Source organism: Rhinoderma darwinii, chromosome 9, assembly GCF_050947455.1.
Source record: "Rhinoderma darwinii isolate aRhiDar2 chromosome 9, aRhiDar2.hap1, whole genome shotgun sequence".
Taxonomy (NCBI): domain Eukaryota; kingdom Metazoa; phylum Chordata; class Amphibia; order Anura; family Rhinodermatidae; genus Rhinoderma; species Rhinoderma darwinii.
Window position 1 is genome coordinate 43,987,708 of NC_134695.1, and position 144,179 is coordinate 44,131,886.

The following is a 144,179-nucleotide window of genomic DNA, read 5'->3' on the forward strand; positions in this document are numbered from 1 at the left end:
ACAGTGGCCGCAGCTCTGGTACGGATGGAGGTGGGTGCAGCAGGTAACGCCAGACGTGGCGGATGACAACAGGTGCCGCTGGTAGCGCCAGACGTGGCAAATCCCTCTGGACGTGGCGGATGACACAGGACGTGGCAAACAGCAGGTGCAGTAGACACGACTCCAACTAGTAGGCACAGGAACAACAACACAGCACGGGATACAGGAACAGGTAACAGGCCACGGGTAACAACTGGAACGAGAAACACTAAGGGACCATTTGCAAGACAGACTACGGATAAACTAACAATGCTCAGGCAAGGATCAGACGGGATGATCCTTGCCTGATGATCTTCTTATCTTATATTCAAACTCCCTCTGGAAGCAGTATCAGCACAAGAACTGTGTGTCGGGATCCTGATTAAATGGTTTTCATGGTCAAACAGCTGAACACAAGCCTAAGATCACCATGCACAATGCCAAGTGTAAAGAACGCCACCACTAGACTCCGCAGTAGAAAAGTGTTCTCTGGAGTAAAGTATTCCCTTTCGCTATCAATCAGATAGATTAACCTGGGTTTGGCGTATGCCAGGAAAATGCTACCTACCAGAATGCATATAGCCTACTGTCAAATTTGGTAGAGGAAGGATAATGGCCTAAGGCTGATTTTTAAGGATTTGGACTAGGCCCTTTATTTTCAGTGAAGAGTAATTTTAGACAATTGTATGCTTCTATTTTTTTGGCAGTTTGGGGTAGGCCCTTTCCCAGCTTGACTGTGCCCCTGTTCTCCGTAAAGACATGGTGTGACAAGTTTGTTGTGGAGGAACTCAAATGGTCTGCGCGTCCTAACCTCAACCCCATCAAACACCTTTTCAATTAATTAGAATGTCGATTGCAAGCCAGACCTTCTTATCCAACATCAGTTTCTGACCTCACAAATGCTCTTTTGGCTGAATGAGCACACATCCCCTAGACGCACTTGAAAATCTTGCGGAAAGCCTTCCCAAAAAATGGGAGGATATTAGCCACAAAAGTTGGCCCAACTCCATATTAACACCCATGGTTTTGGAATGGAATGTCTCATATACAATTCATTCGAAAAGTCTTCAGACCCTTTCAATTTTATTATTTTGTTATGTTATGTTACTTGTGCAAAAAAAATAATAATTCAAGCTTTTCCCCCATCATTCTGCACTCCATACCCCATAATGACAAAGTGAAAACAAAATGTTAGTAATCTTTGCTAATTTATTGAAAAGGAAAAACTAAAATATTGCATTGACATAAGTGTACAGACCCTTTATTCAGTACTTTGTTAAAGCACCTTTGGCAGCGATAACAGCCTCCAGTCTTAGGGCGGGTTCACACGTGGCGGAATTTCACTTAAATTCCGCTGCGGACACTCCGCAGCGTTAATCCGCAGCGGTGCCGTTTGTCCATTGACTTACACTTTAATTTAGCAGTGTTCGTTTAGACGAGGCGTAAAATTCCGCTGCGGAGCATAGGCTGCGGAGCGGAATTTGGTGTCCGCAGCATGCTCTGTCTGTTGCGGAGCAGTGGCGGACTCATGGCGGAATTTCTCCATTGACTTCAATGGAGAGTCAAAATTCCGCAATGAAGTCCGCAGATCTTATGTGTGCTGCGGAGCGTATTGTTTTTACTACCATGACATTTCTTCATTCTGGCTGGACCTATGTATTTCTAGGTCTACAGCCAGACTGAGGAAGTCAATGGGGCTCCCGTAATGACGGGAGCGTTGCTAGGAGACGTCTGTAAATAGTCACTGTCCAGGGTGCTGAAAGAGTTAAGCGATCGGCAGTAACTGTTTCTGCACCCGGGACAGTGACTACCGATCTCAATATACATGTATCTGTAAAAAACATATAAGTTCATACTTACCGAGAACTCCCTGCGTCTGTCTCCAGTCCGGCCTCCCAGGATGACGTTTCAGTGTAAGTGACGGCTGCAGCCAATCACAGGCCAAGCACAGGCTGCAGCGGTCACATGGACTGGTGCGTCATCCAGGGAGGTCGGGCTGGATGCCGAAAGAGGGACGCGTCACCAAGACAACGGCCGGTAAGTATGAAATTCTTTTACTTTCCCTAGGGAAAGTGCTGTCCCTTCTCTCTATCCTGCACTGATAGGGAGAAGGGAAGCACTTTTCCCGCAGTCCGCAGCAGCTAGTCCGCATCAATTTTCTGCACATTTTGTGCAGATCCGCAGCAGAATCTGCAACGCAGATTCTGTGCGGCATTGATGCGGACAGTTGCGGAGGAAATCGCCACGTGTGGTCATGCCCTAATTGGGTATGATGCCACAAGGGTTACACACCTTGATTTAGGGATTTTCTGCAATTCTTCTCTGCAGATCCTCTCAAGCTCTGTCATGTTTAATGGGGAACGCCAGTGGAAAGCCATTTTTAGGTCTCTCCAGAGATGTTTGATTGGGTTCAAGTCAGGGCTCTGCCTAGGCCACTCGAGGAGATTCACAGAATTGTCCCGAAGTCACTCCTGTGTTGTCTTGGCTGTGTGCTTAGGGTCATTTGTCCTGTTTGAAGGTGAACCTTTGGCCCAGTCTGAGGTTCAGAGCACTCTGGATCAGGTTTTCATTAAGAATATCTCTGTACTTTGCTCCATTCATCGTTCCCTCAACCCTGACCAGTCTCCCTGTCCAGCTGCTGACCCCACCCCCCACAGCATGATGCTGCGACCACCATGCTTCACAGTAGGGATGGTATTGGGTAGGTGATGAGCAGTTCCCGGTTTCCTCCAGACATGAAGCTTAGAATTGAGGCCAAAAAGTTCAATCTTGATTTCATCAGACCACAGAATCTTGTTTCTCACAGTCTGAGAGTCCTTTGAAGGTTTTTTGCAAACTCCAGACAGCCTTTCGCGTATCTTTTACCGAGGAGAGGCTTCTTTCCTGCCACTCTGCCATAAAGCCCAGATTGGTAGCATACTGCAGTGATTGTTGACCTTCTGGAAGTTTCTCCCATCTGCACACAGGATCTTTGGAGCTCAGCCAGAGTGACCATTGGGTTCTCGCTCACCTCTCTTACCAAGGCCATTCTCCCCAGATTACTTAGTTTGGTGGGGTGGCCAGCTCTAAGAAGAGTCCTGGTTGTTCCAAACTTCTTCCATTTGAGAATTATGGAGGCCACTGTGCTCTTGGGAACTTTCATTTAAGCACAAATTTTTTAGTACTCTTCTCCAGATCTATGCTTTCGCACAATCCTGTCTCTGAGCTCTACAGGCAGTTCTTTCCTCCTCATGGCTTGGTTTTTGCTCTAATATGCATTGTCAGCTGTGAGACCGTATATAGACAGGGGTGTGTCTTTCCAAATCAAGTCCAATTAAATTAATTTACCACAGGTGGACTACAATCAAGGTGTAGGAACATTTCAAAGATGAGCTAGAGAAATGGGAGGCGCCAAGAGCTAAATTTCAAGTGTCATAGAAAAGGATCTGAATACTTATGTCCATGCAAAATTTTAGTTTTTCATTTTTAATAAATTTGTAAAAATTTCTAAAATATTTTTTCACTTTGTCATTATGGGGTATTGAGTTCAGAATGATGGGGAAAAACTTGATTTTTTATTTTTATTTTAGCACAAGGCCTAAACATAACAAAATGTGAAAACAGTGAAGACTTTCCAAATGCACTGTAAGGGTATGTTCACACGCAAACTCAAAAACGTCTGAAAACAGGGAAAACAGCTCCTGATTTTCAGACTTTTTTTTAAGTCACTCGCGATTTTTGCGGCTTTTTTTACACCCGTTTTTGGAGCTGTTTTCTATAGAGTCAATGAAAAACGTCCCAAGAAGTGACCTGCACTTTTTTTTTGCGGGCGTTTTTCAAAACGGCTGCGTAAAAAAACGACCCGTCAGAACAGAAAGCCGTTTTTCCAATTGAAATCAATGGGCAGATGTTTGGAGGCGTTCTGCTTACGATTTTTCGGGCGTTTACGGGCGGAAAAACAGCTGAAAATAGGCAGTGCGAACATACCCTTCGTGTGCTAGTCAGGTGTCCACATACTTGGTTAATAAGTTTCTTATATATTTTTTTCCCACTTGAGGGATCATTGCTGAATACATTTGTTCAGTAGTATATATATATATATTTATTTTTTCTTGAACACTCCTTAATAGTTAAAGAATGTAAATGGAAGTAGTCTTTAGACAAGGTTAGTGTACTTGACGGGCGTATACATCTTTCTTCTGATTAAGCCGTCCTGGATAAACATCATTGTGGGAGATAAAGTCTACCGAACACATATGGTACGTAGCTCTAAACAATTTAACTGAAAATTGTATGATGTTTTATCTCTCAGTAAGTCACTGACATTTCCTGGAGTCCGGTTTTGCAGGTATTATGACATATTGTATAATTGTAGAGAGAACGGGCTTGAAATGTGCATACAGTGTTAACTACATTTCATAGTAGAAGTGCTGAAATGTCTCCTTTAGAACAAAGTACTGGAATCTATTGTTACTTCTAGAACCCATTGGAGTCTAATCTAAAAACTTAAAATGACATGGAAAATGATAAGCAGCATATTTGTTGTAGAAATATCTGCGACTGCTCCATACATTTAAATAGAGTTTTTAGAAATCCATACACATGCTGCAGAAAATATATTCAGATATATATATATATGGTCAATGGTCAGCTTTGTAGGCTTTTGATATTTTATTTTTATTAAATTTACCGTATGTTTTAGATTTAATTGATTTTTATTAAAAAATGTTGTTAATTTTTCAGATGCAGTTTATTTGTTTCCTGTATACATAGAAACTGCATCAAGCGATATTAGCCAAGTCTGTCTGTTCAGCAGTGGAATTCACTTTTATTAGGTGAAGGAACAATTTCTGAAGTCCCTCAAAAGCAGTTCAGACTTAAGCTGGGTTCACACGAGCACATTAACGTCCGTAATGGACGGACGTATTTCGGCCGGAAGTCCCGGACCGAACTCAGTGCAGGGAGCCGGGCTCCTAGCATCATAGTTATGTACGATGCTAGGAGAGTCCCTGCCTCTCCGTGGAACTACTGTCCCGTACTGAAAACATGATTACAGTACAGGACAGTTGTCCTGCAGAGAGGCAGGGACTCCTAGCATCGTACATAACTATGATGCTAGGAGCCCGGCTCCCTGCAGTGTGCTCGGTCCGGGACTTGCGGCCGAAATACGTCCGTCCATTACGGACGTTAATGTGCTCGTGTGAACCCAGCCTTATACAGACTCAAGCAGCTTAAAGAGGCTCTGTCACCAGATTTTGCAACCCCTATCTGCTATTGCAGCAGATAGGCGCTGCAATGTAGATTACAGTAACGTTTTTATTTTTTAAAAACGAGCATTTTTGGCCAAGTTATGACCATTTTCGTATTTATGCAAATGAGGCTTGCAAAAGTACAACTGGGCGTGTTGAAAAGTAAAAGTACAACTGGGCGTGTATAATGTGTGTACATCGGGGCGTGTTTACTACTTTTACTAGCTGGGCGTTCTGATGAGAAGCATCATCCACTTCTCTTCACAACGCCCAGCTTCTGGCAGTGCAGATCTGTGACGTCACTCACAGGTCCTGCATCGTGTCGGCACCAGAGGCTACAGATGATTCTGCAGCAGCATCGGCGTTTGCAGGTAAGTCGATGTAGCTACTTACCTGCAAATGCTGATGCTGCTGCAGAATCAAGTGTAGCCTCTGGTGCCGACACGATGCAGGACCTGTGAGTGACGTCACAGATCTGCACTGCCAGAAGCTGGGCGTTGTGAAGAGAAGTGGATGACACTTCTATACACAACGCCCAGCTAGTAATAGTAGTAAACACGCCCCGATGTACGCACATAATACACGCCCAGTTGTACTTTTACTTTTCAACACGCCCAGTTGTACTTTTGCAAGCCTCATTTGCATAAATACGAAAATGGTCATAACTTGGCCAAAAATGCTCGTTTTTTAAAAATAAAAACGTTACTGTAATCTACATTGCAGCGCCTATCTGCTGCAATAGCAGATAGGGGTTGCACAATCTGGTGACAGAGCCTCTTTAATAAGGGTATGTGCACACGGTAGCAGGCTTTTACGTCTGAAAAGACAGACTGTTTTCAGGAGAAAACAGCTGCCTCGTTTCAGACGTAAATGCTCCTCCTCGCAATATGCGAGGCTTCTCTGACAGCCGTAAATTTTGAGCTGTGCTTCATTGAGTTCAATGAAGAACGGCTCAAATTACGTCTGAAAGAAGTGTCCTGCACTTCTTTTGACGAGGCTGTATTTTTACGCGTCGTCGTTTGACAGCTGTCAAACAACGACGCGTAAATGACAGGTTGTCTGCACAGTACGTCAAATGGGCAGATGTTTGCCGACGTATTGTAGCCCTATTTTCAGACGTAAAACGAGGCATAATATGTCTCGTTTACGTCTGAAAATAGGTTGTGTGAACCCAGCCTAAAGTGTTCCCAGACTTTTCACCGGCCACACTGGATAAAAGGAGACAATTTCAAGCCATAATGAGTATCCTGCACAAGAGGGATATTTGCTACAGATGAGCTTTTTCTTTTAAGATGGTCATTATTAACTGGTTCAGGACCGGGCTATTTTGAGCCTTCAGGACCAGACACCGTTTAGCCATTTTTAGCTCACGTTAGTTAAACATCTATAACTTTTTTATTTGTTGGGCGACGTGTTTTTTTGCAATGTTTTTTTCGTAGACAAAGCAGGTTTCTTTTTTAGCATTTTTATACACATCCTTTTTGCTATTTTAGAATTTCTAGGCTTAAAGTTTGAAAATAATAGTAAAAAAATATGCTTTTTTGCTTTTCAGCTAATTGTTTCTGGTAGTAACTTAGTTTTACCCTAAAATAGACGTTTTATTTGATCGCAATTTTCAACCATAAATTTTGATTTATTACATGTGTATTTTAGGGTAATTGGGTCAGGGCAATCGTTACGACAATAAATTGGCGGGGGGGTATGTTTATTTTGGGTGGCTATTTTATGTGTATTTATTATTATGTTTTTTGTACTTTATTTTACTTTTATTTTTTTATTATGGTCTGTCGCTCAAAAGTCAGAAATGGCCTTTGGGGAACTTTATTTTTCTTTTTTCTTCTTTTACACCATGTTTTTCCACTGTAACTTGGGCTGCACAGCGCTTTTACACCATGTTTTTCCACTGTGAGGGTATGTGCACACGACTTCTTTTCAGACATAATGGAGGCGTTTTACGCCTCGAATTACGTCTGAAAAGACGGCTCCAATACGTTGGAAAACATCTGCACAGTGCTTGCAATGGGTCTTATGATATTCTGTGCAGACGAGCTGTCATTTTACGCGTCGCTGTCAAAATACGGCGTGTAAAATGACGGCTCGTCAAAAGAAGTGCAGGACACTTCTTGGGACGTTTTTGGAGCCGTTTTCTCAGACTCCAATGAAAACAGCTCCAAAAACGGCCGTAAAAAACACAGTGAAAACGCAGCGAAAAACGCGAGTTGCTCAAAAAACTTCTGAAAATCAGGAGTTGTTTTCCCTTGAAAACAGCTCCGTATTTTCAGACGTATTTTGTTAATCGTGTGAACATACCCTAACTTGGGCTGCACAGCGCTCCTTGAGCACTATGTAGAAACAATCTGAGAAGATAGGAGCAGCTTTCCCTGCTTCTATCTTTTCCTGAGGGTCTCGACACTCAGCTGCCCGATCCCTCGGGCAGCCAGCTGAAACCTGCGCCATAAATACACTATGGCGTGGGTTTTAAGGACCGCGACCGCTGAATGTTTATGTACAGCCGGCGGTCGAGAAACGGTTAAAGAAGGAAAGGCCTCCAATTGCAACACAGTTGACTCCGCTCAGTGGCGTAACTACCGCCGTAGCAGCGGTAGCGACTGCTACGGGGCCCGCGGCATGAGGGGGCCCGTGTCGCCCGCCGGCACGGGCCCCCACCATGGCCGCAGGCTCCGCTAGCAGCTGCTATGGCTGCTACAGCGGGACGCCACTGAACACTATGGCAGAGCAGGGAGGTATCTCCCCGCTCTGCCATTAAACAAAAGACATGTATCCCCTATCCACAGGACAGGGGATACATGTGTGATCGCTGGCATTGATAGGGAGAACGGGGGACTGAAAGTCCCCTGAAGTTCTCCATCACAAACCTCGGACTTCCGGGGTCTGTGTCGGCAGCTCCGTAGAAATGAATGGAGCGCCGGTCGCGCTTGTGCGCATGCGTGACCAGTGCTCCTTTCATTTTTATTGAGCTGCCGACACAGACGCCGGAAGTCAGAGGTTAGTCATGGAGAACTCAGGGGACTTTCAGTCCCCCGTTCTCCCTATCGCTGCCAGCGATCACACATGTATCCCCTATCCTGTGGATAGGGGATGCATGTTATTTGTAGGACACACTATAGGTCGCATTTTTTTTTGGGGGGGGGGCTCTGTATGGCATTCCCTACAGGGGGGGGCGCTGTATGGCGTTCCCTACAGGGGGGGGCACTGTATGGCGTTCCCTGCAGGGGGGGGCTGTATGGCGTTCCCTGCAGGGGGGGGCTGTATGGCGTTCCCTGCAGGGGGAGGCGCTGTATGGCGTTCCCTGCAGGGGGGGCGCTGTATGGCTTTCCCTGCCGGGGGGGGGGGGCGCTGTATGGCGTTCCCTACAGGGGGGGGGCTGTATGGCGTTCCCTACAGGGGGGGGCTGTATGGCGTTCCCTACAGGGGGGGCTGTATGGCGTTCCCTACAGGGGGGGGGGCTGTATGGCATTCCCTACAGGGGGGGCTGTATGGCGTTCTCTACAGTGGGGGCTGTATGGCGTTAGCGCCATACAGCCCCCTCTGTAGAGAATGCCATACAGTCCCCCTGTAGATAACGCCATACAGTCCCCTGTAGATAACGCCATACAGCCCCCCTGTAGATAACGCCACACAGCCCCCCTGTAGATAACGCCACACCGTCCCCCCTGTAGATAACGCCACACAGCCCACCCTTTGGAGGGAACGCCATACAGACCCCCCCTGTAGATAACACCATACAGCCCCCTCTGTAGATAACGCCACACAGCCCCCCTGTAGATAACGCCACACAGCCCCCCTGTAGATAACGCCATACAGCTCCCCCTGTAGATAACGCCATACTGTCCCCCCTGTAGATAACGCCATACAGTCTACAGGGGGGGGCTGTATGGCGTTATCTACAGGGGGCGCTGTATGACGTTATCTACAGGGGGGACAGTATGGCGTTATCTACAGGAGGGGCTGTAAAAAAGGCACTATCTACAAGGGGGGGGGGGGGTTGTGTGATACCCAGGGGAGGGGGGGCCCCAGTCAAAAGTTTGCTATGGGGCCCAGACTTTCCTAGTTACGCCCCTGACTCCGCTACAGAACTTGTGAGGTCATTGGTCTGGTTTCAGGAAAATACCCCAAAGAGGCCAAAGTACCCAACCCGCTCGGTGATTATAACTATCCTAAAGGAAGGGAAGGATTTGGAAGGTCCATCTAATTATAGGGCTGATTTCTTTACTAAACAGTGATTTAAACATTTTTGCGTTTGTAATTGTGGCCACAATAAAAATAATAATAGGGTATTTGATTAGTGGTGATCAATTTGGCTGTATGCCAAAGAGCAAGACCAGAGATGTTACCTGTCTTATTGTAGATTTGGTTCAAGAGGCCTGCATTTTGTGTGTCCCCAGTGTGTGTCTCTCCTTAGATGCTAAAAAAAGCATTCGGCAGAATACAATGAGGGTACGTGAGGCTGACACTAGATAAATGTGGATTTGCTAGGACTTTATTGCAGGCTATCGTGCCTTTATATGCTGGCCCTACAGCCAGGGTCAGGTGTGTAGGCCACATATCAGACAACTTCGAAATTCTCAATTCAACGCGGCAGGGTTGTCCCCTGTCACTATTGATATTTAATTTGTTAATTGAATTACTAGACCAAGTCCTCAGAGAATCCCAAGACATTCAGGGAATTATGGTATAGAGTATACAACACACTATAACTTTATATACAGATGACATGCTGGTGTCATGTATAGTACCTATGACATCGATTGTTTGAAAAAGGTGATAGGACTGTTTTCTGAGGTCTCTTTTTATAAACCTGACTCGAAATGTCAATTATTATAAATTCACATATTAGAGGGAAGTGAGAGGGTGCTAGTAGAAAAGTTCAATTATATATGGTCAGATTCAGGATTTTCATACTTGGGGATTTTTAATGCCCTGTCTAAAGACAAATTCATAGGGGTCAATTGGTGTCAGTTCAAAAAGCAGATTAAGAACCAACTTCTAAAATATACAGAAAATAAACTTTCATGGGTAGCAAGAACAAGTATTATTAATATTAATATTCTGCCCAAGTTGCTTTATGTTTTAGACACAATACCCCATCTGATATTATTCAAGGCTTTATTATTACATTTTATTTCTGCATTTAAATAACCTAGAGTGCCCTAAAAATAAATTCTCCTACAAATAGGCCTAGGCGATATATGGGGGTACCCAATATTCATCTGTATCAAATGGCTGCCTTATTAGAAACCATTAGGAAGTGGTGGAAGGAACTCCCTTCTCAGATATGGGTACAAATTGAACAAGAATACTGTGGGCAGAAAAGGTTTAGGGACCTATTGGTTCTGTACACGATCTGCCCACAACAGGCCTGGCCCATGCTGCAGTCACCGCAGGACGAGTTGCAGGCGTGAAAGGATAATGTGGTCAAGAGAAAATAAACTCTATTTAAAGCAAAAAATTGCAAATTAGCAGTTATTACACCAAAAATTTCAGATTTAAAAATTCTCCCATAGATGCAGTCAGGGATTAAATCTCTGGATCATTTGTTTGGCAGAGATACTCCCTGTATATTTGAACAGTTGAGAAAGAGATATGATCTCCAAAAATAAATATTTTATTCGTATTTACTATTGAGAAGTTTGATTGCGAGTACAAAAATAAATGGATTGACATGTTGATGTATATATTATTTTGGTTTGTATATTGCTGTATTGTTTTAAAATTGGAATATAAATTATAGAAAGAAAAAATTAAAAGTCACCTAAAAAAAAAGTCAGGTAGGCTTTAAGGATTGAGCAATCCCATTAGATGTAAATTGTTTCATTTTCTGTGGTTACTGACAGTCATGGCGTTTTTTTTGTTTTTTCCTAACGTTCATAACACATTGCAGCATGTCCAGTGCTTCAACTTTCCAATGTCTTAATATTTGTGCTGATCCCTGGGATAGCCATTATGAAGAAATAGGTTATCCTGCATGTCTATATTTGTGACTCTGTGTACAGATAAACAATCCCATGGAACAACCCCACTAATTTATATTTAACCCCTTAGTGACCAGCCTATATTAGACCTTAATGACCAAGCCATTTTTTAAGTTTTTCCATCATCGCATTCCAAGAGCTATAACTTTTTTATTTTTGCGTCGACATAGCTATATAAGGTTTTGTTTTTTGCGGGACAAGTTGTAATTTTTATAGCACCATTTCGGGGTACATATTATTTATTGATTAACTTTTATTAACTTTTTTTGGGGGGGAATAGAAAAAAAACCTGCCATTTCGCCACACTTTTTTGCATCCTATATTTACGCCGTTTACCATGTGGTATAAATAACACAATAACTTTATTCAGTGGGTTGTTGCAATTGCAACGATACCAAATTTGTATCGTTTTTGTATGTTTTACTACTTTTACACAGTGAAACACTTTTTTTTCAAAATTATTTGTTTTTGTGTCTCCATATTTTGTGTCTCCATAACTTTTTTATTTTTTCGCCGATGCAATTGTATGAGGGCTTTTCTTTTGCGGGACGACTTGTAGTTTTTATTGGTACCATTTTATAAAAAAATTTTTTAAGGCAGGATACACGGAAAGCCGCAATTTTTGCATGGATTTTTATTTTATTTTTTACGACGGTCACCGTGCAGGTTAAATGATGTAATACGTTTATAGTCGGGGTCGTTATGGAGGCGGCGATACCAAATATGTGTAACTTTTTAACTTTATTTTGTTTTTTAATAATAAAGCAGTTTGTAAGGGGTTTTTCACATTTTATTTTTTTTTCACTTTTTTTTTCACTTTTTATTAAACCTTTTTTTTGTTTTCTTTTTTACTAGTTCCACTAGGGGACTTCACTATGCGATTATCCGATCACATTTATAATACACTGCAATACTTCTGTATTGCAGTGTATTATGCCTGTCCGTGCAAAACGGACAAGCATCTGCTAGGTCATGCCAGAGGCATGACCTAGCAGGCATTCACTACAGGCAGACCTGGGGGCCTTTATTAGGCTCCTGGCTACCATCGGAGACACAGACACTCTGCGATTTTATCAGTGGGATGAGAGGGAGCTCCCTTCCTCTCTCCAAAACCACTCAGATGCGGCGCTCGCTATTGATCACCGCATCTGAAGGGTTAAATGGGTGAGATCGATACTAATATCAATCTCACCCGGTCGAGCAGGGACGCCCCCAGCCCTCAGCTACCTCTGGCAGCTGAGAGCAGGGAGATTTGACAGCTCCCTGCTCTGTTTACTTATTCCGCTGCAGCACCGTAGAAAGGGAATTGCATCAGAATAAAGCCCGTTAGTGACTGACGTAAAAACACTATGGAGTGGTCACTAACGGGTTAACCCTTTACCAACATCCGCTGAGGTCGGGTAGGGGAGTATGGAGCGGGCTCACGGGTTAAGCCTGCTCCATAGAACGAGCGTGTCAGCTGTGTGTAACAGCCGACACTTCAGTGTAATGAGCGGAATCCTGCTCGAACGGGATCCCACTTATTTAACCTCTTAGATGCCACGGTCAAAAGCGACCGGGCATCTAAACCGTTAGAAACAGGGGGACGGCCTGTGACGTTGCATCGGCCCCAAGCCGATGGTTGGCATTGCAGCCTGGGGAACTAATAAAGGCCCCCAGGTCTGCCATCTTTGTACGTTTGTCTCTGGCAGGGCTTTATAGGAGACTGTCAGTATCCTCCCAGAGTACAAATCATTAGAGAAAGCTCTGTGCAGACACTACACCAGCATGTAATGCTTTGAGTTTCTTAATCGTGTTTTGTTCCACATTGTGCAGCACTAGAGCATGATTATTATGAGAGGGAGTGCATAGGGTTAAAACATCGCCCTTTTAAGAATTACAAGTGTCACAGAGCTATTGGAACTGTACCAGGTACAGCTGAGTGCTTCTGCATGTTTACATTGCTTCTGTTCCTGCTGAAGTAATCCGTAATAGATTACTAAGGGCAGAAATCCTCAGCAGTGGGCAATCTGATTGACCGCTCATATGTAACTTCCTCAAAAACGAAAGAGAGTGGCACAGAAGCCAGAGATGTAAGAGGGTGAGTCTATATGGGCTCTCTGTGGCTGACACAATGGCACTGGCTAGCACTTGTGAGGGTCTGTGGTTAGTATACTGACTATGCCTGGCATGATGTGGCATGTATGTGGTTAGTTAGTATGCACATGTGCAGATTTATGTGTTCATGAATCTCCCTTTGACAAAATCATGCATATGTCCCTATATAAATTATTATACTAATAATGTGTAAGAATAATAACAGGCAAAAATGCACTTTGGACATTTCTAAGTTAAGTGGCCAACATTAAGGCCTGACGTACACACTAAACGTGTCCACAGGGCTCCATTAGCCTGATGGAGGTCCAAAGTGTTTTCTTTTGTCCTTTGTTGGGCTGGAATACGCTGGTATACCTTTTTTTTTTTTGGGGGGGGATGGAATAATGTAGTAGATTACGCTATTCCATCCTGAGGGATCCTGACCAAAAAAATTTATACCACGCAGTATACTCCCTTTTTTTTTTTAATGGCATCCTATTTGTGACGGATGCCACTGTATACATTAAACATATATCTCAGGGATCTTCCCCAGCCCCGGAGTCCCTGAAAAGAGCATCAGGAAGCGGTCCTACCCTAGGAAGGCCCCAAATGTGGACAGTGATGTCAAGGGTTTCAACTTCGGCGTCCCCAGCCAGAGCATCAAAATGGACAGTGATTTCAGGGGCTCCACAAGTCTTGGAATCCCCGGCCAGAGCGCTCCCGATGCTCTGGCCGAGGACTCCGTAGTTGAAAGTACCTGACATTACTCCTTGCGATGCTTTGGCCGGGGACTCCGGCTTTGTAACTTCTGACAACACTGTCCAAATATGCACAGTGACGTCAGGAGCTACCCCAGGCACACCTCAAGTAGCACTCTGCCAGGAAATTCAGTACACATATCTCTCTGTATGCCTATACAGTGGGATACGTCGCTAGCTTAAGTCGGAGGAACAGTATATGTCGAGATTCCTCCGGACGTATGTTTACGAACCAGGCCTAAGAAAAATTTTACATGATTCATCTGTCATTTTAGGCCACATTCACATGTGGAGTATTTGTGGCTTATCCATCAGCAAAAATCCTCAACAAATCTAGTACAATGCATGTAAGTGTGGTAGAAAACCACACGCCCACACAGTGCAGAAAATAACTGAGAACATGCTGGAGATTTATCTACTCTGACATGGATCAGTTCTGGATTATTTCACCGTGTTTCACTTTGCTGTAAGAGGCGAAATTGACAGAAAATTTGCAGTAAAATCTGCACTGGCCCACACTTTATATCTTTATACATCCAATTACATAGAGGTTATTCTCTAAGGTTTATGTGAAATCAGAGAGAAAAATAATTGTGCCATCCTGTATTGCTTCTCGGGAATATTACCTCCATAAAATGTTGCAGTATGAAGACATTATACAGCGGTACATCAAGTGTATACAGTTCCATAGTTCTGCAGTAGAAGGAGGAAGCTTGAAGTTGAGCAAACGGAGATTGCTCCAGCTGTAATTTCTATTCAATTGTATTTGCGGCCTAAGAGTGTGGCTAAAATTCTCACCAAAAATTGGCCTTTCTAAGGGGCAGGCAAGTCTCGGATGCCGTTTATTTGACAGTAGTGATCAGCACCTTGAGACCCAGAGTACGTACCTCAGTGTCCAGTACTAGCAACACCTTTAAATCTTCCCATGATGCTGAGCATCTGTACAATGTATATATTGAATAAATTGCTCTATTTAATGTACAGTGTCTCTCCAAACAGATATATACTGCTTGTGGCCTACATGCAGCCGATCAGTATACAATGAGACCTCCACAGCACCAGCATTGTAAGTAGTAGACATCACATTTCCCTCTTTTCATTAAAAAAAGGCGATGACTTGGTGAAAACAAATTTTCTGACATGTTGAAATTGTGTAATAATTTGGTGATTTCTGTATGTCTTCGAAATGTCGGCAGGTATGTCTCTTACTATAGGCACTTTATGGCTATCACTCACTGTCAATAGAGAAATATGAAAACATTCCAAAATGACTTCTCTTTTAACGTAGATTAACCCCTTCAGGACTAGCCTGTTTTGGCCTTGAGGGACAGCCCCATTTTTTTCAAATTTGACATTTTATTGATGTTGTCATACTTTTTCTGCTGTATTGATTTTCTGAGCAAAAAAAATAAAAAATTTTATTTCAAATCTGACCTGTTATTTTATGTGATAATAACTTTAGAATGCTTTTACCTATCCAAGCGATTCTGAGATTGTTTTCTTGTGACATATCGCACTTTATGTTTGTGGAAAAATTTGGTCGATTTAAATTCAGTATTTATTTGTGAAAAACACCAGTTTGGAAAAAATTAGCAAAAATTAGCATTTCTCTGAATTTAAAGAGGCTCTGTCACCAGATTTTGCAACCCCTATCTCCTATTGCAGCAGATCGGTGCTGCAATGTAGATAAGAGTAACGTTTTGTTTTTTTTTAAAAACAAGCATTTTTGGCCAAGTTATGACCATTTTTATATTTATGCAAATGAGTCTTTCTAAAGTACAACTGGGTGTGTTTAACATTATGTACAAGTGGGCGTGTATTGTGTATGTACATCTGGGCGTTTTTACTTCTTTTACTAGCTGGGCGTTGTGAATAGAAGTATCATCCACTTTTCTTCACAACGCCCAGCTTCTGGCAGTGCAGACACACAGCGTGTTCTCGAGAGATCACGCTGTGACGTCATTCACTTCCTGCCCCAGGTCCTGCATCGTGTTGGACGAGCGAGGACACATCGGCACCAGAGGCTACAGTTGATTCTGCAGCAGCATCGGCGTTTGCAGGTAAGTCGATGTAGCTACTTACCTGCAAACGCCGATGCTGCTGCAGAATCAAATGTAGCCTCTGGTGCCGATGTGTCCTCGCTCGTCCGACACGATGCAGGACCTGGGGCAGGAAGTGAGTGACGTCACAGCGTGATCTCTCGAGAACACGCTGTGTCTCTGCACTGCCAGAAGCTGGGCGTTGTGAAGAGAAGTGGCTGATGCTTCTATTCACAACGCCCAGCTAGTAAAAGAAGCAAAAACGCCCAGATGTACACACACAATACACGCCCAGTTGTACTTTAACTTTAAACACGCCCAGTTGTACTTTAGAAAGCCTCATTTGCATAAATATAAAAATGGTCATAACTTGGCCAAAAATGCTCGTTTTAAAAAAACCAAAACGTTACTCTTATCTACATTGCAGCGCCGATCTGCTGCAATAGGAGATAGGGGTTGCAAAATCTGGTGACAGAGCCTCTTTAAGCATATACCCTAGTTTAACTGAAAGGCCCTGAGTAGCTACAGAAAAATAGGCCTCCGAAAGGTCTTTAAGATGTGTACGGGGGAGTATCAAGGAATAATTGCAACCTACTTGTGGAAGAAGGCTCCAACAGTGAATGTAAAGGGGTGGAGTTAAGAAAGTGTCTTATCTGCAGGTATTTATAGAAATGAGATTTAGGAACGTTGAAACACTGCTGTAAATATGTAAATGCACACATAGTGTTCGCCAGAAACAAGTCAGCGATGGTAAGGATACCATTGGTGTACCATGTAGACAAATCCAAATTAAGGATCCAGTCACCTAAATATTTCAACGGAACATTCTTAAGAAAACACGAATACATTTTACAGTCCCGAACCCTCTTCGCAAATATCAGACCCATCTGTCTGGTGGTGGGTAAGGCTTCCCTAGGAAGGGACAAACCCAGTGCCAACCCCAACAGCACAGACCTGAGGTCATGTGAAGGCACATAGAAACATTCAATTTGTATCCATTTAACATCCCTTCACAGCTGTCAACGAGGCCGCTAGATAATAATGATAAATATGCAGCACCCCCATTCTCCCCATATAGGTGCTGGTAAGAAGCAAACCCCTAGAAATTCTAGCTTTATTGCCCGCCCATACAAATTTCAATAGGATGGTCTGTATTTCTGATATTAAGGCCTTTGAAATAAACAATGGGAGGGTCCTAAAATAGTACAGAATCTTCGGCAGTAACCACATTCGCACTAAATAAATTCTACCCACCCAAGAAAGAAAAACATCCGACGTCATTTGAATTTTAGCTCTTAAATGCACTAATAGGTCTGCAACGTTAGTGGTGACCACAGCCATAGGATCAGAGGTCAATTTAATCCCCAAATATACTATATGAGTGTTTGCCCAGCCAAAGGGAACTGACAAGGCTAAGATCCACCGTTCATGAGCAGATACATTTAATGGCAACATGGAAGATTTACTGTGGTTAACTTTATTATAAGAAATTCCACTATAGGTGTCAAGGACATCTTTCACCCTCGGGAGGGAGGCAACAGGAGAGGTAAGCATCAATATTACATTGTCCGCGTAAAGTTCACTGTTATGTTCCATCACCCCAATTTGGATACCATATAATGAAGCATCTTGCCGAAGCAGGGATGCCAGCGGTTCCATGACAAGAACAAATATCAAAGGTGATAGCGTGCATCCCTGTCTCGTACCATTCGTCAAACTAAAAGCTTGTGATAATACTCCCGATACCAGTACCTGCGCGGATGGAAACGTATACATAGCCATAATGGCACTATGTATCCAACCCGTCAGTCCAAATTTAGTCAGTGCCCTTGACAGGAATCCCCAATGGACCCTATCAAAGGCCTTTTCGGCATCCAATGATAGAAATATAGCAGGAGTAGACGTAGCATGAGCTGTATGAAGCAAGTTAAGCAACCTCCTTGTACCATGTGTACCTTGCCTCTTTTTAACAAATCCAATTTGATCAGAATCGATCTAGGTTGGCAACAAACCATCAAGTCGGCGAGCCAGAGTTTTAGCAAAAATCTTCAAATCGCAGTTCAGTGAAGATATCGGCCAAAAATTACCCGGAGTAGTTGGTGGTTTACCAGGCTTAGGTAACACCACTATTGTAGCAGTCAACATTTCCTTAGGGAAAGAGCCGCCTTGGACTATACCATTAAAGAGTTTAGTTAAAGGACCTGAGAACAAGTCGCAGAACGTTTTGTAATATTCACACGGCATGCCATCAGGGCCAGGGGCCTTTGAAGATTTTAGTAATTTAATAGCTGTAACCACTTCAGACTCCTGGATTGGAGTATTAAGCCTTTCCCTATCCTGTGACGTTAGACATGGCAATTCTATTTTTCCAAGAAAGGCTTCAATCCCTGCCTCAGTTGGCTCGATAGTTAAGGGATCAGAGGATAATTATACAACTGCTCATAGTATTTTACGAAAGCGTCTGCGTTATCAGAGGGACTATATACCCGTCCCTTCGTGGGATTGTCTGTGTACGCTAACATGGCTCTGGCCAGATGTTTCTTAACTCACCTCATAAGAGTAGCTCCAGCCTTATCCCCAGCCACATAAAAATGTGCTTTCATTTTTTTTAAGGGCTAACTCATACTGATACAACAGAAGTAAATGTAGTTGCCTGTGAAGATCCGCAATTTGTGCAGACACCTGCGATGCAGGATGCAGTTTGTTCAATTGCTCCAAATGTTGTAGTTGAGAAAGGATGGAATGTCTCTTTGCCTCTCTCTTTTTTTTATATGCAGCCAATTTTATAAACTGACCCCGTAGTACTGCTTTATGACAACACCAGATCACAGAGTCAGACACCCCAGGTGTGCTATTAATTTCAAAATAATCTGAAATGGCCATAGATAGGTTTTGTGTGTGTTTAGGCATATTAAGCAAATCCGTATTCATCCGCCAAGGCCTGACATATCTAAAATTAAATTGCTCCGAAATGGTCAAAGTAATACTGTGGGAGTGCGGAAAAAAAGTGTAATCTCTTTCTCCAGGATGTAAATATCACCAGGCATCATGTAAATGTTCCTCCTAAAGTCTATTTATTAATTGAGGTCTCTGTGCCCGTGATACAGAAGAGCAACCCAAGTGTGCAAAAAACTGTATTTTAAAGTCCCCGCACATTATTAAGGAGCCCAATTTCAATCTATTCACTACCTTTAAAAGCTTATTAAAGAAGGCAATTTGTCTAGTATTAGGAGCATAGGCACCCACCAAGATGTACACCTTATTATTGATACAACACACTAAAATTAAATATCTCCCTAAGGGATCTGAATAAGTATGAGTAACCTGGAAAGCCAAAATATCTCTGACTGCGATCAAGATGCCACCCTTCTTATGATCTCCACAAGCTAAGAATACACAGGGAAACGTTTTGTGGGAGCATTTAGGCATACTATCCTTTTTAAAATGGGTCTCCTGAGCACAGAAAATATCGCAGCCAGAGTGTAATGCCTCCCTCCACATACTAGAGCGCTTGAATTAACTATTTAGACCATGAGCATTCAGCAATAAGAATTTCAGTACCATAATGCAGTGGTAAGGAGAAACCTAATGACCCATCACACATTCCAACTTCAAAGCTCCCAAAGATGTATAGAATAATATGGCAGATCCCCAACTCCTTAGCATAAATCCATTTGCAAAAATAAATAAAATCAATAAACATAGAAAATAAAACAAAACATTACCAAGTCTTAGAAACGTGGACTAAAGAGGCAAGTACAGGAAATTGACCTGATAATTAGCAGAGTATCAAATAATGCAATACCTAACTTGCAAGACAAAATATACATGAGGGGGTTAACGTATTAAAAGACCCAGAAAACAAGTGTGCAGATCAGTTAGGGACAAATGAAATAAGCATTGTCTATTTAAGGAAGTCCGCAAAGAGGTCTTTCAATGGCAGAAACATATCAACCAAGAGGTTTTAACAGGATAGTGTCCATATTAAAAGAGAACCAAAATGATTGCCAGGTCAAAAATAAAATAAGGTAGAGAGTGCACACCATCAATTCTTTGCAACAGACTGCCCTTCCTCCAACAGCTTGTCAGGGACAACAGTGCCACAGTCGACCTCTATATGATTCCCAGAGGCAGAAGGAGACCGCTTCCATTTAGTTACCATTTTTCGTGCACACAAAGGAGAGGTAAACACATGTGGAACTCCATCTTTATGAACGATCAGCTTCACCGGGAATCCCCAACAGTAAGGAATATGGCTTGTAAGGCTCTAGTGGAATCAGCAAACTCCCTCCGTTTTGCCAAGGTAACTGCAGACAAATCCGCGTAGACAGAAACATCCCTATAGCTCTCAGATATAGATGGCAGATGCTTAAAACACTTAAGAAAAGCGAAAAAGTGAAACCTAGTAATTATGTCCCTAGGGACCAAAGATGCCACTGATTTCGGTTTAGGTAACCAATGCGTGCGGTCCAGAACCTTCTCCACATTGGACAGGTCAGGTAAGGGAGCAACAGCCATGTCTGCCACATATGAATAGAGATGCTCATTAGTGATGGACTCCGGAATACCTCTCAAACGGACGTTGTTCCTGCGGTAGCGTTCTTCAGCATCCGCCATCTTGAGAGCTTGTCTTTCGATCTCTTCCTCCAAACCACTGCCCAAATCGATGAGATCATTGTGGGAGCCTGTAAGTTCCGCCATTTTAATTTCAAGGTGATTTGTGCGGTCACTTATACCTTGAATATCCTCCTGCAGTGTGGTCAGCATATGTTGAAAGTCCTTCTGCAATAACCGACGGAGGGAGGTGAGCATGCGAGCTATGGCATCCTCAGTCAACAAAGTCTGCGAGGATATAGGCTGCCGAGCTCCAGGAAACTCTCTGCTGCTATCGCTCTGCGTGGGAGAGGAGGCCACTGTGTGCGGTGTAGGCCTCGGGCTATGTTGATCCATGGAAGTCTCAGGGGGTTGAAAAAACTCAGTCAACTTCTTTGGTTCTTTCCCCTTATTCGTCCTCCCCATGATGAGGCAGATTATGAAGGTAGATATATGCTTTTAGCAGCTATGTCCCACTTTCTGAATGGAGCTCCTTCAAATTGCAACTGGCGCCATCAACCGCTAAGCCACGCCCACTGTCACATTGGGTTTGTGGACCCACTGGGCCGTACCTCCTTAACAGTATGTTTAATTTTTACAAGGAATAAAGGAGAAAAAGAACCTCAACATTTATAAAGCAATTTCTCCTGATTACGGCAATACCCCATATGTAGTAATAAACGGCTGTTTGGACCCATAGCAGGACTCAGAAGGGAAGGAGCGCTATTTGGCTTTTGGAGCTTTAAATTGATCTGAAATGGTTTTCAGATGCCATGTCGCATTTGCAAAGCCTCGAGGGACCAAAACAGTGGAAACACCCCAAAAGTGACCACATTTGGGAAACTACGCCCCAGGAATCTTTAATCTTTCCAGGGTGTATAGTGAGCATTTGGAGCCCCATAGGTCTTTTGCAGTATTTATTAGAATTAGGTCATGAAAATAAATATCAACATTTTTTCCACAAAAATGTTGTATTTTTTTATTTTCACAAAGGATAAAGGAGGAAAAAGCACCTGTAAAAGGGCTATATACATATAAATATAATATAATATATATATATATATGCTTACTTTCTTACTACACACTCATCCACGTGTGTACAAGGGCTGGTATAATAGCTGGGTTTCACCTACTTGGTCGCCCACTATTACTACCGCCTTTATAATCAGGGTCACTAGGGTTATGCCTAGTTCCCCTACCTTTTCCTTATACTAACGTCGATCTAATTGCTTTAGCGGCTACTCAAGGGAATAAGACCGTACAATAAATACAATTGTATAGTAAATAAAGGGTAATATTTATTACTAACAATAATCACACTTGCATATAAAATACACCAAACTAAACAGAACACATTAACCGATCACCGTATAGTATCAGTATACCCCAATACACATAACACGTTAATATATATTGAGTATACTCACACTATACGTAGTACAGTATAAACACGGTATCCTATGTTATGCCTCCACCCACATACCTAAACATACACATGAATAGGGACAAATCTATATATATCTACACTCACATGTATATAGATATAAATGTATAAAACACTTCCCTTTACAGCACCAAAACGCTTGTAAAGCAATTTCTCCCTAGTATGGCAATACCCCATATGTGGTCATAAATGTTTTTTTTCATTAGAAATTAATTAACCCTTTCAGGACTGATCCATTTTTTGCTTTTCCATTTTAGTTTTTCCCTCTCGCGTTCCAAGAGCCATAACTTTTTTTATTTTTCCATTAATAGAGCGGTGTGAGAGCTTATTTCTTGCGGGAGGAGTTGTAGTTTCTAATGACCCCATTCCGAGAGGCATAATTTTTTTATTTTTTGGTCGGTTGAGCAGTGTGAGGGCTTATTCTTTGCGGGATGAGCTTTAGTTTTTATTGGTACCAGTTTTTTGGAGCATAGACTTCACTTTTTATTAATTTTATTTAAAAAAAAGCTAAGTTGACATAAAAACTGCGATTTTGGCGTTTTTAAATACTTTATTTTTTACGGCGTTCACTGTGCGCGTTAAATAATGGTATATTGTAATAGTTCAGACTTTTACGGACGCAGCGATACCAATTTTGTTAATATTTTTTTTTTGGACATTAAATATATATATTTTTTTTCACTAATAATAACTTTCTTAACTTTTTTTTTTTGACACATTTTTAGTCCCTGTAGGGGACTTGAACCAGTGATCATTAGATCGCTGGTACAATACACTGCAATTACAGCAGTGTTTTTTATTTAGAAAAACGATCACTTTTGACAGAGTTATGACCTATTTTAGTTTTATGCTAATGAGATTACGCTTGCCTTGCTGTAAATACCACACAGACGCTACAGAAGTGTCCGGATTCTGAATACACATTATGTCCTGGCTGGAGGTAATGTATATTCACTTGAGTAACGTTATAGTGTGTTTATGTGGCTGCACATAGCGATATAGCTATATTGCTATGCGCTTTGTAAATGAATGGGGAGAAGTGTATGACGCTGATTGGTCAGCGTCATACACTTCTCTCCACAATGCCCACTTGGTCAAAAAGTAAAACACGCCCAGTTGTCCATTAAGAAACTCATTAGCATAAAGCTAAAATAGGCCATAACTCCGTCAAAAATTATTGTTTTTCTAAATAAAAAACACTGCTGTAATCTACATTACAGCGCCGATCACATCATGTACAAGATAGGCCACTTATAATGCGGGGGCATATTTAATCTGTGCGGTGTACATCAGGGCATAATAAGAAGGTATAATAATGTGGTAAATAAAAAATAATTCATAGATATGTGGCTGGTGTCGCACGGATAACTGGTGCCTGATCTTATCCGCTTTTGGAACGCTCTGCACAATTTGTGTCGCTATATCCTGGGAGTCAGAACTTTTTTATTTTTTCGCCAATGGAGCTGTGTAAGGGCTTATTTGTTGCAGGACAATCTGCAGTTTTCATTGGTAGAATTTTGGGGTACATGCGATTTTTTTTTTTTTTTTTTTTTTTTTAGAACTTTTTATTCAATTTTTTGGCAAGCAAGGTGACAAAAAAACCTAAATTCTGACAATGTTTTTCTATTCTTTTTTTTTTTTTTACAGTATTTACCGTGCGCTTTAAATGACACTTTACTTTATTCGCCGGGTCGATACGATTATGAAAATACCATATACATATAGTTTTTTCATGTTTTGTAGCGTTTGCTCAATAAAATCACTTTTTTCTAAAAATTATTTATTTTTTGTGTCCCCATATTCTGAGAGCCATAACTTTTTTTTATTTTTCAGTAAAATAAGTGTAAGGGCTTGTTTTTTGCGGGACGGGTTGTAATTTTTATTGGTACTATTTTGGGGTATATGCGACTTTTTGATCATTTTTTATTCTATATTTTGGAGGGGTGGTGACCAAAAAAATAGTGATTCTGGCAATGTTCTTTACTTATTTGTTTTGCGGTGTTCACCGTGCAGGAAAGATAACATTATAGTTCTATAGTTTGGGTCGTTACGAACGCGGTGATACCAAATATGTGTACTTTTTTTTTTTAACGTGTTCAGCTTTTTTCCTATAATAAAATTCTTATTATAGGGGGGAAAAGCACTTTTTGTTTTTGTAACTTCTAACTTTTATTTTTACACCTTTTTATAAAACGTTTTAGTTTTTTTCGTCCCACTAGGCGACTTGAAGACCTGCAGCTCTGATAGCTGCTATAATACATTACACTACCTATGTAGTGTAATGTATTATAACTGTCAGCGTGATGCTGTGAGTCACACTGACAGGAAGCCTATGAGGACCAGCCTCCGGCTGGTTCTCATAGACTTCCGTGCATGGCAGACCCAGAGGCCATTGTATGGCCTCCGGTTGCCACGACAACCAACGCTAAAACCCGCAATCGATCCCTGGAAAAGTTTGTTGCTACAACAAACTTTCCCTGCGATGTCACATGATCGGGAACCAATCAGGTCACGATCATGTCTCTGAGGACCAGAGGCGGGTATTAACAGCGCGATCCGGGTTTCAGCGCTACTCTGAGACACCCGATCGCTCCATCAACACTCACCGTGAATTCAAGTCGGTGTTGCACAGGGCCCAGCAAGCACCGACTTGAATTTACTGTGAGCAGTTGGGAACCGGTTAAGCAGGGTTGGACTGCCCCACCACAGTATCTAGGGTTCCTTCAGTGGGCCAAGACTTTGACACAATAATGAGCCTTAAATTCCATCTGAAAGCAACCCCATTTGGAGTTTACTTTGGAGCCATTCACTTGGTAATATATTCTATTTCTTATGAGTTGGTTCATTAATAACCTATTAGACCTCATTGATGATACAGTAAGTCCTGTGAGTGCAATGATAACAACAAAGATTATGATGCAATTTAAAGTGGATATACACCTGTTCTGATGTGTATAAAGGCCAGTTAAAGAGAACCGTTCACCTGCCCATACATGTACAGCTGAGTGCAGCATGCAATAGGCTGGGCTGTACAAACCCTGGGGAACTTAAAAAAAAAAAGAAATTCCCTACCTTTCTCCGTTATTTTGATATCGGTGCCGTTAGATGTCAATGGGGCGTGTAATTTTCAAGAGGGTGTGTAACATCGCTGTGACACTGTCCAATCAGCTACGGACTGTGCTACAGCAAGAGCTGGAGAGAGGAGAGTGTGTGAGCAGGCGCACACGCAGCTCGGAGCTCTCACTCTAGCTCATGGCAGACAAGCTGAACAAGACTGTGTGTGTGATCTCTCGCGAGAGATCACAAGATCTTGTCCTTGTATGCTGGGAGCTGAAGAGTGAGAGTGCACGCGCGCATGTGTGCACAGTTTCAATGCCGCTGCCCTAATATACTCCTGCTGCCATGGAACAGAAGAAGAAGAATTCACATTCTACTTCTCCTCTTCTGTTCCGTGGCGGTGCCGGAGCTGCGCGTGCGCACACGCTCTCCTCTCTCCAGCTCTTGCTGTGACACAGTCCGTAGCTGATTGGACAGTGTAACAGCTATGTTACACGACCCATTGCCAATTACACGCCCCATTGACAGTTCAAAGGGTTATTTAAATATTGGGCACCAAACATAACGGCACTAATATATAAATAACGCAGGAAGATAGGAAAAAAATCTAAAGTTCCCCAGGGTTTGTACAGCCATGCCCATTACATGCTGCACTTGTATGGGCAGGTGAAAGGTTCTCTTTAAGAAAGGAGAGAACAAATAGGCACTATATAGGGTGAGTACGTCAGGATAGCATTCGCTTTCTCTATTAGGTATAGTAAAAGGAGGCTCACCTTTAGGGGATGTGCATGGATAGGCAGAACACTATTGCGGAGCCAGTTGGTTAGGAAGGATCCTGCCGATGCGGTAATCCCTAGGGCGTTAGGTGCCAACCTCGCGGGGAGTAAATGCAGGTAGATAAAAACAATGGGAACCAGGTGGGATCCACTGTGAAAAAAATGACACTATCCAGGCGCAATACTTCCACGAGTCCAACACGTTTTTGGAAAAAATATATAATTTATTGTCTAAAACAATAGATCATAATAAAATGTACATAAAAAAAGAGTCTCTTCAGGTACAATGCATTTTGGGGAAACAGAACCCCTTTATTAAGTAAACATGAGACAATGAAATATCTGTATAGATGCAGCCTACAGAATAAATTCTGCTGGTGGGCCCAAGGGAGCCCGGCCTAAAACTGAGATTATTTTTGTAAAATGGTGTCGAAAGGGGTACATTTACTTTTAGTTAGTAGTTAAGATGGGCTTTTTTTTGCCAATAGAAATAGTTGTAATATTATGCCAATATTCCTCTGTTTAAACTTACCAGTTATAGCTATTCTTGCCCAATAAATCTACTTTCTATCTATCCTGTGTTCCCTGGCCATCAAGATCTGTGGGCGGACATAAAGCATATGCCTATGCGATCACAACATTCCTTCGCAGACATGTCATTGAAAGTGTAAGAAACATTAGAACTGTAAACTCCACCAGGTATTTCTGAGAATGATACTGCAGTACTGAAAGCTGTGACTGGGAATGAGACAATCCGATAACAATCACCTGTGCAGGGGGAGCACTAAGGCCACAGTCAAAGGTGAGAATCCACACTGAAAATTCTTAACTAAGTACAGTACACTGTAATTGAATGGGGTTTAAACCCATTAGCATGCTGCAGCAAAAGTCTGTGGACTTTGGGTCAGCAAGCATAGTCAAAAAATGTGCTGTTTATATATATATATATATATATATATATATATGAATAAAGAAAGTCTTGCAGCGCTCCAATAAGAAAAATCGTGAAGTTTATTCAGTCCACATCAAGCAAAGGTGCAACGTTTCTGTCCTACAATAGGACCTTTCTCAATGCTTTCTCAAGCATTGAGAAAGGTCCTATTGTAGGACAGAAAAGTTGCACCTTTGCTTGATGTGGACTGAATAAACTTCACGATTTTTCTTATTGGAGTGCTGCAAGACTTTCTTTATTCATATCTGTACTTAGTCCAAGGATCGGGACTACCTGCTGGGCACCCAGATACATATACATTTCCTTCCTGAATTGAGTGCTGCTGTTTTTCTTCGTTGTGTGTGCGTGCATATGTGTATATATATATATATATATATATATATATATATATATATATATATATATACTTGTATCTTTGTTGTCTGTGGTGTTTTTTTTCGATACAGCATACTCTGGGTGTGGCTTTTTTAATGGTGTTTTGCTCCATACACTTAATTTAGTAGTTTTTTTTAGTCTCATGTCCTTTACATTCCCTTCTTCTGATTAAAAAACAAAACAAAGTCACAAATCTAAAGACATTTCTGGTGCAACTCCCTATACAGAGAGCAGGAAGAACTGCTTTGTTTGTTTTGTTTAAGCTACCTGCATATTTCTGTAAAGAGGAGAATTGTAAGATTAACCCCTTAGTGACATCCGATGTGCAGTTACATTGGATGTGCACTACCCCAGGATAGCTAGGGGGTTCGAGAGCTGAGCCCGCTAATACGCTGCGGGTGCCGCTTGTTTCAAACAACATTTGCCTGCAATGGCTGGGATCGGAAATAACTCAGATCCCAGCCGTTTAACCCCTCAGATGTCGCGGTCAACATCGATATTGCCGATCAGTTACCATGGCTTAAAGGCCTCCAGGTCTGCCATCAGTGCCCTACTAAGGCATTTGTTTGGTTAGGATAGATCTCTTGTAACACACAGGGGGAGTAACTATATCATGATTTTCCTGAGCAACAGGATTGTGTAAACACACAAGCCAAAAAATTACTCCCAATAACTGTGTGGAAATAATTTTATAAAAACAAAAAAAACAATTGTAAGTTAAAAAGTGTTCATGGACTGCCACTTATTGAATTATTGCTATATTTACGGTATTGGTAATAGGGTAACAGAGGATAAATATTTCAAGTAATCCCCTATACATACAGAGTTTCACTCTCCAAAAGGATTTGATAAGTTGCTAGATAGTGAATGGAGGCATTCCTCCCATCCCATTTATACCATAGACTGATACAGAGGTGCAATTATTTTAAATATTGCCCTATAATTGCAGAGCTTGAGTTACCTCAGAGGTTAAAAAATTGCTAGTTTAAGAATGGAGGCATTCCTCCCATTAAGGGCAGATTCACACGAACGTTGCGTTTTTGCGCGCGCAAACAACGCAGCGTTTTGCGAGCGCAAAAACCATTTGACAGCTGCGTGTGTCATGCGTGTCTGATGCGCGGCTGCATGATTTTCGCGCAGCCGGCATCATAGAGATGAGGCTTGTCAACGCCCGTCACTGTCCAAGGTGCTGAAAGAGCTAAATCTTTCAGCACCCTCGACAGTGAATGCCGAACACAACAGCGAAAAACCTGTAAAAAAAAAAGATAAAGTTCCTACTTACCGAGAACTTCCCGGCCGTTGCCTTGGTGACGCGTCCTTGGTGACGCGTCCTTGGTGACGCGCCTCTCTTGACATCGGGCCCCACCTCCCTGGATGACGCAGCAGTCCAAGTGACCGCTGCAGCCTGTGATTGGCTGCAGCCTGTGCTTGGCCTGTGATTGGCTGGAGCTGTCACTTGAACTGAAGTGTCATCCCGGGAGGTCGGACTGCAGGAAGGAGACAGGAGTAATCGGTAAGTTAGAACTTCGTTTTTTTTTTACAGGTTAATGTATTTTGGGATCGCAAGTCACTGTCCATGGTGCTGAAACAGTTTAACTCTTTCAGCACCATGGACAGTGACTATCTCCTGACGTCGCGTACCGATAATTTTTTTGCCGGGATCGGCCAAAACGAGTTTGGCCGAACCCGGTGAAGTTCGGTACGCTTGTCCGGCTTCGCTCATCGCAAAGACACTCCGTTTGGATGTTCGGAAACAGAAAAGCACGTGGTGCTTTTCGGTTTTCATTCATCCTTTTCACTGCTGTTGCGCGAATCACGCTCGTCCCACGGAAGTGCTTCCGTGTGGTGCGCGTGATTTTCACGCACCCATTGACTTCAATGGGTGCGTGATGCGCGAAATACGCAGAGTTATTGAACCTGTCGCGCTTTTTGCGCAGCAGACAAACGCTGCGCAAAAAGCACGGACTGTCTGTACTGCCCCATAGACTTGTATTGGTCCATGCGTGCCGCGTGAAAACCACGCGGCCCGCACGGACCGAATACACGCTCGTGTGAATCCCCCCTAATACTGATATAAGTGAGCTATTCTAAATGTTGTCCTATAGTTACAATGTTCAAACTCCTGAGGGTTAATGAGTTACTAACTAAAGAATGGAGGCATTCCTCCCATTAACACAGCAAGCTGAGCTCAACCCTCGCTTCTCTCTGTACCCTAATAAGTACCTACAGTGGCGTAACTACCGCGGTAGCAGCAGTAGCGGCTGCTACGGGGCCCGGGGCTTGAGGGGGCCCGGTGGCGCCGCTAGCAGCCGTTATGGCTACTACAGCGGTAGCGTCGCTACTGTGGGGCCCGCGACACCGAGCCTTACACAGGCCCTCTCATGCCTGTAGGTGTCGCTAGCACCGGAGGGGGCCCCAGTGCTAGCGGCAGCCAAATACATGTATTAGCACTGAATGGCCGGGCATGTTCCGTGCCTGACCATCCAGTGCCTTACAATGACACTGATTGGCTAGCGGCGCGATGACATCATCGCGCCGCTTCCATGCTTGGAAGGTGCTGATTGGCGGGGCAAGTCATTTTGCCCCGCCAATCAGCGTCATTGGAGGACGCTCGTTCAGCTCCTGCAGACATGCTCAGAAGAGAGCATGTCTGCATCGCCAGTGAACAGCGTGGGAACCGGAGAATGTGAGTATGTCAAGTTTTTGTTTTTTTTCCCTCATAAAAATGTGAATGGCATTATCTATAGTGGGGGGGGGGGTCATCTTTATGTGGGCTATTATATATAGGGGGTCTATGTGTGGGGCAGTAGCTACAGGGGGGGTCTAGATGTGGGGGTGTGGGCCATTATATACAGGGGGCTCTATACGTGGGCCATTATATACAGGGGGCTCTATATGTTGGCCACTATATACAGGGGGGGTCCATATGTGGGCCACTATATACAGGGGGGTCTATATGTGGGCCACTATATACAGGGGGGTCTATATGTGTTACACTATATACAGGGGTGGGTTACCTGTGGGGCACTAGCAACAGGGTGGCTATATGTAGTGCACAGTCTACAGGGGTGGGCTATATGTGGGACACTATATACAGGGGGAGCTATATGTGAGACACTATATACAGAGGTGGGCTATACGTGGAGCACTAACTATAGGGGAAGCTATATGTAGGGCAGCACGGTGGCTCAGTGGTTAGCACTATTGCCTTGCAGCTCTGGAGTCCATATGTGGGCACTATCTACAGGGGCTTCTATGTAGGTCACTATCTACAGGGGGCATGTTGTGTGTTTGTGACAGTTATATTTAGATGTGTTGAGAATTTTAACTTTGTTTATAGGTGCAGAAATGTTTTAATAGTGAGAAGCTGAAGACATCTAAACGGAAAACTGCAGAAATGGGTCATGGCCGGGAGAAATCCATCATAGATGTCTGAACCGGAGGGAGAAGAAAAGAACTAGAATCTGAGACGTCACCGGTGAGTTACTTAATGTAAATGTTTATTCTGCCTCTAATCAGTAATGTAGTCACTGTATGATCTGCAGCGAGATGATGGTGATAGGATTTTTTTTGTGAAACCGCATCTCCCAGCATATCCTTACCATTGTTCCGGCCATGCTGGGAGCTGTAGTTTTACGCCGTACAAACCTATACGAAGTGGCGTAACTACCGCTATAGCAGCCGTAGCGACTTCTACAGGGCCTGCAGCATGAGGGGGCCCGTGCCACCCGCCGGCACGGCCCCCTCCCATGGCCGCAGGCTCCGCTAGCAGCCGCTATGGCTGCTACAGCGCGACGCCACTGAAGGGGTTGTTCCTACATAAAGACATGTATCCCCTATCCACAGGATAGGGGATACATGTGTGATCGCTGGCAGCGATGAGGAGAACGGGGGACCGAAAGTCCCCCCTAAGTTCTCCATGACAAACCTTGGACTTCCGGGGTCTGTGTCGGCAGCTCCATAGAAATGAATGGAGCGCCGGTTGCGCTTGTGCGCATGCGTGACTAGCGCTCCTTTCATTTTTATTGAACTGCGCAGACGCCGGAAGTCCGAGGTTAGTCATGGAGAACTTCGGGGGACTTTCGGTCCCCCGTTCTCCTTATCACTGCCAGCGATCACACATGTATCCCCTATCCTGTGGATAGGGGATGCATGTTTTTTGTAGGACAAACTATAGGACGTTTTTTTTGGGGGGGGGGGGGGCTATATGGCGTTATCTACAGAGGGGTTCTGTATGGCGTTATCTACAGGGGGGGCTGTATGGCGTTCTCTACAGGGGGGACTGTATGGCGTTATCTACAGGGGGGACTGTATGGCGTTATCTACAGGGGGGGCTGTATGGCGTTCTCTACAGGGGGGACTGTATGGCGTTATCTACAGGGGGGCTGTATGCCGTTATCTGCAGGGGGCTGTGTATGGTGCTATCTATAGGGGGCGCTATGTGGTGGAATCTATAGGGAGGCACTATCTACAAGGGGGGGGTTGTGTGATACCCAGCAGAGGGGGGGCCCCAGTCAAAAGTTTGCTATGGGGCCCAGTCTTTCCTAGTTACGCCCCTGAGTACCTATGAATTGTCTATTGGCTAGTCTACATGGATTTGAGAATCCCTAATCAGCCTCCCTATATGTTTCACCACTTATAGTGGCGTCTTCAGGGGAAATGGCTGTTTGCATGCACCCGCGGATACAATGGCGTCTCTTTCAAAAGCTTCCCCACCATGCTAAATGCTGCATCAATAGACAAACATCTGACCAATCAGAACGGTCATAACCACTTTAGTGAATGTCTTTAACTTCCCTATTGGCCACCGCATACGAGAGCGGTGTCTACCTCACTCCTAACAGGCGGATGTGACTGCAGGAGAGAGGAGGGATTGGACAGGGTAGTGGCACGTCACTACGTTGCAATATCCAAATGGAGATATGGGCAGCACAGTAGAACAACATCCTCCAGGGTAACGAAGTTCAAGCCTCCAGGAATCCGACTTATAAATCCCCAGGTTTAAACAAAAAATAGAAATAGAAGCAGCACTCCAATAGTCGTATCAAAAAGGATTTATTCAACCATCAGTGCATCGTTTCAGCTGCTCAATGCAGGGATTGACCAAGGCTGCATTGAGCAGCTGAAACATTGCATGGGTGAATAAATCCTTTTTGATGCGACTATTGGAGTGCTGCTTCTATTTCTATTTTTTAACACTAGGTTGTAATACACGCTGCTAGGCTAGGAGGAAGGGCAACGACGCCTCACCTAGATACTGGATGCGTCGGTACCATACATGAGAAGGCGTAAATAACGAATGACGTATCTATTCGGAGAGCTCATCATTGGCTTGTAAGGCTGCATGATAAAGCATATAGTAAGCAATTGTCTTATGGCAGAGGGAACAAGCAATCATAATAAAAAAACGCTAATGTTATCATTGTCCTGAATTAATCAGACACATTATAAAAATTCAAGACCTCAATAATTCACCAGAAATTGAGTTTATTTGTTTAATTGTGAGCTCATTTTAATATTTCAATTGTATCCCTCATACTATCTATTATTTTTACCCCAACCAGATATACTCATGCAAATATTAAGTACTCATTCATATAATACAATGCAATACATAAGTGTTGCTTGAATGATCTGACGATCGCATGGTAAAGTCCCCTAGGGCAACTAAAAACAAAGTTAAACATTTTTTATAAAAAAATGTCAAATAACAAAGTTTAAAAAAAAACAAAACCTTTTTCCCTTTTTCATAACAAATTACGTAAACAATAAAAAAAGAAACATAATCGTATCGCCGCGTCCATAAAGTTTGAACTAGTAAAGTATTACATTATTGAACTCGCTGGGTGAACACTATAGGAAATTGTTTTTATTACAATGCAAGCATTCTCCCCAAAAAATGGAATAAAAAGTTATCAAAAAGTCTTATGTACCCTAAAATATACCAATACCAACCAAAACTACAGCTCGCCCATAAAAACAAAACCACCCTCGACGGAAAAGTAAAAAAGTTATGGCTCTCCGAATATGGCAACATAAAATAAATTTATTTTTTAACAATTATTTTTTTCCTAGTAAACATCTTGAAATAAACTATATAAATAGTTAGCAATGTAATCATATTGACCCCCAGAATAAAGTTAACATGTTGTTTTTACTGCACGGTGAACAGTGTTAAAACGAAACACAAAGAACAATGGAGGAATGTTTTTTTCCCATTTCACCCCACAAAGAATTTGGTTTTAGTTTCCCAGTACATTAAATAGTATTATTAAAAACTACAACTCATCCCACAGAAAAAGCCCTCATACGGCTATGTTGATGGACAAATAAAAAAGTTATGGCTCTTGAAATGCAAAAATGGAAAAACTAAAATGAAAAAACTGACAGTGTCTCAAGGGGTTAAGAGAATGAGAACACAATGAACTTCCAGAAAACTTTCATGGTTGACTTTTGTGTATAAGTTAGTGCACAGTGTTCAGCAGGAATTACCTAATGAACAAGAAAAAACAAAGGAAGGGAGAAGTAAGTTCTTACTTTAACCCCTTCCCAACATCCGCCGTATATATACGGCGCACTTTGGGTGGGGGAGTATGGAGCGAGTGTGTCGGTTGTGTGTTACAGCTGACACTTAAGGGTAACGAGTGGGATCCCGCTCGTTTAAACCGTTAAATGTTGCGGTCAATAGCAACCGTGGCACTTAAATTACTAGAAACAGTTGGGCGGCCCCCTGTAACGTTCCAACGGCCCGCGACACAATCAGGGGGCGCCGTTAGTCGGCATGGCAGCCTGGGGGCCTGATCAAGGTCCCCAGGTCCGCCATCTTTGTATGAGGCAGGGCTTTGTAGGAGAATGTGTCAGTATCACGATATACTGCACTACATTAGTAGTCCAATATATCATGCAAGCGATCCAATGATCAGTGATTCAATTACCTTAGTGGAACAAGTAAAAAAAAAAGTGAAAAACATTAAAATAAAGTTTTTTTTTTAATAAATACAATTTTTTAAAAGTTAAAAAAAAAACTTTTCCCATTTTCCCTCAAGCACAAAGAAAAAAAAATTAAAATGAACATAACTGGTATCGACGCATCCGTAAAAGTCCGAACTATAACAATATATCATTATTTAGTACGCACAGTGAACGCCGTAAAAAATTATAACTGCCAGAATCTCAGTTTTTTAGGTCACTTCATCTCCCACAAAAAATTAAATAAAAAATGATTAAAAAGTCTCATGTGCCCCAAAATTGTAGCAATAGAAACTAATGCTCGTCCCGGAAAAAATAAGCCCTCATATTACTCAATCAACGGAAAAATAAAAACGTTTTATCAGTTTTTTCCCTGTAAAAGTTTTAAAACATTAAAAAAACAATATAAATTCAGTATAGCTGTAATCGTATTGACCCGCAGAATGAAGTTAACATTCTTTTCCTGCACGGTGAACACCGTAAAAACAGAACTCCCCAAAAGATTGAGGAATCGCTGTTTTTTTTCCTTTTCCACCTCAATTTTTTTTTCCTCCAGTTTCCCACTACATTATATGGTAGAATAAATGATGCCGTGAAAATCTACAACTCGTCCCGCAAAAAACAAGCCCTCATACGGCAATTTTGATGGGAAAATAGAAAATCTGTGGCTTTTGGAAGGTGGGGAGGAAAAAACTAAAGTGAAAACCTGAAAAATGGTTGTGGCGGGAAGGGTTTAAAGGGTAACTGCCAAAATGATAATTCAAGTTTGGATAAAGTCACATTTTGCTCCCAAATTGAGGTCTGCCTGGTGGGAAAAATGTAGTGTTAGGAATCCAAAAACCTATTTTTTGATTGCTGAGTAATTCATGAATATTTTTTGATTGATTACAGGAAACCAGAAAACATATTCCGAATAGAATGAACGAGACCGCTAACCTTCACTTTGGCAAGTGGCAGAAATGTTCACAATTCAAAAATCAGGTCTGTGTTATTCTCTAAGATTAGTAGCGCATTATATATATATATATATATATATATATATATATATATATATATATATATATATATATACAATTTTTTATATCTTTTAATTTTTTTTATTTGGTACTAGTGTATCTTAGCCATGGAAACTAAGAGCTCATGTATTCAAATTTTGTGCACATTATAAGCTCAGAGTACCATCTTCAATTTTCTCTACCTACTGTTTCAAATATGCAACTTAAATAATTCTCTGGGCAATATAGGTTGGATATTTAATAAAAAAAGAAAGACCATAGGGAAGAAGAGAAAAAGACTGTTCTGTGTATACGTTTATTCAGGTGAATGATTAGGTGGCTAGAATACTCAGACTCCATAGCTCCAAATTTGGCTATTAAAAAATGCAACTTGATGTTCCTAGATACAGCAGAATGAGCCTCTCTGGAGAACAAACTGCTGCTCTAAGGGCACATTCAGACGTTGCGGAATTGCTGTGGAATTCCGCTGCGGACAGTCCGCGGTGGAATTCTCCAGCGGCCGTTTTTTACATTTGTTTCAATACATTTTTAGGCAAGTTAGTTCAGACGTCGCGGAAAACTCCGCTGCGGACCATAGGCTGCACTGTCTGTTGCGGAGAAAAAGCAGAATTTCACTGCAATGCAAAAACTGAAATCTGTGGCAAGTCCGCTGTGATATCTGCAACATCTGAATTACCTGTCAAATATTCAAATGTTGGTGCAGATTCGTTGCGTAATTGCCCCAAATCTGCACCAACATTTGCAGCGTAAAAATTCTGCTACGTGTGAACGTGCCCTAATAAGTGAAATATTATGCAGACTAAATCTGTACACATGACGGCTTCCCTCCCAGCAAAATTACCCCATGTAGGGTGTGATAAGCCGCTGACAGACCGCTTTGGCAATGCTTATCCCCTAGGAAAATAAAGAATCGAGCATGTTAAAATACAACAAGCCGATCTTTGTTTCACAGACTGTGGACAGGAGCAGGGGACAGTTAGGCTGCCCCTATGCACTTAAGGGTATGTGCACACGTAGTGACCAAAAACGTCTGAAAATCCAGAGCTGTTTTCAAGGGAAAACAGACCCTGCTTTTCAGACGTTTTTTGACCAACTCGCATTTTTCGCGGCGTTTTTCGCGCCGTTTTCGCAGCGTTTTTTACGTCCGTTTTTGGAGCTGTTTTCATTGGAGTCTATGAGAAAACAGCTCCAAAAACGTCCAAAGAAGTGTCCTGCACTTCTTTTGACGAGGCTGTATTTTTAGGGTATGTTCACACGGCGGGGGTCCGTAACGGCTGAAATTACGGGGATGTTTCAGCCTGAAAACATCCCCGTAATTTCAGCCGTACCGGCATGTGCAGGCGCTTGAACGCCGCGTCAATTACGGCCGTAATTAGCGCTGCTATTCATTGGAGTCAATGAATAACGGCTCTAATTACGGCCAAAGAAGTGACAGGTCACTTCTTCTACGCGGGCGTCTATTTACGCGCCGTCATTTGACAGCGGCGCGTAAAAATACGCCTCGTGTGAACAGACAAACGTCTGCCCATTGCTTTCAATGGGCAGATGTTTGTCAGCGCTATTGAGGCGCTATTTTCAGACGTAATTCTGGGCAAAAACGCCCGAATTACGTCCGTAAATAGGCCGTGTGAACATACCCTAACACGTCGTCGTTTGACAGCTGTAAATAACAGGTCGTCTGCACAGTACGTCGGCAAACCCATTCAAATGAATGGGGAGATGTTTGCCAACGTATTGTAGCCTTATTTTCAGACGTAAAACGAGGCATAATACGCCTCGTTTACGTCTGAAAATAGGTCGTGTGAACCCAGCCTAATAATGTCAGCAGATGCTGCCGAATTTTAGCCTACATTTTAACTAATGTGTATAGCGAGCTTGAAGAGGTTGTAAGTTTTCATTAATAATTCCTCTTTGTTAGAAGGGTCCCTAGACAATTATTTCATCGTAGGCTGCGGGCCAAAAACACAGCAAAAAAAAACGTCAAGAAATTTCAGGTAGGTTAAAATCTGCCTCAAAGTTTCAGAAGGAATTTTGAGGCAGATTTTTTTCTGCCCTCAAAAAAACTCAGTGTGAACAGGGCCTTAAACGAATAGATTTACTCACTTTCAGCATTAAATGTTTGTTTACTCAGCAGATATGTCAAATTGTCTTCCACAGACCAAACATGGCGTATGATGTGAAGTGAAGTATAGCCTATAATTATGCAAATCTTTCTTGTCTAAAATGTAATACTGGATTCTCAAGCTTTATATACTAAGCTGCTCTTACAAAGATTATGTTCACCTCGATAAAGCAGACACGTTGCTCAACGCCTCTATTTAAAAGTAAATAGATTTGGTGCGCTCCCATGAATGATTTACAAATCCTTGTTGAAGGAGTATATATAATGCAGCACAATTATTTTCTATTTTCATCCTTTTTTTTATATATCAACACACTTGATTCTGTTCTGTTAATACCACAGAAGGCGTTTTGTCCAGTGAGATACTACTCGCATTATGAAATCGATTTAAACTAGTAGAGCACCTTTTTAATGTTTCAGAATAGTGGATGACATTTAACAAGCCGAAATTGACCATTTGAAAACCACCGACTTTTTGTAAAACTGCATGTGCTGCGTGTTGTTCTGGACAATGGTTGTTGTTACGATCTGATTGTTTGCATTAAAGGCTGTGTACCCTTTTGAAGGGGATCTTTTATTTATTTTAATAAAATGTCAGTCAGTGTGTCTTGTGCAACTTTTAAATTCGTTTTTATTGAAAAATCTTTTTACTTTTTGAGATACAGCTGCTCTGTATCTTGTATACAGAGCAGCTGTATCTTACGCTGAATCCTGAACACGTCAGGTGCGTGGGACTGACGGGTTCAGTGTCACCGTGTCCTTTATGTCTCTGACGCGCAGGTTCCACCTATAATAGATCACATCTAAGTTACTTAAATGTGGTAGATTACAGGTGGATACAGTCGACTACTCTATTGATGGCGCCAAAAAACGGAAACAGAGATAAATGGAAACCATTAGCAACGGAAGCGTTACCATTGAAATCAATGATAATAGTAACGGAAAGCTATGGTTTCTGTTTGGTTTCCGTTCGTGGGTTTACATGACGGAAAGGTCTGGTGGAACCCCGACGCAGGTGAGAATGAAGCCTAATTATTACTGTATGATCTGTACAGATGATGGAGGGCACTATTTTGTGGGGTATAAGCAACTCCCAGTATATCATTGCCATTGTTCATGTCATATTGGAAGCTGCTAACCTGACTTTGCAAATGATCTCTGTACTGAAATGTATTTGTACTGAGCTTGGTTTTAGTGCTGTATAACCCGTTGAACCGCCACCATGCAGTAATACATGACCTGACAATATTTCCAAACATTCCCCTGTATGTTTGTTTCAGATGCAAATCTTTAAAATCAACTTTTAAAATAGTGCATGCTATATGCTAATTACTATATAAAGGGTCATGGGTCGGTGCCGCTATCCTGTAGAGTCACACAGTCCTAACTGCAAGTCCACCTTTCCTTGCTTGGTTGACATCTCCCTGGCTGTTCTACATCACTACCAGTCTTTCTTGGATGCGCCATTGCCTTGTACTCCATGAACACGCACCGTTCAGCAAGTTGTACTCTGCCGGCTTCATCACTGCACCGCGCATGCCAGGGGAGTACAAGGCAAAGGAGAAGGCTGGTAGTAATGTAGAACAGTCAGGGGGATGCCAATCAAGATCTGGGGGGCGCCATTTCAATTTTCGCCTCAGGCAGCAGAAAAGCTACAGTTGGCCCTGGTTGGCGGCGCCACTGAAACCAGCTGCCGCCACCCCCTCATGCACTAGTTGTATCTGCCTTACAATGACGGTGATTGGCAGGGCAGAAAGACTTGCCCCGCCAATCGGCGCCTTTCAACCGCTTCTGTTGAAAGGCGCTGATTGACGGGGCAAGTCATTCTGCCCTGCCAATCCGCGCCTTCGTTCAGCCCCAGCAGACCTGCTCAGAAGAGAGCAGGCCTGCATTGACATAGGATGACGTGGGAACGGGATCGAGGTGAGTATGTAAAGTTGTTTTTTTTTGGTCTCTTTTATTTTCCCCTTAAAAGCGTGAGCGGCATTATCTACGGGGGGAGGGCTATATGTGGGGCACTATATACAGGGGAGCTATATGTGGGCCACAATCTACAGGAGAGGCTATATGTGAGGCACTATCTATGGGGGGGGGCATATGTGGGACACCATATACAGGGGCCTATATGTGGGGCACCATCTACAGCGGGGGCTATATGTGGGGCACTATATACAAAAATAATCCTCTAGAATAACGAGTATGTACATTATTCTCGTGGAAAAGCAGTGGATTAGTTGGAGTTGGGGCTATTAAGAACTATTCCTGTTGTCATTTACACCTGTTTTAATAAATCTCCCCATGTTTTGTATAGCTGAAAGGTGGTGCCTGCCCAACACTGGCGGCCGCGTATGGCCTGCGGTGGGCCTGTGTGCTTAAAAATGCAAGGGCTGATTTTAAGTCCCAGTCCGGCACTGCACAGGCCCACTGTAGTACATAAATAAACAAACACATCCCCACACCTATAGGCCTGGTTGCTTTCCATTTGCATGTATCTGGGAGATAGAATCTGGGACACTAATATACAGTATGTGTGTAATGTTAATTCTACAGCACAACTGACTCTGGGAATTTCCTCATTATGTCATTGATTTTCCTTTCACCAAATATATTGTCCAATTTTCCTCTTTTGTCAAAATAAATAGTAAAACAGATTTTCTACCAGTTTATCAGTCTTTCTATAATGTTTAAACTAGGTGACAAGACAATCATTATATCTCTCATAACAGAGGTTGGCAACCAGAGGGGTAACTGGGAAAGACTGAGCCCCATAGCAAACTTTTGACTGTCTCCCAACATGGGTGCCACTCACAGCGCCCCCCTGTAGATAGTGCCCCCTGTATTGTGCCATACATCTCCCCATAGATTGTACCATACAGCCCCCCTGTAGATTGTGTCACCCTCCCACCGTAGATAGTCACACCCCCCTTGTAGATTTGGACACCCTTCCCCTGTAGATAGTGCCCCACTCCCCCATAGACAGTGTCATACAACCCCCCTTGTAGATAATGCCATCCACCTTTCCCTAAGTCTGGGTTCACACGTGGCGGAATTTCACTTGAATTCCGCTGCGGACACTCCGCAGCGTTAATCCGCAGCGGAGCCGTTTCTCCATTGACTTCCACTTAAATTTAGAAGTGTTCGTTTAGACGATGCGTAAAATTCCGCTGCGGAGCATAGGCTGCGGAGCGGAATTTGGTGTCCGCAGCATGCTCTGTCTGTTGCGGAGCAGTGGCGGACTGGTTGCGGACTCATGGCGGAATTTCTCCATTGATTCAATGGAGATTCAAAATTCCGCAATGAAGTCCGCAGCTGTCATGCACATGTTATGTGTGCTGCGGATGCGTCTTGCTTTTTTAACATGACATTTCTTCATTCTGGCTGGACCTATGTATTTCTAGGTCTACAGCCAGACTGAGGAAGTCAATGGGGCCCCCGGAATTATGGGAGCGTTGCTAGGAGAAGTCAGTAAATAGTCACTGTCCAGGGTGCTGAAAGAGTTACGCGATCGGCAGTAACTGTTTCTGCCCCCTGGACAGTGACTACCGATCCCAATATACAGCAACCTGTAAAAAAATAGAAGTTCATACTTACCGAGAACTCCCTGCTTCTGTCTCCAGTCCAGCTTCCAAGGATGACGTTTCTGTCTAAGTGACGGCTGCAGCCAATCACAGGCTGCAGCGGTCACATGGACTGCCGCGTCATCCAGGGAGGTAGGGCTGGATGCCGAAAGAGGGACGCGTCACCAAGACAACGGCCGGTAAGTAGGAAATTCGTTTACTTTCACTAGGGAAAGTGCTGTCCCTTCTCTCTATCCTGCACTGATAGAGAGAAGGGAAGCACTTTTTCCGCAGTCCGCAGCAGCTAGTCCGCATCAATTTACTGCACATTTTGGGCAGATCCGCAGCTGTAATCCGCAACCCGGATTAGGTGCGGCATTGATGCGGACAGCTGCGGAGGAAATCCGCCACGTCTGGCCGTGCCCTTATAGATAGTGCCATATAGCCCCCCTTGTAGACAATACTCCCCAAACAAAACAAAAATATTATACTCACCTATACCCCATTCCCGCGACGAACTGAGCTGCTCCACAGCATCCTCAACGTCGATGGGATCCCTGTGTAGGTCGGCGTGATCCAGTCACATCATCACACTAGCCTGCGCAGGGATCCTGTGCCTGCGCCTGATGAGTTGCAGGCCGAACATGGAATGTAGCCTAGTAAATGGCAGAGCAGGGAGATACCACCCTGCTCCACCAGAGTGTTTAATAGTATCTGCGTCCTGAGGGTATGTTCACACGGCCTATTTACGGACGTAATTCGGGCGTCCGAAAATAGCGCCTCAATAGCGCTGACAAACATCTTCCCATTGAAAGCAATGGGCAGACGTTTGTCTGTTCACACGAGGCGTAATTTACGCGCCGCTGTCAAATGACGGCACGTAAATAGACGCCCGTGTCAAAGAAGTGACCTGTCACTTCTTTGGCCGTAATTGGAGCCGTTATTCATTGACTCCAATGAATAGCAGCGCCAATTACGTCCGTAATTGATGTGGCGTTCAAGCGCCTGCACATGCCGTTACGGCTGAAATTACGGGGATGTTTTCAGGCTGAAATATCCCCGTAATTTCAGCCGTTACGGACGCCCTCGTGTGAACATACCCTTACGGTGCAGATACTATTGAATGTGGCATTGCTCCCACTGTAGCAGCCGTAGCGGCTGCTAGCTGCGCCACCGGGCATGGGGGAGGGCCCTGTAGCAGCCGCTATGGCTGCTACAATGGTAGTTATGCCACTGTCGTCAGTCATCTTTCCCAGACCCCTGAAAGGGGTTGTTCACTGTGGATGATCCCTTTTTATTAGGCGTTCAAAATGCTAGAGTAAATGCATGTTTTAGCTTTTCAAAGGAGAATCCATTCCCAAAAAGTTTATTTTGTTGATCAACTCTATATAACTTAAACTCTTTGGTCCTAGAATGTGAAAAAAAAATCCCATATATTCACTTTAATAATTATTTTCCAATCTAGAACTGCTGCTTTAGTGTATTGAAAAGTATTTCTATCTTCACATTTTAGAGCCATAGATTTTGATTTTATATTTTCTGGGAACATTCCTTTAGGGCCTTATTCACACTTGTGTTGGAATTTCAGTCCATAATACTGTGAGCAATATGGAACTGTATTGAACACCATATTGTGGTCAGCAGTGTCCCTTATGGGTGCGATAGTATGCAACATTACAACAGTACTTCTATGACGAATAAGCTACATTATAAGGAATCCGATGGACCATGTTGTGTATTGAAAAATACACAGCGCATGCGGGTAAACATCTGTGGGGAATGTTGTAGGCGTGACCACCCCATAGTATAACATAGGCTCTGTAACACAGATGCTAAAACCGGCCTTACAGTAGAATATATTTTGTTTAAAGAGGCTCTGTCACCAGATTTTGCAACCCCTATCTGCTATTGCAGCAGATAGGCGCTGCAATGTAGATTACAGTAACGTTTTTATTTTTAAAAAACGAGCATTTTTGGCCAAGTTATGACCATTTTTGTAGTTATGCAAATGAGGCTTGCAAAAGTCCAAGTGGGTGTGTTTAAAAGTAAAAGTCCAAGTGGGCGTGTATTATGTGCGTACATCGGGGCGTTTTTAATACTTTTACTAGCTGGGCGTTCTGATGAGAAGTATCATCCACTTCTCTTCAGAACGCCCAGCTTCTGGCAGTGCAGACACAGCCGTGTTCTTGAGAGATCACGCTGTGTCGTCACTCACAGGTCCTGCATCGTGTCAGACGAGCGAGGACACCGGCACCAGAGGCTTCAGATGATTCTGCAGCAGCATCGGCGTTTGCAGGTAAGTAGCTACATCGACTTACCTGCTAACGCCGATGCTGCTGCAGAATCAACTGAAGCCTCTGGTGCCGGTGTCCTCGCTCGTCTGACACGATGCAGGACCTGTGAGTGACGACACAGCGTGATCTCTCGAGAACACGGCTGTGTCTGCACTGCCAGAAGCTGGGCGTTCTGAAGAGAAGTGGATGATACTTCTCATCAGAGCGCCCAGCTAGTAAAAGTATTAAAAACGCCCCGATGTACGCACATAATACACGCCCACTTGGACTTTACTTTTAAACACACCCACTTGGACTTTTGCAAGCCTCATTTGCATAACTACAAAAATGGTCATAACTTGGCCAAAAATGCTAGTTTTTTAAAAATAAAAATGTTACTGTAATCTACATTGCAGCGCCTATCTGCTGCAATAGCAGATAGGGGTTGCAAAATCTGGTGACAGAGCCTCTTTAAGGTTCTCTGTTCTTACGAGACTGTTTCATATACTTTTCTATGACTTTTCAATAATATTTGATAACTGCCCATTGTAGTTGTGTTAATGGTATTTTCCATAGTGTATACTGTATGTGTTTCTATATATACTGTTTTACACGATTCATAGTTAGCTACAGGGAGGAATAGGATTGATTTGAATGGTTACGCACATTATCTGCAAATTTATGAATGCTTTGTTTTTTTGGGTACGCGATGACATGGAAAAACCTTCATTTTTAAAAGGGCAATTCATATAAAATATATTCTACCATAAAATATGTTCTAAATAACTGCAGCATTAAACAATATATAATTTTATGAAAAGTTATTAACTGTTTTTTAATAGTTCTTTTCCTTGTGAATGATCTATCTGAATGCATTATGACTCAGCTAATGAACTATTTTTGCATTGGCATGATTCTCCACTTCATACACTAGATTCATAAATTATTGCAAGGATAAACAGATGTATGAAACTGATCAACGTCTCTACATATTATTATTATTTTTTAATGGTTTTAAACACGTCTTGCTTTTCAGAATATTAAATGTTCTCCATTTTCAGGCTTAAGCTGGCATAGTGGCAAATTCCTGTCCGGAATGTAAAGTCTCAACACTCTATCTGGAATGTGCATTGCACTTGGTAATATACATTTAATTCCACATGTTCTCTATACAGTCTATGCCATATTTATGTATAATGAACTAAGACTACAGGCGCAACCTCAATGAAGACCACAAAATTCCCCCTATTATATGAAATATAGGATTTAAATGCAAAAAAAAAAAAAGTTTTTATTTGTATAATATAGTGCTTTGCATGTCTCCATCACTATGCAGTTAGCATGATAAGTCATTGTGTCTCCACAGGGGCGTATGAGATTCCCCAATTGTAAGGGTCCAGGCATTGACTGTTTTTAATTTAAAATATGAAACTGATCTCAGACCCCCTCTGTAAGCCCATCAGCACCCCCATAAAGATATCAAAGGTTTACATGTTCAAGTCTCCCAGTGGGACTAAAGAAAACTGCAAAAAAAAATCTAATAATGCGTACAAGAAATAAATAAATACAACGTAAAAAAAAGTATATAAAGTTGGGACATTATTTATCCTGCAGGGTGAATGCTGTAATAAATAAATAATAAAAAACATTGCCGGAATCCCTTTTATTTGTTAATTTCCATTTCCAAAAAATAAATAAAAGTTAATCAATCTGTCCTATGTGTCCCAAAGTGGTACCAATAAAAAGAACGACTTTTCCCACAATAAAACAAGACCTCATAAAGCTATGTAAAAAAAATACAAATGTAATGGCTCATATTCTCATATACAGCCGCGATTTTAACATTATTGTTTTTCATGACTGCAGCAGAAATCACCAGGAATATTACAGCAGTACTATCACAAACCTCTAAACCAGCCTATGTAAAAATGCGTCAAGTAGTGAAGTTGGCAAACTAAATATTATTGGAGGAATTCTGCCAATCTTAACTATAAGCACCAATGTGCTTGAATGACTCCCCTTTAAATATCCTTCATTTGCCACCTGAAACTTGTTGGGACCAATACTGATAAAGAGATGACTGCTGACTCTGCCCCCAGTGTACACAGCACAAGCTGAAAAATGTCTACACAACAACAAGTGTCAACCTATTGTGAGTTCTCAGAGGCCGGTGTGGAAATGAATATTCCAGGTTTTATTTCAAAGACATATAAAATAATAAAATTCAACCAAAAATGTTTAGAACATTTTTTAACATAAAAACTTTAAATACACAATGGGTAATTTTCTGATAATAGATTCCCTTTAACGGCAGTTCTCTGGAAGTTCTCTGTTGCAGCTAATCATGTAAAGAAGATCACATAAAAAAAAATAATGCAGTGCAAGAATAAAAACAGATTGGAAGTATATACTGAAACATGCTTTTTTTTTTAACTTTATTAGACAAAAGTAGGGTAATACTTTCCCTTTATGTCTTGAAGAAAGCAAACAAAAAAAAAGCATCTATTAACTTTTCAATATCTTCCCAGCAATGAAGGCATGGCTGTTTTATATGTTCGAAGTAGATAAGAACTACTTTGTTTAAAACCTTGGCCATTTTCTCTTCTAGGAAACATGAGCTTCCGATACTTATCCTTTCAGATTTATCTGCCAATTTCAGATACTCTGAAATACAGCCTTTTGGCTCTTGCAATTGCTTTGTTCCTGGCTGCTCTCATTATTTTAGCATGCAAGATGCGTCAGTATTACTCTTATAAAGCAACATCAATTGTAAAAGGTGAGTAGTATATTTACATCAGGGAAAAGCTCCAAATGCTGGGGAAATCACTAGAGAAAAAACTTTTGCTGCGATTTGAAATTATAAACTGAGAGATAGCTAAATTCCATTATTGGGAGTATGTCCACCACAACCGACATTAAATGGCATGGAGATTGGCAGTGTACCCCTCCCCCGTCCATTATTTTTTTTCTTTCTTTTTCCACACCTCTGTGTGCTCTTTTTTTGTTTTGTTTTGCGGAGACCACACAAAGGCCCTGTTCAAACAGAGTTATTTGCAGGCAGAATAAGTCTGCCTCAGAATTTCTTCAGGAGTTTTAAGGCAAATTTTTAACTGCCTGCACGGATTTTTCTGCGTTTTTTCGCTGTGTTTTTCGTCCACGGCTATTGAAGCTAATGATTCAATGGGAGGTCGGAGGCGGAAACTGCAGCAATAAAGGACATGCCACTTTTTGTTTCCCACAAGCGGCCAAAAGCTGACAGGGAAAAAAACGCCTCTGCCTCATATTGAAATCAATGGGGGGTGATTTCAGCTGTTTTGTGGCGCTGTTTCAGCGTCAAAACCAGCGCCAAAAAACTCTGTGTGAACTGGCCCAAAGGCCTTTACTTTTTTATTAACTAAATATACAGTATCACCGCTATTTTGTTTCATCTGCTACTACTTGCTACATTCTTGATGTGTACTGCAGGGCTGTATTGACTTACATTTTTATGTATTGCTTTGGTTATTATGTCAAAATGTTTTTCACATATCTCTTAAAAAAAACTATTGAAATATAAGAATGTTTATTTCAATTATATTCCTTTAAATGGGGGTAAGCTGCCAAACCAGACACAGCAATTTTTTTTTCTAATCCCAGACAGTCCCTTTAATAGCTTGCCAGTCCTGTGAAGCACATTTTTAAGAAAGGGAATTTAAGGGGGTTGGTTCCTTTTAGCCCTCCTCACCCTATCCTTGCTCTCTAACACGAACATGTCTATAAAACCCTGGGATTTTTTTGGGAGAGTAAAAACATTGAGGGCTGTTTAGCAATACAAGCAAACCCTACAAGAGGTTTGCCACTCTCTCCCACCCATGTGAAGCATTCCTTGACCGGTAAAACAACGCTTACTTACAAAAGTGTTGGAAAGCTGATAAAAGCTCTGCGTGACACTGAAGCCCTGCCAATTTTTTCCCAAAGATTTGTGCGGTGGTAAAAGTTTTACAGGGGCTCCATGGCATTTGGCCTAACAATATTTTGCAATGTATTTACGTCAGAAAATCAGTATCACTGCATTGATACATTTTTCAATAGTGCGTGTTGGGACCTAAGGGACATGTTTGGGCGGTTTATTATCAAAGATAGGTTAAAACGTTGTTAATTGTTGGCAGTGGATTTTGGTGAATAATACCAGTAATTTTGGTAGTAATATATTGCCAGTAAGCACAAGCCTTTGTATGACTGCTTTTTCTTCGTATGTAACTGTTTACTATTGCAGACAAGAAGTTCATCAGTGGTTCTAATGTTGAAAAGAAAACGGAAGGAAATATTCTTGTAAAAAGTTTATCTCCTGGATTTTTTGAGGTTGCAAGAAAGGAACAGGACTCAAAGGCAAGTTCAATTACAGCTAGTAGGGGTGGTCCGCTATATGATCAGTTTATTGTCAAGCGACCTTTCTAACAAGCCGGAAGTATCTCTGGGACTCCAACTGAAATCTGTGTGTAAAACTAGCAGGAAATGTTCAATCTCCTTGCTACCACAGGGGGGGGGGGGTACTCATTATCCAGCTCATTATCATCATGCCAATAACCTCACCTGGTCTGGCTACTCCACAAGTACACAAGATCAGCTGAACTGTGTCTGCACTCTGTTGGATCTCTGTAGTAGAACACAGTTCTTCCAACTATTTCTATGTGCCACCCAGGTTGAAATGTTAATCCACTACACAGCTAGGACTTATTCACGTGGAGCAGTCAGATTGCGGTAAAAAAAAAATATTTTCTCAGACAGAGAATGAATGGAGAGGTGGCCGAGCACAGATATGCCACATTACTAAGAGGGGAATACACCTTATAGCCAAAAGGGTAGAAGTGTGGCTATTTCTATTGCAACTACTAACACCCTTCTATGCACAGTAGTAAATGGACACATTGAACATTACCCAAATAATAACTAAAAACAATTTCCAGCTTCTATCATCTGGCTATACTGTTCTATGCGTAATAGCCCCCAAAGACCTTGGTACCTATAATAATTAGCTCAGAACATTATCCTATGGCCCATTTCTATGGCAGGCAAACCCCTTAGTCTTCTTCAAATTAAAATTCCTAAAAAATGGTGCAAAACAGGAAAAGGTGTAATTTGAAGCTCCTCAGTCCCAATACAAAATCTGTAACAGGGCCCCCCTCATGTGGCAGAATGTCCTTTGGGTGCCAGGGCCAGTTTGTGTCTGCTTCCTCAACACCTCCTGTAGCTACGCTTCTGCATAAGGGAATTAAATTATCAAACGATTATTTAATTGAAAACCTAGAGATCATTTGTCAAAAACTTTGATTCAAACTAAAAAAGTCTTGACAAATGCTCTTTAGAATGACTTTGCATGAACAATTTTTATTTCAATACTAGTAGCATCTCTAATAATAAATTATGAAGTCCAAACAATGGTTTCAAAGTGATCCTGCATGTAGTACATGATGTTTTCTTTTACTAGATCCAACTCATGCAGAAGGAAATGGAGAAACTGGAAGTACACTTAACCCCTTCATCGCCCAGTACAGAAAGCCTGGATGACGTTGGCAGTGATACTGATCATCCTCAGGGGCCCAGGGGAAAGCTTAAATTTAATCTTCATTATAATAAAAAGACCACAACCTTAAGACTCAATGTCATTGAAGCTACAGATCTTCCAGAATACAGCAGAGATCCATTTGTAAGGATTCGAGTCTTTTCCAAAGCTGATGAACAATCTGAAGTCCAATCTGTCCTTCATGAATGTGAAACCAGGGTAGTCAAAAACAGCAGAAATCCAATGTTTGATGAAGATTTTTCATTTTCTCTAAAGGATTACCCATTATCAAACATAAGTCTAAAGCTTGAGGTATAGTATCTCTAGTTCTTTCTTTAGCTGAAAAATGCAAAACCAGTGTATTTAATATTTTGTTCTGTTTGTGCCATTGATCCGCCCCCCCAGTATTTAAAGGGGTCATCTCACAAAGACAGCCCCTTTCCATATGCTCTATTAGGGCTTATGGTTGTCACAGAGGGAGGTCCCAGGCATGAGACCCCATCCAATAACCAGAGCGGGAAGCGGTTTATTTCAATGGCCTGCATGTAATACTTCTGTCACAAGTACAACAGAGGTGTGGTGTGAACCCACTCTGTTTCCAACGGATTTGGCGTGGTGCTAAACAGGGAACGGAGTCTAATGAATACCTAGATATTCACCATTTAACCTCCGTACGTTGATGTGGACTTCACTGCCAGGGACGCAGGTTGCTGCCCCTGAAGTAGTCTCCATTGGCAACAGCTGACGTAAATATACTAAATAGCAAAAACAGTAGGCAAGTACAAAGTCAAAACTACCAAAGGACAGGCGGCAGTCACTTAGCGTAAGAAAAGCCAGAAGTAAAGGGAGGCAAAGTTCGGTTGTAATGACAGACAGGTAAAAGGTAAGGTCGGGCGGCAGACAAGACGTGGTCAAAGTTCAGGCAGAGTCAGCAATGGTAATCCAAATGGTAATCCACCAGGGAAACTAACTTCAAATTAACAAACCTAATTTCTCATTCATGGAGCAAAGAGGAAGGGTACCTTTTGAAAGCTGGGTGGATTGGCGCACTGGCTCTTTAAGCGAGGAAGTCAGTGCGCGCACAAGCAGCAGTAGAGCCAAGAAGAGAGCGCCGGCAGTATAGGAGGCCATAAGCAGAGCTGCTTAGCAGAACAGGGGACTGTCGGTCAGGACACAGTAGGCAAGAGGACGTCAGTGAGCGGGTGAATACATTGGAGCATTGGCCATGATAGTACCCCACTCCCTATGGGGTGTGTGAGGAAACTGACAATAGAATTTCTCGATAAGAGAAAGAGAGTGAAAATTCTCCTCAGGTTTTCACAACCTCTCCCAGGACCAACTTTCTTCTTTTCAATCAGGAAAAAGAGTTTCCCTCCAAATATTTTGGCATCAAGAATTTTACTAACCTCTGATTCAGCATCATCACCTGAAGAGGAGACTGGTGTATGAGAATTCTTCTTGGAGAAACGATTAAAGGGAATTTCCCACAAACACTTTTGTGATGGATAGGGAATACATGTCTGATCGCTAGGGGTCCGACCGCTGGGACCACCAGTGATGAGGAGAAATGGGGACCGAAAGTACCCTGAAGTGCTCCATGAGAAAGGAGCGCTGGTGCACTTGCTCGAGCAGCGCTCCATTTATTTCTATGGAGCTGCCAGAGACAGTGGTTCCCAAAAATCCCATAAAAATGAATGGAGCGCTGGCCGAGCATGCGCACCAGCGCTCCATTCTCATGGAGCACTTCAGGGGACTTTCGGTCCTGCGTTCTCATCACTGGGGGTCCCAGTGGTTGGACCCCTAGCGATCACACAGGTATTCCCTATCTTCTGGATAGCGGATACATGTGTTTTGATAAGAAAACCCTTTAAGGACCAGAGAAGCGATACATGGGAAAAGCATTAGGTATATGCAAAGACTGAGGAAGACAAAGTTTCTAAGAAACAGTGTTAATCTGTTTCAAGACAACATAGGCACCTAAAAATTAATGAGCAAATTTGAAACAGAGTCTTCAGATGGATATGTTTGTAGGATAGCCAAATGTTGTCACCTGGAGGGAACTAAAGGAGGACTCCTGCGGTTTTTGTCAGCATTTTTCTTGAAGCGAGTAACCTATATGTTTATAGACTCTTTGACTTCTTGCCGGTTGCGCAAGAAATCAGCTTGAGAAATGTTGGGTGCTGTGGCTCCAGAGAGAGTGGGAACTGGAAGAAGAAATCTTGAATGTTGTCCATACGCAAAAAAAAGGGTAAGACTGGGTGAATTGACTTATATTGTTATTATAGGCAAGCTCTTCCCAGTTTCTGCAAGAGCGGCCAAACAAGTAGCGAAATGGAGGCCAGGTAATAGTCTGAAATGTGCCATCTTTGAGAAACGGTCAACAACGACCAAGATCACGGTACAGCCAGAGGAACTTGGTAAGTCGGTAATAAAATCCATAGATGTGCGAGTCCAAGAAGAGTCGGGAATAAGCAAAGGATGTAACCCTGCAGGCCTTTGATGTGAAGCTTTGTTTTGAGCACAAGTGGAACAAGATGCAGCATAATCCTTATTGTCCCAAACTAAGGCCACCAGTAGTGATAAGAGACTAAATTCAGATTTATCCGTATTCCAGGGTGTGCAGTGAACTTAGAGGAATTAAACCATGGACGCTACACTGGGTGCTGTCTGAAGGTTAAGTACATTTTTATGGTTGGTATAAATGGTAATAGGATGACAAGCTACTTCCAACAAATGTCCTCATTCTTCGAGGGCCAACTTGATGGCCAGGAGTTCACGATCACAGATGCCATCATTTTACTCGGCTAAGGAGAAGGCCTTGGAGAAAAGCACACTGGAAATAATTTGACCTTTTATCCCTTTTTTGAGAAAGAACAGCACTCCCTCCTACTAATGAAGTGTCCACTTCCAGAACAAAAGATTTACTGGGGTCCGGTCTATGGAGATCCGGGGCAGAGGAGAAGGCTTGTTTTAAACTCAGGAAAGCTGAGCTAGCCTCAGGAGTCCAATCTTTCGCATTAACACCTTTTTTTAATAGGAGAAGAGATCGGTGCCACCAAAAAAGAAAAACGAGGAATAAATTGCAGATAATTGACAAATCCTAAAAATCGCTGTGTGGCTTTGAGTACTTGGGAACAAGGCCACTTGAGTACTGTAAATAATTTGAGTGCATTCCTTTGAAGACCTTGTTTTCAAATTATATAACCTAGGAAATGTGAACTGGATCTTTCAAAAAGACACTTCTCTATCTGGGCATATAAATGGTTCTCCCTGAGACACCGCAAGACAAGTCGTATTTGTTTTCAAATGTACAGATATGGGGAGAATACAAGAATATCATCCAAATACACAACTGTAATAGAGATCTGGTCATTAACAAATTCTTGGAAGACAGGTGAAGCGTAACTGAGATCAAAAGGCATGGACCAGGTATTCAAAGTGTCGATCTCTAGTATTAAATCTCTATCTCTTATTCCATTCTTCCCCTTTATGAATGCAAATTAAATTGTAGGCACCATGAAAATCAAGTTTAGTAAAAAATCTTTGCCCCCTGTAGTTGGTTAAAAATCTCTGAAATTATTGACAGAGAATATTTGTTCTTTATTGTGTTGTCTGAGATACCATCATATTTTCAAAAACCCCTTTGATGCATGTAATTTATAAATGTAAATGTATTTGTAATATACTTACATTTTCCAAAGTGGCCCCGTTTCCAGATCCTCCCGTGGGGAACTTGACGGGTGACGTCACTCTCTGTACTTGCTCTGCCGCTTTGTTGATCTTGAATTCTTTGCCGGGTATACGACACGTCACTTGTCACGTGGTGTATATCGGCTTGTTCTGCTTCACAGCCCGTAACGCGCATGCGCTGTCACTGCTGTACTTGTGGTCCCTGCTGTTCTCGAGATAACAGCAGGGGCCGCGCATGCGCCTTACAACAGAACAAGCCGATATACACCACGTCACAAGTGACGTGTCGTATACCCGGCAAAGAATTCAAGATCAACAAAGTGGCAGAGCCAGTGCAGAGAGTGACGTCACCCATCAAGTACCCCACGGCAGAATCTGGAAATGGGGCCACTTTTGAAACGATAAGTATATTACAAATATATTTACATTTATAAATTACATGCATTAAAGGGGTTTTTGAAAATATGATGGTATCTCGGACAACCCCTTTAAGCCCCCGATAGTCAATACAAGGGCCATAAATTACTGTCTTTTTCTCTTAATGAAAAAGAAGACAGCTCCAACCGTTGATGAGGATTTTCCATCCTGTTCCAAGTTTTCTGGATAGAAGGTAACATTGCCTCAACCTCTGGAAGGGACAATGGATATATCCTACTCCGGGGTGGTGTGCAGTTGATTATTAATTCAAAGGCACAATCTAAAGGTCTGTGGGGAGGAAAAGTTTCCACTTGGCGTTTATAGAAGACTTCCCAAAAACTGATATAAGGTTTCGACAAACGTCCAAAACTTGTTTTACAGGCCAAGGTCTAGGGGGAAGAATGACATGCAGGCATTGATGTGGCAAGTTTCACTTCATCGGTTTATCTAACCACAAGTCCAATCAATACCTGTAGAGTATTTTTGTAACCAGTCATTGCCCAGGAGAAGAGTTCTGAGGAAATTCTCCAAAACATGAAAGGAGTTTTTTTCCTGATGGAGTGCTCCTACTTGCATGGAGATGGGTTTCATAAACTGGCGGATGATTTCTAGCAATAATTCATCATCCACTGAAGCATAGGAAAGAGGCTTGTACAACTAGACTACGGGTATTTAATCTGAATCAGATTGAGCAGTAGCAAGGGCTAGTAGAAGTTTCTGAAAAAAGGATGCCAGACGAGGTACCCAACGGACACAGTCTGGTTCACGTTGTGCTTCACGAAACGAAAGTCAATACTGTTCGGTAAGGAGATTGATTAGTCTATTGAAGCAAGTAAATCCTGACCTGCTAATTCATCCTTAAAGGATTGTGTGCTGATTCAAAAAGCCTTTGCAGGACTTGGGGTCGCCATCATAGCAAGAAATAATTGGTAGATCTTATGCAGGGCTTTAGGTAGCTGCTTGAGGTGCACTGCTGTTAAGGCAGAAGGTCAGCTTAAGATGATAAGACATTCAAACGAGAAGACACATTTTTCAATAACTGAAAGAATTGATCCTGGCGGACCCGTTATCTGGAAAGATCTTGGGCCAGGTCACAAACTTCAGGCAAGGCAAAGACAGCGGGGTCTATGGCCTGAGAAATCTGTCACAAGGCTAACAGAGAATGGTGTGAATCCCACTGTGTTGCCAACAAATTTGGCGTGGGTCTAAACCAGGAAGCGGAGTCTTGAAGAATTCCCAGGTATTCACCATTTAACCTACGTACCAAGATGTGGACTTGGCTACTAGGGATACCAAGGTCGCTATCTTGTAGTAGTTTCCATTGGCAATAGCTGACGTGACCAGACTATGTGTCAAAAACAGTAGGCAAGTACATGGTCAAAACTAGCAAAGGTTAGAGTAGGTGGCTAATGGTCACTTCGGGTATGTTCACACGGCTTATTTTCGTCCGTTTTTTTGGCCATAAACGTCCAAAAAACGGCTGAAAAATCGGAAACAGAACGCCTCCAAAGATCTGCCCATTGATTTCAATGGGAAATACAGCGTTCTGTTCCGATGGTACGTATTTATATGTGGCCGTTTTGAAAAAACGGCACGTAAAAAGACGCCCTGTAAAAAGAAGTGCATGTCACTACTTGAGACGTTTTTGGAGCCGTTTTTCATTGACCCTTTAGAAAAACAGCTCCAAAAACGGCCGTGAAAAACGTGGGTGGCTTAAAAAACGTCTAAAAATCAGTAGCTGTTTTCCCTTAAAAACAGCTCCGTATTTTCAGACATTAGTAAGCGTGTGCACATAACCTTATGGTAAAACAAGCTGGAGGTCAAGGTAGGCAGAGTTCAGTAACGAGAGACGTGCAGAATGTCAGGGCAGGCCGCATACAAGACGTGGGCCAGGTTCATGAAGAGTTGGCAACAGTAATCCAAAACGTAATCCAGCAATAAAACGAACTACAAACTAAAAAATGGATTAACTTTTATAGTATATTAAAAAAAACAAAAAACAGCTATTCTAGCATTGTTTTTCACGTTTTAAATGTATTATAAAGGGTCTGCACGATTACAGCAATACTAAATACATATAGTTTTTTTTATGTTTTACTACATTTGCACAATAAAAATACTTTTAAACAAAAATAATTTCTTTTTGCATCGCCACAGTCCAAGAGCCGTAACTCTGGACTGTCGGTGGCCAGCGATCGCCTTCACAGGCCACCAATGGCTGACAGAGGGAGCCCCCTTCCCTCTGTTAAACCATTTAAATGCCGCGATTGCTATTGACGACAGCATTTAAGGGATAAAACGTCCGGGATTGGAGGCTTCTCCAATCCTAGCCATTGCAGCAGGAGCCTGGCTATAAGTCACAGCTTGGCTAATGCGGTAATCGTGTGGGCACAGCTTCTGTGCTCGCACCATCACAATCCCATACATGCACGGCGAAATGCGCAAATTACTGACTTTCCATGCCGCACAAGTACGTAATTATGCATTAAGTTGTTAATATTGTATGAACGATGCAAAATTATGAATAAAGATTAGTTAAAGGAAACATTTACATTGAAAATGTATAAAGAACTGCATCGCTATAATTAATAATTACTTTGTATTTCCCAACAAAGGTGAAAGATTTTGACAAGTATTCCAGACACACACTAATTGGTGAAATAAAGATTCTACTGAAAGATCTAAAAGTTTCTGAAAATTTGGAATTTGATGAAGATTTGCAGGAGAAAACAAAGGTACACCTATGTACTATATGATAAACTCTATATCATGCAGTGTTATCTTCCTTGGGATACATTTAACAAGTTTTAAAAATCTTTTGTCTACAAAAATGGGACAAATGTCATTTTTACGAGATACTAAATATTTCATGGGCGCATATGAATTTGCCACAAGTACTGCCCTTTAGAAAACCCTTCCATAATGTACAACTGTAGTGAGTGGCATTGGTTAGCTAGGAGTTTTCAAGCACAGAAAATTGTTCAAGCCCTTTATAATTTTGGCACACGTTTGCAACAAACTTGTAATTTAAAATTGTCAAACAAGACGGAAAAAAATAAATAAATGGCGATTGTATGTTTTAAAGTGTACCTTTTCGGGTCGGCCAGCCACGGAGTGTCAGCCGCGAGCCGCCCGCAAATCGCAGGCTGTGCACATGGCCGCGGCCATTATTTTCAATGAGCCCGTTCTTTCTGCGGTCCGGGCTCCGGGGTCATGCACGATCAGTGGAAACCACGGTCGTGTGCATGGCCCCATAGGAATGAATGCGGCTGCAATTCTCCTGTGGATTTTTGGGGGAATTGCGGCCGCAAAAGCATGTTAGTGTGCATGGGGCCTTAGGGTTCATTCAGACGAGCGTAATACTCGTCTGTGTGCTGTCCATTCCAATAACTCACACCACACGGACCCATTAATTTCAATATTCAGAAATACGTGAGTTTTCAGGCAGCGATTGTCCGTTGCATGAAACTCACTGCATGTCCTATATTGGCACCTTTTTGCGCACCTTGTCGCCCATTGAAGTCTATGGGTGCGTGAAAAACACAGACAGCACACTGATGACATCTGTGTGCTGTCCGTGTTTCACACATCAGTTACAAAGAAATGCAGAGTTGGTTTTTTTTTTAAATGTGCTTGCACAATCGTGAAAAACACATGGCACACGCAAAGCACACTGATGGCACACGAACATGAACTGCTGGAAATACGCTGCGTTTTATACGCGTGAAAATTGGACACGCTCATGTGAATGTATCCTTGGGCTGCTTTCACACTAGCGTTACTATACGTTTACCTCTCCGTCAGAGGAAGTGAGGATCGATACATTAAACGGAAAGCAACGGTTCCGTTAGAATTATCACTGATTTAAATGGTAATTCTTTTGTATTAGTTGCTTTCTGTTAGTCTCCGTTCACAAGGTTTCCGTTTTTTTTAATGGAAAAACAAAAGTTATGCAGACTGCACTTTTGTTTCCGTTCAAAAAAACGGAAACCTAGAGAACGGAGACAAACGGAAAGCAACTGATGCAAACCGTTGCTTTCCGTTTAATGTATTGATCCTCTCTTCCTCTGACGGAAGAGAGGTAAACTTATAGTAACGCTAGTGTGAACTTAGCCTAAGGCCGGATTCACACGAGCGTGTGCGTTTTGCGCGTCCAAAAAATGCGGCGTTTTGCGCGTGCAAAAGGTACATAACAGCTCTGTGTGTTAGCAGCGTATGATGCGTGATTTGCGCGCAGCAGCCATCATTATGACACTCTGTATGTTTGTAAACAGAAAAGCACGTGGTGCTTTTCTGTTTTCATTCATAGTTTTTACTGCTGTTGCGCGAATCATGCGCGTCACACGGAAGTGCTTCCGTGTGCTGCGCGTGATTTTCACGCACCCATTGACTTCAATGGGTGCGTGATGCGCGAGAAACGCACAAATATAGGACATGTCGTGAGTTTTACGCAGCGGTCAAACGCTGCGTGAAAATCACGGACTGTCTGAACGGCCCCATTGACTAACATAGGTCCGTGCGAGGCGCGTGAAAATCACACGCGTTTCACGGACGTATATCACGTTCATCTGAATAAGCCCTAAATGTGTGAAAAATAACTCCTCTAGAAACTAGCTTCTCCTCCCCCTCAAATTGTATCAAAAGTAAATTTGGCTGGCAGGCTGGGCCATAACTGCATGAAAAAACTCGTAAGACATTAACCCCTTCCTGGGCTGTGATGTAATAGTGCATAAGTGATGGCATTACACAGCCGACACCCTTGGCATCAATGCTGACCATAGCATCTAAGAGTATTTTCCCACGGAGTGTTTTCAGATGTTTTTCTTGCCGTAAACGTCCCGAAAACGGCTGAAAAATCGTAAGCAGAACACCTACAAACATCTGCCCATTGATTTAAATGGGAAAAACAGCGTTCTGTTCCGACGGGGGTTTTTTTTACATGGCTGCGTAAAAAAACGCTTGCGAAAAAGAAGTGCATGTCAATTCTTGAGGCGATTTTGGAGATGTTTTTCATTGACTCTATAGAAAAACAGCTCCAAAAACGGCCATAAAAAATCTCGCGAGATCACGCTGTAAATCACGCTTGCTGTCATTAACTCCCACACTAAACGTTAGAGAAGTATCGGCAGTGATGAATAGACATCCCGTCCTGGTTGCACGTGATGTCTATTAACTCTCAAGACTCTTCAGTAACTTTAGTGTGTGAGTATGTGACTGCACACTAGTAAGAACACTATCTGCTGTGTAAATGAATGGGGAGAAGTGCATGATGCTGATTGGTCACTGATTGGTCAGCGTCATACACTCCTCTGTACAACGCCCACTTGGTCAAAAAGTAAAACACGCCCAGTTGTCCATTGATAAACCCATTAGCATAAAGCTAAAATAGGTCATAACTCCGTCAAAAATGATCGTTTTTCTAAATAAAAAACACTACTGTAATGTACTGTAATGTACATTACAGCGCCAATCACATTATGTACAAGATAGGCCACTTATAATGTGGTGACAGAGCCTCTTTAAGGACACAGCCTGTTTTGGCCTTCAGGACACAGCCGATTTTTTTCAAATCTGACATGTGTTACTTTAAGTGGTAATAACTTGGGAATGCTTTCACCTAGCCAAGCGATTCTGAGATAGTTTTCTCATGACATATTGTACTTGATGTTAGTAAAAAAAATTGGTCGATAAATTCAGTATTTATTTGTGAAAAACACCAAAATTTTGAGAAAATTTGTAAAAATTAGCATTTTTCTTAATTTAAATGTATTTGCTTGTAAGACAGATAGTAATGCCACACAAAATAGTTACTAGCTACTATTTCACATCCCCCATATGTCTACTTTATATTTGCATTGTTTTTTGAATGTCCTTTCATTTTTCTAGGACGTTACAAGGCTTAGAACTTTAGCAGCAATTTCTCACATTTTCAAAAGAAAATTTCAAAAGGCGATTTTTACAGGGGCCAGTTCAGTTGTGAAGTGGCTTTGAGGGCCTTATATATTCGAAAGTCCCCATAAGTCACCCCATTTTAAAAAATGCACCCCTCAAAGTATTCAAAACAGCATTCAAAACGTTTCTTAACCCTTTAGGCGTTTCACAGGAATTCAAGCAAAATAGATGTGAAATTTACTAATTTCATTTTTTTTGTGCCAAAATTAATTTGTAATAAAAACATTTAGTACCACAGAAGGTTTTAGCCAAGAATTGCAACTCCATATTTATTACCCTGATTCTACAGTTTTTAGAAATATGCCACATGTGGCCCAAGTGTCCTCTTGAACTGAAACACGGACCTCAGTAGCAAAGGAGCATCTAGAGGATTTTGGGGCCTCCTTTTTTTAGAATATATTTTAGGCACCATGTCCGGTTTGAAGAGGTCTTGTGGTGCCAAAACAGTGGAAAGCCCCCAAAAGTGACCCCATTTTGGAAACTACACCCCTCAGGAAAATTATTGAGGTGTATTGTTAGCATTATAAGCCCACAGGTTTTTTGCTAAATTTATTGGAAATAGTCTATAAAATTTAAAATCCACCTTTTTTCTGAAAAAACATAGAATTTTTTAATTTTTACAAGGAATAAAGGAGAAAAAACCCAAAACGTTTGTAAAGCAATTTCTCCCGATTACGGCAATACTCCATATGTGGTAATAAACTGGTGTTTGGACCCACAGCAGGGCTCAGAAGGGAAGGAGCGCCATTTGGATTTTGGAGCACAGATTTTGCTGGAATGATTTTCGATGCCATGTCGCGTTTGCAACATCCTGGAGGGACCCAAACAGTGGAAACCCCCCAAAAGTGACCCTATTTTGGAAACTACACCCTTCAAGGAATTTTCCTAGGGGTATAGTTAGCATTTTGACCCCACAGGTTTTTTGCAGAATTTTGTGGAATTCGGCCATGAATATGAAAATCCACTTTATCTGAAAAAACGTAGAAATTTTTAATTTCTATTAGGAATAAAGGAGAAAAAGTACCAATTACGGCAATACCCCATAAGTGGTCATAAACGGCTGCTTGGACACACGGCAGGGGTCAAAAGGGAAGGAGAACCATTTGGAGCTCAAATTTAGCTGGAATGGTTTTCGGGTGCCATGTCACATTTGCAAAGTGCCTGTGGGACCAAAACAGTAGGAACCCCACAAAATTGACCCCATTTTGGAAACTACACCCCTTAAGGAATCTTTCTAGGGGCACAGTTAGCATTTAGACCCCACTGCTCTTTTGCAAAATTTATTGGAATTAGGCCGTAAAAATGAATATCAGCGTTTTTTCCACTAAAAAGTTGAATTTTTTCATTTTCCCAATGGATAAAGAGGAAAAAGTACCCCAACATTTTAGTTTGGTTTTTGGAGCACAGATTTTGCTTGGCAGTTGTTCTGTTTGGGGTTTTGCTGGTATTTCAGTTTGTAATGTGGGTGTCACGGCGCGGGGTGTGGACCCACTGGGTCGTACCGCGTAGCGGAGTAGCAGCTGGCCAACAAGGTACAAAACAATGTCTATAGTTCAGAACGGGTACCTGAGGCAATGTAGACGGTGGCGGAAGCAGGACTTGACTTTCACAGCAGGTAACGCCGCGGATGCAGCGGGAAGGCACAACTTGACTTTCACAGCAGGTAACGCCGCGGATGCAGCAGTAAGGTACAACTTGACTTTCACAGCTGGAAACGCTGCGGATGCAGCGGGAAGGCACACCTTGACTTTCACTAGTAGATACAATAGCATGGGATACAGGGTACAGGCAGCAGGAACGGGTAACACTGGGAACTGGAAAACACTGGGAGACCTTTTGCAAGACAAACTAGGGTATACAACAACGCTCAGGCAAGGAACCAGTGGGCAGAGCCCCTTTTTATAGTCCAGCAGCCATTTGGGCTGATAATTGATATTAGACAGCTGGACGCGTACTAGCCCTTTAAGACCGTGCACGCGCGGGCGCGTGCGCTCTGCGGGAAACAGTACGAGGTCCCAGAAGAGAGTGCCGGCGTCTCCATGGAGGGAGTGGACGCCGAGAAGAGAGCTGTCCATAGCCGAGATCGTCAAGGGGTGAGTTTGAACGACGACCCCCGGCCACGGGCATAACAGTGGGGGCATATGTAAACTGTGCGGAGTACATCAGGGTATATGTAATCTGTGCGGAGAACATCAGGGCATAATAAGAGGGTATAATAATGCGGTAAATAAATAATATTTCAGAGATATGTGGCCGGTGTCGCACTGATAAATGGGGCCAGACGTTATCCGCTTTTGGACACCCTGCACATTATGTGCCGCTGTATTCTGAGAGGCAGACCTTTTTTTTCATTTTTCAGTCAAAAGTGCTGTGTAAGGGCTGGGCTTGTATTTTGCGGGACGGGTTGTAGTTTTTATTGGTACCATTTTTGGGGTACGTGCGACTTTATGATCACTTTTTATTGCATGTTTTGTGAGGGGTGGTGATAAAAAAAACAGTGACTCTGGCGTGTTTTTTTTTGTTAGTTTTTTTGCGGCGTTCACCATGCGGGAAAAATAATATATACTTTTATTTTTTTAGTGGTTACCGACGCGGTGATACCAAATATGTGTACTGTTTTTAACATTTTAAAAGGCTTATTATAGGAAAAAAAGGCAGTGTTTGTTTCTATTAACTTGAAACTTTTTTATTTTTACACTTTTAGGAAACTTTTTTCATTAACTTTTTTCAACTTTTTTTTTTGTCCCACTAGGGGACTTGAGGTCCTGCACCTCTGATCTTTACTCTAATGCATTGCACTACCCACGTAGGGCAATGCATTAGAGCTGTCAGTCATTCACTGACAGCAAGCCTATTAGGTCCCGTCTGTGGGCGGGGCCTAGTAGGCTATCGTACGTGGCAGACCAGGAGGCCATTATTACGGCCTCCGGTTGCCATAGCAGCGATCGGATTCGTCACGATAACATCGTGTCTGTCAATCGCTACATACCACTAAGATACCCATCTGAGGGGTTAATGGCAGGGATCGGAGCTAGCTCCATTCCCTGCCGTTACAGCACAGTGTCAGCTGTAACATACAGCTGACACCAACGGCTGATGTCGCAGGCTCAGCTTCTGAGCCTGCGCCATCTTGAATTTGCGGCCGGACGCCTTTTAGGCCCCGCCTCTGGGCGGGACCTAGCAGGCTTCCGTACTTGGCAGACGGGAGGCCATTGTTAGGCTTCCGTTCTGCCGGAGCAGTCATCGGAACCCTGTGATTTCATTGCAGGGTTCCGATCGGCTTGTAAACACCATAGATGCAGCTCTCGGTTTTGAAGGCTGCATCTAAAGGGTTAATCGGCCGGATCGGAGGCTAGCTCCGGTCCTGGCCTTGAAGCAGTGATAGCATTAAGCTGTCACTGCTTTAAAACAGTGTCTGCCGACACAGTGCCCTGTTAATGCTGTGACGTAATAGTCCGTCAGTTTGCGTAACAGCACAACTCCTGTGACGGACTATTACGTCACATAGCGGAAAGGGGTTAATATAGGTATTTGGTCAAGGCTGGGGCGGACACAGACAGCTGAGGTCTCCTGTGCAAGTAAATTATATGGGCCCCTTGCTCTTCAATTTCTCATCAAACATCACCCACTTATGTCTCTCTAACAATGAAGTCTATTAGCTCAAGCATTTTTTCATGTAATCTAATAGACAGAATAGACAGAAGAAGACTGATTTAAGGTCACAGTGGGCCCCCTTACCTACTGGGCCCTTGTGCAACTGCACAGGTTGAACTAATGGTATGTCCGCCCTTGGGTCTAGTGTCCAATATTAATATAGGGTTTCTGAATATATTTAGGGGGTCTGGTCTGTTTTTTTTTTATTAATTTAGGGGGTCTGGATATATTAGGGGGATCTAATTTTTTTGTCTTATTTAGCGATCTGGTCTGTGTGTCCAAAAATAATTTAGGGGTCTGGCCTGGGGTCTGAATTAATTTAGGTGTCTGGTCTGGGGGTCTAGTTTGAGGTTTACATTTTCTGTGGGTTCTGTTATATCGGTACTATTTATGTACAGTATAGCACACAGTGTATGTGTGCGATATAGCAGCTGGGAAAATAGGTGTTGCACACTGAATCTTCTCCCCAGGTGAAGTAAAGTCCAACTACAGCCCTGACAAATTTGAAAGGTAAGATTTTCTTTAAATTCTCATAGGTTAGCTTAGGTTCACGCCATTCAATGACAAACGTATGCACTGTACAGATGTGTTTTGAAATCGTCTGCTGAACGTAATTCCCAAATGTGGTATGCACCGAATTCCTCTATCCAATGTTTTTTTGATTTACTGTCATTTTAGAATAGTGACAGTAAAGTTTCAAGCCGTGCTACAAACACCAATCAGCCATAAAATAAAAACCACTGACAGGTGAAGTGAATAACATTTATTATCAAATGGCACCTGTCAAGGGGTGAGATATATTAGGCATTAAATCAGTTCTTGAAGTTCATGTGTTTTGAAGCAGGTAAAATAGGCAAGTGTAGGGATCTGAGCGACTTTGACAAGGACAAAAGTTTGATGGCTAAACGACTAGGTACATGCATCTTTAAAACGGCAAGTCTTGTGATGTGTTCTCAGAATGCAGTGGTTAGCACCAAGGAAGCACAATCAGTGGGGTTGTAATGTCCGTGGTTGCGGGCCGTCAGCTCCAACCTCCCCCTGACTGCTGCAGCCATGAGTCGGCAAGTGCTGGCCCCAGCCTCCTCCTCAGGAGACGCCAGCGCTCGCGTCCACTCACCTCAGCCGGATCCCGTAGGAACTTGTGATGAACTTTGACCCGTGAGTACCCTGGACTATAAGAGGGGTCCAGCCCCCTGCTTCTATGCCTGAGTGTTATTGTTTCCCTTAGTCTGTCTTGCGAAAGGTCTCCGAAGTGTCTTCCAGCTTCCCAGTGTTCCCCGTACCTGTATCCTGTTTCCTGTGCTATCTGTACCACCCTGGTCTACTGCCGTGCTTAGCTGTTGTCGTGTTGTGCTTCATCTCCACGCCTGTTCTGCTGCTCCACGCCTGACGTCTACCTGCCGCCTGGTCCCAGCCGAGCCTGCCTTGCTGCTGTCTACATTGCCTCAGGTGCCCTTTTCTGAACTATAGACTTTGTACCATACCTGTTTGGCCAGCTGCCATACCGCTACGCGGTATGGCCCAGTGGGTCCACATCCCGCCTCGTGACAGTACACTTAGGCCATGGACCCCGCTGGCCAATTTAAGGGCATGTCACCCTCCCAAGCCATGCAGGCAGCCCTGCAGGATGTCCGAACAAGACAGGATCAACTTCTTGTGGTGGTGGACTCCATGACGCAGCAGCTAGGGGCGCTAACTGCTTCCATTTCCTCTATACAAGCTCCCCCGACCGACCCTCCTGCTACTTCTCCTGGCGGTTCCAGTTCGGATTCCCGCTTCTCGCTGCCATTACCTTCTCGCTTCCATGAAGACGCAAGTACGTGCACGGGATTTCTGAACCAATGCTATATCCATATTTCCCTGCACGCCCGAGCATTTCTGTCGGGCGGAATCAAAATCTCCTTCATCGTGTCTCTACTTGTTGGCAAGGCCCTGGCATGGGCGAACCCAATCTGGGAACGACAAGGACACGAGACTTGAGACTTCCAGGGGTTCGTACGGTTGTTCCAAACTGTGTTTGAGGAGCCAGGATGTTTTTTTTCATCGGCAGCCACGGCTATCTTCAACCTTCGCCAAGAGGACACCTCCGTGGGCGAATACACCATCCAGTTCCGGACCCTGGCGGGAGAGCTGTCCAGGAACAATGAGGCCTTGGTGACATCCTTCTGGCATGGCCTGTCGCCCAGGATCAAAGATGAACTTGCTGCCCGAGACCTACCACCTGCCTTGGACGACCTGATTCTGTTGGCTACTCGGGTAGATATAAGCCTCAGGGAGAGGTCTCATGAGATGCAACAGGAAAGACGGCTTCCTAGAATTGCACCCAACTTTCAACAACCCCTCTTTCCTTCATCTACTGCTACGCCCGAGGTGCCAATGCAGGTGGATCGCCTAAAATTTGCTATACAAGAGAAACAGCACAGATGCACCTCTGGTCTCTGCATTGATTGCGGCCTCACTGGCCGTGTCGAGCGTCTGTGTCCATAGAAACCAAAAAACCCCAACGCCTAGGTTTGGTTGGAGAGACAACCCAGGGCGCTACTGCATTTAATTGTGAACTCTCTTCCAAACAGTTTATTGCCGTGACCATCGTCGCTGGCAAGAGGCTCCATCCGGTTTCTGCCTACCTGGACTCTGGCTCTGCAGCTAATTTCATCCGTCAAGACCTTGTGGATCTTCTCCAGTTGCCTACTGTCCGCCTGGAAAGGCCGTTGATCGTTGCCTCGGTAAATGGACTGCCTTTGCCTGACCCAGTTTTTTCCATGACCAAGCCATTGAGACTTCAAGTGGGAGCTCTTCACACTGAGCTCATCTCCCTGTTTGTTCTGCCCAAGGCCGTCAACCCCGTGCTGCTGGGTTTGCCTTGGCTCTGTTTGCATGCTCTAGTCCTGGATTGGAACTCCGGAGAGGTTCTCCAGCGGGGTCCCAAGTGTCTCGACCGCTGTCTGGGTCATATCCATCCACCGCAGCCTTCTCTGCATCAGTCATTGGCAGGGTTGCCTCCGTGTTTCTCTCAGATCGCTGATGTCTTAGACAAGAAGGAAGCAGAGATGTTGCCGCCTCATCGTGCCTATGATTGTCTGATTAACTTGGTTCCTGATTCATCCCCTCCTCGCGGTAGAGTATACCCTCTCTCCCTTCCAGAGACTCCGTCTATGTCGACCTATATCAAGGAGAAACTGGAGAGGGGCTTCTTTCGTAAATCCTCATCTCCGGCCGGAGCCTTGTTCTTCTTTGTCAAGAAGAAGGATGGATCCCTTCGTCCCTGCATTGACTACCGAGGCCTCAATCGGATCACGATGAAGAACAGGTACCCTTTGCCTTTAATTTCGGAACTGTTCGATTGCATACGGGGGGCACATTTTTTTTCTAAGCTGGACTTACGGGGGGCCTACAACCTGATTCGGATTCGTCCGGGTGACGAGTGGAAGACAGCATTTAATACTCGTGATGGGCACTATGAATACCTAGTGATGACCTTTGGCCTGTGTAACGCCCCCCGCGGTGTTCCAGGAATTTGTGAATGACATTTTCCGTGACCTCCTCTATGTTTGTGTAGTAGTCTACCTTGATGGCATTTTGATTTTTTTCCCCAGATCTCATCAGAGTCATGTCCGCCAGGTGTTGCTTCGTTTAAGGGAGAATCATCTTTGCGCCAAGCTGGAGAAGTGCATGTTTGAAAAAAATTCCCTTCCCTTCCTGGTTTACATCAGGGCCCCAAATAAACCCTGAGAAGGTAAAGGCTGTCCTGGAGTGGCCACGCCCCCAGCGCTTAAGGGCCATACAGCGCTTACTGGGATTCGCCAATTTCTACCAGCTGTACATCCCCAACTTCTCGTCATTGACAGCCCCCATCTCTTCCCTCACAAAGAAGGGTATGAATGACAAAATGTGCACTCCGGAAGCTAAAGCCGCATTTGAGACCTTGAAAAAAGCCTTTACGTCAGCCTCTATTCTTCACCACCCTGATGTGTCCTTACGGTTTTCTTTAGAGGTGGACGCTTCCTCTGTTGGTACTGGCGCACTGTTGATCCAGAGAGGTTCTAAAGGCAAGACTGTGGTATGTGGCTACTATTCGAAACTGTTTTCTTCCGCAGAGCGCAACTACTCGATTGGGGATCGGGAGTTACTGGCCATTAAGCTGCCCCTGCAGGAGTGGAGACACCTACTGGAAGGCGCAGTCCACTCTCTACTGGTCTTCACAGATCACAAAAATCTGACCTATTTACAGAAGGCACAAAGGTTGAATCCTCGTCAAGCCAGGTGGTCATTATTCTTTGCTCGATTGTGGTTCGAACTCCACTACCGACCTTCCGACAAGAATGTGAGGGCCGATGCCTTGTCTAGGTCATAAGAAACAGAGTAGCAATAAAAAAGAATATATATGTTTTCATTAAAACATATATGTTAAAACTGGATATTTAAGAAAGCGCTACACAATTGGAATAGTAGAATGATGCATATGGTAGATTTATTGCATAAAAGGAAGGGCAAAACGTTTCAACGCAGAACATGCATCTTCATCAGGCCAATAATTGACCTCTTATTGGCCTGATGAAGACGCATCTTCTGCATTGAAACGCGTTGCCCTTCCTTTTAGGCAATAAATCTACCATATGCATCATTCTGCTATTCCAATTGTGTAGCGCTTTCTCAAATATCCAGTTTTAACATATATGTTTTTTTGAAAACATATATATTCTTATTTATTGCTATTCACTCGCGGCGCAATACCATTGTTGCCGATACCTGGATACTGAAAGCTGCAACCTTGTTACAACACTGCTTACATCCCTAAGCTGTACCTGCCAGTACAAGCTCTCACAGTGAGTGCAACAACTTACTCTTGCTATCCATTACACTACCTATCAAGGTTTATCTTGCACCATGTGGCGCTGTGTACTTTTTTCTTTTCTCAGACATCATTCGAAACAGAGGACACTGTGGAGTCTCCACAGAATATTATTGATCCTTCCTGCATCTTCTCTGTGAACCCTCTGCAGGCTAGAGACATTCCTCCAGGAAGAACTTTTGTACGTCTGGCTGACAGAGGAAGAATCCTTCGCTGGGGTCACAGCTCCAAGCTGGCAGGTCACGCGTGGACTCGTAAGACCCAAGACCTAATCGCCCGTCAGTTCTGGTGGCCCATGCTGCCCAAAGATGTCAGGAACTTCATCTCCTCATGCACGGTATGCGCAGCTAATAAAATTGCCCACTCCAGACCAGCTGGCCTACTCCAACCACTGCCTGTGCCTGATGCCCCCTGGCAGCATGTTGCAATGGATTTTGTCACGGATCTTCCTCTCTCTGCGGGTTACAGTGGGATCTGGGTGGTGGTGGATCGATTCTCTAAAATGGCTCATTTTGTTCCCCTGACTGGCCTGCCTTCTGCGGCTCGACTGGCTGACCTCTTCATACAACACATCTTCCGTCTGCATGGGTTGCCCCTGCATATTGTTTCAGATTGAGGGGTCCAGTTCACCTCGAAGTTTTGGAGAGCACTCTGCGATCTCCTTGGTGTAAAGTTGGACTTCTCTTCGGCCTATCATCCCCAGTCCAATGGGCAAGTCGAGAGGATTAACCAAATTATGGAGAACTATCTGCAGCACTTCGTTTCCAGACGACATGATGACTGCGTGCCGCTGCTCCCATTGGCAGAATTCTCCTATAATAACCATACTAGTGAGTCCACCACCTCCAGCCTGTTCTTCATAGTCTACGGCCAACATCCTCGAATACCTCTTCCTGTCTCTACTATGTCCCAGGTGCCTGCAGCTAACTCGACCTTCAGGGACTTTCTGCAAATATGGCAACAGACCCGATCTTCTATTCTGCTGGCGGTGGATCGCATGAAGAGAAAAGCAGATACTAGAAAATGGGTTCCTCCTCAGTTTCTTCCAGGTACGAGAGTCTGGTTGTCCTCAAAGAATATCTGGCTGAGAGTGCCGTCCTGTAAATTTGCTCCCAGGTACCTCGGACCATTCGATATCCTGCATCAGATCAACCCTGTCGCCTACAAGCTTCGGCTGACTCCAACCCTCAGGATTCCCAACTTCTTCCATGTCTCCCTCCTGAAACTGGTGATTCTGAACCGCTATTCCAAGACTCCCAGCCCTGCGGTTGCCTCCAGCGGCCCTTCGGAGACCTTTGAGGTCAAGGAGATCTTGGACACCAAGAGAGTGCGAGGAAAAACTTTTTATTTCGTGGATTGGAGGGGGTTTGGTCCTGAAGAGAGGTCCTGGGAGCCAGAGGTGAATCTCAATGCCTCTACTCTTCTGAAAAATTTTCTCTCTCGCTCTGGTCCCAAGAAGAGGGGGCGTAAGAGGGGGGGATACTGTAATGTCCGTGGCTGCGGGCCGTCAGCTCCAACCTCCCCCTGACAGTCGTAGCCACGATTCGGCAAGCGCTGGCCCCAGTCTCCTCCTCAGGAGACGCCAGTGCTCGCGTCCACTCACCTCAGCCGGATCCCGTACGGTGTGCACGTGTGCTCGTGCCCGCTCTTAAAGAGGCAGCGCACACACTGGAATTTGTTATGAACTTTGACCCGTGAGTACCCTGGACTATAAGAGGGGTCCAGCCCCCTGCTTCTATGCCTGAGTATTGTTGTTTCCCTTAGTCTGTCTTGCAAAAGGTCTCCTAAGTGTCTTCCAGCTTCCCAGTGTTCCCCGTACCTGTATCCTGTATCCTGTTTCCCGTGCTGTCTGTACCATCCTGGTCTACTGTCATGCTGAGCTGTGGTCATGTTGTGCTTCATCTCCACGCCTGTTCTGCTGCTCCACGCCTAACGTCTACCTGCCGCCTGGTCCCAGCCGAGCCTGCCTTGCTGCCGTCTACATTGCCTCAGGTACCCTTTTCTGGACTATAGATTTTGTACCATACCTGTTTGGCCAGCTGCCTTCCCACTACGCGGTACGGCCCAGTGGGCCCACACCCCGCCTCATGACAGGGGGTCAGTGACAACAGGATCATAGGCGCCGAAGGCTCATTTATGCGTCTGGATAGCAAAAGCTAGCCCATCCGGTCTGATCCCACAGAAGATCTACCTTAGCACAAATTAATGAGTGCCCATGCTAACACCTGTCTGCTGTCAAAAGAGTCTACAATGGGCCCATAACTATCATAACTGGACAATGGAGCAATGGAAGAAGGTGGCCTGGTGTTAGGGATCTGCCAGGTACTTCATCTAGCTATACTCCTGGGATTAATCAATCCACACCTGAGGCCAGACCTGCTCGACTGACACCATCTCCCACCAACCAGGGTGGCAGGCTCAGGAGTGGGAGAGCCTATCGCGGCCTGGTCTCTCGGAGTTAGCTCCGCCCCCTGCCCTTTATTACCTGCCCTGTGCTCTCCCTCAGTGCTTGTAATTCTTTTGGATTCCTGGCCCCACTGCTGCTTGCTCCAGCCTGCTTCTGCCGTGCTTCTGCCTTGCTGCAGTTCTGCTTGACCTGCTTGCTTGCCCTGGCTTGCTTCTGTCTCCGTGCCTGCTCGGGTGTACTCACTTCGTCCTGGTCCTGACTGTTCGTTCGCCGCCCCGTTTCCTCGTGGCGTTCCGTGGCTACTGCCCCTTCCCTTGCGTGTTCCCTGTTTGTCTTCCTGTGCACTTAGCCAGCGTAGGGACCGCCGCCCAGTTGTACCTCGTCGCCTAGGGCGGGTCGTTGCAAGTAGGCAGGGACAGGGCGGTGGGTAGATTAGGGCTCACTTTCCCTTCACCTCCTTCCTGCCATTACATAATTACAAGCCCTTACCTAGTCTACCATTTCTCCTACGCTGACGCTATCATGGACCCCCTTGAGACCCTGACCCAGCAGATGCAGGGCCTCTCCCTACAGGTCCAGGCCCTGGCCCAAAGGGTCAATCAGGGTGACGCTGCTTTAGTAGTACCCCTCACCTCACCTCTAGAACCCGACCTCAAGTTACCTGACCGGTTTTCAGGGGACCGTAAGACGTTTCTCTCCTTCCGGGAGAGTTGCAGACTGTATTTCCGCCTAAAGCCCCACTCCTCAGGTTCCGAGAACCAGCGGGTGGGTATCATCATATCCCGACTCCAGGAAGGGCCCCAAGAGTGGGCCTTCTCCTTGGCTCCTGACGCCCCTGAACTTTCCTCTGTTGATCGTTTTTTCTCTGCCCTCGGACTCATTTACGACGAGACTGACAGGACTGCTTTAGCCGAGAGTCAGCTGGTGACCTTACGTCAGGGTAGGAGACCGGTTGAGGAATACTGTTCTGATTTTAGGAAGTGGTGCGTAGCTTCTCAGTGGAACGATCCGGCCCTAAGGTGCCAGTTTAGGTTAGGATTATCTGACGCCCTGAAGGATCTGCTGGTTAGCTACCCCTCGCCTGACTCCCTTGACCAGGTTATGGCCCTAGCAGTACGACTTGACCGACGTCTCAGGGAACGTCAGCTAGAACGCTTCAGTGTGCTCCCCTCTGACTTTTCTGCGATTCCCCCCGAGGTCCCGTCTCCTCGCCCCTCCACGGAGGACTCGGAGGTACCTATGCAACTCGGGGCCTCCATGTCCCCTCGACAACGTAGAGAGTTTCGCAGAATGAATGGTCTCTGCTTCTACTGTGGGGACGACAAGCATCTACTGAACACCTGTCCCAGGCGCAAGAATAAGAAGCCGGAAAACTTCCGCGCCTAAGTGATCATCGGGGAGGTCACTTGGGCGCACAGGTATTTCCCGTTAATGTGAAACGCAATAAAATTTTGCTTCCCTTTCAGGTCTCGTTTGCTGGCCGGTCTGCCACGGGCAGTGCTTTCGTGGATTCTGGCTCATCTGCTAATATTATGTCTGTGGATTTTGCTATGTCTCTAAAGATGCCTTGTATTGATTTACCTTATCCCATCCCTGTAGTAGGAATCGACTCAACCCCCCTTGCTAATGGTTATTTTACTCAGCATACTCCTGTTTTTGAACTCCTGGTTGGCTCCATGCATTTGGAGCAGTGCTCTGTACTGGTGATGCAGGGATTATCGTCTGATCTGGTATTAGGTCTTCCCTGGTTGCAGTTGCATAATCCCACATTTGATTGGAATACTGGGGATCTCACCAAATGGGGTAATGAATGTCTTATGTCATGTCTTTCTGTTAACTCTATTTCTCCCCGGGAGGAGGTAAACACGCTTCCTGAGTTTGTTCAGGACTTCGCCGATGTGTTTTCTAAGGAGGCCTCCGAGGTGTTGCCCCCCCATAGAGATTACGATTGCGCTATCGATTTGGTGCCTGGTGCCAAGCTTCCTAAGGGTAGGATATTTAATCTTTCATGTCCTGAACGTGAAGCGATGAGGGTGTATATCCAAGAATGCCTGGCCAAGGGTTTCATTCGCCCCTCGACTTCTCCTGTAGGTGCTGGCTTCTTCTTCGTGGGGAAGAAGGATGGTGGTCTTAGGCCGTGCATTGATTATCGTAACCTGAATAAGGTCACCGTAAGGAACCAGTACCCACTTCCTTTGATTCCGGATCTTTTTAATCAGGTTCAGGGAGCCCAATGGTTTTCTAAGTTCGATCTACGGGGGGCATATAACCTTATCCGCATCAAAGAGGGGGATGAGTGGAAAACTGCGTTCAACACACCCGAGGGTCATTTCGAATACCTGGTCATGCCCTTTGGGTTGTGTAATGCCCCTGCTGTCTTCCAGAATTTTATTAATGAAATCCTGAGAGAGTACCTGGGTAATTTTCTTGTTGTGTACCTTGATGACATACTGGTGTTTTCCAAGGACTGGTCCTCCCACGTGGAGCATGTCAGGAAGGTGCTCCAGGTCCTTCGGGAGAATAATCTGTTTGCTAAGACTGAAAAATGTGTCTTTGGGGTACAGGAGATACCATTTTTAGGGCAAATCCTCACTCCTCATGAATTCCGCATGGACCCTGCCAAGGTTCAAGCTGTGGCGGAATGGGTCCAACCTGCCTCCCTTAAGGCGTTACAGTGTTTTTTAGGGTTCGCCAACTATTACAGGAGATTTATTGCCAACTTCTCGGTCGTCGCTAAGCCTCTTACGGACCTTACCCGCAAGGGTGCCGATGCCCTCCATTGGCCCCCTGAGGCCGTCCAGGCCTTTGAGACTCTCAAGAAGTGCTTTATCTCGGCCCCCGTGCTGATTCAGCCCAACCAAGAGGAGCCATTTATTGTGGAGGTTGACGCTTCCGAGGTGGGAGTGGGGGCCGTCTTGTCCCAGGGTACCAGCTCCCTCACCCATCTCCGCCCCTGTGCTTACTTCTCTAGGAAGTTTTCGCCCACGGAGAGTAACTATGATATTGGTAACCGCGAACTTCTAGCCATTAAATGGGCTTTTGAGGAGTGGCGGCACTTCCTGGAGGGGGCCAGACACCAGGTAACGGTCCTTACGGATCACAAGAATCTGGTTTTCCTAGAATCGGCCCGGAGGCTTAATCCTAGACAAGCTCGGTGGGCACTATTCTTTACCAGATTTAATTTCTTGGTTACCTATAGGGCTGGGTCCAAGAATATTAAGGCTGACGCTCTGTCACGTAGTTTCATGGCCAATCCTCCTTCCGAGAAAGATCCCGCTTGTATTTTACCCCCTGGTATAATCGTCTCTGCCACGGATTCTGATTTAGCTTCTGATATCGCGGCTGATCAGGGTGCAGCTCCCGGGAACGTCCCTGGGGACAAACTGTTTGTTCCCCTGCAATACCGGCTGAGGGTACTCAGGGAAAACCATGACTCCGCTCTATCTGGTCATCCTGGCATCTTGGGCACCAAACACCTCATTACCAGAAACTATTGGTGGCCTGGGTTGCCTAAAGATGTTAGGGCTTACGTCGCCGCTTGTGAGGTTTGCGCTAGGTCCAAAACCCCTAGGTCCCGACCTGCGGGCCTACTACGTTCCTTGCCCATTCCCCAGAGACCTTGGACCCATATCTCCATGGATTTTATCACCGATTTGCCTCCATCTCAGGGCAAGTCGGTGGTGTGGGTGGTAGTCGACCGCTTCAGCAAGATGTGCCACTTTGTGCCCCTTAAGAAGCTACCTAACGCCAAGACGTTAGCTTCTTTGTTTGTGAAACACATCCTGCGTCTCCATGGGGCCCCAGTCAATATCGTTTCTGACAGAGGGGTACAATTTGTTTCCTTATTTTGGAGAGCTTTTTGTAAAAAGTTGGAGATTGATCTGTCCTTCTCCTCCGCCTTCCATCCCGAAACTAATGGCCAAACGGAAAGGACCAACCAATCCCTGGAACAATATTTAAGGTGTTTCATCTCTGACTGTCAATTCGATTGGGTCTCATTCCTTCCCCTTGCTGAATTTTCCCTGAATAACCGGGTCAGTAACTCGTCAGGGGTCTCCCCGTTTTTCTGTAATTTCGGGTTTAACCCAAGGTTCTCCTCCGTCTCCCCTGGTTGTTCCAATAATCCTGAGGTAGAGGAGGTTCATCGGGAACTGTGCACTGTCTGGGCCCAGGTTCAGAAGAACCTAGAGGCGTCCCAGAGCGCACAAAAGATTCAGGCGGATAGTAGACGTTCTGCTAACCCCCGGTTTGTCGTCGGGGATTTGGTCTGGTTGTCGTCCAGGAACTTGCGCCTTAAGGTCCCGTCCAGGAAGTTTGCTCCCCGATTTATTGGACCTTATAAGATCATTGAAGTCCTCAACCCTGTATCCTTCCGTCTGGAGCTCCCCCCATCCTTTCGCATACATGACGTCTTCCATGCCTCCCTCCTTAAACGCTGCTCCCCGTCCTGGTCCCCCTCGAGGATACCTCCTGTTCCCGTTCTCACCCCTGAGGGGGTGGAATTCGAGGTGGCCAAGATTATGGACAGTAGGATGGTCCAGGGCTCCCTCCAGTACCTGGTCCATTGGAGAGGATACGGGCCGGAGGAGAGGACTTGGGTACCTGCCCGTGATGTTCACGCTGGGGTATTGATCAGGAGGTTCCACCTCCTCTTCCCCACTAAACCGGGTCCCCTTAGTAAGGGTCCGGTGGCCCCTCATAAAAGGGGGAGTACTGTTAGGGATCTGCCAGGTACTTCATCTAGCTATACTCCTGGGATTAATCAATCCACACCTGAGGCCAGACCTGCTCGACTGACACCATCTCCCACCAACCAGGGTGGCAGGCTCAGGAGTGGGAGAGCCTATCGCGGCCTGGTCTCTCGGAGTTAGCTCCGCCCCCTGCCCTTTATTACCTGCCCTGTGCTCTCCCTCAGTGCTTGTAATTCTTTTGGATTCCTGGCCCCACTGCTGCTTGCTCCAGCCTGCTTCTGCCGTGCTTCTGCCTTGCTGCAGTTCTGCTTGACCTGCTTGCTTGCCCTGGCTTGCTTCTGTCTCCGTGCCTGCTCGGGTGTACTCACTTCGTCCTGGTCCTGACTGTTCGTTCGCCGCCCCGTTTCCTCGTGGCGTTCCGTGGCTACTGCCCCTTCCCTTGCGTGTTCCCTGTTTGTCTTCCTGTGCACTTAGCCAGCGTAGGGACCGCCGCCCAGTTGTACCTCGTCGCCTAGGGCGGGTCGTTGCAAGTAGGCAGGGACAGGGCGGTGGGTAGATTAGGGCTCACTTTCCCTTCACCTCCTTCCTGCCATTACATAATTACAAGCCCTTACCTAGTCTACCATTTCTCCTACGCTGACGCTATCATGGACCCCCTTGAGACCCTGACCCAGCAGATGCAGGGCCTCTCCCTACAGGTCCAGGCCCTGGCCCAAAGGGTCAATCAGGGTGACGCTGCTTTAGTAGTACCCCTCACCTCACCTCTAGAACCCGACCTCAAGTTACCTGACCGGTTTTCAGGGGACCGTAAGACGTTTCTCTCCTTCCGGGAGAGTTGCAGACTGTATTTCCGCCTAAAGCCCCACTCCTCAGGTTCCGAGAACCAGCGGGTGGGTATCATCATATCCCGACTCCAGGAAGGGCCCCAAGAGTGGGCCTTCTCCTTGGCTCCTGACGCCCCTGAACTTTCCTCTGTTGATCGTTTTTTCTCTGCCCTCGGACTCATTTACGACGAGACTGACAGGACTGCTTTAGCCGAGAGTCAGCTGGTGACCTTACGTCAGGGTAGGAGACCGGTTGAGGAATACTGTTCTGATTTTAGGAAGTGGTGCGTAGCTTCTCAGTGGAACGATCCGGCCCTAAGGTGCCAGTTTAGGTTAGGATTATCTGACGCCCTGAAGGATCTGCTGGTTAGCTACCCCTCGCCTGACTCCCTTGACCAGGTTATGGCCCTAGCAGTACGACTTGACCGACGTCTCAGGGAACGTCAGCTAGAACGCTTCAGTGTGCTCCCCTCTGACTTTTCTGCGATTCCCCCCGAGGTCCCGTCTCCTCGCCCCTCCACGGAGGACTCGGAGGTACCTATGCAACTCGGGGCCTCCATGTCCCCTCGACAACGTAGAGAGTTTCGCAGAATGAATGGTCTCTGCTTCTACTGTGGGGACGACAAGCATCTACTGAACACCTGTCCCAGGCGCAAGAATAAGAAGCCGGAAAACTTCCGCGCCTAAGTGATCATCGGGGAGGTCACTTGGGCGCACAGGTATTTCCCGTTAATGTGAAACGCAATAAAATTTTGCTTCCCTTTCAGGTCTCGTTTGCTGGCCGGTCTGCCACGGGCAGTGCTTTCGTGGATTCTGGCTCATCTGCTAATATCATGTCTGTGGATTTTGCTATGTCTCTAAAGATGCCTTGTATTGATTTACCTTATCCCATCCCTGTAGTAGGAATCGACTCAACCCCCCTTGCTAATGGTTATTTTACTCAGCATACTCCTGTTTTTGAACTCCTGGTTGGCTCCATGCATTTGGAGCAGTGCTCTGTACTGGTGATGCAGGGATTATCGTCTGATCTGGTATTAGGTCTTCCCTGGTTGCAGTTGCATAATCCCACATTTGATTGGAATACTGGGGATCTCACCAAATGGGGTAATGAATGTCTTATGTCATGTCTTTCTGTTAACTCTATTTCTCCCCGGGAGGAGGTAAACACGCTTCCTGAGTTTGTTCAGGACTTCGCCGATGTGTTTTCTAAGGAGGCCTCCGAGGTGTTGCCCCCCCATAGAGATTACGATTGCGCTATCGATTTGGTGCCTGGTGCCAAGCTTCCTAAGGGTAGGATATTTAATCTTTCATGTCCTGAACGTGAAGCGATGAGGGTGTATATCCAAGAATGCCTGGCCAAGGGTTTCATTCGCCCCTCGACTTCTCCTGTAGGTGCTGGCTTCTTCTTCGTGGGGAAGAAGGATGGTGGTCTTAGGCCGTGCATTGATTATCGTAACCTGAATAAGGTCACCGTAAGGAACCAGTACCCACTTCCTTTGATTCCGGATCTTTTTAATCAGGTTCAGGGAGCCCAATGGTTTTCTAAGTTCGATCTACGGGGGGCATATAACCTTATCCGCATCAAAGAGGGGGATGAGTGGAAAACTGCGTTCAACACACCCGAGGGTCATTTCGAATACCTGGTCATGCCCTTTGGGTTGTGTAATGCCCCTGCTGTCTTCCAGAATTTTATTAATGAAATCCTGAGAGAGTACCTGGGTAATTTTCTTGTTGTGTACCTTGATGACATACTGGTGTTTTCCAAGGACTGGTCCTCCCACGTGGAGCATGTCAGGAAGGTGCTCCAGGTCCTTCGGGAGAATAATCTGTTTGCTAAGACTGAAAAATGTGTCTTTGGGGTACAGGAGATACCATTTTTAGGGCAAATCCTCACTCCTCATGAATTCCGCATGGACCCTGCCAAGGTTCAAGCTGTGGCGGAATGGGTCCAACCTGCCTCCCTTAAGGCGTTACAGTGTTTTTTAGGGTTCGCCAACTATTACAGGAGATTTATTGCCAACTTCTCGGTCGTCGCTAAGCCTCTTACGGACCTTACCCGCAAGGGTGCCGATGCCCTCCATTGGCCCCCTGAGGCCGTCCAGGCCTTTGAGACTCTCAAGAAGTGCTTTATCTCGGCCCCCGTGCTGATTCAGCCCAACCAAGAGGAGCCATTTATTGTGGAGGTTGACGCTTCCGAGGTGGGAGTGGGGGCCGTCTTGTCCCAGGGTACCAGCTCCCTCACCCATCTCCGCCCCTGTGCTTACTTCTCTAGGAAGTTTTCGCCCACGGAGAGTAACTATGATATTGGTAACCGCGAACTTCTAGCCATTAAATGGGCTTTTGAGGAGTGGCGGCACTTCCTGGAGGGGGCCAGACACCAGGTAACGGTCCTTACGGATCACAAGAATCTGGTTTTCCTAGAATCGGCCCGGAGGCTTAATCCTAGACAAGCTCGGTGGGCACTATTCTTTACCAGATTTAATTTCTTGGTTACCTATAGGGCTGGGTCCAAGAATATTAAGGCTGACGCTCTGTCACGTAGTTTCATGGCCAATCCTCCTTCCGAGAAAGATCCCGCTTGTATTTTACCCCCTGGTATAATCGTCTCTGCCACGGATTCTGATTTAGCTTCTGATATCGCGGCTGATCAGGGTGCAGCTCCCGGGAACGTCCCTGGGGACAAACTGTTTGTTCCCCTGCAATACCGGCTGAGGGTACTCAGGGAAAACCATGACTCCGCTCTATCTGGTCATCCTGGCATCTTGGGCACCAAACACCTCATTACCAGAAACTATTGGTGGCCTGGGTTGCCTAAAGATGTTAGGGCTTACGTCGCCGCTTGTGAGGTTTGCGCTAGGTCCAAAACCCCTAGGTCCCGACCTGCGGGCCTACTACGTTCCTTGCCCATTCCCCAGAGACCTTGGACCCATATCTCCATGGATTTTATCACCGATTTGCCTCCATCTCAGGGCAAGTCGGTGGTGTGGGTGGTAGTCGACCGCTTCAGCAAGATGTGCCACTTTGTGCCCCTTAAGAAGCTACCTAACGCCAAGACGTTAGCTTCTTTGTTTGTGAAACACATCCTGCGTCTCCATGGGGCCCCAGTCAATATCGTTTCTGACAGAGGGGTACAATTTGTTTCCTTATTTTGGAGAGCTTTTTGTAAAAAGTTGGAGATTGATCTGTCCTTCTCCTCCGCCTTCCATCCCGAAACTAATGGCCAAACGGAAAGGACCAACCAATCCCTGGAACAATATTTAAGGTGTTTCATCTCTGACTGTCAATTCGATTGGGTCTCATTCCTTCCCCTTGCTGAATTTTCCCTGAATAACCGGGTCAGTAACTCGTCAGGGGTCTCCCCGTTTTTCTGTAATTTCGGGTTTAACCCAAGGTTCTCCTCCGTCTCCCCTGGTTGTTCCAATAATCCTGAGGTAGAGGAGGTTCATCGGGAACTGTGCACTGTCTGGGCCCAGGTTCAGAAGAACCTAGAGGCGTCCCAGAGCGCACAAAAGATTCAGGCGGATAGTAGACGTTCTGCTAACCCCCGGTTTGTCGTCGGGGATTTGGTCTGGTTGTCGTCCAGGAACTTGCGCCTTAAGGTCCCGTCCAGGAAGTTTGCTCCCCGATTTATTGGACCTTATAAGATCATTGAAGTCCTCAACCCTGTATCCTTCCGTCTGGAGCTCCCCCCATCCTTTCGCATACATGACGTCTTCCATGCCTCCCTCCTTAAACGCTGCTCCCCGTCCTGGTCCCCCTCGAGGATACCTCCTGTTCCCGTTCTCACCCCTGAGGGGGTGGAATTCGAGGTGGCCAAGATTATGGACAGTAGGATGGTCCAGGGCTCCCTCCAGTACCTGGTCCATTGGAGAGGATACGGGCCGGAGGAGAGGACTTGGGTACCTGCCCGTGATGTTCACGCTGGGGTATTGATCAGGAGGTTCCACCTCCTCTTCCCCACTAAACCGGGTCCCCTTAGTAAGGGTCCGGTGGCCCCTCATAAAAGGGGGAGTACTGTTAGGGATCTGCCAGGTACTTCATCTAGCTATACTCCTGGGATTAATCAATCCACACCTGAGGCCAGACCTGCTCGACTGACACCATCTCCCACCAACCAGGGTGGCAGGCTCAGGAGTGGGAGAGCCTATCGCGGCCTGGTCTCTCGGAGTTAGCTCCGCCCCCTGCCCTTTATTACCTGCCCTGTGCTCTCCCTCAGTGCTTGTAATTCTTTTGGATTCCTGGCCCCACTGCTGCTTGCTCCAGCCTGCTTCTGCCGTGCTTCTGCCTTGCTGCAGTTCTGCTTGACCTGCTTGCTTGCCCTGGCTTGCTTCTGTCTCCGTGCCTGCTCGGGTGTACTCACTTCGTCCTGGTCCTGACTGTTCGTTCGCCGCCCCGTTTCCTCGTGGCGTTCCGTGGCTACTGCCCCTTCCCTTGCGTGTTCCCTGTTTGTCTTCCTGTGCACTTAGCCAGCGTAGGGACCGCCGCCCAGTTGTACCTCGTCGCCTAGGGCGGGTCGTTGCAAGTAGGCAGGGACAGGGCGGTGGGTAGATTAGGGCTCACTTTCCCTTCACCTCCTTCCTGCCATTACATAATTACAAGCCCTTACCTAGTCTACCATTTCTCCTACGCTGACGCTATCATGGACCCCCTTGAGACCCTGACCCAGCAGATGCAGGGCCTCTCCCTACAGGTCCAGGCCCTGGCCCAAAGGGTCAATCAGGGTGACGCTGCTTTAGTAGTACCCCTCACCTCACCTCTAGAACCCGACCTCAAGTTACCTGACCGGTTTTCAGGGGACCGTAAGACGTTTCTCTCCTTCCGGGAGAGTTGCAGACTGTATTTCCGCCTAAAGCCCCACTCCTCAGGTTCCGAGAACCAGCGGGTGGGTATCATCATATCCCGACTCCAGGAAGGGCCCCAAGAGTGGGCCTTCTCCTTGGCTCCTGACGCCCCTGAACTTTCCTCTGTTGATCGTTTTTTCTCTGCCCTCGGACTCATTTACGACGAGACTGACAGGACTGCTTTAGCCGAGAGTCAGCTGGTGACCTTACGTCAGGGTAGGAGACCGGTTGAGGAATACTGTTCTGATTTTAGGAAGTGGTGCGTAGCTTCTCAGTGGAACGATCCGGCCCTAAGGTGCCAGTTTAGGTTAGGATTATCTGACGCCCTGAAGGATCTGCTGGTTAGCTACCCCTCGCCTGACTCCCTTGACCAGGTTATGGCCCTAGCAGTACGACTTGACCGACGTCTCAGGGAACGTCAGCTAGAACGCTTCAGTGTGCTCCCCTCTGACTTTTCTGCGATTCCCCCCGAGGTCCCGTCTCCTCGCCCCTCCACGGAGGACTCGGAGGTACCTATGCAACTCGGGGCCTCCATGTCCCCTCGACAACGTAGAGAGTTTCGCAGAATGAATGGTCTCTGCTTCTACTGTGGGGACGACAAGCATCTACTGAACACCTGTCCCAGGCGCAAGAATAAGAAGCCGGAAAACTTCCGCGCCTAAGTGATCATCGGGGAGGTCACTTGGGCGCACAGGTATTTCCCGTTAATGTGAAACGCAATAAAATTTTGCTTCCCTTTCAGGTCTCGTTTGCTGGCCGGTCTGCCACGGGCAGTGCTTTCGTGGATTCTGGCTCATCTGCTAATATCATGTCTGTGGATTTTGCTATGTCTCTAAAGATGCCTTGTATTGATTTACCTTATCCCATCCCTGTAGTAGGAATCGACTCAACCCCCCTTGCTAATGGTTATTTTACTCAGCATACTCCTGTTTTTGAACTCCTGGTTGGCTCCATGCATTTGGAGCAGTGCTCTGTACTGGTGATGCAGGGATTATCGTCTGATCTGGTATTAGGTCTTCCCTGGTTGCAGTTGCATAATCCCACATTTGATTGGAATACTGGGGATCTCACCAAATGGGGTAATGAATGTCTTATGTCATGTCTTTCTGTTAACTCTATTTCTCCCCGGGAGGAGGTAAACACGCTTCCTGAGTTTGTTCAGGACTTCGCCGATGTGTTTTCTAAGGAGGCCTCCGAGGTGTTGCCCCCCCATAGAGATTACGATTGCGCTATCGATTTGGTGCCTGGTGCCAAGCTTCCTAAGGGTAGGATATTTAATCTTTCATGTCCTGAACGTGAAGCGATGAGGGTGTATATCCAAGAATGCCTGGCCAAGGGTTTCATTCGCCCCTCGACTTCTCCTGTAGGTGCTGGCTTCTTCTTCGTGGGGAAGAAGGATGGTGGTCTTAGGCCGTGCATTGATTATCGTAACCTGAATAAGGTCACCGTAAGGAACCAGTACCCACTTCCTTTGATTCCGGATCTTTTTAATCAGGTTCAGGGAGCCCAATGGTTTTCTAAGTTCGATCTACGGGGGGCATATAACCTTATCCGCATCAAAGAGGGGGATGAGTGGAAAACTGCGTTCAACACACCCGAGGGTCATTTCGAATACCTGGTCATGCCCTTTGGGTTGTGTAATGCCCCTGCTGTCTTCCAGAATTTTATTAATGAAATCCTGAGAGAGTACCTGGGTAATTTTCTTGTTGTGTACCTTGATGACATACTGGTGTTTTCCAAGGACTGGTCCTCCCACGTGGAGCATGTCAGGAAGGTGCTCCAGGTCCTTCGGGAGAATAATCTGTTTGCTAAGACTGAAAAATGTGTCTTTGGGGTACAGGAGATACCATTTTTAGGGCAAATCCTCACTCCTCATGAATTCCGCATGGACCCTGCCAAGGTTCAAGCTGTGGCGGAATGGGTCCAACCTGCCTCCCTTAAGGCGTTACAGTGTTTTTTAGGGTTCGCCAACTATTACAGGAGATTTATTGCCAACTTCTCGGTCGTCGCTAAGCCTCTTACGGACCTTACCCGCAAGGGTGCCGATGCCCTCCATTGGCCCCCTGAGGCCGTCCAGGCCTTTGAGACTCTCAAGAAGTGCTTTATCTCGGCCCCCGTGCTGATTCAGCCCAACCAAGAGGAGCCATTTATTGTGGAGGTTGACGCTTCCGAGGTGGGAGTGGGGGCCGTCTTGTCCCAGGGTACCAGCTCCCTCACCCATCTCCGCCCCTGTGCTTACTTCTCTAGGAAGTTTTCGCCCACGGAGAGTAACTATGATATTGGTAACCGCGAACTTCTAGCCATTAAATGGGCTTTTGAGGAGTGGCGGCACTTCCTGGAGGGGGCCAGACACCAGGTAACGGTCCTTACGGATCACAAGAATCTGGTTTTCCTAGAATCGGCCCGGAGGCTTAATCCTAGACAAGCTCGGTGGGCACTATTCTTTACCAGATTTAATTTCTTGGTTACCTATAGGGCTGGGTCCAAGAATATTAAGGCTGACGCTCTGTCACGTAGTTTCATGGCCAATCCTCCTTCCGAGAAAGATCCCGCTTGTATTTTACCCCCTGGTATAATCGTCTCTGCCACGGATTCTGATTTAGCTTCTGATATCGCGGCTGATCAGGGTGCAGCTCCCGGGAACGTCCCTGGGGACAAACTGTTTGTTCCCCTGCAATACCGGCTGAGGGTACTCAGGGAAAACCATGACTCCGCTCTATCTGGTCATCCTGGCATCTTGGGCACCAAACACCTCATTACCAGAAACTATTGGTGGCCTGGGTTGCCTAAAGATGTTAGGGCTTACGTCGCCGCTTGTGAGGTTTGCGCTAGGTCCAAAACCCCTAGGTCCCGACCTGCGGGCCTACTACGTTCCTTGCCCATTCCCCAGAGACCTTGGACCCATATCTCCATGGATTTTATCACCGATTTGCCTCCATCTCAGGGCAAGTCGGTGGTGTGGGTGGTAGTCGACCGCTTCAGCAAGATGTGCCACTTTGTGCCCCTTAAGAACCTACCTAACGCCAAGACGTTAGCTTCTTTGTTTGTGAAACACATCCTGCGTCTCCATGGGGCCCCAGTCAATATCGTTTCTGACAGAGGGGTACAATTTGTTTCCTTATTTTGGAGAGCTTTTTGTAAAAAGTTGGAGATTGATCTGTCCTTCTCCTCCGCCTTCCATCCCGAAACTAATGGCCAAACGGAAAGGACCAACCAATCCCTGGAACAATATTTAAGGTGTTTCATCTCTGACTGTCAATTCGATTGGGTCTCATTCCTTCCCCTTGCTGAATTTTCCCTGAATAACCGGGTCAGTAACTCGTCAGGGGTCTCCCCGTTTTTCTGTAATTTCGGGTTTAACCCAAGGTTCTCCTCCGTCTCCCCTGGTTGTTCCAATAATCCTGAGGTAGAGGAGGTTCATCGGGAACTGTGCACTGTCTGGGCCCAGGTTCAGAAGAACCTAGAGGCGTCCCAGAGCGCACAAAAGATTCAGGCGGATAGTAGACGTTCTGCTAACCCCCGGTTTGTCGTCGGGGATTTGGTCTGGTTGTCGTCCAGGAACTTGCGCCTTAAGGTCCCGTCCAGGAAGTTTGCTCCCCGATTTATTGGACCTTATAAGATCATTGAAGTCCTCAACCCTGTATCCTTCCGTCTGGAGCTCCCCCCATCCTTTCGCATACATGACGTCTTCCATGCCTCCCTCCTTAAACGCTGCTCCCCGTCCTGGTCCCCCTCGAGGATACCTCCTGTTCCCGTTCTCACCCCTGAGGGGGTGGAATTCGAGGTGGCCAAGATTATGGACAGTAGGATGGTCCAGGGCTCCCTCCAGTACCTGGTCCATTGGAGAGGATACGGGCCGGAGGAGAGGACTTGGGTACCTGCCCGTGATGTTCACGCTGGGGTATTGATCAGGAGGTTCCACCTCCTCTTCCCCACTAAACCGGGTCCCCTTAGTAAGGGTCCGGTGGCCCCTCATAAAAGGGGGAGTACTGTTAGGGATCTGCCAGGTACTTCATCTAGCTATACTCCTGGGATTAATCAATCCACACCTGCTCGACTGACACCATCTCCCACCAACCAGGGTGGCAGGCTCAGGAGTGGGAGAGCCTATCGCGGCCTGGTCTCTCGGAGTTAGCTCCGCCCCCTGCCCTTTATTACCTGCCCTGTGCTCTCCCTCAGTGCTTGTAATTCTTTTGCATTCCTGGCCCCACTGCTGCTTGCTCCAGCCTGCTTCTGCCGTGCTTCTGCCTTGCTGCAGTTCTGCTTGACCTGCTTGCTTGCCCTGGCTTGCTTCTGTCTCCGTGCCTGCTCGGGTGTACTCACTTCGTCCTGGTCCTGACTGTTCGTTCGCCGCCCCGTTTCCTCGTGGCGTTCCGTGGCTACTGCCCCTTCCCTTGCGTGTTCCCTGTTTGTCTTCCTGTGCACTTAGCCAGCGTAGGGACCGCCGCCCAGTTGTACCTCGTCGCCTAGGGCGGGTCGTTGCAAGTAGGCAGGGACAGGGCGGTGGGTAGATTAGGGCTCACTTTCCCTTCACCTCCTTCCTGCCATTACACCTGGTCAGATGAATCGCGTTTTTCTTTTACAACATGTGGATGGCTGGGTGTGTGCTTCATTTACCTGGGGATGATTCTAGGATGATTCTAGGATGCACTATGGGAAGAAGCCAAGCCAGCAGATGCAGTGTGATGCTCTGGGAAATATTCTGCTGGGAAACCTTTATTCCTGGAATTCATGTGGATGTTACATTGACACGTTTAACCTTTCTAAACATTGTTGCAGACCAAGTTTACCCCTCTATGGCAATGATATTACCTAATGGCAGTGGCCTCTTCAGCAGGATAATGTACCCTGCCATACTGCAAAAAAATATTCAGAATAGTTTAAGGAACATGGCACAGAGTTCAAAGTGATGACTTGGCCTCAAAATTCCCCACATCTCAATCCCGTCAAGCATCTGAGGGATTGAGGGATGTGCTGAAAAAACAAGTCCGATCCATAGAGGTCCGACCTCCCAACTTACAGGATCTACTGCTAATGTCTTGGTGCGAGATCCCCAGTACACCTTCAGAGGTCTTATGGAGTCTTTGCCTTGACGGGTCAAAACTATTTTGGCAGTACAAGAGGGAACTACACATTATTAGGCAGGTGGTTTTAACGTTATGGCTGATTAATGTTTGTTGCTATGTTTCACATCTTTCAAGACGTTAATGAATAACTTTTTGTACTGTTGATCTTGGTTTAAACTTGAATTCCTATACTTGTCCAGTTGTTATCATAAAGATATGAATGAGAACATAGCTTGATTGTTTTAAAGTTAAATGTTACTAGCTGTGCCGTGCATTATCTAGAAATGTCTGATTTGTAAATTTTTACTTTTACAGAGTTCTTTCAGAGCCAAGGACAGACCCATATATTAATGTCAATGTCACTAAATCACTGCTAGTTTTAATCCATAGTATATAATCAATTCAAATCCTGCCGTTTAACTATCTCTCGGCCGAATCTTTGTTTTTATCACTGCAAGTTTTAATTCATGGTATATAATTCTGTTTCTCTTCCTTCCTAAATGATCTGATGTTACTGTAGCTCTGTAATTTTTGTCAAACTCTTTAATATGTGCATTAATTACACAGTGGTAAGAAACATTAATTTGACTTTTTCAATGACTTTTCAATGACTTTTGTTGTGTGATATCACACTGCAGCAAGTTATCAGAGTCAAGATAAGGTTGGGTACATCTGTACGTCGGAGGCTCCGTGATGGAAACCCAACGATACCCATTAAGCTCCATTGGTTCCATCATGCGACATTGGTTTCCATCATGCGAAGTATCCGATGGCTTTGGTCTGTCGTTGTTCATCTCCTATGAGGAATGTGAACAGAATCTTAAGTTTATTTGATTAACAGTGTAATTAGATAAATTAGACCCAGTTCTGAGCATCTACTCCCCTATAAATTCAGATCTAGTACAGGGGAGGTACTCGTGCATGGGTGGCACGAGGACAGAAGTCATCTTGTCTAAGTATCGCTGCATCTTTACAAGGCATTTAGACAGGGCAAAAGACAGGTATACTATGTGAGCTAATCAAAAAAACTTGCTTGATTAGCTCCATCACTATAGTTTTTTATATATATATTATTATTTTTTTAGCATAGAATAATAGAAGTGTCATCAGAGATCTAACAGCCACAGTAGGTATAGTTTCTTCCACCAGTAATAGGAGACAAATTCTAGGGTCAAGAATACGAGGAGGTCCTAGTTAAAGCTCAAGAAATTCAAGTACTTCAGCCCAGAAATTATTAATAATTGGACAATGTGGACAGACAGTAGTAGGTATACGTCCCATTCTAAATAACTAGACCTATACCCCACATACCACTCACACTCACATTGAAAACAACACACACACACACACACACACACACACACACACACACACATGCACTAATACATTCGAAGAAGACACATAGCTCACAAAAACTGCATATTTCACTCATACAATTGACATACACTGTTAACACTACATCAACCAGTCTCACTACAAAAATCAATACAATACTTTACCATACCTCCCAACCGTCCTGGATTCAGCGGAACAGTCCCGGATTCTGGTTGGTGTCCCGCTGTCCCATGCGGCTGGGGGTATGTCCCGCTGTCAAACGAATTCTGAAGCAGGGAACCATCAGCTCCATGCTTCAGAATTAGTTCAGAGCGGAGGGAGCTCCTCTGCTCGCAGAGGACTCCGCAGGCACAGCACTACTGTAAGCGTTGTGCTCGGGGAAGCCCTTAATTTTACTGTCCATATGTGGACAGTGACGTCAGTGGCTACTCTTGGAGCGGAATTCCCGGCCAGAGTTGACAACGGGGATTTCGCTCAAGGAGTAGCCACTGATGTCACTGTTCATATATGAACAGTACCGTCAAGGGCTTCCATGCGCACAGCTCTTACAGTAGCGCTGTGCCTGCGGTGTCCTCAGGGAGCGGAGGAGCTCCCTCTGCGCCTCCGCTCTGAACTAATTCTGAAGCAGGGAGCTGATGGTTCACAGCTTCAGAATTATTGTTTACTCCTTGAGTGGAATCCCCATTGCCAATGATCTGGCCAGGGATTCCGCTCTTAGAGGAAACCCCTGAGGTTACTGTCCCTATATGGAAAACCGAATAATACCCCGAATGATACTAGTGGTCCTAGTGACTAATTAAAACTAAACCAGAACAAGAAACAAGTCACGACCAGGTGTTTGAAAAAATACAAATAATCTTTATTAAAGTCAATTAGACACATGGAGACAACGTATAACACTTAGACATAATAAAATGCCATGGACCCTCGAACACAAACGGAATCCGAACGTAAAAGCAGAGTAGCCCCCCAGATGTAAAAATGGTCTGACACAACCTATATATGGCTAAAGTGCATAAGTACATATTAATGAGCAGGTACTAGGCATGGTACGCTTTGCACAGATGAACACATAAATAAGTATAGAGAATATATATAAGGTACAATCTAAGTAAAAACGACATATAAAGTAGTATACCTACACCTGCGTATAAGAAGATAAATAGGAGATCAAGACCAAGAGGGGGACCTCTGCTTAACCCAACGCGCGTTTCGCTGGTGCTTCGTCAGGGGTTGATGATATATGGACATTAACATCAGTGGCTGCTCCTGGAGTGGAATCCACAGCCAGAGTCCGCAACGGGGATTTCACTCAAGGAGTAGCCACTGACGTCACTGTCCATATATGGAAAGTACCGTCGTGCACAGCTCCTACAGTAGCGCGTGCCTGGGAGTCCTCTGCTCCTTCACTCTGAACTAATTCTGAAGCAGGGAGCTGATGGTTCCCTGCTTCAGAATTAGTGGCTATTTCTTGAGCAGAATTCTCGTTGCCGATGACCTGGCTGGGGATTCCGCTGATAGAGGAAACCCCTGAGGTCACTGTCTATATATGGACATTGACGTCAGTGGCTCCTAATGGAGCGGAATCCCCGGCCAGAGTCGGCAACGGGGATTCCGTTAAAGGAGTAGCCATTGACGTCGCTGTCCATATATGGACAGTGACATCAGGGCTTCCCTCTAGGAGCAGAATCCCAGGCCTATGCTCTGGCTGGGGATTCCGCTCCTAGAGGGAGTCTCAATGGGGCTATCTACAGGGAGGGCTGGCGCTATATTCATGGGGGTGTGGCACTATCAACATGGACATTGTGGCACTATATAGGGGCACTATCTACAGGGGACACTATGGCCCTAGGTGCAAGGGGCAGCTAAGGGGGCATTATACTGTATTGGGCATCTAGGGGGGCATTATGTATGGGGGAATTTGGGCATTATACTGCATGGGGGCATCTGTATGGGCATTATACTGCATGGGAGAATATGTGTGGGCATTATACTGTTGGGTGCATCTGTGTTGTCTTTATACTGTATGGTGGCAGCTATGGTGGCATTATACTGTGTGGGAGCAGCTATTTGGTATTATACTGTGTGGGAGGCACTATGGGAGCATGATACTGTGTGGGCTGAATCGGGTGTGTATGGGCAAGGATTGGGTGGGATTAGAGGCATGGCTTAAAAGAAAAAAAATTGGCGCGATGCATCGGTTGTCCCTCTTTGTGATTCTTGAAAGTTGGGAGGTATGCTTCACTTACATTGCTATATTTACCTGCTTTCTTTTGTAGACAGCTGATTCTTGGGCACTGGCACAAAGGATGCTGGCAGTACATAGGCATCTATACCTGAGATGCCCCCTCCACCACGAAGCCCCGTCCATGTGTCCATGACGCTGCACCCCTTTTACAAAGCTCCTCCCATCTGTGGCTCAAATTAACCATAACCTGATGCTCACCATTTTAACCCTATAGCTCCTCCTATCTAAAGTATCTGGATCCCCCCCCCCCACAAGTAGGTTGCTTGCAGATACTGTGTGCATCACCCATGTCCTTTACACTCACTTATGCCCCCCTACCCCCCTCATTGTAGAAGGCTGCTTGCAAGTTACATGAAGCAGATAAAGAAATAAACCTACTGGCACTACAGCCATCAGCAACATACCTGGCAGGTGCTGGAGTCTCCTTCTCCTCAGCAGCCAGACTGAAGCTGTGCTCAGGGGTCAGTAGAAAGAGCAAGCCCATTACTGATTGGCTGATGCTCAGCCAACCAGCGTTAGGTTTGATTTGTACATGCAGACTGGGCAGGTACTGATTCTCCTTTTCCTCTGCAGCGCCAGAGATGTGCACTAATGGGCGAGGCATCAGTGCAGAAAACAAGTCTAGAGCTGATTAGCTATGGCTCGGCCAACAAGCACTATACTTAATTTCTGCAGTGCTCCTTCCCATCATTGCAGAGTACACAGCAATAAATCTCGGAAAAATGTGGTTTTATTCACCAGGAGGCAGCAGTTATTGTAATGTTGGTGCTTGTATTCACCACCGTCCGCAGGGCCAATTCTAGCTTTTCTGCTGCCTGAGGCGAAAATTGAAATGGCGCCCCCCCAGATTTTGATTGACATCCCCCTGGCTGTTCTACATCACTAGTAGCCTCCTCCAACTCTTGCGGATGTGCCATTGCCTTGCACTGGAATGCGCAGTGTGCAGCCAGGCAGAGTACACCTCGCTGCACGGTGTGTGCCCAAGTTGCACAAGGCAATGGCGCATCCGAGAAAGTGGGAGGAGACTAGTAGTGATGTATAACAGCTAGAGGGATGTCAGTCAAGCAAGGAAAGGTGGGTTTGGAGGCAGGACTATGTGACTCTTCAGGATAGTGGCACTGCCCCATGTGCCTTTTAATAAATAATAAGCATATAGTGTGTGCCGTTTTAAAAGTGAATTTTATAGATTTTTCGGCATCTGAAAACAACATACAAGGGAATGTTTGGAAATATTGTCAGGTCATGTATTACTGCATAGTGGCGGTTCAAGTGGTTAAAACTACCTGACAGATTCCCATTAAATTTACAATGAATTGAAAACAATTCCATCTGCCCTGTAATTTTGTTATTATAAATATATCCTATATAACTACAGAACCAAGCTCTGACATACACGGCTCCAGAACCAAGCTCAATACATATACACAGCACCAGAATCAACCTCAGTGCATATATACAGCCCCAGAACCAAGCTCAGTACATATATACAGCACTAGACCCAAGTGCAGTACATATATACAGCACTATAACCAAGCTCAGTACATAAATACAACACCAGAACCAAGCCCAGTACATATATACACAACACAGAACCAAGCTCAGTACATACATACAACATACCCATATCCATAGTTTTAAGCGTGCCCTAAAAACAGATGTTTTTAGACAGGCCTATCACATTCTCTAATCTGACTCCTTTCCTTTACACCAACTCTATTTTATTTGTCCGCAGAACATTCAACACACTCCTTGTGTACTACTCTATTTTTATAAAAGATGGCTGGACTATCATAAAAAACAAGCAAGCTTTGTATTTTGTGTCTCCAGACAGATTAGAGCCCCCTATATTAATATCAGACCACAGACCAGACCCCCTAAATATTTAGACCCCAGACTAGACCCGCTAAAAATATTCAGACCCCCTAAATATATTCACACCCTCAGACCCCTAAATATAATCAGATCCCTAGACCCCCTAAATATATTCAGTTCCCCAAGAAATCCTAAATGTATTAATATTTGAGACCCCCTAAATATATTGAGGCCCTAGACCCCCCATGGATACATTCAGACCCCTGACCACCTATATAAATTGTAAGTACTGGAGGGGGTGCATATCTCAATTTGAGATGGGTGAGATAAAGGAATGCAGCAAAAGGTTTTCTTTTGGTTGACTGTGTGTTTTGGGACTGGATTTCTTTGGAATAGCAGGTAGGATTTGTAGTGGGACCTGTGATTCCCTTACTCACTCCAGTACGGACTGAGCTCGTTACTGAGTCATGAAAGCTCTGCATTTAGTGCAGAGTGGGTCAGAGTCTGTGAATCCACACAAGGATAGTGTGGAAATCCTGATCCAAGGAATACTGTACTCATGATTTATAATAGGTGAGGAAACCTGCTGTTTAGTTATTTCCCAGATGACCATGTGTTTCTTTTGTTTATATGCTGCAAGTCATGAATGCTGGATAATCACTTGTTTATTTTTGGACTGCAAAAAACTGTGGACTTTAACCCCTTAACGACAGCTAATACGCTTTTTCACGGCGGCCGTTAAGGGTACTTATGCCATGGCGCCGCCTTTTCATGGCACTGTAACATAAGCCCGACACGGGTGTCCTGTGCCGGCTGAAGTGGGTGTTGGGTGGTCTGTTGGGCACCTTCTCTAACGGGCGGGATCGATATCAACATCGATCTCACCCGTTTAACCCCTGAGATGCGGCCCTCAATAGCGAGTGCTGTATCAAAGTGGTTTTGGAGGGAGGGTGCTCCCTCTCTCACCCCAACGGCACCCTGCAATTGCAAATCGCAGGATGCCGATGGCTTCTATGGCAGCCGGGGGCCTAACAAAGGCCCCCAGGTCTGCTTGTAGTGGATGCCTGCTAGGCCATGCCTGAGGCATGACCTAGCATGTGCCTGTCAGTTTTACACTGACGGGCAATAATACACTGCAATACAGAAGTATTGCAGTGTATTATAAAAGCGATCAGAAGATCGCATTGTGACATAAAAATAAAGTGATCAAAAAGTTTAATAAAGTTAATAATAAATAAGAACCCCAAATAAATAAAAAAATGAAAAACCCACTTTTTCCCTTTAAAAATACTTTAATAGGAAACAACTAATTTTTCTTTAAAACATTACACATATTTGGTATCGACACGTACGTTACAACCCCACCTGTAAAGCTATTATGTTATTTAACCCGCATGGTAAACACCGTAAAAAAATAAATAAAAAAACAATGCCAGAATTGCTATTTTCTGTTCATCCTGCTTTCAAAATTTTTTCATAAAAGGTGATCAAAAAGTCGCATGTACTCCAAAATGGTACCAGTAAAAAATAGAAGTCGTCCCGCAAAAAACAAGCCCTCATACAGTTGCATCGGCGCAAAAATGTAAAAATTATGGCTCTTAAAACATGGCGACACAAAAACAAATAATTTTGAAAAAAAAAGTGTTTTTACTGTGTAAAAGTAGTAAAACATACAAAATCTATTTACATTTGGTATCGCCACAATCGTAATGACCCACTGAATAAAGTTGTTATGTTATTTATACCACACAGTAAACGGCGTAAATCTAAGATGCAAAAAAGAATGGTGAAATTTATGTTTTTTTTTTCCATTACCCCCATTAAAAAAAGTTAATAAAAGTTAATCAATAAATTATATGCACCCCAAAATGGTGCTATTAAAAATTACATCTTGTCCCGCAAAAAACAAGACCTTATACAGCTATGTCGACGCAAAAATAAAAAAGTTAAATCTCTTGGAATGCGACGATGGAAAAACTTAAAAAATAGCTTGGTCATTGAGGTTTAAAATAGGCTGGTCGTTAAGGGGTTAAACTTGGACGGCATCTACCTTCTACATTCAAATATTTTTCTTTTTCTCTGATATCACCCTATTTTTAGCCTCCTTCCCTAGGAACTAAGTGAAAACTATATATCTCCAAATGACAGGGTGAGGGAGGCTGAAAAAAGTGACTCCTGGTAAAACCGGGAGAGTGTGTTCAAAGCTGTAAATGCATTCATAAACTTCTGGGAGGAATTACAGAGCAAAAGATTCTCCAGAATTATTATTTCATGGGGAATACAATTATTTTTCTAAAATAAACATGTCAGGAGAGGTGACCGGTCATCTTCAGTGTCTAAAGTTGCCGCTGTCCATTTAAATTTAGATTATTTGAAAGCTCAGTGGGGGGGATATTTATAAAAAAAGAAAAGCTGCATAAATCTACCAATATTCATGTGGCTTGTTATATTTGGTGTTAGATATTTTATTTTTATGCCTTACCATCTTATTGCTGTCATATATTATACACCAATATTTTTCACTAAAATATGGTACCCCTCCTTAAGGAGTTTTCTGATTACAGACAACTCATTCATATTGGAGCTGTGACAATCATGCCCGGCTCCCAGCACCCCCAGGGGAAACCAGCCTGCATCTGTAGTATTTCATGGCAGCCATTCATTAGGCCTCATGCACACAACCGTATTTTTGTCCACCCGTAAATATGAAATGAATGGGGTTTACTTGCACAGTTGCCCTGAAGCACTTCTACCCCTAAAGAAAGCAATTTGTGCTACAGTTGTATATTAGGGATTTTGCTGATGAAATAACACAATCTTCTAGTATGATATTCAAAGTATCTATAAAGTTGTCAGCATGTTAAATTGTGCAATACATCCTAAAAATTATAAAATGACAAGTGCCCCAATTTTGGACAATGATGTAGCATAAGATTAAAATGACATGCTGGCTATCAGAATATTTGTGATTTACTGCTTCAACTACTTTTATTATTTGATCTGTTAAAACTATTGTACAATATGAAAATGTGTTCTAATCCTTTGCATTAAATTATCTATCTCTTTATATTTATGCCATATATTTTTTGTTTGCTTGAAGGATATCATTGGAGAGGTCTTAATTTCTCTGAAATGCCTCCCTACTGCACAGAAAATAGAAGTTGGGATACTTAAGTTCAAAACTAGTTCATCTAGCATTATTAAGGAGAGAGGTATGTATTTAAATAAAAGACTGAGCTATGATGCAACATACACTATATGGACAAAGTATTAGGGCACATACACATTACACGTACAGGAGTTTGATGACATCCTATTCTAAGTCCATAGGCATTATTATGGAGTTGGTCCCCCCCTTTGCAGCTAAACCAACTTCCACTCTTCTGGGAAGGCTTTCTTCAAGATTTCGGAGTGTGTTTGTGGGAATTTTTGCCCATTTATCCAGAAGATCATTCGTGAGGTCAGACGCCGATGTTGGACGAGAGGCCTGGCTCGCTATTTCCATTCTAGTTCATCCTAAAGGTTTTGGATGGGGTTGAGGTCAAGACTCTGTGCGGCCAGTCATGTTCTTCCACATCAAACTCACCCAACCATGTCTTTATGGACCTTGCTTTGTGCATTGAGGCACAGTCATGCTGGAACAGAAAAGGACGTTCCCTAAACTGTTCCCACAAAGTTGGAAGCACAAATTGTACAAAATGTCTTGGCATGCTGAAGCATTAAGATTACCCCGTACCATTATACCTCCACCACCTAACTTTACAGTTGGCACATTGTAATCAGGCACGTAACATTCTCCTGGCATTCGCCAAACCTAGACTAGACTATCAGACTTCCAAATAGAGAAGCGTGAATCATTACTCCACAGAACACGTTTCCATTGCTACGGAGTCCAGTGGCGGCGTGCTTTACAGAACTCCATCCGACTCTTGTAGCTGACTTGTTACAATGGTGGCATCCTATTACAATACCACGCTTGAATTCAGTGAGCTCTTTAGAATGACCCTTTCTTTCACAAATGTTTGTAAAGGCGACTGCATTGTTAGGTGTTGGAATTTATACATCTGTGGCAATGGAACTGAATGAAACAACCTGAATTCAATGATTACAAGATGTGTCCCAATACTTTTGTCCATATAGTGTATATATGATACCATTTCTAAGGTATGCCGTTTTGGTCAAACTTAGCCTTAATTTTTATATTTCACTGTGTAATTCTAAATCAGTTTTTTTTTTTGCTCTCATTGCAAGAAAACCTGTATTTCTAACTGGGAGTGCTCTAGCAAAGCAGCTGTGAAGCCTGAGTGATTTTTATGCAGAACTTGTCCAACTATAAAGAGGATGTCCCACTGTAAGCACTGATGTCATACCAATCACATACACAATAAAGGTATAACTTTTGGGGGCCCCCAGCAGTTGGACCTCAACCAATCAGACATTGATGGCATGTCTAATTGGTATGTCCTCAATGCTTATGGTGAGAAAAATTCATTAATGCTTTGCAGATTCTGCAGAAAAATCGCTGAGCCTGCCGAAAACGAAGGGGCTTGAACATCTTAGACTTTTTACCGAAAAAGTGCTCAGTGCTGACTTAGAAATGGAAACACAGCACATCAAGTGAATGAGACTGCTGCAGTTCCAACATTGTGCTGAGTTGGGAGTGGCACAGGCTCTTAGGGTATGTGCACACGACAACGCCAAATACGTCTGAAATTACGGAGCCGTTTTCAGGAGAAAACCGCTCCTGAATTTCAGACGTTTTTACAAGTGCACGCATTTTTCGCGGCGTCTTTTACGGACGCAATTGGAGCTGGTTTTCATTGGAGTCAATGAAAAACTGCACCAATTACGTCCCAAGAAGTGTCCTGCACTTCTTTGATGCGGCCGTAATTTTACGCGTTGTCTTTTGACAGCGACGCGTAAAATGACAGCTCGTCTGCACGGAACATCGTAAGACCCATTGCAAGCAATGGGCAGATGTTTGCCGACGTATTGGAGACGTCTTTTCAGGTGTAATTCGAGGCGTAAAACGCCTCCATTACGTCTGAAAAGAGGTCGTGTGCACATACCCTAAGAAAAGCTAAGGAAACCCCAGCTCCTATAGATTATCGTTAAAAAGATAAATATGCATCATTTTATTTTAATCCATGTATTATGCTTTCTATCTCTTTTATTTCAGATGTATATGCCAGAATAGATGTATTCAGTAATCAACATAAGCAAAAACATCAGAAATCAAGTCTACGAGCAAAATCAAAAGTGACCGTGTTCAATGAGACTTTTCTTTTTAGTCTTCCCGACCCAGGTAAAACTCAATGCTTGATTCTTATCTCACTGTATGAAACCGTGCTCACTGGAAAGAAGCTTATTGGGCAAACCACACTGGGAAACCAGAAGACCAAAGATAATCATTGGGATCTAATGATGCAGACACTACGTCAGCCAGTAGCTGACTGGCATCCACTGTATATTTAAAGAAGTGACTCAGAAGACTGCAGATCATTTCTGTGACGGTCACCTACATTATTGGCTTTGTTGACAATTATGGTTCCCGTGACTCAGCACTAGCAGAATAACTAGAGGCTTCACAAAAATAAAATAATTAACAGGACGGACTGCATACACATGCTACATTCAGGCATAACCAATTAAAGTTCATTTTGTAAAGAAGCCATATAAAACTAACGGACTAAAGATGTGTGAGGCCAGATACAAACATCTTACTGGAATTTTGGAAATCAAAGCTTATTGTGACAGATTGAATGTATGCAGTGTATATGTATTTTGTTATGTAATATAACAATAAATGACCAACTATCATTATTTTTAAATGCATCTCTTACCTCCTGTACTTAGAATTCTGAAACCCATCAAACCCATACCATTGCATTCATGAAAGACACTACCAGCACTTTTCCCCCTTGGCGACACAGTCGGTTTTTCCATCATCGCATTCCAAGAGCAATAACTTTTAAAGTTTTCCATAGACTAAGGGCTTATGCACACGACCGTAGTGGTGTGCACGGCCCGTGATTTGCGGCTCGAACGGCCGCGGAGTGTCATCCGTGGGTCCCGGTACATTCATTTCAATGAGCCTGGACCGCAAAATGCGGCCGTAATAAGACATGTCCTATCTTTTTGCGGTCTAGGCTCCCGGGCAATGCACGGACCATGGAAACCACGGTCGTGTGCATGGGCCCATAGAATTAAATGGGACTGCAATTCACTTGCAGATTTGCGGGTGAATTGCGGCCGCAAAAAACACATTTGTGTGAATGGAGCCAAAGTCGTATGAGGGCTTGTTTTTTGCAGGACGGTTTGTGGTTTTTAAGAGTACAATTTAATGTACCATATATTGTGCAGGGTAAATAAAAAAAAAATCTTTGTGAGGTACAATGGAAAAAAAAACAGCGCCATTGTTTTTTAGGTTTCGTTTTTACGGCATTCACTGTTCGGTAAAAATTACATGTTAAATTTATTCTTTGGGTAAAATCATTTACAGCAGTACCAAATTTATATAAAATATATTCTACAATTTACAACTTTTTTAAAGGAAAAAAACTATGTGTTTTAAACAAAATGTATTTGTGTCGCCGTGTTGCCTTATTGTGAGAACCTTAACTTTTTTTATTTTTTTTGTCGATAGACCGTTGTGAGGGTTTGTTTTTTGCGTAGCGAGCTAAATTTTTATTGGTACCATTTTAGGCTACATACGACTTTTTGATGACTTTTTATTCCATTTTTTTTTTTTTTTTTTTGCAACAAGGTGACCAAAAAACAGCAATGCTTGCATTGCTAAAAAAAATTTCCCTCACAATTCACATGGTGGGGTGAATAATGCAATGTTTTATTAGTTCTGACTTTTATGGATGCAGCGATACAAAATATGTTTACTTTTTTCATTGCTTACATATATTTTTTGTGAAAAATAGGAAAAGGGTTTTTTTCCTACATTTTTTTAAAATGTTATCAAACTTTTTTTTACTTTTCTTTTTTAGTCCACCTAGGAGATTTTACCATGCAATAGTCAGATCGCTCATGCAATACTTATGTATTGTCTTTATCTCTGCTCTACTATTATGACTTGCTTCTGGCTGTCGAAAATTGAGAAGGAACCAAGACCCGTGATCGGTAGGCCCCCAGCGATCAGATAATTATCATCTCTCCTGTGGATAGGTGATAATTGTCAATTCTGGGAATACCCCTTTAGTAAAAGGGCACTAATGACAGACCTGGAGGCCTTTAATAGACCTCTGGCTGCCATGGCAACTGATCGGCACCCTGCCAATTCAGCGTGGGAGGGCCAATAAGGGACAGAGGGAGCCCCTCTGTCTAATTGCTCAGTTGCCTTGGTCTCTTTGACAGCAACATCTGAGTGGTTAAACGTCCGGAATCTGAGTTATCCTCAATCTCGGCCGATACAGGTGTCAGCTGTTTGAAACGTTGAATGTCGTCAAGGGGTTTATATGCTGTGCGCTTTTAGGCTGCGTACACATGTTCAGAGTTTACCATACGTTAATCTGGTGTGGATTTGTCAAAAAGTCCATTGCTGACGCTTGGATTTTTGCTGCTGATGTGCCAGTGGATCCGCCTGCGGATTAGCCCCATTGTAATTCAATGGGGCTAATCCGCAGCTTTTCCATGCAGAATTCACGCAAATAATGAGCATACTGCATATTTTATAATCATCGACATGGTTATTATTATACTTTCATTGGATGCGGAATGTCATCAGAAGAAAAAGTATGTCAATAATTGCCAAGCAGGGGAGCTACCTCCCAGTGCGCTGACTTGTCGGAAGGGGTCGCAGAAAACTGTCTTTTAAATTCCGAAATTCTACCAAATGAGACGCTAATGATTAGCTCAGCAGCTGCTCATAGGATGCTGTGCGCTGATCAGCTGGCTTCTTGGACTCTCGAAGAAGCGAAGTGCGGGCTCCTCCACGCAGCTGTTGAGTTAATCATTCTTACTTAAAGAGGCTCTGTCACCACATTATAAGTGGCCTATCTCCTACATAATGTGATCGGCGCTGTAATGTAGATAACAGCATTGGTTTTTATTTAAAAAAAAACAATACATTTTGACCAAGTTATGACCTATTTTAGATTTAAGCTAATGACTTTCTTAACCCCTTAATGACCAGCCTATTTTAGACCTTAATGACCAAGGCATTTTTTAAGTTTTTCCATCGTCGCATTCCAAGAGCTATAACTCTTTTATTTTTGCGTCGACATAGCTGTATAAGGTCTTGTTTTTTGCGGGACAAGTTGTACTTTTTAATAGCACCATTTTGGGGGACATATTATTTATCGATTAACTTTTATTAACTTTTTTTTAGGGGGGAATAGAAAAAAACCTGAAATTTCACCACTCTTTTTCGCGTCTTAAATCAACAGCGTTTACCGTGTGATATAAATAACACCATAACTTTATTCAGCGGGTTGTTACGATTGCAACGATACCAAATTTGTATAGTTTTTGTATGTTTTACTACTTTTACACAGTAAAAATGCTTTTATTTCAAAATTATTTGTTTTTGTGTCTCCATATTGGAAGAGCCGTAACGTTTTCATTTTTTCGCCGATGCGCTTGTATGAGGGCTTTTTTTTTGCGGGACGACTTGTAGTTTTCATTGGTACCATTTTTGAGTAGATGCGACTTTTTGATCACTTTTTATAACATTTTTTTAAAGTCAGGATTCACAGAAAACAGCAATTTTTCCATAGTTTTTTATTACATTTTTTACGGCGTTCACCGTGCGGATTAAATAATGTTTTAGATTTATAGTCGGGGTCGTTACGGACGCGGGGATACCAAATATGTGTAACTTTTTTAGTTTTTTTTTTTTTTTAATAGTAAAGCATTGTGTAAGGGGAAAAGCTGGGTTTTTCATTTTTTTTCAAATTTTTTTTTTCATTAACTTTATTAAACTTTTTTTTTACTTTTTTACTAGTCCCACTAGGGGACTATAATATGCGATTCTCCGATCGCTATTGTAATACACTGCAATACTTTTGTATTGCAGTGTATTACTGCCTGTCCGTTTAAAACGGCCAGGCATCTGCTAGGTCATGCCTCCGGCATGATCTAGCAGGCAGTCGCTCCAGGCAGACCTGGGGGCCTTTATTAGGCCCTCGGCTGCCATTGGAGACAGAGACACTCGGCGATCGTATCGCCGGGTGTCGGTGGGGGAGAGAGGGAGCTCCGTCCCTCTCTCCAAAACCACTCAGATGCGGTGCACGCTATTGCGCACCGCATCTGAAGGGTTAAACGGGTGAGATCGATACTAATATCGATCTCACCCGGCAGAGCAGGGACGCTCCCAGCCCTCAGCTGCCTCTAGCAGCTGAGAGCAGGGAGATTTGACACTCCCTGCTCTGTTTACTTTATCCTGATGCAGTGCCGTAAAAAGGCACATGCATCAGAATAAAGCCCGTTAGTGGCCGCCGTTAAAAGGCGTATTGGCGGTCACTAACGGGTTAATAGACAACTGGGCGTGTTTTTAGTTTTTGACCAAGTGGGCATTGTAAAGAGAAGTGTATGACGCTGACCAATCAGCATCACACACTTCTCTCCATTCATGTACTCAGACATCATGATCTTGCAAGATCACGATGTGCTGTCACTTACTCACACATTAACTTAACTGAAGTGTCTTGAGAGTGAATAGACATCGCTTCCAGCCAGGACGCGATGTCTATTTACAATCCCGACACTTCGGTAAAATTTGTGTGTGACTTACTCACACAGCACAGCATGATCTCGCGAGATCACGCTGTAAATGACAGCACAGCATGATCTCGATGTGCTGTGCTGTAAGTCACACACAAACTGGAAGCTGTAGACCCTATGGGATAGTGGTCCACTAAGAAACTGGAAGAGTAACACAGGGATGTTGTTGTCCTGCAGGCAGTACTGTCTCATTGTATCATGTTTATAGGGCGCATAGAATTCTCAGGATCTTAAAGAACACAGTGCATTGACCGATTCACACAGAGGCAAGCTAGGGCAGAGGGACTTGTGAGTGAGTTGTTGCCCTGAATCTCCTGAATGTTTTTTTTCTTTCATCGAAACTGAAACCCAAAGTGCTCCTGCCCTTCACCCGAGGGATCAAAATAAACTCCACCCTGGAAGTCACAGAGGGCTGCTACAAGTGGTAGGTACTTCCCCCATCTTTATATTGGAGCCTGTGTCAAACCCTTATAGTGCCCTATTGGGGAGCAAGCTGTCAGGTGTAATGTATTGCACTATGCCTATGCAGTGATAGTACACTATAGAATCTAAAGGACTACACCGGTATGGTGACTTTGAACAACATAGGAATGCATCCATTTGTACAATGATACCAAGTTCCACTGACATTTCAGGTGACAATAACTTTGTTGACACGATTACATGAGGCACATGTCACGCTCCATTATAAGCTTATGATATGTGCTGTGGAACATTTGCAATTCATTCTTCTTAGAATGTGTATAAAAGGGAAAAAAAATTATGTCGTGGCTTGGCCGGCAGTCTTGATGGCGGCATAGGCACCAAGCTCTAGCACACTGGATTTAACTCACGGATTACACTGCACCTGCCAGCGACTTTTTGCAGCACCTCGATAAGGAGAATGTTACTAGCGGCCATGGGCAGGAGAAAAACGCAAAAAGCTAAGGGCAACAAGCCTCTGGAGCACATTTTCTTCTCGAAAGGGAGAAAAGAAAGATGGCGCCGACTCCCAGCTTCATGCTGACAGAGGGGAGACCGCCTCACCCGTGACACCCGCAGTGCCGGCAGGTAACATAGCCTCCTGCACTTCAGCTTCTGTGGAAGCACGACAGTCAGTTCTCCTTGAATGGAGACTGGAATTCACCTTCTCCACAGATCTCAGTCGAGATGGAAAGCCCCTCTCCCCTTACGCAGCACATTAACTCTCCACCAATACAGACGTCTCTCTCTCTATTAACCCCTTGTCTCCCTCCCCGACTTCAACACGGTCTGAATCCCCGGTGAGCAGCCCTGCCAAACAAAGGCAAATGCTAACTGACATATCGGGAGGAGAGGGTCACGTTGGGAAGCCTCTGGATGAATCAGGCGGCCCGGACAATTTCTCAAAACTTCAAACTTTGGATAAAATGGTGTCTGAAACTATGCTAAAAGCTATGCTCCTGGCGCTTAGGAGCTCCTTCCATAAAGATTTTACAGAAATCGTACTGCCTCTTCAATCCTCTTTAAACTGTCCGGGAGAAAGAGTCACGCATGTGGAGGACATAATGGAGTCCTTTACCTCTGCCCACAATGACATCGTGGATTCGCATTATTCATTGGAGGAAAGGTTCTCCTCACTACAAGCAAAGATGGTGGACTACAAGGACAGAATCGTAGGAATAGCAATAAATACAGGGGGATTCCGGAATCAATTCCTAATGCAGAGCTAAGGACGTATCTACAACAATTTACCAAACGAACTTAGCATTGACAGGGCTCACAAGGTTCTGAAACCAAAAACCCTTCCACATTCTATTTCTCGGGACGTGCTAGCCCGATATACGTTTTTTCACACTAAAGAGGATTTGATGGAGAAGGCGAGGAAACACCAACTGCTTCCACCCTCAAATACCACCTTGAAGTTTTTTACTGATCTATCAGCAGCAACTCTGCAGGCTAGGAGAAATTTCACCATTGTCACCACGTCTTTGAGGAAGCACTCTATAGTTTACAGATGGGGTTTTCCGACCAAACTGCTGGTTAATTGTGCGGGTGCCATTTGTGTCATCACCACTCCTGAAGATGTCAAGCTGGAGCATTCCAGTTGCACAAGCATCCTCATCGCCCTAACCTAAGAGACCTCGTCGCCTGATTAAAGAATGGACTGTTTCGGATTGAACGTCACTTTAGGTTACTCTGATCTTGCCTGAGTGAGTACCGATGGCCTCCTATTGTGCTGTTCTTACTTTCGCCCTGTACTAGTGGTTTAATACAGATACCTCTGCACCTAGGTGTGAATATTCTTTGTTATTACAGCACTAGAATGCGGTTAATCTCTTTTGTATTCAGCATTTATCCTTGTTTCTGTATGTTTTTGATACCGTTCTCTGTTTCTGTTACTGATGTGCTTCTATATCTCCACAATGTGCTTTCTGCAATATACATCATTAGACTGGTACAAAATATTCACATAATCATCCGAGCTATCGGCATGCCTCCCTTAAGGACCTACATTATGGATTGCATGCTTACTCCCCGTTGTAATGGCTTTTAAAATGGTGTGCCTTAATGCCAAGGGTCTGAATATTCCCTTTAAACGCTCACTTTTATTGGGGGAGATTACCCAACAAAAATGTGACATTGCCTGTATACAGGAGACCCACTTCTCTGACAAAAATCCCCCAAAATTATCCCACAAACACTTTCCAACTATAGTTCATTCTTCCTTCCCTAGAAAGAAGAAGGGGGTCCTAATTGCGTTCCACGCAAACCTAGCACTCACTATTCATCAAACTGTAATTGATACCCAAAGCAGGTATATCATTATCCGATGCATAATTAATAACATAGAATATACAGTTGTTAATCCATATGCTCCAAACTATAACCAACAGACCTTTTTGAAAAATCTCCTACAAACAGTTAATAAGATTAAGACTGGTTCATTGATCATTTGTGGTGACTTTAATGTAGTATGTGACCCCTCTCTTGATTCTTCTTCCTCCTTCCCCACTGGTCATTGCGGTATCGGGGACCTGAAATGGAATGGAAATCTTCATGATATCTGGCGCCTTCTCCATGTAATGGAAAGGGACTATACCTACTACTCAGCTAGACACAAAACTTACTCAAGCATTGATATTTTTTGGATCGACCAACAATTGACAGACAGGGTGTCCTCATCTGAAATAGGCACGATACACTGGTCAGATCACGCTCCTATAATGTTATCTGTCAAAGAACGGTTTACAGGGGTCTCAGATTATGTTTGACGTGCCAATTCCTATATTATCTCCCACGCGCTCTTTCTAAAGAATTACATAAATCACTTCCCGAATATTTCACCCTCCATAGCACACGGACGTAAATGCTTTCACACTCTGGAATGCACATAAGGCCTACATCAGGGTTTTTTTTTTTATCCAGTTGAGTAGCAGACTCAAGAAACAGAAACAAAAGGACCTTCAGGATACTCTGGCCACAATACATAGATTAGAGCAGCTGAACAAACAACGCTACTCCTTTCACATGTCTAGTGAATTGGCGAACGCTAGACTCCATATGTGAAGCTTACTCCTTCACAACTATGATAAAGCTCTGAAGAAATTTTAAACTAGATATTATTCTCAAGATAATAAATCAGGTGCCTTTCTGGGCAAAAGACTTAAAGGACAGGTGTTGCGAAAAAATTTTTTATATATAAATTTACTTTTAATTTGTTATTAAAATAAATTTTATTTATTTGTGTGTTTGTGTTTTACTTTTTTCTTTTTTCTAACTTTTACTTCACTATGGGGGCTGCCATTTTTTTTTTCATCTCTGTATGTGTCGATTAACGACACATACAGAGATGGAATACGGCACATACATCCCCATAGAGAATGCGAACGGGAGCCGTTCCATTCACTATGGTGTACGCCATCTGTGTGGGAATGGCGCATGCGCCGCTCCCACACAGTCCAAAAGGAAGGTCTTCGGCCGAGCGACATCCGGCGCCATTTTCATGTGGACCGGAAGATGTGGCCAGACAGTAAGATGACTACTTCCGGTCACGGCTTCCGGATACGTGTTCAGAAGCAAGGACTAGGAGCGGAGGGAGCGGCGGAGGCAGGAGCAGGTAAGTTATGTTTGTGTATGTTCGTGTTTTACTGTGTGATTACCACTGTATGTAAGCCTACTACACTGTGCATTTGCTCAAAAAATGGCGGCACACAGTGTAGGAGGTTTGAACTTTCAACCCCCTCCTTTCTCCTGGCACTGTAGAGCAATGGGAAACTGCATTTCATTTTGTGTATAGGCTCTTCCGTTGCACCTCCTATCATAAAAACTAGCTTACGATGGTACTTCACCCCCTCCAGACTACACCTCATATTCCCATCATTCTCACCTGATTGCTGGAGAATTTGTGGGTGTCCAGGTACCTTCCTGCACATTTTATGGGATTGTCCACGGATCAAACCTCTCTGGACAGCAGCCCGCCATATCATTCATACTCTCACTGACCTAAACTTCCCTTTAACGCCTGAGTTGGCTTTATTATTTGTAGTACTAGATATGTACCCTCCCTCATTTATCACTATTGTTGCCCATATTCTTATGGCCACCAATTTGGTGATAACAAGACATTGGAAGCAGGCCTTTCAGCCTCATATCCAAGAGTTGTAGCACTAGTCAATACTACTTACATGTATAAACGATTGCTAGCTGACCAAAATTTGCATCAAACACAATTCAGAAATAAGCGGGGTTGCTGGTACCATAGCTATTTTACACAATAAGCCTTCTAATCACGCTAAATTGCAATCATACTGCACATCATTGGACTTTTTATGGGGTGCTGCGGATTTTCCTCATGTAACTCATGTAACTTGGTGTGATTTGCATATTGACCTTTAGCTGCCTTAACACATGTATCTTTGATGTACCGCTTGTTTCATCACTAATGTCCTTATCTCGATGTAATGATGTATATGTAATGAGACTGACTCCATCTTCCACCACTCAGAATGGCAGGCTTAGGAGTGGGAGAGCCTATAACAGCCTGGCCAGACGGTGCTAGCTCCCGCCCACTGTCTATTTATACCTGCCTTTCCTGTTGCTCCTTTGCCTGTGATTCTGCTCTGCTTGTTTCCTGGCTCTGCTGCTGCTGCTTGAACTACTGATCCTCTGCTTGTTATTGACCTTGGCTTACTGACCACTCTCCTGCTCAGCGTTTTGTACCTCGTGCACTCCTGGTTTGACTCGGCTCGTTCACTACTCTCGTTGCTCACGGTGTCTCCGTGGGCAGCTGCCCCGTTTCCCTAGCTTCTGTGTACCCTTGTCTGTTTGTCTGTCGTGCACTAACTGAGCGTAGGGACCGTCGCCCAGTTGTACTCCGTCGCCTAGGACTGGTCGTTGCAAGTAGACAGGGACTGAGTGGCGGGTAGATTAGGGCTCACCTGTCTGTCTCCCTACCCCGTCATTACATAATCACAGGCCCATATACCTAGTCTACCCTGGTCCCTGACACAACTATGGACCCCCTTGAGACCCTGGCTCAGCAAATGCAGGGCCTCTCCCTACAGGTCCAAGCCCTGGCTCAGAGGGACAACCAGCATGATGCTACCCTGGTAGTGCCCCCCACCTCACCTCTTGAAACCCACCTCAAGTTGCCTGACCGGTTCTCAGGGGACCGGAAGACTTTTTTTCTCCTTTCGGGAGAGTTGTAGGCTCTATTTTCGCTTAAAGCCCCACTCCTCAGGTTCTGAGAGCCAGCGGGTGGGTATAATTACGTCCCGGCTCCAGGACGGGCTCCAAGAATGGGCCTTTTCCTTGGCTCCTGACGCCCCTGAACTTTCCTCCGTTGATCTTTTCTTTTCTGCTCTCGGGCTCATTTATGACGAGACTGACAAGACTGCCTTTGCCGAGAGTCAGCTGGTGACCTTACGTCAGTGTAAGAGACCTGTTGAGGAGTATTGTTCTGACTTTAGGAAGTGGTGTGTAGCTTCTCGGTGGAATGACCCTGCCTTGAGGTGCCAGTTTAGATTGGGTCTGTCGAACGCCCTGAAAGACCTGCTAGTTAGCTATCCCTCTTCTGACTCCCTAGATCAGGTTATGGCTTTAGCGGTACGACTTGACCGACGTCTCAGGGAACGACGACTTGAACATTTTTGTGCCTTCTCCTCTGACTCCCCCATTATGCCTCCCGAGGTTCCGTTGCTTCGTTCTTCCACGGAAGACTCGGATGAACCTATGCAACTCGGGGCCTCCGTGTCTCCGCAACAACGTAGAGAGTTCCGCAGGAAGAATGGTCTCTGCTTCTACTGTGGGGATGACAAGCATCAAGTGAACAACTGTCCTAGGCGAAAGAATAAGCAGCCGGAAAACTTCCGCGCCTAAGTGATCATCGGGGAGGTCACTTGGGCGCACAGGTATTTCCCGTAAATATGAAACCTAATAAAATCTTGCTTCCCTTTCAGGTCTCTTTTGGTGGTAGGTCTGCTACCCGCAGTGCCTTCGTGGATTCAGGGTCTTCTGCTAATATTATGTCTGTGGAATTTGCTATGTCTCTAGCTATGCCATTGATTGATTTGCCTAAACCTTTCCCGGTAGTGGGTATCGAAGCCACTCCTCTTGCTAATGGTTATTTTACACAGCATACCCCTGTTTTTGAACTCCTTGTTGGCTCCATGCATTTGGAGCAGTGCTCAGTACTGGTGATGCAGGGATTATCGTCCGATTTGGTTTTAGGCCTTCCCTGGTTGAAGTTGCATAATCCCACGTTTAAGTGGAATACTGGGGATCTTACCAAATGGGGTAATGAATGCATGACGTCATGTTTTTCTGGTAATTCTATTTCTCTCCCTGAGGAGGTGAACACTCTACCTGAGTTTATTCAGGACTTCGCTGATTTTTTTTCTAAAAAGGCCTCCGAAGTGTTACCTTCTCATAGAGAATACGATTGCGCTATCGATTTGGTACCAGGATCTAAGCTCCCTAAGGGTGGGATATTTAATCTCTCTTGTCCCGAACGTGAAGCCATGAGAGAGTATATCCAGGAATGCCTGGCCAAGGGTTACATTCGCCCCTCTACTTCTCCGGTAGGTGCTGGCTTCTTCTTCGTAGGGAAGAAGGATGATGGTCTTTGGCCGTGCATTGACTACCGGAACTTGAATAAGGTCACTGTAAGGAACCAGTACCCCCTTCCTTTGATTCCTGATCTCTTCAATCAGGTTCAGGGGGCCCAATGGTTCTCTAAGTTTGATCTACGGGGGGCTTATAACCTTATCCGCATCAAAGACGGGGATGAGTGGAAGACTGTGTTTAACACGCCCGAAGGTCATTTCGAATACCTCGTCATGCCCTTTGGGTTGTGTAGTGCTCCCACGGTCTTCCAGAATTTACCTATTCTGCCGACACAGCACTACAACTCCTGATATCGGCGGGATGGGGAGTTATAGCTGCCCATTTCAGCACCACTATGCTGTCCATGGGCCTGCAGAGGATGTTCCTCAACAGCATAGTGGTGCTGATGCTGAGTGTGGTACCCTGCAGGTGGGCCATGGGGAAAGGTTTCCAGGGGTCGGCTGTAGGGTGGTAAAGGCCGGTCCCGCACCGGCACATGAACCGGTGACATTCTGCTCGCCATTGAGCGCTGGTACTGTTGGCGTGGCAAGGGGGTGGCAGGCTGGGAAGGGCCATGTGCAGTGTAGGGCACCGATGGCTCAGGCAATCCACACCAATGCTCAATTGCCTGGAAGCACTGGCGTGGATTGTTAGGAGGTGTGGCCGAGTCGATTAGGCCGAGGATGGAGCCTTGGACGCGCGCAATACGGTGCTCGGGTACTCACCTGAGTAGTGGCGCAAGGCTGCGGCGCAGGTACTCCAGTACCCTGGAGTCCACGTGGGCACCTGCGGAACCAACGTGGCTGCGCCTGCGCCTGGCTGGTGGCATCCTTTCATTTGCTCGGTCCCGTGGCAGCTGGGCTTGGCTGATCGCATGTGTGGCTGGTTGTGGTGCAGTCGCCTCTGGGGTTAAGGGCAGCACGGGATGTTGTTCTTGTGCCGCCTGCGACTTTTCATGCCCAGCCTCCTCTTCAGTGTCGAGTAGATTGTCACTGCATCTGTCAGAAACATTTTCCGTTATTCCATACATTGGCACAAGGGACAAACAACCTGTTTAGGTAGAATGACATGTGAACACAGACATTTCTTCAAGGTACAGTCATTACTTACGGGCGCATCTCCATAATGTCCTTGAGGAACATCAGCTGCTGGGTGTAGATATATTTGCGCTTCTTTGAGGCTCCGTCACCACTTCGCCCTCTGGCGCCACATTCCCGCTCCTCCAGCGGGTTTCGACATCATCAACTGTACAAAGGAACAACAAAAAAAAATGGGCATGTCACCAGGTGACATAACCGAAATCGGCACTTGTTCGAAACTTTGCCATTCCTTACACACCACGATACATTATACACCAGCTCAATGATGCTGTGACACACCCGCTACCTTGCACATTTGGAACATGTTAACACAAGGATACACTACAGCATGTGTGTTTGACATGGAATATATAAACCAATGTATTTACCAATGCTCTTTTGGTGCTGCCTTTAGCCCACTCCAGGCCGAATAGGGTCTGCTCCACCTCATCCCAAGCAACCGCCTTGCCCGTGCGGTCATGGTAGGCCTCTGCCCGCGTGTCCCACAACTGTAGCCTCTCCTGGACCAGGCAGATCAGCTTCTCAACATCACAAGCACGAGGCATTGCAGCAGTTGTTGCTTTCAATATCCAGCATGTGCCCAACAAGTGAAAACCAACTTCCTGGTTTGTGCTTGTTTGGACAAGTTTTCTCAACTCATTTACATCGACTTAACAAGTCTTGCGTGAAAAACGCTGTTCGCATGGAAGTGCTTCCATGTGGCATGTGTGGTTTTCACACACTCATTGACTTCAATGGGTGCGTGATGCGTGAAAAACGCCCAAAGAACGGACATGTCGTGACTTTTACGCAACGGACCAACGCTGCGTAAAAATCATGCACATGTCTGCACGGCCCCATAGACTAATATAGGTCCGTGCGACGCGCGTGAGAATCACGCGCGTTGCACGGACGTATATCCTGTTCGCCTGAATAAGCCCTAAGGCTGAGTGCACATGTTGCGTAATTGGATGTGGAAAATCCGCACCAAAGCCGGAGGTGCACGCACGTAATTCTGCAGCTAAAATCCGCACCTAATGGTGCGTTTTTTTATTCGTTTCTAATTGCGGTTTTTACATTTTGATTCGGAAATAGATGCGGTTTTATGCTGCGCAATTTGGTGCGTTGTTTTTTAAAACTAGTCAGATACAATTCGCAAGTGGAAATGCAAGATAAATTAACATGCTGCGGATTTTAAAATACGCACCGCAAGTCAATTTACGCGCAGAAAAAATCTGCCCCATGGAGATGAGATTTCTTGAAATCTCATTTACTTTGCTGGTACTGTATTCCGCTGCCGATTTGCCCCATGAAAATACACACGGCAAATCCGCACATAATACGCATCGTGTGCTTTGACCCTAAAGGTAAAAAGTGGTACAGAATATAAGCAGAGGTAAACCTATGAAAAATGTGTCAGCTGAGCACCACCTACAAGTCCATTACAACCCACTACTAAACGTGCACCACATAAGCGCGTGATAATCCAATAAGGATTTCCTGGTTTATGTTTCCAAAATTTATTTTTTAAGCTTTCACCTTCTAAATCATCACCCTGATGAGCTCCTGCTTCTATTCCAAATACTATACGTTAGTTAATTCAGTGTTAACAATAACTACTTCCCGGTCTGCTGCTATGACCCCATCGTGAATGCTTTGTTTTATAGAAGCTTCTTCACCCAATTTACTAGGGAAGTTCAGGCAAAAAAGCCACTTAGGTCCCATCCCTGCTTGGTGTATTAGTCACCGAGCCAGAACATTGGAATTGGGGTTTGGAAAATCTTGTTCCCATGCGTGGATTTGAGAGCATGCTGACATCTGCTGAATGCTCTATTCTTTGGGAGTGAACTAAAGAGGTATATGTTTTACCACTGGGTGGCGCTATGATGTTATACAATAATACATTGATTAAAAGAAACAATTGTAAGAAAAAAAAAGCCCTTGATTAACAAAGATTATGAAGTAAATTTAGTGGGCATTTCTGTTTGGTGTTTCTTATTTATAAGAGCACATCTACTCTCAACCCTAACATTTTATACATTCTTAGTGGGTTATTCCCATCACAGAAAGTGATGGCACAACGCTAGGATATGCCCCCTCATTTCTGATTATGGGTCTCTGCCTGCCAGGACCATCTCTTTAAGGCGTAGCTAAGTTTTACTGCACTTGGGGCAAAGATTGTTTGTCACCCCCCCCATCTAAAGCGGGCAGGAAGTGACGTCACAGCGTGATCTCTCGAGAACACGCTGTGTGTCTGCACTGCCAGAAGTTGGGTGTTAACGAACAGAAGTGGATGATGCTGATTCGTTAGCATCATACACTTCTATTCACAACGCCCAGCTAGTAAAACAAGTAAAAACACCCAGATGTACACACACAATACATGTCCACTTGGACTTAACTTTAAACACGCCCAGTTGTCCATAAGAAAGGCTCATTTGCATAAATATAAAAATGCTCATAACTTGGCAAAAAATGCTCGTTTTTGAAAAAAAACAAAACGTTACTGTAATCTACATTGCAGCGCCGATCTGCTGCAATACGAGATAGGGGTTTGAAAATCTGGTGACAGAGCCTCTTTAACTTGAACGATAAAAAAAAAGGTAGATGTCACACGTTATACAAGTATGTAAGGTATTTTAACAGGGTGAGGGTCCATAAGGCCAGGTCTAGGAACAGTGAGGAGCACGGGCGTACATAGAAATTCATCCAGGCAGCAGAGGCAAGCAATTGATGCAGCAGAGTTAAGCAAGTCCTCAGTTAAATATAACAAGTTATCGCTGCGGCAGATGCTCTATACAGAGAGCACCTATCTCAGCATCCATAAGCTGTATTATTCAAGTGACAGAGGCTCTCTGTGAATGGGACAGCTGCTGCAGAAATCAACTGTTGGTAATGCGCTTCTTCAGCTCTGTGTGCTGGGCTTCCTGAGTAGGACGCTATGGCTCTGTGTGTGTGAGACTGTGAGACTGTTCAGCTCAGCCTGGGCACCATGTACAAATGCGCCCGGCCATGTTCCCCATCTGCCCTCCCTTAACTATGCCTCTGCCCCCACCAGTCCTGAGATTGAAGGGGCCGCTACGCTGCATCCCTTTCACAGTTTTTCCCTGTGTTAGGAAACGTCCGTCGCTTTAAAATTACCATGACTACTAGTCTAGCTTCTGGGCGGTTCTGGTTTTAGTTATTCAGCCTATCCCTTTTCTCTGTCTTTCTTCCTATCAGGTGTAAGGGTGGAGTACTTAATCCTGGTTTGCTTCTGTGTTCTTTTCTTGTGAATTTCCTGGTTTCCATGTGTTTGATCAAGCTACTGACTATACCCTGTACCTTTTGGCTATTTTGAACTTCTTGAAACTGACCTTGGCTTGTCTGGATTACCCCATGCTTACGGATTTGGACTTTCTGCTCCTGGCTGGTACTAACCTCTGCTGTTCCTGACATCCCCTAGCTTTGTGATTTAGATTTTCTGTTTACCCTCTGACTGTCTTGTTACCTGTTCTGTGGAGCTGAAAGGAAAACAATGGTGCAATCATAGGCAGGAATTTCAGGGCCCCCTACAGCTAAATTTTCTGGGCCCCCCTACCGTGGCACCGCCTGTTTAACGGTACTCCGTCCAGCACTATATCATGGTACCCAGGGCCGCCATGAGGGGGGGTATTATGGGTACTGATGTGAGAGGCCCGGCCAAACCTAATTGAAATGGGGGCCCGGCAACTGCCGCGACTTGCCTTTGGTAGAAAAAAAACAGGCCCCTGCAATGGGGCCCGTTTTTTTCACCAAAAGAATGTCGTGAGCTGCGGGCCCCCCTTTCAATTAGGCTTGGCCGGGCCTCTCACATCAGTACCCATAATACCCCCCTGATGGCGGCCCTGGGTAGCATGGGGGTCGTCATGGGGGCCGTCAAACACTGCCGCCCGTGCGACCGATCGCGCGCACCCGCAATCTCCCGCGCATGCGCACCCGCGACCGCCTGGAGCCGCGCACCTAATTTTGAGGCAGATTTTGACCTGCCCACACTATGTTGCCGCGTTTTTTGCCCGCGGCGATTGAGGACAGCAGACAAAAAACGCAGGGAAAAATGCATTTTCTGCCTCCCATTGATTTCGATGGAAGGTCAGAGGCAGAACCACGGCAAGAAAGGACGTGCTGCTTTTTCTTTTTTCCGCGACTGGCTCCCATTGATTTCAGATTAAATCAATGGGAGGCAGTTTTGGAAGTTTTTTGGTGCTGATTCTGACGCAGTGTCCGAGTCAATATCAAGGGCCAAAAACTCTGTGAACTGGGCCTTATTGTTAGGGCTTATTCAGACGAACGTGTAATACATCCGTGCAACGCACGTGATTTTCATGCGCCTCGCACGGACCTATGTTAGTCTATGGGGCCGTTCAGACGGTCAGTGATTTTCATGCAGCGTGTGTCCGTGTGTCCGCTGCGTAAAACTCACGACATGTCCGATATTTGTGCATTGTTCGCGCATCACGCACCCATTGAAGTCAATAGGTGCGTGAAAATCACGCCCAGCACTTCCGCAGCAGTATAAACTATGAATGAAAACAGAAAAGCACCACGTGCTACAAACATACAAACAGAGTGTCATAATGATGGCGGCTGCGTGAAAATCACGCAGCCGCGCATCATACGCTGCTGACACACGGAGCGGTTATGACCTTTTGCATGCACAAAACGCCACGTTTTGGCGCACACAAAAAGCACACGCTTGTGTGAATCCGGCCTTAGGGTAGGAACACACTAGGCATTAACGCTGCAGTTTTTATGCAACACGTTTTATTGTGGAAAATCCACAGCGTATCACAGTCGCAGCCGAGTGGATGAGGTTTAAACAAATCTCATTCACACGCTGCAAAAAAAATGGACCTGCAGTGTGACTTTTTAAGCCGCAGCATGTCAATGTATTCTGTGGAATCGCTGCTCCTCTGTTGCGGAAATGCTGCGTTTCTGCCGCAAAAATCACAAATGAGAAAAAATAAAAAAGGCACTTTTTTAAATTTATACAAATTTTAGACTTGCCCCGGCCGTAGTCCTGGTGACGCGATCCTCTATTCTTAGCGCAGCCCCGCCTCCTGTCATGACGTTTCATCCCATGTGACTGCTGCAGGTCACATGGTCTACAGCGTCGTCCCAGGAGGCGGGGCTACGTTCAGAAGAGAGAGATGCGTCACCTAAACTACGGCCGGGGCAAGTCGAAACTTTTATTTCCCTGCAGGATTCCCGCAGCGGACACGCCTCACGAAACCTGCGCCACTATTTGGTGCGGTTTTGCTGGCGGAATTCCCTGCGGCTACCGGGGCGGATAAGCTGTGTAGTTTTACTCAGCATATCCGCCTAGTGTGTCCCTTATGATGTCGCTCCTGGAGCTGCTGCCGGTCTCTAAATAGGCAGTTGGTCCAGTGGAATTTGGAATTATTTTTTTTTGTGAACCAGCTTAAAAAAATACAAAACTTTTTTGTTAGGGCCTGTTCACATCACCGTTCGCTTCTGTTCCGTCTGAGGTTTCCGTCGGGTGAACCCCGCAACGGAAAGTGAAAGCTTCCGTTTCCGTCACCATTAGCGCAGTCGACTACGCTGTTGATTCCGTCCGAAAACCTGCCGGAACGGTGACGAACGGAAACCATTAGCGATGTTTCCGTCACCATTGAGATCAATGGTGACTGAAACGGAAGCTGTGCTGTCACTTTCACTTTCTGTTTCGGGGTTCACCCGACAGAAACCTCAGACGGAACCCCGGAGCGGAAGCGAACAGTGATGTGAACAGGCCCTAACACAAAAGTTTTGTGTTTTTTTAAGCTGGTTCACAAAAAAATATAATTCCAAATTCTACTGGACCAACTGCCTATTTAGAGACCGGCAGCAGCTCCAGGAGCGACATCATAAGGGACACACTAGGCGGATATGCTGAGTAAAACTACACAGCTTATCCGCCCCGGTAGCCGCAGGGAATTCCGCCAGCAAAACCGCACCAAATAGTGGCGCAGGTTTCGTGAGGCGTGTCCGCTGCGGGAATCCTGCAGGAAAAAAAAAGTTTAGACTTGCCCCGGCTGTAGTTTAGATGACGCATCTCTCTCTTCTGAACGTAGCCCCGCCTCCTGGGATGACGCTGTAGACCATGTGACCGCTGCAGCAGTCACATGGGATGAAACGTCATGACAGGAGGCGGGGCTGCGCTAAGAATAGAGGATCGCGTCACCAGGACTACGGCCGGGGTAAGTCTAAACTTTTTTATAAATGTAAAAAAGTACCTATTTTTTTCTCATGTGTGATTTTTGCGGCAGAACCGCAGCATTTCCGCAACAGAGGAGCAGCGATTCCACAGAATAAATTAACATGCTGCGGCTTAAAAAGCCAAAAGCCACACTGCAGGTCCATTTTTTTTGCAGCGTGTGAATGAGATTTGTTTAAACCTCATCCACTCGGCTGTGACTGTGATACGCTGCGGATTTTCCACAATAAAATGTGTTGCATAAAATCCGCAGCGTTCATGCCTAGTGTGTTCCTACCCTGAGGCCGGATTTACACGAGCGTGTGCTTTTTGTGTGCGCAAAAACGTGGCGTTTTGTGCATGCAAAAGTTCATAACCGCTCCGTGTGTCAGCAGCGTATGATGCGCGGCTGCGTGATTTTCGCGCAGCCGCCATCATTATGACACTGTTTGTATGTTTGTAGCACGTGGTGCTTTTCTGTTTCCATTCATAGTTTATACGGCTGCGGAAGTGCTGGGCGTGATTTTCACGCACCCATTGACTTCAATGGGTGCGTGATGCGCGAACAATGCACAAATATCGGACATGTCGTGAGTTTTACGCAGCGGACACACGGACATACGCTGCGTGAAAATCACTGACCGTCTGCACGACCCCATAGAGTAACACAGGTCCGTGCGAGGCGCGTGAAAATCACGCGCGTTGCACGGATGTATTACACGTTCGTCTGAATAAGCCCTAACAATAAGGCCCAGTTCACACAGTTTTTGGGCCTTGATATTGACTCGGACACTGCGTCAGAATCAGCACCAAAAAACTTCCAAAACTGCCTCCCATTGATTTAATCTGAAATCAATGGGAGCCAGTCGCGGAAAAAAGAAAAAGCAGCACGTCCTTTCTTGCCGCGGTTCCGCCTCTGACCTGCCATCGAAATCAATGGGAGGCAGAAAATGCATTTTTTGCTGCGTTTGTCTGCTGTCCTCAATCGCAGCGGGCAAAAAACGCAGCAAAAAACGCGGCAAGATAGTGTGTGCAGGTCAAAATCTGCCTCAAAATTCTTTAAGGAATTTTGAGGCAGATTTTTTCGGCCTGCAAAATACTCTGTGTGAACAGGGCCATACATAAACAGCACTTTGAGACACTTTACTCACCGTGTCAGAAGAGCTGCTCCCACTCCAGTCCTCTTCAGGCGATGTCTTCGGTCCAGATGTCATCCTTCACCTTCACCTCCAGGCTCCAGAAAATGGCGGGGATCGTAGAACTGCCGCCGCGCAACAACTAGACTCCTCCCCCTCTCCTTACGCAGCCACGCTCTGGAGAAGGAGGAGGAGGCGGAGTCGGACGAGGAGGCGGAGTCGGACGAGGAGGAGGACGAGGAGGACGAGTCAGGGGCGGGCCAGCAGGTAAGTAGACTGCGCCGCTGTCCAGTGTGGCTGTGCTGTCCTGTCCTTCCCCCTGGATCTTCTGTTGGGAGGGAGGGAGGCGGTGCGCCCGGACGCGCGCGCTTGCGGTCGTTCGCGCGCTCGCTCGTACTCGCGCAAGCGGGCGGTGTTTCGCGGCGGTGATAAGAGGGGGGCCCGCAGCTCACGGCGGTGTTAAACGAGCGGGGGGCCCGCAGCTCACGACATTGTTTTGGTGAAAAAAACAGGCCCCATTGCAGGGGCCTGTTTTTTTCTACCAAAGGCAAGTCGCGGCAGTTGCCGGGCCCCCCTTTCAATTAAGTTTGGCCGGGCCCCCTACACTACTACCCCTAATACCCCCCTGATGGCGGCCCTGATCATAGGGCATTAACCACATGCAATGTGGAATGGAAGGTGTTGTAGTGATATGCTCACCTGGTGGTGTCGTGCTAGGAGCATGAGACCCCTGTAGATTTGGTCTTTGATATGTGGATTATCCAGGGAACTGCAGGCCACGGGTTGTGCTGGATTCAAAATTCTTTGTCCGGTTTCCAGAAATGGTAGCAGTGTGGTGGGAAGTTACCTGTTCTTGTATTGCCTGGTATTAAATTTCCACGGCCCAATTCTAATAAAATCTATAAAACACATGTGGTGTCAAAATGCTCACTATACTCCTAATTGAATTACTTGAGGGGAATTTTTACTGTACTGGTACCCCAGCAATCTCTGCAAATGTGACATGGCCCCCAGAAACCAAATGGCACTTCTTCCCTTCTGAGCCATGCCGTGTGTCCAAACAGTAGTTTACGATCACATATGGGGTATTGCTGTATTTTACAAAGTGGCATCTCCTTTCAGAGGTTTTTACTGTACTGGTACCTCAGGGGCTCTGTAAATGCAACATGGTGCCCACAAATCAATCCCGCAGAAAGGACAGGCAAGCCTTATTACTGTCGTATTCTATGGTCCAGGCTCATTGAAAATAATGGCTGCGACCATGTGCACAGCCCACGCTTTGCAGGTGGCTCGCGGCTGACACTCCGTGGCCGGCCGACCCGAAAATCACGGCCATGCACATGGCTACGGTCGTGTGCATAAGGCCTAAGAAGAATCTTTTACAGCAGTAATATAATTTATATCTTAATCCTTATTGCTTTCCCCCACTTTCTTTGACTTTTGTTCCCTGTAAATGATATAACAAGTGTATGTCATGACTCAACTTCCATGAACACGATTCAAGCCTTGACATTTTTATTAGTTCTACAGTAAGTTTCACTTGGCATAACAGTGGATACAAGGTAAGATGTTGAGCTCTTCAGCACAGTAGATATCTCACTTTTATGAGCGTTTTCCTAATGTGTGTATGTATGTATGTGTTTGTGGGAACATATATTGTATGCATAAGATCACGCCGCTTCTTAATATTACCCAAAATTATGAACACAACTAAATAAATAAAATAAATCTAGAAGAGGCTGGACGCAGCTGCAGGCTTAAGGGAAGCCGACATGACCGTCCTGGTAGGGAAAGGGTTAATGTTACGAGGTCAGGGAAAGTTGAAGGAGCTGAAGGAGGGACGGGGAGGAGTTAAGGGGGGCGGGGGGGCCGTTACTGCGCTTCCCGCTGTTTCTCGGCATTGAGCCGGAAGCAGCGGGAGGAGTAACACACAGTAAGCAAAGCTCCCCGTTGCCCGGTTTTTTAGTAATGGCAGAGGCCTTGATTTTAGAGCGGCTGCGCGCCGCTGCTGTGCACCACGGTCCCGGATGGCTGGAGGAGACCGTGGCTGCATTAACGCGGATCCCGGACGCCGTTTCGCCACGTCGGGCACGGCGTTCGGGGTCTGTTGTAAGGGACAGGCTCCCCTCCCCCGGCCCCCCTACGAGCATGGCTATGGCGGCGGGGGGGGAGTCGGCAACAACCGCTCCTGCGCTGGGCAGGCAGAGAGCGGTGGCAGGGGTGACGGCGATGCAGGCTGTGTCGACCCGTCCCTCTCGGCGGTCCCGACCTCCAGAGCGCCTTAGTCCGGAGGTAGTCCCGCGGACACGGCGTCGCAGAGGGAGCCCGATCCCGGACGCTGCAGGCCAGGCAGCTGGGAGGACCGCCCCTTCCCAGGCCCTGCGTCCTGGCAGGAATCCCAGGCCGCGACGGGGTCCGGCGGTAAGCAGGGAGTCGCAGGCCGGGCTCCCTGTCACCCCTCCCCCATCAGATGGAAGATGTCGAGAGCAAGGTACGGCCGCCCCGCATGGTGATGTTCCGGCCAGGGGGCAGGCTTCGTCAGGATCGTCTAGACGGACGACTAGATCTGCAGCGACGTCGAGGCAACAGGTCCGGTCGGAAGTCTGGGTCCCGGCGGTCGGGCGGCAGGTTGCCGGCCCATCGGTCAGCGCGTCCTCATCCCCTTTCCGAAGATGTCGTTGGGAGGGACAGTCGTCGGCGAGAGAAGAACTGGAGGAAGGTGAACTGGACGTCTATCGTCGAGGTCAGGATGGTCCGGCTGACGGGAACACAGCGCCTGTGCAGCCCGGTGAGTGTATAACTCCATTATTGTCTTATCCAGCGATTTTTATGTCGGGTGTCGGCGGGGGGGCTGCTAGCATAGCATCGGGGGCCGGTAGTGGCGCGGGCGGACGCGACGGAGCGGGTTTGGCAGATTTAGTGGGTTGCTTACGGGAGCTGGTGGGGCGCCTTGATAGGGCCGCGGCGCCGGTTGTAACGGAAGTGTCCCCTGCGGTAGTTTGGGAAGGCCCCAGGGACGTGGGATCGTTGCAGGCGCGTCCTGTGGTGGCGGTTAGAGAGGCGGTCGCGGTGTCGGTGCAGACTGAGGCACAGAAGGACGGCGATCGAGTGCGCATGGACGATCGTGCTCGGGGGGAGGTGTATGTTTGTTTTGAGGGTCCGTTGGGGGCGCATTTAAAGCAGGAGGTGCGTGATCGGATCTGGAAAGATGAATACGTTGAAATTTTTTCTCTCTTGCCGCTGGCTAAATTCAATTTGGATAAGAGCAAGCGGGATGAGAGTAAAAAGGACGAGGAGGAACGGCGGCGGTATAGGCTTATCCCGCAGACGTTCGTTAATTGGTCGCAGGCGTTCGCCATATTGGCTAGTGTGATAGGGGAAAAGGCGCCGGAAAATTGTTCGGCGTTATTTTGTTATTTTGATGCTATTGGGGAGGCTCATAGGGCGTATGGGGGTCAGGCGTGGCTGCGATATGATGAGCAATTCCGTCAGCGGAAGGCGGTTCGGCCGGCGATTCGGTGGGACCAGAAGGATATTGCTCTCTGGTTACGGGTTACGGCTCCGGTTAGGCAGCCCTTTCCCGGGAGCGGTGGCCAGGGAGGCCAGACTAGTCAGAGTGGACCAAGTGGCGGGGGAAAGGCGGGGTTTTGCTGGCAATTCAATGAAGGCCAGTGCAAGTTTGGGGCCACGTGCAAGTTCAAGCACGTGTGCTCCGAGTGTAATGGTGCATCACACGGGGCGGCAAAATGTCTGCGGAAAAAGAGGTCCGGGAACCAGCACGGGGCTGGTCAAGGGGGTGTCGCCGGTGAGGGTGGAAAGGATGGCCCCTTATCTAAATGAGTATCCGGATAGGGCGGCAGCTAAGTTGCTTTATGAAGGGTTTAGTGTTGGTTTTGTTATTCCTCCGCCTCCTTATGAGGTTCCGGTTACGCGGAGAAATTTAAAATCGGCTTACTTGCATGCGGAAGTCGTGTCGGAAAAGTTGTTAAAAGAAGTTTCGTTGGGGCGCATGTCGGGGCCATTTGTGGAGTCGCCGGTAAAAGATTTAGTTGTGTCCCCTTTGGGTATTGTCCCTAAACGCGAGCCCGGAAAGTTTCGTTTGATTCAACATTTATCGTATCCCAAAGGTTCGTCGGTAAATGACGGGATTGATCACGAGTTGTGTTCCGTAGTTTATACCTCATTCGATAAGGCGGTGGGGTTAGTGCGGGCTGCGGGTCCGGGGGCGCTGCTAGCAAAAACCGACATCGAGGCGGCGTTCAGGTTGTTGCCGGTCCACCCAGAAAGCCAACGGCTGTTGGGTTGTTTTTGGAATGGGGCCTTTTACGTGGATCGGTGCCTTCCGATGGGGTGTTCTCTTTCTTGTGCATACTTCGAGGCGTTTAGTAGCTTCGTGGAGTGGGTAACGAGGGGAGTATCCGGGGTCGATTCGTTGATCCATTACTTAGATGATTTTTTGTGCGTTGGCCCGGGGGGTTCGCCGGTTTGCGGTAACTTGCTTCATGCCCTGCAGAAGGTGGCGAGGGATTTTGGGATCCCTTTGGCGCCGGAAAAAAACGGAGGGCCCGGTAGCGACGATTTCTTTCTTGGGAATCGAAATTGACTCGGTGGCAATGGAGTGTCGGCTCCCGGCGGATAAGTTGGGTGCTTTGAGGCTGGAGGTGCGACGGGCTTGTAGAAGGAAGAAAATGTCGCTGAGGGAGCTTCAGTCGCTGCTGGGGAAGTTGAATTTCGCCTGCCGGATTATGCCGATGGGGAGGGTGTTTGGTAGAAGGTTGGCGGCGGCAACGGCGGGAGTGCGGGCGCCGCATCATTTTGTGAGGCTCAAGGAGGAGCACCGAGCTGATCTTCAGGTTTGGGATGACTTCTTGGGCCAGTACAATGGTCGCTCGCTATGGATGGCCCCAGCGCAGGATACGAGTGATCTGAATATTTTCACGGATGCGGCTGGGGCGGGTGGCTTTGGAGCTTACGGGGGGGGGTCCGTGGTGCGCAGGTCAATGGCCGGCTAGCTGGGTGTCCAGTGGATTGACGCGGAATCTGGCCCTGCTCGAGCTGTTTCCCATCGTGGTGGCGGCTACCATTTGGGGGGACAGGCTCAGGGATAAGAAGGTCCGTTTTTACTGCGACAACATGGGGGTGGTGCTTGCCATTAATAACATCACGGCGTCCTCTCCTCCGGTAGTTCAATTGTTGCGACATTTAGTGTTGGTGTGTTTGTCGCTGAACGCGTGGGTGGTGGCGGTGCATGTCCCGGGTGTACGGAATTGTGTTGCTGATGCTCTTTCTCGCTCGCAGTGGGACCGGTTTCGGGAATTGGCCCCGGGAGCGGAACGTCTCGGTTTGGCGTGTCCGGATCATCTATGGGATCTGGTATCGGTCCCGTAGAGCAGCTGTTACAAAGGTCTTTGGCGCGCACGACGTGGAGGGCTTATGCTGCTTGTTGGAGGCAGTGGGAGGAGTGGGTAAGAGAGTTGGGTGATGTCAATACGGATAGAGACAGGTTGGTGGCACTTTTGTATTGGTTAGGGGATGCCTGGGAGGGGGGGTTTTCAGTAGCGAAGGTGAACCGGTTTATATCCGCGGTGGCGTTTGGGCTTAAGTTGCGGGGCTTGCGGGATGTATCGAAGGAATTTCTGGTATCGCAGGCTTTGAAGGGGTTGCGCAGAGGTAGGGTGGAGGCGGATAGTAGAAGGCCGGTGTCGTTTGCTTTGCTGGGCTTGTTGGGCGGTTCATTGGCATCGGTATGTCGTTCTTCAGATGAAATGGATTTGTTTCGGTTGGCTTTCTCGTTGGCGTTCTTCGGAGCATTTAGAGTAGGTGAGTTGGTGTCGCCAAGTACTAAACAGGCAGGGGGGCTGAGATCTGGGGAGGTGTGCCTTTTTGCAGATCGGTTGGAGGTATGGTTGCGTAGATCAAAAACTGACCAATTAGGGAAGGGAAAACTGATAGTTTTGTTCGCTCTCCCGGGGTCGGTCATGTGCCCAGTGAGTGCATGCGGGGTTTTACAAAAAACAGGGGGTCTCCAGATTTGCCTTTGTTACGTCATGTGGACGGGTCGTTCTTGTCCAGGTTTCAGTTTGGAGCTGTTTTTAAAAAATGTTTGACGGCGGTTGGGGTTGCAGCAAGCTCATATTCATCTCATTCCTTCCGGATTGGCGCAGCAACGGAAGCAGGGCGCTGGGGGTTGGATGATGAGGGGGTGAGGCGTATTGGTCGTTGGGAGTCTAAAAGGTTTAAGTCTTATGTCCGCCCCCATATGTTGTAATTTTGTTGTTATGCTTGCAAATGTTATATGGTGGTGCCTAACTGTGTTTTCCGTTTCAGATTCGCCTCCTTGTCTGGTGTGGTTGATGGGTCATTCGTACGTGCACTGGGGGGCTTTGAGGGCGGACGTCCGCCCGGATGGTCGCCAGTTGCGCATTCCGCGACAGGATGCGGTTGTGCATTGGCTGGGGTTTAGAGGTATGTCGTGGAACAGGGTGTTGGCGGAATTCCAGACATATGTGCGGCTCGATAGGGTTCCGGAGGTTTTAGTGTTGCACGTGGGTGGGAATGACTTAGGAGTCCGCCCTTTTCGTGAGTTGGTGCGGGATATCAAACATGATTTGTTGTGTTTGTGGGTATCTTATCCCAAGTTGGTGGTAGTGTGGTCGGACATAGTCCCAAGGAAGCATTGGCGGTTAGCTAGATCGGTGGAGAGAGTCAATAAGGCTCGGATAAAAGTTAAGCGGGCGGTGTCCCGTTTTGTGGCGAAGAACGGGGGCATTTGCGTGAGGCATAGGGATTTGGAGTCAGGATTGGGGAATTTCTGGAGGAGTGACGGGGTTCATCTGACCGAGGTTGGCATTGATATTTGGAGCTTGGCTATAGCAGAAGGCATAGAAAGGGCGGTGGTGGTGTGGAGGAACTCACAGGCTTAAGGTGGTCAAGGCCTGTTTCGCGGTGGCGGGGGGAGTCCTTGAGGCCAGTCAGTACAAAATGGTGGGGGGGTCGCATCGGGGGTATGCGTCCCCCAAAAAAGGTACATGGTTGAAGACTTCATCGGGTGTTATCCCTTTGAAGTGGTCTTCTGGTAGAAGGTATGTCACTTGAAGGCTTCATCGGGTGTTATCCCTTTGAAGTGGACTTCTAGTGGTCGGTATATCACTTGAGGGCTTCATCGGGTGTTATCCCCTTGAAGTGGACTTCTAGTGGTTGGAGCCATCTGCAGAGGTGAACGGTGCTTCCGAGCTGGTTTACGGCTGGAGGTAATTAGTGGTTTGCAGATGGCTAATTCGGTGTGTTCTTGAAAGGAACATCTGAAGGGGCTTCAAGGACTTCCTCTGCTCGGGTTAATGTTAACGTTTAATTGTTATTTATGATTCTGACCCATGTTGGGTCATGTGAATTATTAGGAGGAATTCTCTGGTGGATTCCTAACTAGTTATCCGAATGTTTCGGATTTAAATTGTTTTTATAAAACTGTGAAATTAATAAACGGCTGCTGTGGCCATTTCACATCCAACCTCGGTGTCATGTGTCGTTACTAAATGGGGATGGGGGATAGTATGGTTTAAGGTTAACACACGACTCTACCTAGGCAGGTCAAGAAGAGGCTGGACGCAGCTGCAGGCTTAAGGGAAGCCGACATGACCGTCCTGGTAGGGAAAGGGTTAATGTTACGAGGTCAGGGAAAGTTGAAGGAGCTGAAGGAGGGACGGGGAGGAGTTAAGGGGGGCGGGGGGGCCGTTACTGCGCTTCCCGCTGTTTCTCGGCATTGAGCCGGAAGCAGCGGGAGGAGTAACACACAGTAAGCAAAGCTCCCACCCTCCCACCCTTGTTTTGTTACTCCTTAGGTCTTATGTACGTCTGGCTATGAGCGTTGTGTTTTATTTTGTGTGCTTATTTAACATGTTTTTCTTTTTTCCGGAGTAGGTTCTGTTGTCATGGCAGCTGGCGGGGGGAGTCCTTGAGGCCAGTCAGTACAAAATGGTGGGGGGGTCGCATCGGGGGTATGCGTCCCCCAAAAAAGGTACATGGTTGAAGACTTCATCGGGTGTTATCCCTTTGAAGTGGTCTTCTGGTAGAAGGTATGTCACTTGAAGGCTTCATCGGGTGTTATCCCTTTGAAGTGGACTTCTAGTGGTCGGTATATCACTTGAGGGCTTCATCGGGTGTTATCCCCTTGAAGTGGACTTCTAGTGGTTGGAGCCATCTGCAGAGGTGAACGGTGCTTCCGAGCTGGTTTACGGCTGGAGGTAATTAGTGGTTTGCAGATGGCTAATTCGGTGTGTTCTTGAAAGGAACATCTGAAGGGGCTTCAAGGACTTCCTCTGCTCGGGTTAATGTTAACGTTTAATTGTTATTTATGATTCTGACCCATGTTGGGTCATGTGAATTATTAGGAGGAATTCTCTGGTGGATTCCTAACTAGTTATCCGAATGTTTCGGATTTAAATTGTTTTTATAAAACTGTGAAATTAATAAACGGCTGCTGTGGCCATTTCACATCCAACCTCGGTGTCATGTGTCGTTACTAAATGGGGATGGGGGATAGTATGGTTTAAGGTTAACACACGACTCTACCTAGGCAGGTCATGAAGTATATTTCTTGCATCAGTGTAATTGCTGACACTGTACAATTTGATTATTAAACTTCTATACAGCATTTTTATGATTATTATATATGCTTTTGGGGGGAGTCACATGAACGTGTATTCGGTCCGTGCGGGTTTTCACGTGCCACGCACAGACCAATACAAGTCTATGGGGCAGTACAGACAGTCCGTGCTTTTTGCGCAGCTGCGCAAAAAGCGCGACATGTTCAATATCTCCGCGTATTTCGCGCATCACGCACCCATTGAAGTCAATGGGTGCGTGAAAACCACGCAGGTCGCACGGAAGCACTTCCGTGCGAACCGACTGAAACAGCGCACCAGCTGTCAAAAGGATGAATGTAAACTGAAAAGCACCACGTGCTTTTCTGTTTCCAAACATCCAAACGGAGTGTCTTTGAGATGAGCGAACCCGGACAACCGAACCGAACTTCACCGGGTTCGGCCGAACTCGTTTTGGCCGAAAGCGGCAAAAAAAATTCCGGTACGCGACGTCAGGAGATAGTCACTGTCCAGGGTGCTGAAAGAGTTATACTGTTTCAGCACCATGGACAGTGACTTCCGATCCCAATATACATGAACCTGTAAAAAAAACAACGAAGTTCTGACTTACCGATAACTCCCGGCTTCTTCCTCCAGTCTGACCTCCCGGGATGACAATTCAGTCCAAGTGACAGCTCCAGCCAATCACAGGCCAAGCACAGGCTGCAGCGGTCACATGGACTGCCACGTCATCCAGGGAGGTGGGGCCCGATGTCAAGAGAGGCGCGTCACCAAGGACGCGTCACCAAGGCAACGGCCGGGAGGGAAGTTCTCGGTAAGTACAAACTTTTTCTTTTTTTTAACAGGTTTCTCGATATTGTGTTCGGCATTCACTATCGAGGGTGCTGAAAGAGTTACTGCCGATCAGTTAGCTCTTTCAGCACCTTGGACAGTGACGGGCGTCGACTAGCCTCATCTCTATGATGGCAGCTGCGCGAAAATCACGCAGCCGCGCATCATACACGGATGACACACGCAGCTGTCAAGTGGTTTTTGCGCGCGCAAAACGCTGCGTTGTTTGCGCGCGCAAAAACGCAACGTTCATCTGAATCTGCCCTTAAGCAGACAAAACATTTTATTTCTAAATCAGGGCATAATCTGACATAATAATACTTTAAAGTAGACAATCCCTTTAAAAATATCTTTAAACACACTGAATGGAATCCCCTCTCTTAAAGAGGCTCTGTCACCACATTATAAGTGCCCTATCTCCTATATAAGGAGATGGGCGCTGTAATGTAGGTGACAGTAATGCTTTTTAGTTAAAAAAACTATCTATTTTCACAACGTTAGGAGCGATTTTGGTTTATGCTAATGAGCTTTCTTAATGCCCAAGTGGGCGTACTTTTACTTTCGACCAAGTGGGCGTTGTACAGAGGAGTGCATGACGCTGACCAATCGGCATCATGCACTCCTCTCCATTCATTTACACTGCACTAGCGATATAGTTATATCACTATGTGCAGCTACATACACAAGCCCTAACATTACTACAGTGTCCTGATAATGAATACACATGACCATCCAGCCTGGACGTCATGTGTACTCAGAATCCTGACACTTCTGACTCTTTTTTTTGTGAGATTCCGGCAAGTGAAACCAAATCTCGCGAGATTACGGAGCTAAACGAGATTTGGTTTCACTTGCCGGAATCTCACAGAAAAGATTCAGAAGTTTCAGGATTCTGAGTACACATGACGTCCAGGCTGGATGGTCATGTGTATTCATTATCAGGACACTGTAGTAATGTTAGGGCTTGTGTATGTAGCTGCACATAGTGATATAACTATATCGCTAGTGCAGTGTAAATGAATGGAGAGGAGTGCATGATGCCGATTGGTCAGCGTCATGCACTCCTCTGTACAACGCCCACTTGGTCGAAAGTAAAAGTACGCCCACTTGGGCATTAAGAAAGCTCATTAGCATAAACCAAAATCGCTCCTAACGTTGTGAAAAAAGATCGTTTTTTTAAATAAAAAGCATTACTGTCACCTACATTACAGCGCCCATCTCCTTATGTAGGAGACAGGGCACTTATAATGTGGTGACAGCCTCTTTAAGATCAAGTGCACCTTTGAAGGATCGCAAGCATACATTGAAATAAATGAGCTGCCTGATCATCAAGTAGGAATAATTCCACGGCCTGTCTTCTGCTAAAACCAGCAGTTTATGGGTCTCTCAGCCCCGACTCTGAGTTCAGCTTGATTTAGGAGGACCCACAATCTGATTTTCAAACCTGAACAATTTAATATAGAATTAAAAATATTTCAGTTCTTGTTTGTGGATTTGGGTGAATAATAATAATAAAATATTGTAACCACTTCTGAAATTAAATAAAGAGTTTTAGTTTGAGGCCCTCCATGGACGTTTTTAAGGATAAGGGTATGTTCATACGGCATATTCTCGCCCGTTTTTCGGGCCGTAAACGGCCGAAAAATCGGAAGCAGGAGGCTTCCAAACATCGGCCCACTGATTTCAATGGGAAAAACGGCGTTTTGTTCTGACGGGGCGTTTTTTTTATAAACGTCCGCGTAAAAAACGCCCACGAAAAAGAAGTGCATGTCTCTTCTTGAGCCATTTTTGGAGCCGTTTTTCATAAACACTATAGAAAAACAGCTCCAAAAACGGCCGTAAAAAACGCAGCGAAAAACGCGAGTGGCTGAAAATCAGGAGCTGTTTTGCCTTGAAAATAGCACCGTATTTTCAGACGTTTTTTTATTTTGTGTGTGCACATAACCTAAGGCCTCATGCACACGACCGTAGTGGTGTTCACGGGCCGGGACTTGCGGCTTGGACGACCGTGGAGTGTCACCGTGCATTGCATTAATTTCTATGAGCCTGGACAGCAAAACACGGCCATAAGGGTACATTCACACGGCTTATTTTCGGCTTATTTTCAACTTTTTACAATAAAGAAAATAGCCAGCTCACTAAAGTCTTGTAGCAGGGACTTTAAATAAGAGCAACCTCTGGTGCACAGAAGAATCAATTGTAGCAACCATAAAAGAGGAGAAAAACCTTCCGCAAAATTCCTTGTCCAGTTTTTACTCAAGCTGATCAAAGACATATTTTCTAAAAGGATTCTACAATTGAATCTACTTCCATCATCGTGGTGCTGATGACCTACTGCACTGTGGATTAGTCCTTCTATTTTGTTGGATGTGGATGAACCACCTGCAGCACTTTATATCTCCAGAATAAAGTGATGAAGAATCTCACACACACATGAGGCCGAAGAAGCTCCAATGGCAGTTTCATTGCTGCAGCATATACAGCTTGCTACAATGGGATTTCCTTCTAATTGTTTGTTCTTCTGTACATAATAACATGGGGCATTAAAGCAGAGCTACATTTCTAAATCACATAATTAAGTGCAATTACTGAAGTTTAGGTGCCAATTTAACGAACACGTTGTAGACTTATTAAAGGTGCCCCATGTACTGTTTGGCCAAGAAGAACCATGTGGTCACAGTTGCAACATCGTTCGGCACTACTGTGCCATGGTAACGACCACATGGTGCTTCTTGCCCAATCAGGCCGAGAAGTACCCTAATTAGACTACAATACAAATGTAACATATTGGGCTTCTCAAGTACTTGGTTTCTTTCTTTTTGATTTTCAGTTTCGACATTCTCAACCAATATTATGTAAAGCCTACTAAACTGGCATTTCTCTGTCATGTACATGTTAAATCACCTGCATTTTTCTTGTGACTATATTTCAGACACTGATCTTAACAGTATTTATACAATTAATGAATATCTACCTCTAAGGATTTGTCATGCTCTCCATGTGCCTTATAAGAGACCCCCAAAGCAGAAACTCACGGGATCGACTGCGATCAGCTAGTCTTAGTTGACCAATCCTTAAAACATTTTTCTCATTGATGCTCAACTTTTAGATTACTTGACAGTTGTAACGTCCTTGGTCGCTGACCACGAACTCCTCTCATCCTACCGACGCCTTTCTCTCCAGAGATGTTAGCACATGTGGTCGTCCTGTTCCGCAGTGACCACTAGGGTGTGCGCGCGCGAGCTCTGCCCATCCTTAAAGAGCCAGAGTGCACACATGTGTGAGATTGAGCTAATTGCTCCCAGATCACCCTGGACTATAAGGGTATGTTCACACAGGCTATTTTCAACCGTTTTTCAGGCCATAAATGGCCTCCAAATGGCCTAAAAATTGGAAGCAGAACGCCTCCAAACATCCGCCCATTGATTTCAATGGGAAAAACAGCGTTCTGTTCCGTGTTTACCCCATTATTATACCACCTGACTATGCCCCTGATGTACTCTGCCCAGCTCACATATGCCCCCACATTATAAACTGAAATACCAGTAAAACTCCAAACAAAACTACTACCAAGCAAAATCTACGCTTCAAAAGCCAAATGGCACTCCCACCCTTCTGAGCCCTACAGCGTGCCCAAACAGCAGTTTACTTACACATATATGGCACTGCCATACCCAGGAAAACCATTTTAACAATTTTTGGGGTGTGTGTCTCCAGTGCCATAAGCTGGACATTACATATTTGTCACTGAATTGGCATATCTGGGGAAAAATTTAAATTTTTACTTTGCACCATCCGCAGCGCATTCATTTATGGAAAAGACCTGTTTGGTGAAAATGCTCACTACACCCCTTAATAAATGCCTTGAGGGGTGTAGTTTCCAAAATGAGGTGACTTCTCAGGGGTTTCTTTTTATTATTTTATATCAGAGCCTCTGCAATTGTGAACCAATACTTTGTAAGTGGCCAAATTAGGCATCAATTTTGCATGGTACTCTCTCACTCCTGAGCCCTGTCGAATGTCCAGGCAAAAGATTAGGGTCACAAGTAGGAGATTATGCCAATCTCTATCTGGGTTGGTGGGAGAGAGAATTTGTGTTCTGCGATGAAATGGAGAGATTTGTCTCTTCCATTTTATTGTGGATACGATTTATTGATGACGTCTTCATTCTATGGTCGGGTACAACAGTGGAGTTTAAAGAGTTTGTGTCTGTCTTAAATGTCAATGACTTGGGTCTCTTTTTCACCTCGGAGATCAGGGACAATAAGATAACATTTCTTGATATCCAGATAGAGAAGACGGATTAGGGTTACATCAAGACGGAGATGTTCAGGAAAAGCACTGCTACGAATAGCCTGTTGAGGTGGGACAGTTGGCATCCTAGACCTTTAAAGATGGGGATACCCAAGGGACAATATATGAGAGCAAGGCGCAACTGCACCACTATGTCCGACTTTAGAACATCGCCCATCAGTTTGAGGACTAGATTTGAGCACAGGGGATACCCTAGAGACGTCTTGAAATCGGCATACCAGCATGCCATGGTGGCTGACAGGGAATCCCTACTTAATCCGAGGCTATGCTCAAAGGAGGATAACACCATGAGAATAGTTGGCACTTATGATGCTGCGCATCAGGAGGTTAGAAATATACTGGCCTCGTATTGGGACATACTTAAAGCAGACCCTGATGTGGGAAGTATGGTTGGAGACTGGCTCCAGATCACATTCCGTAGAGGACGAAATCTAAAGGACCGACTGGTACACAGTCATCTTGAAGGTGCTGTGGCTACTACATGGCTTTCTACCAATACTGTGGGCTCATATCAATGTGGTCGATGTAAAGCATGTACATCTGTTCTTAAGAGTAAGACCTTTAAGAGCAATGTAACGGGAGAGCTGTTCCACAATAGGGCTTTTATCAACTGCCTTACAAAGGGGGTAGTATACCTCATTACTTGCAGCTGTGGGTTGCAATATGTGGGTAAAACAAAAAGAGAATTCAGACGAAGAATTTGCAACCACATTTGTGACATTAATGGCAGAATTGATACCACTGTCTCGAAGCATGTCTGGGACTGTCATTCGGGAGATTCTTCTGTCATTAAATTTCAAGGCATGGAACTTGTAAAAGCACCAATAAGGGGAGGTGATTTGGATAGACGTATCCTACAGAAGGAGGCCCAGTGGATTTTTAGGATGCAAACTGTTAAACCACTGGGCCTTAATGAATCGATCTCCTATCTTCCATTTCTCTAATATATTGGGTGTCTCATTGCATTGCCAAGATCTATATATCACTGCTGCTCAGCACCTCCGATGATTGCTTTACCATAAGGATGCGTTGATGCTAATTGTGCTATTCTATATCATTTCAATCCATCAGTATGTCTTGCGGGATTATGACACTCCCTCTGGAGTGCCTTGTTCATAACGAGTTATGCTTTATCACTATGCCGGGATGGCATTGCATTTGATGGTTATATTACTCTGCTGTGTTAGTGTGATGCAGCAACGGTCTTTATTGGACTATGACACTCCGTCTGGATGGTCTCTGTGTGGCGGGTCTTCGTCATTTGGCAGCAATCCTTGTTTGAGGATGATACTCCGTTTGGATGGCCTTTTTGTAACAGGTTGTTTGCCGGCATTTCAATGTACTGTTGCTTGATGTCTGACTTTGGCACTTTAATGTGGGTTATCTGCTGGCGGGTACTTGTTCCTGCGTCTATCGTTCGCGATTTTGGTGGTTTTACTTGATTGGCTCTCTCCTTGCTGTCACACAGCGTCCACTTTGGTGCTGTGTCGGCTTAGTATGTTTGGCCGCCTGTAGCTCCCCCCTGTTACCAAGGATGCGGCACGCATCGATCCCATTGGCTGTGTGGTCACTAGGGAGCCGGCCGGTTGGATGGGCGTCGGTTTAGACGTTGCAAGATCCCATTGGTTTGGCTTGGTCCTGTTCGAAGCCTGGGAGGTGGGGTCTGAGGTGTATAAGACTTCAGTATTTCCCCGGCGCGTACTGGGACCGATATCAGTTGTCTTGTGTGCGCCGAAAATTGAATGAACAGCGTAATACATGCTGACCGGCACTATGTTAATAGAAACAAAATAATCAGACAAAATTATACCCCCGAGGACGCTCCCCTATGTGGTGCAGAAACGCGTTGGGAAGTGTGTCTGTTATATCTGTGCCAATCAGATTCATTTGAATATTTGTCAGCACACGTGGCAAGATAATGCTACAACGTATATCTGACATATCGGGCACTTGTGAATAGGTGCTTGCGGTGTGTCCATACTGCGATAGCTCTCGTGTGCAATCTGGATCTGTGTGCCAACGCCTGTATCTGGATCTTTTGGCACTCTATGCCCTACTAATTTTAATGATTAATTTTTGTGAATCAAAACTTATTTTAAAACGTTTACACAGGCAAAATAATTACATCTTAATAAAGAGAAACGTATACCTATTACACTGCTATTTTCTGTATGTTACAGCTGACATCCTGCTGTAACAGCAGGGAACGGAGCTTGCTCTGCTCCCTGCCATTAACACCTTAGATGCCATGATCAAAAGCGATGGCGGCATCTTAGTAGTTTCCAGGAGACCGGCATTGCTGCGACATGGTCGCACGGATGCCGTTCGTTAATATGGGAACCGGAGGCCAACAATGGCTTCCTGGTCTGCCACGTACAGAAACCTATTAGGCCCTGCCGCGGAGGCGGAGCCTAATAGGCTTGCTGTTAGCTCTAATGCATGCATTACGTGGGTAGTGCAATGTATTAGAAAAAAAGATGAGAGGTGCAGGTCTTCAAGTCCCCTAGTGGGACAAAAAAGTTATAAAAAAGTTATAAAAAAGTTCCTATAATAAGTCTTTTATTATAGGAAAAAAAATGAAAATGTTGGTATCACCACGTTCGTAACAACCCAAACTATAAAAGTATAATGTTATTTTTCCCGCACGGTGTACACCGCAAAAAAATAAAATAAAAACCTATGCCAGAATTGCTATTTTTTTGGTCACTATCCCTTCTAATGTATAGAATAAAAAGTGATCAAAAAGTCGCACATACCCCAAAATAGTACCAATAAAAACTACATCCCGTCCCACAAAAACCAAGTCCTGACACAGCCTTGTCAACGCAAAAATAAAAAAGTTATGGCTCTCGGAATATGGGGACACAAAAAATTAATTATTTTTCAAAAAGGTAATGTTATTGTGCAAAAGCTATAAAACATAAAAAAAAGATATACATATGGTATCGCCGTAATCGTATCTACCCGCAGAATAAAGTAAAATGTCATTTATAGCGCATGGTGAACACATGGAACACATGGTAAAAAAAACATTGTCAGAATTCCTGGTGCTTGGTCACCTCGCTTGCCCAAAAAATTTAATAAAAAGTGATCAAAAAATTGTGTGTGCCGCAAACTGGTACCAATGAAAACAGATTGTCCCGCAACAAATAAGCCCTCACACGGCTCCGGTGGAGAAAAAAGAACAAAGTTCTGGCTCTTAGAATATGATGATGAAAAATATGCAGAGTGTTCCAAAAGCGAATAAGATTGGGCACCATTTATTAGTGCGACACTGGCCACATATCTGCGGATTATTATTTATTTACCCCATTATTATACCCTCTTATTATGCCCTGATATACTCCACACACTTTATATATGCCCCCACATTATAAACTGAAATACCAGCAAAACCCCAAACAGAACAACTGCCAAGCTAAATCTGCACTCCAAATGCCAAATGTCGCTCCCTCATTTATGAACCCTGCAGTGTGCCCAAACACCAGTTTACGTCCACTTATATGGCATTGCCATACCCGGGACAACTGGCTTAACAGTTTATGAGATATTTGTCTTCAGTGGCACAAACTGGGCATAACATATAGTGCACTAAAGTGGCATATCAGTGGAAAATTGCAATCTTCACTTTGCACATCCGCTGGGCACTAATTACTAATGTAGAATCACCTGTGGGGTCAAAATGCTCACTACACCCATTAAAATTCCCTAAGGGGTATAGTTTCCAATATGGGTGTCACTACTTGGGGGTTTGTTTTACTATTTGACTTCAGGGCCCTGCAATTGTGGGCCAATGCTGTGAAAATCACAAAAATAGTCCTCAAATGTGCATGGTGCTCTTCACTTCTGTTCCCTATCCTATGTCCAGGCAAATGATAAATGCCTTGAGGGGTGCAGTTTCCAAAATGGGGTCACTTCTTTAGACCTCCACTGTACTCTGGTACCTCAGGGGATTTGCATATGCGACATGGTGGCCCAAAACCAATACAGCAAAATCTGCATGCCATATAGCGCTCCTGCCATTCTGAGCCCTGCGTTGTGTCCTAACAGCTGTTTATGACCACATGTGGGGTATTGCCGTAATCGGGAGAAATTTCTGTACAAATGTTGGGGTGCTTTTTCTCCAGTATCCCTTGGGAAAATGAAGACATTGTACAACTTAGTGGAACTCATTGTAGATTTTAATTTTCACAGGCCTAATTCCAATAAATTCTGCTAAAGACCTTTGGGGTCTAAATTCTCACTATACACCTAGATAGATTCCTTGAGGGGTGTAGTTTCCCAAATGGGGTCACTTTTGGGGGGTTTCAACTGTTTTGGCCCCTCATTGGCTTTGCAAATTAAACATGGCACCTGAAAATCTATCAAGCTAAATTTGAGCTCCAAAAGCCAACTGGTGCTCTTTCCCTTCTGAGCCCTGCCGTGGGTCCAAACAGCCGTTTATTACCACATATGGGGTATTGCCATACTCAGAAGATTTTACTTTACAAATATTGGGGTTCTTTTTCTCCTTTATCTTCTATCTGATTTTCATAGCCTAATTTCACTAAATTCAGCAAAATACCTGTGGAGTCAAAATGCTCACTATACCCCTTAATAAATTCCTTGAGGGGTGTAGTCTACCAAATGTTGTTTTTTTTGGGGTGTTTCCTTTGTTTTGGCCCCACAAGACCTCTTCAAACCCGACATGGTGTCTAAAATATATTCTAATAAAAATAAGGCCCATATATTCACTAGGTGCTCCTTTGGTTCTGAGGCCTGTGTTTCCGTCCAGTAGCACGCTAGGGCCACATGTGAGATCTTTCTAAAAACTGCAGAATCTGGGCAATAAATATTGAGTTGCGTTTCTCTGGTAAAACCTTCTGTCTTACAAAAAAAAAAATGGATTAAAACTGATTTTCTACAAAAAAATGACCTTTGTACATTTCACCTTTAATTTGCTTTAATTCTTGTGAAACGCCTAATGGGTTAAGAAACTTTCTAAATGCTGTTTTGAATACTTTGAGGGGTTCAGTTTTTAAAATGGGGTGATTTTATAGGGGGTTTATAGTATATAAGGCCCTCAAACCAGTACAGAACGGAACCGATCCCTAAAATAAGGCTTTTGACATTTTCTTGGAAATATGAGAAATTGCTGCTAAAGTTCTAAGCCTTGTAACGTCCTAGAAAAATAAAAGCATGTTCAAAAAACAATGCAAACATAAAGTAGACTTATGGGAAATGTGAAATAGTAGCTATTTTGTGTGGTATTACTATCTGTCTTACAAGCAGATACATTTTAATTTAAAAAACCGCTAATTTTTGCAATTTTTCTCAAAATGTTTGTGTTTTTCATAAATAAACACTAAATGTGTCGACCAAATTTTACCACTAACTTAAAGTACAATGTGTCACGAGAAAACAATCTCAGAATCGCTTGAAAAAAGAAAAGCATTTCAAAGTTATTACCTCTTCAAGTGATACATATCAGATTTGAACAAAATGGTCTGGTCCTTAAAGAGGCTCTGTCACCAGATTTTGCAACCCCTATCTGCTATTGCAGCAGATAGGCGCTGCAATGTAGATTACATTAACGTTTTTATTTTTAAAAAACGAGCATTTTTGGCCAAGTTATGACCATTTTTGTAGTTATGCAAATGAGGCTTGCAAAAGTCCAAGTGGGTGTGTTTAAAAGAAAGTCCAAGTGGGCGTGTATTATGTGCGTACATCGGGGCGTTTTTAATACTTTTACTAGCTGAGCGCTCTGACGAGAAGTATCATCCACTTCTCTTCAGAACGCCCAGCTTCTGCCAGATCACGCTGTGACGTCACTCACAGGTCCTGCATCGTGTCAGACGAGCGAGGACACATCGGCACCAGAGGCTACAGATGATTCTGCAGCAGCATCGGCGTTAGCAGGTAAGTCGATGTAGCTACTTACCTGCAAACGCTGATGCTGCTGCAGAATCAACTGTAGCCTCTGGTGCCGATGTGTCCGACACGATGCAGGACCTGTGAGTGACGTCACAGATCTGCACTGCTAGAAGCTGGGCGTTCTGAAGAGAAGTGGATGATACTTCTCATCAGAACGCCCAGCTAGTAAAAGTATTAAAAACGCCCCGATGTACGCACATAATACACGCCCACTTGGACTTTTACTTTTAAACACGCCCACTTGGACTTTTGCAAGCCTCATTTGCATAAATACAAAAATGGTCATAACTTGGCCAAAAATGCTAGTTTTTTAAAAATAAAACCGTTAATGTAATCTACATTGCAGCGCCTATCTGCTGCAATAGCAGATAGGGGTTGCAAAATCTGGTGACAGAGCCTTTTTAAGGCCAAAACAGGTTTAGACACTAAGGGGTTAAACAGTGCCCACGAGTAAATTTTGCACCTGTATTACAGCTGCAATTCCCAGCCCGGTCACAGGTCTAATGACCTTAGCTATGATTATGTTATATTGAGTCATTCGATTTGCGACCATAATACAGGCACAAAAACGCGCCAATATATTGCTCATGTGAAACTGAAGTGATAGTGACCTACAGAGATCTGAGTATCAAGTCCATCACTAGACCATTCCCAGAGCTCTTCTTCTGATATACTTGGTCATACTCTCCAGCCCCTTGAGTTCTAAGCACAGTAAAGGCCATTCTTTACTTTCACCTTCCTGCACAGATGTCTTCTTTGCTCTTTTGTCAGTCAAGTTGCATCAGCCAATCAATGCCACATGATCGAAATACCTGTTACAGAACCTGCTTTCCCAGGTAGGGTTTCATTCACCCGTAATAGAGAAAATAAACCTTCCTTCTCAAACCTTATATGAAAGAATAAGTACAATGACAGTCTGAATGATGAGATTCTGTTCCTGCTGCCTCACAGCTCATGGAGGATTAGGTCACATTTCCAGGGCTGTAATGCTTCCGCATTTTTAGCATTCATATTATGGCCACAACACCTGGACCTTCCACGGTTCCACAGAACTGAACTTAGATCACCATAGGGTTCTATAGTGATCCAAGTTCCATTCAGTTGGACCCCAGGAGGTCCGGATGTAGTGGCCATAATATAGACATTAAAAATAACATTGCATTGCGGTCCTCAGAATGCTAAAATGGGGCCCCATTATGGCTGTCTGAATGATCCTTTAGAAGCAAGCAATCTGACCCTCTCAATTTGCAGCTCCTAACATTAACATCTCATATAAGTGCTGAAGAGGTAAAAAAAATACAGTAATTTGTATTTTATTAGTGATGAAATGACTAACTGAGCATATTGAACACTTACACTGCTTTGTTCAGTGGGGCTGGAATTCCTCTTTAAACGGACACCATTTTCATGTTCAACTGCACTGTTCTCTTACACCTTTCTCCCAGCACATGTAATTTCTGACAAAGATGATCATGGCAATGTGTGCAGAAGCCTAAGCATGACGCCACGCAGGCTCCGTTCGTAGGTAGACCAAGTCTATTTAAGGGGGCACTGTCATGTGCCTTGGGGAGGGAAAGCACGCATGGGACTGGCAGTACAGCTAAGCCCGGAGGAAAATCTGTGTACATTTTTAAACTTTAAGCCTAGGAATTCTAAAATAGCAAAAAGGATGTGTATAAAAATGATTAAAAAAAAGGAAGCCTGCCATAAATGAAGAGTGCGCAGACTTCCTGATTCAATCCCCGCATCTGATCTCTTTTCCACATTGTCTACCATCTCCAATAACCCCTCTGGCCGTCCTCCCAAAACTCACATTGAAATTGACCGTGCCTGTCGTGCACTTCGCCCACCTAGCTTGGATGAACATCGTCCGAGAGACGTGATATGCCATATTAATTTCTATGCCATCAAGAACTCAATTTTACAGAAGGTTAGGCAACAGCCTGTCATTTTACATCAAATTGTCAAGTACGTATACTTGACGCAAAGGTCGGCTTTCAAACCACTATTGGAAAAATTACGTGACGGGGCCTCCCTTATCATTGGGGTTTCCCCTTTGCACTGATAGTCCGACATGAAGGACATATATTCACGCTACAGTCCCCTGACGACCTCCCTCATTTCCTACAAGATTTGCATATCCCTCATCTGTCTTTACCGGACTGGCCCTCACTGCTGTCCTACACTGCTGGCAGACCTCCATTGGTGTCTACTTGGAGCTATGAATAAATACTCTATACTGTATAACAACACTCTTAAAGAAACAAAAACGAGGAAAAACAAAATCGGAAAAATCTTGACAGTATACCCACATTTTATTTCATAAGTAGAAAAACTGGTATATAGATGTTAGATATACAGTAGTTCACTCTTAGGTAAATAGATAACAATCTCATTCCAATTCAGTAGAACAGGAGCGGATCCAAAAAGAAGAAGTATAAAGGTCATGTTCGCACAGCATATGTTTTGAGGCACAAAAATATGAAGCTGGTTTAAAGAGAAAACATCCTCTGAGGCCTCATGCACACGAACGTATTTTTGTCCTCTCGTAAATACTGGCGTAAATACGGGTCCTTGGTCACACGTATTCAACCCGTATTGCACCAGTATTTACAGACCCGTGTCCATAAATACAGGTCCGTTGTCACCAGTATTCCACCCGTATTTACAGGCACGTTTTCGCTGCAAAATTGCACTGCACTTATTGGCAGCCCCTTCTCTCTATCAGTGCAGGATAGAAAGAAGGGACAGCCCTTTCCGAGGTAAAAGTAAAAGAAATTCATACATACCCGGCCGTTGTTTTGGTGACGCGCCCGTCTCTTGACATCCAGTCCAACCTCCCTGGATGACGCGGCAGTCCATGTGACTGCTGCAGCCAGTGATTGGCCTGTGTTTCGCTGCAGCGGTCACATGGGAGGAAACGTCATCCCGGGAGGCCGGACTGGAGGAGGAAGAAGAAGAAGAGTTCTGGGTAATTTAACTTTTAATACTATTAATTGCAGCGGTAGTCACTGTCCCGGGTGCTGAGCGTTACTGCCGATCAGTTAACTCTTTCAGCACCCTGGACAGTGACTATCCCCTGACGTCACCTAGCAACGCTCCCATAATTACGGTTGCACAAACAGGCGTAATTCGAGGCATAAACGGCCCGAATTACGTCTGAAACCACTGCGTGTGAACATACCCACATTGTCCGAGACGGAAACACCTGAAGAAAGGGCATGACGCTTCTTTTTCCTGCAAGCCCTTTTTTTACGCGGGCAAAAAACGCCTCCACTTCTCATGGAAATAAATGGAATGCATTTTCAGCCATTTTTTGGCGCGGTTTCCCACACGGTTTCTGCATCGAAAAAAGCGCCCAAAAACTCATTTTGGGCACTTTTTTATAGTGTCAATGGAAAATCAGTTTGTTAAACACTTCAAAAAGGGACGTCACTTCTTTTTTATGAGGCATTGGGCATGTTCACATGGCGCCCAAAAAAAAAGACGTTTAAACGTTTCAAATACACTAGCATTTTTGTCAAGTGCTTTTTAAAATACAGGCGTTTTTGACTAATTTTCGACATATTTTTGAGGCAGCTTTATGCGCATTTCTTTGGCACGTAAATAGGATTCCCATTGACTATGGGAATATTTGGCACATTTTCCGCGCCAAATAATTAACATAATTTAAATACGCTCACGTAAAAATTGCATTGCATGTTCTAACAACGCGCTTCCCCATTGATGTCAATGGAAAGCTCAATCAAGCCTTTTTAATGCGTATTTTGGCACGTAAAATTACGCATCAAGTACACACCGTGTGAACAGTACCTTATTTTTACGATTATTTTTGCGTTTTTTTAATTCAGCAGCTTAAAAAAATACGCCTCATATAAACAACACCGTGTATTTCCTATTGAAATCAATGAGAAACTGTTTGCAGGCGTATTTCAAGTGTATTTTGGAGCTTAATACAATCGTTTTACGCTCCAAAATACGCGTGCAAATAAGCCTTGTAAACGAAAAAGGAAAAACTGATAATGTCTGCTTTCTGCTGGATTCACAGAAGATGGAAATGCTGAGGATTTTATGCACGTTTTATGGGCATGTTCAGACGTGGCGAAATTGTTGTTGAATTCCGCTGCAGACAGTCCGTAGTGGAAATCCACAGCAGCCGTTTTATCCATTGTCTTCTATACCTTTTTGGGTAACTTAGTTCAGACATGCAGAAAATAACAGTGCAGAATATAGGCTGCGGTGCAGAATTTTCACACCACAGCATGCACAGTCTATTGCGGAGAAGCAGTGGATTTTCACTGCAGATTTCAGCCTTTGCAATGCAAAGGCTGAAATCTACGGCATGTCCGCGGTGATATCCGCAACGTCTGAATTACCTGTCAAGTATGCAAATGTTCCTGCAGATTCGTTGCGTAATTGCCGCGAATTTGCAGCAACATTTGCAGCGGAAAAATTCCGCCAAGTCTGGACATGCCCAAAATATTTTTTTTGCTGCAGATTTCATCGACATTGAAAAAGCTGAGATCCGGAGGGAACATCCAGAACACAATTAGAAAGCTCTGTTTTCCGTCCAGAAAGTGTGCAGCAGCATGTGGAGGAGATTTTTTTCAAGGACTTGTATTGTAGACTACTCACCACTATGATGTTCACTGGAACTGGACTCTTAACAGGTGTAGATTATAATACTTTATTTAAAAAAAATATGAATGCAGTTCATTGGAGTTAGAAAGACTATTGAAGGAGGGACTTACTCAACCGGTTTCAGGTCCATTGGGAGAATTGTGTGAAGAAATCTTATTCTATAAAAATATTATTTTGAAGCAATCTCACTCATTGCTGGCTTTTGTGAACACGTGCGCATTCTTCTTGCTTAGGGTGTGATAAACAATGTCATTCTACTGAGTAGTTCCGCTGAAAAAAATGTTTTTGTATTCCAGCATTAAGACTTGTTGCATGGACAGATTAGTAGCATGACACATTTACTGTGCCCTACAACGACATGTTAGCAGGACAGTTTGAAAGGTTGGGCAGTCATGTAGTGAGAGTATAGCCCACAAACTTCCCTTCTTTTCTATGCATACTAGGCCTAAAGCTGCCACTGTAGCAGATCATTTTCCACTTCTGTAAATACTTTTGACTGTGTGGCACTATCTACAGGGGCATTGAGTGTGGCACTATCTACAGGGGCACTGAGCATGGCACTATCTATGCTGGTTTTTTCGCTACGAGTAAAGGTTAGCACATATCCACTAGCCTAGCACTTTATATTAGAGCTTGTAATATAAAGGTCTAGGCTGGTGGATACCAGCAGACCAATACTTGTAGCATAAAAACCAGAGGGCGGCAGAAGCATGGCGAAAATAACGGTTTACGAAGCGTGCATTTGTAATCCCACCTTTAATAATCCTGCGTTTGCCCCTGGCTGAATTCACACATCACGTATTTGTTGCAGATTTTAAGGCCAAAGTCGGAAATGGTTCCTGGAGGAAGAATAGGTATGCTATTCCTTTATATGTCCCATTCCTTTTGAAATAATTTCTAGCTTTGGCTCAAAATTCTGCAATAAATACGTAATGTGTGAATGCAGCCTTAGGCGGCATTTAGATGTACAGAATGGATCCAATTTTTTTTGTTTATATTGTGGTCCTGTGCTGCAACCATAATACTGATGCTAAAAAGCATCCGCATTACAGCCGTATGAATGAAGCAATATGTGATTGAAGTGATGTCGCAGGACCTATGAGATAATCTACTCACAGTGCCTATAGAGAGTTATAAAAACACACATGTATACACTACTTATTCAGACTATAGAAGCACGCATTACTACATTGCTATACAGACCCATAGCAAAGATCTATATGAGCTCCAAAATTATGGTATGATCAGCAGTAGCTCTCTTGATATTGCTGATCAAGATGGAAGGTCATTCGGAGGTGCCTCACTCCCACCCCCCAGTAGGTGTGGCACATCTATATATAAGGCTAGATTCACACGAGCGTGGGGACACTCGGAAGTGAAAAACTTAAAGTATGGGTCTCTTGCAGAAATGGTTGCAGGAGACACCAACCGATCTCAAAGTGATGGCATATCGCTTGGATATGTTGCCTATTACCATGGAGACGCATAAGGCAGAATAGGAGCTGTTGGAGAAAAGTTGGAGTAAGATGCGACACATTTATTAAGAGGCAAACGCATCTTAATAAATGTGTCGCATCTTTTGCATACAACGTCCTGATGCTGCCCGGCATCAGTACATTGTATGAGCTGTGTCATGCTGAGTGGACCCTGTGGGGGGGAGCAGTGAGCACACTTTTTAAATGTTATTTTTTTATTTATCTGTCCGATGGGGGGTAATCTTAACAATGGGAGGTAAGGTAAAAGGCCCAGCTTGGGCCTCTACCTTGTTTCGCCCCACAGAGTTAAATCTATGCCAGCTATAAGCTGAAGTAGATTTGCACTATAAATTACGCCAGTTTGGCGTAAATTGTTAAAAATTTGTCAGGCTTCTGTGGCCCTGACGCCTTTTCCACAAAATTGGCAAGTGCGGCATGAAAGGGCCAAAGGTTGCAATTTGCAATTCGACTCCTTTTACAACTTTTACACACCAGAAAACGGACATAGAAAGGTTGAAAAATTCCCCCCTATGTGTTTTCATTATGAATCAGCCATTTCGTTCAGAGTATAATCTTCAAAAAAACATGACAGCAACAAAAGCAGTCTTAGCATGTCTTCTTATTACAGGTAACTCCACCAGACGTAATACTGACCATTCCAGAAGATAAGGATGTGGAAACTTTGTAACAAGACTAGTATGCCAAATTTCTCTATTTAATTAAATTATATGTGGGTACAGACCTCCTTCATTGTCTATGGTCCTGCCCTCACATTCAAACTTTCTGGCGCCATATAAAGTCCATGGTTGTCACACACCTGCTAAACGCTTGTCCCTATGCAAATTCATGGAGCCTTTTTGGTATTATTCTACATGATGTTTATATAGGGTCTAAACATGAGCGAAAACGTATATTGGTTATCTCAGTGGCAGCGCGCAAGACAATTCTACATTGTTAGATTTCATCATCACCACCCACCACCAGACATTTCAATGAGAAACTTTTCTTTCTCTTCCGTATGGATTGGATAGAGGCTTCTTTGTCCAAGGAAAAAAAGGGTTACACAAATTTTTTCAAATATGGAGGAGGTTCATACTTCTTCTCCCTGATCATATAAAACTTAAAGAGGCTCTGTCACCACATTATAAGTACTACAGTGAAGGAAATAAGTATTTGATCCCTTGCTGCTTTTGCAAGTTTGACCACTGTCAAAGTCATGAACAGTCTAGAATTTTTAGGCTAGCTTAATTTTACCAGTGAGAGATAGATTATATTTTTAAAAAAAACAGAAAATCACATAGTCAAAATTATATATATTTATTTGCATTGTGCACAGAGAAATAAGTATTTGATCCCCTACCAACCATTAAGAGTTCAGCCTCCTCCAGACCAGTTACACGCTCCAAATCAACTTGGTGCCTGCATAAAAGACAGCTGTCTTACATGGTCACCTGTATAAAAGACTCCTGTCCACAGACTCAATTAATCAGTCTGACTCTAACCTCTACAACATGACCAAAGAGCTTTCTAAGGATGTCAGGGACAAGATCATAGACCTGCACAAGGCTGGAATGGGCTACAAAACCATAAGTAAGACGCTGGGTGAGAAGGAGACAACTGTTGGTGCAATAGTAAGAAAATGGAAGACATACAAAATGACTGTCAATCGACATCGATCTGGGGCTCCATGCAAAATCTCACTTCGTGGGGTATCCTTGATCCTGAGGAAGGTGAGAGCTCAGCCGAAAACTACACGGGGGGAACTTGTTAATGATCTCAAGGCAGCTGGGACCACAGTCACCAAGAAAACCATTGGTAACACATTATGCCGTAATAGATTAAAATCCTGCAGTGCCCGCAAAGTCCCCCTGCTCAAGAAGGCACATGTACAGGCCCGTCTGAAGTTTGCAAATGAACATCTGGATGATTCTGAGAGTGATTGGGAGAAGGTGCTGTGGTCAGATGAGACTAAAATGTAGCTCTTTGGCATTAACTCAACTCGCCGTGTTTGGAGGAAGAGAAATGCTGCCTATGACCCAAAGAACACCGTCCCCACTGTCAAGCATGGAGTTGGAAACTGTAACGGCAGGGGGTAGGGAGACGGACAAGTGAGCCCTAATCTACCCGCCACTCTGTCCCTGCCTACTTGCAACGACCCGCCCTAGGCGACGGGGTACAACTGGGCGGCGGTCCCTGCGCTCAGTAAGTGCACGACAAACACGACAAACATACAAGGAACACAAGCAAGGAAAAGGGGCCGTTGCCCACGGCAACACCGTGAGCAACCAGAGTGGTGAACGAGCCGAGTCAAGCCAGGAGTGTGCGAGGTACAAAACGAAAAGCAGAAGAGTAGTCGGTAAGCCAGGGTCGGTATGGAGCAGGATCAAAAATAGCAGGAGCTGTAGCTGGGCCGGGAACCACAAGGAAGGAAACAAAAGCAATAACAAGCACCGAGGAACAGGAAGGGCAGGCTTAAATAGACCGAGGGCGGGAGCTAGCTGAGTCTGGCCAGGTTACGATAGGCTCTCCCACTCCTAAGCCTGCCAGCCTGAATGGTGGAAGCAGGAGTCAGTCTCAGGGATGTATTCTCAGGTGCTGACTG

The 144,179-nt window shown here is 44.9% G+C and overlaps 1 protein-coding gene across 1 annotated transcript; it reads left to right on the forward strand.

Moving 5' to 3' along the window:
* Nucleotides 1–13,232: 13,232 nt before the first annotated feature.
* Nucleotides 13,233–96,386, forward strand: LOC142660342 (synaptotagmin-2-like). The gene is made up of 10 exons (XM_075836943.1): nt 13,233–13,319; nt 15,073–15,139; nt 35,170–35,259; nt 44,308–44,385; nt 45,855–46,022; nt 47,502–47,614; nt 48,714–49,100; nt 55,511–55,630; nt 93,678–93,789; nt 95,757–96,386. Exons 4-10 carry the CDS (start codon nt 44,370–44,372, stop codon nt 96,050–96,052), a joined length of 1,212 nt encoding a protein of 403 aa, XP_075693058.1. The 5' UTR covers nt 13,233–13,319; nt 15,073–15,139; nt 35,170–35,259; nt 44,308–44,369; the 3' UTR covers nt 96,053–96,386.
* The last annotated feature ends 47,793 nt before the right edge of the window (nt 96,387–144,179 follow it).

What these genes read in the sequence shown, in the direction of transcription:
- LOC142660342 (XM_075836943.1), top strand. An exon ending in GAAAGGAACAGGACTCAAAG is followed by an intron (nt 47,615 to 48,713) that starts GCAAGTTCAATT and finishes TTCTTTTACTAG; the next exon opens with ATCCAACTCATGCAGAAGGA. An exon ending in ACATAAGTCTAAAGCTTGAG is followed by an intron (nt 49,101 to 55,510) that starts GTATAGTATCTC and finishes TTCCCAACAAAG; the next exon opens with GTGAAAGATTTTGACAAGTA.